General features: G+C 40.4%; 5 protein-coding genes across 7 annotated transcripts in view; 2 read left to right on the forward strand and 3 right to left on the reverse strand.

Moving 5' to 3' along the window:
- The window catches only part of LOC311261272 (uncharacterized protein), a gene marked incomplete at its 5' end in the record, with an annotated part of 1157 nt that extends 596 nt beyond the window's left edge, over positions 1-561 (reverse strand). The window contains 2 exons of the mRNA XM_084359764.1: positions 1-88; positions 527-561. The exon at positions 1-88 is cut by the window's left edge and continues 21 nt beyond it. Of these exons, the coding sequence (XP_084215890.1) occupies positions 1-88; positions 527-561 (123 nt within the window). The remainder of the gene's footprint in view (positions 89-526) is intronic.
- Positions 562-1577: 1016 nt separating this feature from the next.
- Positions 1578-10699, reverse strand: gramd2b (GRAM domain containing 2B). 2 transcript variants are annotated; one of them, XM_084359759.1, is made up of 14 exons: positions 10536-10699; positions 9519-9635; positions 9242-9329; positions 8782-8851; positions 8370-8473; positions 6839-6934; positions 6446-6517; positions 6024-6113; positions 5585-5696; positions 4944-5090; positions 4741-4816; positions 4478-4582; positions 3883-3964; positions 1578-2842 (listed from the first exon to the last, which is right to left on the reverse strand). In XM_084359759.1, exons 1-14 carry the CDS (start codon positions 10625-10627, stop codon positions 2801-2803), a joined length of 1293 nt encoding a protein of 430 aa, XP_084215885.1. In that variant the 5' UTR covers positions 10628-10699; the 3' UTR covers positions 1578-2800. The 2 variants fall into 2 exon arrangements, with proteins under 2 accessions (XP_084215885.1, XP_084215886.1); XM_084359760.1 differs by lacking the exon at positions 10536-10699 and adding an exon at positions 10464-10531.
- A 6139-nt stretch (positions 10700-16838) lies between these two features.
- znf608 (zinc finger protein 608) lies at positions 16839-69868 on the forward strand. The gene is given in 10 exon segments (XM_084359405.1): positions 16839-17787; positions 17790-18814; positions 40451-40721; positions 52343-52430; positions 55873-58324; positions 59357-59834; positions 60862-61031; positions 62883-63030; positions 63649-63705; positions 65524-69868. Coding segments are annotated over 10 exon segments (4731 nt in total). The 5' UTR covers positions 16839-17765; the 3' UTR covers positions 65544-69868.
- Positions 69869-71039: 1171 nt separating this feature from the next.
- Positions 71040-92893, forward strand: cep120 (centrosomal protein 120). The gene is made up of 20 exons (XM_084359667.1): positions 71040-71255; positions 72240-72396; positions 73124-73238; positions 73438-73582; positions 74975-75123; positions 76145-76342; positions 76422-76634; positions 76801-77035; positions 77141-77330; positions 77846-77995; positions 78835-79017; positions 79099-79195; positions 79726-79911; positions 80326-80415; positions 80604-80696; positions 81359-81553; positions 81627-81749; positions 82069-82167; positions 91913-92058; positions 92275-92893. Exons 1-20 carry the CDS (start codon positions 71207-71209, stop codon positions 92492-92494), a joined length of 3033 nt encoding a protein of 1010 aa, XP_084215793.1. The 5' UTR covers positions 71040-71206; the 3' UTR covers positions 92495-92893.
- An 11202-nt stretch (positions 92894-104095) lies between these two features.
- Positions 104096-137925, reverse strand: part of prdm6 (PR domain containing 6) — a 74679-nt gene continuing 40849 nt past the window's right edge. Inside the window, exons 6-9 of one of the 2 annotated variants that reach the window (XM_084359480.1) lie at positions 128796-128920; positions 119180-119561; positions 109006-109182; positions 104096-104377 (exon numbers count right to left, since the gene is read on the reverse strand). In XM_084359480.1, the coding sequence (XP_084215606.1) occupies positions 104263-104377; positions 109006-109182; positions 119180-119561; positions 128796-128920 (799 nt within the window). In that variant the 3' untranslated portion in view covers positions 104096-104262. Of the gene's footprint in view, positions 104378-108995; positions 109183-119179; positions 119562-128795; positions 128921-137925 lie in introns of both variants that reach the window. The other variant, XM_084359481.1, reaches the window with a different exon arrangement.

A 137925-nucleotide genomic window follows, 5' to 3' on the forward strand; every position in this document is an offset into this window, starting at 1 on the left:
CTTCATGTCCTGTTTCCATGGCATCACATACAGTTTGGGGATCATGGGATGTCGTGCTGAAAACGTTGGGATGTGGGAGCTGGATCGCCTTGCGGGTAAATATGAGACTAAAGTGAGACAGTGTCAGACAATGTTGGCTTCATTACGTCCATCACTTGAAGCCTAAAAAATCTCTTTGCTGCATTTCAGAGTTTGTTTTCAGTGTTGTACTTAGCCGAGGTAGTCAAACAATAAAGCATATTGGAGAAGAGCTGTGAGGCTGTGTGCGCTCTACAAATCAGAAATTGAGATTTCACTGCCGTCAAAGTAATCAAACATTCATATTTAGCTAAAGGTCAAATTTGCATTTTCTTCTGTTGAGCCGCAGAAGTCTCCAGGTTTAAGAGAATCACAGCCAACAGATAAAAACAACAAACCACTGAGTTATTTAAACTGGAGTAAAAATGTTCCCATCACATCTGAATTCATTTTTAATGTGGTTTTGACAGTTTGCTTTTCAGTGAAAAAAATCAGAAACAGTACTCACTCATGTTGGTGTGAGCTCCCTGCAGCAGCTGCCATGTTTGTTGACTGTCAGGGTCGCCTTAGAAACCTCCCAGTGCATGGTGGGTAGTGGGTAGGATTACAAGAAACACTTTGGGAATCAATCAGTGAAGTGAAACTGACCGGGGTCTCATTATGTTCTTCTTTTAATTGTCTTAGATTGGCTGTTATATCATTGAGGTTTCAATGTCTTCTTCAAACTCTCAGCAACAAATCAACTTATTGAGGGCCTGTTTCATTCTCACTACATGTCTATTGTGTTGCATTTTAATGTGTGTGTGTTGGTTAATTAACATCTTTGTATTTTAGTTTGTGAGGTCGAAGCTAAATCCAACAGATAAAGACAGCAAAGTTATTCCTACTTAAAAATGTAATAATCTTAATGTTAGCTCATTAGAGTAGCAGCGACTGCCAGATCAGTTTTTTGCTCTAGTTTGTTGTGGTTGAGCTTCTTTTAAATGATTTATTAAAATGTATTTAGGTGTAAATTAATGTGTTGTATTGATTTCAAAGCTGAATAAACAAACTCGACTCGACTTCAACTCTTCTGGAGTAACTGCTCCTGCCTTCGTGTGGTGTGGTAGGCAATTTTTATTTTTTTCACAAGGTAGCAAAGTATCGACCCACCCTATGCTGCCGTTGATTGGCTAGTACTCGCTTCCTTCATTGATTGGGTTGGTTACGTTTAGGCATGAGGAGTGAGATTGGTTAGGATCAGGGTAAGCCAATCAGAGGGAGAGCTGGTCAGATCATGCCATTAGCTCCCGAGCCTCAATTTGTTCCCCAAATTGCACCTCATTCTGGGCTTCTCAAGCATCACTGGTTAATTATTGTTTGATCTATTGACCTGAATCTATTCTTACATCAGAGGCACAAACTGGGGCAAAGTAACTCCCATATGACCTAAATAGCATAAAGTAAATGGTAGTAACTGTTAAACAGTAACAAATAAAATGTTCCCTCGGGTGGCAGCATTTCAACACAGAATGTGGCAAATATATAACAAAGAGAAAACAAAAAGCAGAGACATAACAGCAAAAATAAAACTTTATTTCAAAATAAAACTCTATTCCCCAAGAGAGGAAAAAAAATCAAGTCAATACATTTTTGTGAAGACCTCCTAATTATAATTTATAATATTTACAAATCACAGTCTGTAACAGTCAGTCGTATGAATCTCTGCTAGACAGTTCGTTAATCAGAAGTAGCTTCAGGAAGTTAACACATGTGGGACAGCTGCATGTCAAGTTGATGCATCAATACATACAGTTAATTTAACCATCATGAACAAAAAACAGTACGTTTTAAAGCCACTTTATGAGATTACAGGGTTGTTAAGTCCCCACAGTGGGAAAAGGTCTAACTCCTATATTGCGCTGTAGTTTTAATGCATTTCTATTCCACATTGGATATGACAGTACGTAAAACTCTTAGGCAGCACGACGTAAACATGAGGAAGAGTTGTGTATCTACACTATCTATGAAAACAATTCCAGCCAAGTCAGTGTGGGCCAAAGTCCAGAGCTGGTTTTCAGTCCAAAATGTCATCATGTAAACACATTTCTGTGTTTGCTATTTCAGTTGACCCAGAACATCAGTGTGATCGTCAGCGCTGAGAACTTAACCTTGATCTCTCAGATGCACTTTACTCTTAACACACGCAGGCCTGAGTTAATCCAACGTGTACAGAAATGTCCAACCTTTCACTGCTTTGTAAGTAAATGCAGCAACTGTAGCTAAAAGACAATACAACAGAGAGAAAACTCTAATTACTGTGTTCAAAAAGTTATCTCTTGAAGGTCAGAGTCTTTAAAATATTACAGCTTTTGCTAAAAAAATACAGTTACAATATTAGATTTAGAATTCTACCACAATGTTCAATTCCTGTTCAGGCGATGAAACGTTAATCACAGGTTGGTTTGTAATTACAGCTGGTAGATCCACTCCAAATCTTGTCTTTACTGACCTCCAGTTGTTTAACTCTCACCTCGCTGCAGTGATGTAGAGCTCTATCGTGTCAGTACACATGACCTCATTGTTTGGTGTGGTTACACGTGAGATTTTCCAAAGTGAAACACTGCTCTTTAGTCCGGTGTTGAGTTACTTTCACCAGTATTTACTGTATCATCATTTTCCTGGCTTTCATATCAGTCCAATACATCTCAGTATTGTCAGGTTCTAACATCCACTATAATAAACTATATATTTACAGGTTATTTACAGAACTTCCCAGATAATATACTGGTTTCCAGCACGTTCAGCTAGCTTCATCCAGCAGTCTCTGCAGGTTCTTCTGTACCTGGAACAACAGACAACGTGTGTTAACTCCACACTGTCAGACACAAGATAATCCTTTATTAGTCACACAACGAGGGCAATATTACAGCAGCAAAGGGGATAGCAAAACAAGAGAGCAACAAATAAAACAGTAGTAATAAATAAGTAAAAAAAGAAATAAAAATATAAGTAGAAAAGCAGTAGAAACAATATCAACAATATAGATAAGAAACAAGAACCTTAAAGTATTTGCACTATTTACACCAAACCAAACACAGACGTGAGATTGATATCAATCTTATCGTCATCATTAAATGTTGAACTATCCCTTTAGTTTCATGTTCATGGTGACATAAATTGTTGTTTTCTTTGGCTTTCTGTATTCTGTTTATTTATTAATTTATTGTTTGCTTCTTCTTTCACTTGATTAGCTAACTTGAGCTCCATCCTCCCTGTTGTTATTTGTCTCGGCCCCCTGAGGTTTATTTCTCCCCCAGCTGCTTTTTTCTATCAGGCTCCTATTTTTCATATAGAAAACAAGACATTTGCAGCTAGATCTAGTGGATACAGCCTCAATTACAATCTGAGCCAATTTTGAGCCTTTATACATTTTTGCTGATGAGACTGTCGCCTGCTGCTCTGTGTCAGGAGACGAACGTCAGCCTGAAATGTTAATGTTGTCCAGACACACCATGCGCAGACTGATGGATGAGAGATAAGCTCTTCTTACCGATGACGTCCACGCCGCTCTATGAACAGATCACTGACTATAAATGTTTGATTAATGGCAACAAGCTTCTGGTTACACTTTGCTCTCTGGAAACTGGCGAGGTGAAAACATCCCTAACACAAGTTTACCGACTGTGTGCTTTGCAATAATTGAGATTATAAAGCTGAAAAAAAACTTTTTTGTTCAAGAAATCCCCGAATTTCTGCCCTGGCAACTGTTTGTATTTCAAACCTGATAAACCAACAAGATTTCTTGGAAATTAGGGAGGTAATGGGTATACATTCTTCCTCTATCTTAAATGCTACATGGAAGACACAGAAGGACAGACTGACCTTCTCCAGCTTCATCAGGTTGATAGTCAGCAGTTCAGAGAAAAGCTCTGTGTTCACGTCACTCCCCTGCAGGAATTCATTTCTAGGAAAATCAAACAATAGAGGACAAAGTTTGAATATCTTCAGAAAAGAAAGACATTTCTGTAAACAACCAGGATCAATAAAATAAAGAGCTCAATCGTGTAGTCTTGTATTTTGCAGTCCTTATGATCCACATTATAACACTGTGCCTCAAGGTACCTTTTGGCTTTTAACACTTCGCTAGAAAACATCAGATCTTTGTCACTTTTGAGGGAAACGAAACACTTGTGGCTGTAGTGTGAGCATTAATACTTTTATCTGTAATAACTAGTAGGTGCAGATTTCCAGATTCTCTTCCTGACAAAAGAAACTACACTCAACATCTCGCTGATGTTTGAGATCTCGCAAATAACAAATGAATTCAGCCTTGGAACAGAGCTGTTCTCACTGTGGCTCGCTCATCATTCAAAACTTTGAATAATGATGTTTATTGAGCTCTTTCAAACTGCTTTATGTGATCTCTACGATTCCAAGTGGTTTTCCTCGACTCTCTGAACAAGCTGAGTGAACTCACTCCTGGTGGGTTAACTCGCTGATGGAGCCGAGCGTCGTCAGTCTCTGCTCCAATGAGACGATCTTAAAGGCCAGGTAACAGGAAGACAGGACCAGGACACACACTCTGAGAAGACACACACATACTAGAAATGAAGATTGATGATGATTGAATGAATGAATGAATGAATGAATGAATGAACAAATGAATGAATGAATGAATGAATGAATGAATGAATAGATGATTGAATGAATGAATGAATGAATGAATGGCTGTAAACTCACAGAAACAGGTAGACAAACAGCACAGTGTTGAGAGAAAATGGTTTGGCAGGCCTGCTGTCGGTCACCAGCTCCGAGCCTGGAAACAGATGAAATAATCAGTTTGTTTAACCAACATTAATCTGGAGGATTACAGACTTCATCAAAACCTCTCAGCTCCTTCATACTGTCTCCAGCTGATACGCCAGACAGGACTATATGCGTACCAGTGGGGTGTGTGTCGTGCTGCTTGTTGTCTGAGCTCTGCTGGTTCTGATGCTGGTTCTTCACTTTGTGCTGATGGTCCGCATGTTCAGGAGGAGCTGAGCTGTCCGTGTGCTTCACCACATCCAGAAACGGAGGAACAGGGAACTCTGCAGGATGGAAGAAACCATAAGAATATGGATATATTTCATCCTGCTTGAACAAGACACTGGCTTTGTTTTGGTATTGCCATCTAGCGGTGCCCTCAGTTTGGATCGGCCCTGGGAAACCTACAAGTGGCAGCTGTTAAATGAACTCCACTGGAGACTGAAACAATGGCCATCTTTTCCCCCCTTGTAGTTTAACAGTGGTTTGTGTCCTGCTGCTTTACTTCCTCTGCTCTTGATCTTTTCTCTTGAGCTTTCCTCAGGCAGTGTAATGAATAGTCCTCGACACCTAGTGCAATGCTGAATATGTGTCCCCGTTTCTGCTACTGAAATTCAAACTGCTTCATATTTTGAAAGCCTGGATGCATGAGTTTGTTAATTTAGTAAAAGCTGATTGAGTTTTTTAATAGCTAGCTAGCTAGAAGTCTCATGAGACATATCCTAAAAAATATGAACCTTTGGTTATTATTTTTAGCTACCCTGGTTGGTTGTGATACCTGCAATCTTCTCGTAGTCGTGGGTTTGGGAGTCAGAGCTGCTGCTCTCCTCCATCTCCTGCCTCCTCTGCCTGACTGCTCCATCAAGATCGCTGAAATCACCTGGAAAACTCTTCACAGATGCACAGACATCACGTCACCCTTTTTTTTTTATTGACCGCCTAAAATCTAGTTTTTACATCTTGTTGCATGTTTGTTAGGTGTAAGGATCACAAGTCAGAAGGATGTCTGAAGTTCAATGGGTTAATAAACACATTAACATTTACATACAAAACATCAGACTGACTGGGAAGAACATCCAAAATCACATATTTTGTTATATAAGCAATACAAAAAGTGATGTGACTGGCTGAGTTATGCATATTATCAGTAGTACATCCATCATGCTGCACACTGTTGTGTTGTTTAAGTGATTTTGGGGAGGATGTTTCTGACCTACCAGAGGAAAGCGAGGCGGCAGAGGTGACCTCTGACCTCTGAAGCTGATCTCAGCTGAGGAGGGGATCGGACTGCTGCATGGACTCTTCTCCTGCACACCAACATACCACATACAATCAGATACAGCACATTTCACAGCTCGAAAAAGTTTCAAAGTTTTCATTTAGATACAGCTGGGCGGTGTTAAAAGAGTATGTAGTGAAATTAACGCCAGCACGGGTTATATGTAACAATCAAACAAACACCGAGCTGTTTACACATCTCAGTTGCCAGTTTATTTCTTATTTGGTTTAAACATCATTGTCATGTATCTCTGACTTAAGTTACTTGTGTGTTAAAAATATGCATTTAGGTTTTCTACTGGTGATCTTCTCACAGTAAGTAAGGAAAAAGGTATGGCTACATGGGAGAAGTCTGTCCTACCTCCAGATGAAAACAGACGGACATCAAGATCTTGTAGGTGTTGTCTCTGGACAGGAACGACACAAACATGTACTGCAACAGAAAACACAACTGTCAAGTTTACAGGTTTTTTTGGTGTGTGACAAATTTTTGGAGCTGATAGTGTTGACTGGGCGCTAGTCCTCTAACGTGGCTCAGGAACTGACCAAAGTTATTAAACTGTAAACTTATATAGACAGAAAATTAGCCCTTGCACTTCTGTAGTATTGTTATGTTGGACGAATAAGCTCTAAAGCAAAAAGGCAAATAATTCAGGTAATGAGTTTGATTTTAAAGGAGGAATTGCTGACAGCGTATGAGGCCAAGTGTCCATGTGTGAGCTATGAAATCATGTTGAAACAGGGTCCTTCTCACCCTGTCGTTTGCGGTGGCGATCACCAGAGCGTTTGGCACCAGGATGGCAGTTTTGGTCTTCTTGATGTGAGTGACGGACATCACCGGGATGGCAATCTGGGACAGACAAACCACCAGGATGATATACCATTTATTTCTCAGAACCAAAGTAGAATTCATTAAAACTGATTGCATTGTCATAAACCTATTGCAGCCTTATATGAGAGAAGACCTCCAGACTCAGCAGCTCACTCCGCCTCAAAACTTTATTGACTTTTGACCTTTAAAGGGGCCGTGTTGTGCTAGAAGTTAGCGGACTCCATGGCTGAACTGATGTTAGCTGCTGTTGCTCTCTGTTAGCTGATCAGAGAGAGGCACTGGAGAATTTGCATAAAATGACATCCTTTGGAGTGTCACGGTGAATCTGACCTGAGTCCTTCACAAAGAAATCCACAGTCCAGCAGCTACAACTACATAACACATCATCCACAGGCTTGTATCGGTAACCGTGGGAGACGGGGAAGGTCTCATTTTTCACATCATGTTAAAAAACGCTCACATATGGCTAATAAAAAAGTGATAAGTTCATGTAAATTGCAAGACAGTGTTACAGAGACTCCTTTAAAAGATTGACTCTGCTGCAGAAGAAAAACGAGAAGTACAGTGCAGTAGTGCAGTATATGTGGCATTTTCTTTAGTCATCATTAGACATGAGTTGATACAAGACATCTCCTGAATAAGGGCTCCTAGGACACTAGCATCAGCATGTTAGTGGTTGGCATGGAAAATAAAGCAGCTTGACAGCTTGTTCCACAAGTAACCAGTAGGTACAAAATCTTCTGTCATATTATTCCTGAAATATTTATCAAAGAACACTGATTTGTTTCTCATAAAGTCTGATATCCTTGGTCCTACAGTCCCTGAGGGTACATGATCCTTCACTGGCTTCCCACCCACTGAACCCACACCATGTATGAACCTCATATTGTGTTTTGTTTGTTTGTTTTAATTTTCCTTGGTCTTGTTTATCACAAATCGCTTTGTTTAAACTGTGCTGACTTGTTGTCCAGGAGTCTCTTGGAAATTAGATATCTGCAAATTCAAAGGACTATGGAAGTAAAATACAAAGTTCAATAAAATGATAAGAAGTTAAAAGAACGTCTTGTACTTGTTTCACCTCACTAACCTCCTCTTTGTCGTGTTTTACATGTTCTTGAGTGTCGAGTGGATGACTACAAAATGCGTTTTGATAAAAAATACTGTTTCTTGTCATCTGTGCTCTCCGCTGACAGTTTTCTGTTAATAATTCAGGCCGACATCTCTCATCAAATCAAACCTGCTGCTGTTGGCACATCACTATTCACCACAAAGCCGTGATAACACTCAGCCTTCGTACATCATCAGAAAACGCATTCAATCTGTTACACTGAAGCCTGTGTTTGAGATACTGGCGTGGGACAGAAAGCTTAAGATTACACTTCAGCAGCAATGTTGCAGCTCGGTATTCCCAGCGACACACACAAAAAGTACACTCTGCCCCACTTTACGATACCTTTGTGTCTTTGCCAAACACCTTGGAGTGGAAGCAGATCCAGTGGTCAGATACAAACATTCGTCCCTGGTAGAGGATGTCTTTCTGTAGAGCGCAGGTGTAACCTGACAAACACGTAAGAAGCATCAGGTTGCTGAGGGAAAACTGCAAAATACTTCTTTTTTAAAAAAGTTTTAGTTCAATGGGGGGGAAAAGAAAAGACAAATACAGTGTTGGGATCCAAGAAAGATCGTGTTATGTTTTATTCACAACCAGCCTGCAGCCATGTGCATCCTGTTTTAAGACTTCAAAAAACATGAACCTTTCTTTCAGGTCATCATCTAGTGTTTAAGGTATCAGATGTCCAACTATTATCTAATCCCTCATTCAGTATTTAAGGTGGAGAGGATAGTTGTGATCATTAAAGACTTACTCTGTCTGAGCTGCTCCTCTTTGCTGATTTCCTTAAATATTTTATGGTACTGGCAGTTGCTCTTAGAAAGCTGAAACACAGCACACAGAGTTAGGATACAGTAACATGGTCACACTGACTGCTGAATGATGCTTGTGTACGCATGGAAAACCCACTGGAAGACACAATGTGAGTATTGATTATAACTGAGAAGCTATAAAAGTGACTCAGACTTGGCAATGGTTAAGGTTTTGAATGTCCAATTTTTTTTTTTAACTAAAAATCATTAATATCAAATCTGCACATCAATATCAGTTACTGTGAAATAAAGGATCAATGGACAACTGGTATAAAAAAAAAGGCCAGACAGCAGAAATGACATCTGATATCATTCAGCTGGAAAAACAGCTTCCTGATCGACCTCATGCTGTAATGTTTATAGGTGTAATAAAATACGTATCAGAGTTTACTTAACGCTCACCTGGCTGTAGTGAGATTTCTTCCTCTCTAACTTGGGGTCTGATTCTGTCTGGACCTGTGTCAGCAGGGAGTGGTCAAAGGTCTTTGATCTGCAGGCAGAAAAATCAATTAACTTATTACACAACTGCTATAACGTCAAATTAACAGCTATATTACACCTTACATAATGGCATATGCTGCATATATCTATGTCTATATATATATATATATATATATATATATATATGTACATGTATATGTATATATATATATAATAAGCAGGCGACACTGTTGTTTACCTGACTAATGCTGGTGGTTTCCTCCTGCCTGAGAGCTCCTGTTCCGGATCAGCATGCAGAGACTCACTGACCATCTTCTCATATCTCAGCCGCTCCTCCATGTTTTCTAAGTCTGAACTGCAGACAGAAAGAAAACAACAGTCTGACATGATGCAACATTATTCAAAATACTTCTTTTAGCAGCAACAGAAACAGCTAGAGATTAGAGAATGGATGCACAGTACATGGAAGGAAACATCAGGATCAATATCTTCTTAATTATCAGTGAGGTAACTGAATCTTGTAGTGTATATAATTGAGGTTTAGTGTGGGTTTAAATCCATTCTCCACTTAATGATATCGGAGAAAATGAGAGTTATAAGAACTAAACTGAATCTTGTTAACAGCATGGTATTTTATAGTAACGTTAACCAACCGTTCACAAACCTTTCCAAGTGTTAAGACACTATGGACACATACGGTAATGACAAATATGGATATTATAGTCTGACTCACAATGAATTTTTGACAGTGATACGTATATAGATATTTGAGTCCAATAATTGAATCAGCTGATGTTCCTTTTTTTTAACCTAAACATATAATTGAATAAAAAAACAAACATTTGATTGTTTGATTCTCCTATTTTCTTACACAAAATAATCTTTTCTCTGCTCTCTGGTGGACAAACTATTTAATGGGAACTCCATTTCTTCATGACCTTAAACATATCTTTGACATTTATTGTTCAAAGATATGTTAAAGGTCAAGAGACTTTACACAAAGATAAGGACTAATATTATCTTTTATAATCAAATGGCCTGTCAGCTGGTTCTTTCAGCACTGACAATCATATCATAACAGCTATTACTTGAACTAATTTTACAACTTATGCCAACATGCAAGTACTACTACTACTACTGGCATACTAACAGTACTATTACTACTATTACAACAACAACTTACACCATCATCTCCAGCATATTGCTTTAAATGTAAAAATCTTCTCTTAGAGTTGGTTTACAGTCACAAACTCACTGATAATCCCTGTCCTCACGCTTTGCAGTTCCTCTGTTTCCCTTCCTGGCATCTTCCTGCGAGGTCTGCCGGCTCACACACTGTTCTATCATCACGCTAAACAGTTTTTACCAACAAAAACACGTCTGTCTGTATTCTGCCACGAGAACTGAGAGGCAGGGTGAGCTGACCCTGCAGCCTGATCCTCTGTTACTTCACCTGCCTGTGGGAGTGTCTGCTGGGCCTCCTAGTCTCTCGTGTCACAGCCAATCAGATGGCAGGACAGGGTGCAGTGTGTGTGTGTGTGTGTGTGAGAGTGTGTGTGAGCATTTAAACCTTTGATCAGTGACATGTTACCCAGCTTTGTTTGGAGAGTTTCCTTTTGCTCTCTTTGACGTTGCAGTACAATTTAAAATCATGTCTTATTCTTTTCTGCTCTATTCACATAAAACCTTGGCAGGTAGAAAAAGTTGAGATATTTGGTGTCAGTGAAACAAGGTGTTTTCCCATGTGGCCCCTTCTGGCTCAGTTTACATGGGAACTAAACTTTCTTCTCCTTCCTTTTCCGTTTTTACCTTTCATGGTTGCACAAACAGGTTGTAATCTGATCAGCTTCCCTTTGTTCATATACATTGTACCATTATAATTATAAATGCAGGATGGTCAGGCAAGAAAACATCTGTTGTATCACTTTGTACTGACGGCAGTCCTTTACCGTAACAGTTCAGTGAAATTATGAAATTGTGAGTTTTTGTTGTTTTTTGTCAGGCAAGTAGAGGAGTCAGTGCCAGATGCCTCCTGGTGGTTGTTGGTCATACACAACTACCGCTGATTAAAGTGAAATGAAATGAAAATCCTCACAAGAGCTGTCATTATTCACTCTGGAGCAAAGAGGCCAAATACAAACACACACACACACTGAAAAGACAGAGAATAACAGCCTCTAGCTGCGTGAAATCGTTGAATTCTCCCCGCAGATGTTTAGTTCCTGTGTAAATGTAGCTTGAATACGGATATATGATCCAGCTAGTATCCTGCTCCTGTGTGTGTGTGTGTGTGTGTGTGTGTGTGTAACCTGAGTTGAATGATATCGGCTGTGGGACAATGACAAACATGTTATGAAGTTCCTCGATCAGTGTTTATGTGTCATTCTCTCGTCATTTCAGCATTTCCTGACTCAGCCAGTTTATGTTGCACACACACACACACACACTTGTCTGTGTATGCGCACATAAAAACAAATGTACCCTGATTTCCACACATGCATAAACTGCCCATGCTTATGCTTAAACACACATACACGATAACACTTCTATACTTGTGAGGACCTGTTGACATTGACATTTCCTGGCCTGTAATTTTAGCCGTAAAGCTTCATAAAATAAAAGCAAAATCTCACGCCTGTCACCAAATTCTGACAGTGAACGAGTTATTTTGTAGGGGGTGTGATGCTTTAAAAAAAGCATCCACGATTTTACAGCCACAATGTTAGCTTATGGGCGCCTGTGCGTCACGTAATGTTGTAAAAACAGTTTGGCCAATATTGAAAATTGTCTTCAAAGCACAGTGCTGGTCCTGCAGGCTTTGTTTGGCATTATGGGCCTCGCCATATTATTTTCTGGAGCCAGAAGTGACCATATTTGGATGCAAGGGTGGTGCTGCTGAAACCAGTCGGATGCTCCCTGCTGGCCATTCAGCGTTGGCTTCACTTTTCAGCCTAGGGAGCTTTGTCTATATTCTATAAAGTCAGTAAGTGTGGAGCTACAGACAGAAAGTGGTTAGCATAGCTTAGCATGAAGACTGAAAGCACAGTTAGCCTGGCTCTGACCAAAGTGAAAAAATACACCTACTGAACCAGCACGTCTATAGCTCACTCACTAATGATCTTTTATTTCTTTAACAGATTGTAAAAACACAGTTTGTGGTTTTTAACAGGGTTTTCCTGCTGAACAATTTCTAAGAACAGTGACTGTCTATTATTATGTTGATGTTAATATTCAGATAAATGTTTGTACTTGTCAAACCTAAATCTAACTCTAACGTCGACCTTTAGACCAAGACTGAACCCTTGAACCATCTTTTAAAGAAGTGGGGGAGAAAAACCTTTATCAGTGTTATTGACTGCCAGATATTTTGTAGTATTTGTTGTGTCCTTGTGTCAATTTCTCTCATGACTGACTCACATACACACACACACACACACACACACACACACGCACACGCACGCACGCACGCACGCACACACACACACACACACACACACCAATATACCCACACGACATGCTGCACTTTGAAATACAAACAGTGCTGATTTGTTTGCCAAATCATTTTCCCATCGGTCTTTCGTCGTTGTATTTTCAACATCGCTGATTCATCTTTTTTCTCATTTCCTTCATTGCTTCGTGACGAGTATTGTATTGTCATTCTGTATATATTGCCGTTACTCTCATTTTTTTGTCACCATGTTCTTTATGTGTGTCTTCATTTCTTATTTACTCCAAATAAATAATGTATTACACATTTCTTTGAAATACAATAATTATTATTTATTGCTACAACAGCCAGTGCTGGCCAATTACTTTCCACCTGCTCTGGAAAAGAAATTTGAAAAGTCATCCACTTTAGTTGCTTGGACTCATTCTGTTTAAGATGTTGTGACATGAATAATCATTCCTGCAGACTGAGTCTTCTGCACACATGTTGTGGTGTGTAAACAGAGACGACATGCCCTTTGAAACACAAACACAAACTGTATGAACTGCAGCTCGGGATGGAAATAAAGAATTAGACTTTATTTTAACCGTTTCCAAGAGATCTTTCCCCAAAGTTGGAAACAGAAATGCAGTGTGTTTGTGTGGGAGAGAGAGAGAGTATCTATGTGGGTGAAGTTGGGAGGTGGGGGAATCAAGAACATTTTTATCTGCAAAATGGGAGCCTGAGGGAAAAAGTTTGGGAACCACTGTCCTATAAATTATGAATGTGTTTCTGTGCATGTGCAGCGTGAGCTGCAAAGAGAAGCTCAGGTCAAACTGGGTTTACTGGACACTTTTGAGACCAACTTACTCTAGAGGATCAAGTGTAATCTGTAGAATGACAGACAGGCCTAGAAATGTGCTAGGTAATGTGGAGTATCACTGCATATGTGAACAAAAAATGTTGAAACCTTTTGTGGTCCCAGAGGAAGCTGAGTGAAGTCTGATAAATGTCCTCAAGTGATGTCACGTGTTTGTATCCGCTTGGTCGGAAGACTACAAGTTTGAAAATGAAAAGATCTGGAGCTGTGGGGTTTGAAAGAAGTCAGCTCACCAAGACTCTGTAGCTCGCTAATCATCTCTGCTGCAGGCTCCAGGCGACTGTAGCTGCTACTAGCACAACACACCCCAATCTCTGACCGAACTGTTGCACTGTGGGTAACGTAGGTGCCAGGTTTTGATTAGAAAAATGCATGTAAGAAAATACCCTTTCCAATCAAATTAGCTCTTGTTTTTGAACTGGTTTCGTTCAAGATTCTGGTGTTATCAAGCGGACTAGCCGCTGTTTCCACTGGTGTGGAGCGGAGCCATTTTACTACCCTGGTTTCACTTCAGATCAAGGAAAACCTGCTATTGTTGGTACAAGCTGGGAGCCAACCCGGTTCTGAAACAGTTACATTTTGGTCAAAATGCTCCAAACGGTGAACAGGAACTGGACGGGTTCCATGCTGTTGGCGAAGGGGTGAAAGAGACGATATCTCCGGTTCTGCTGCATCAATTTTGATGCAATTGTGTGGCGTCCATGGTGAAGTAGCCTGCTCATTTAAGGCTACAAACAACACATTTCAACACTCTCCTAATTCACTCTCCTATTTCTATTCAAAGAGAACAAACTCTGTTGGGAGTAGATTTCTAGACCTCAATTCTGAGGCCGATCTCACTTTTACAAAACACTGAAGTTTTTGCAGATAACAATTTCAACAAAAGGTTTTCTTACCGGTGATAATGATGTCCAGTTGTGTTGAACGCAGTACAGTGAGATTTGGACATTGTATTCTTCCTTTTCAATAGCAACGAGTTGTCTGCGCTGTAGCTCATTGCAGCGACGGGATCATTGGCTGACACTTTGTCACAGCTCCTCTGAGGCGTATCAGATTAATTCACTGTGACATGTGGTAGATTGCGATTCGAATGAACCCACCTTCTACCTCACTGTGTTTCCAGGCAGTTCAGCCGTCCATGTCGCATTGCTTTGGAGTATTTCCTTCGTATTTGTACCTCACTTTTTTCCCTCACTATATAGTGGTGAGGTAAAAAGTGACACGCCTCCAAAACCCCAGCAAAATAAACATGATATTACTGTGTGTGACTGTGTACAGTGGCTCTGTTTGCTTGGTTTGATGACAGTACAGTGTCCAACAGCCATATACTGTAGACATATCACTGAACCCTCTTCCTCCTGCTGCCCCAAATCTCTTATCAGCGACTCTGGTCAATGATGGACGAGCTGTGTGTGTTTGCACTTTCACTGCAAAGGATTTCGTTAAATTTTAGAGGGGCTGACCAAATCCGATATTTTCCAAGGGAAGTCTGGCCATCTCCGGCTGTGTTTGCGGAGACAAAACTGTGTGTTTTTAAGGCAAACCATGATGTTTTCCTATGCATAACCAAGTTGATTTTCTGCCTTAACCTAACCAGAGCCTAAGCTCAGCATTGTGACAAGAGAGAAATAGTTAATAGAACCGAAAGAAACGTTGTTGCAACACAAAGAAACGTAACGCTATAACTTATCTATGGGTTTGCAGAAACGTACTTAGCTTACATTCTAGCAGTTGTGTTGGCCTAAACCTAACAAGACCTTAAGCACAACATTGTCTCAACATGAAATTAGGAAAAGCAACCTTAAGAAACCAAAAATTACTGCATAAAGACATAACGTTTCAATGTAGGTGTGGAAAATGTAAATTGCCAACATTTTTTCTGCCGTTGACAGTTATGTGTCCTTTGGGAGAGAATATAAACAAGGTCCAAGCCAAAAGCGTTCTGAGTATTGGCACAAAAACTGGCTCTCAGACTAAAAATATTGATGTCAGCCTCTTCCTTCATAGACTCACAATGGACATCATTTCCATCCTGTCGAGAGCTTCTCTAAAACCAAAAACTTCCAATAAAATCTGCATCTAATTCTTTCAGAACAACTTTCTTCACAGTAACACTGCTCACTGCTAAATACTTACTGTTATGTGTCTCCCAGTGTCTCCAGGATGATTAAATAGTCTGTCATCAAATGTCTTTCCACACTCTGTGGGCTCCTGGTGTATTTATTGCATTACTCTAAATTGTCATTTGTCTACATTTACTCCCCTTGTCCCTTTAAGAGACTCTGATAATGAATTTCGTTCTGTGTTGACTCTTCAGGTTTGCAAAACATTATTTCTCCATTGCAACCCCACTGCCACACAGAGAGAGACAGGGCGTCTTTGAATATTTCTTCATCACACCGACAGCAGGAAGCTAAAGTGAAAATCATCTGCAGATTTATACACGTTCTTTCTATTCACGTCCTGTTATTCCTTTTTGTTCTGCTTTTTTACTCTTTAATTGATCTGTCTGAGATGGTTTCTAGTTTCTACACTGTGAATCATTTATCCTTTTATAAATCCTGATATATAAAACCATATATTTTATAAACTGTACTCTAAAAGGATGTTTAGAATAGATATGTCATGTAAAGAAACACGTGTGAGAGAGACTGGAAGACCTTTTCATTCAGCTGAGCTTTCTCTAGTGAATTACTGTAACCTTCAGTAGGCTGTTGTTGTATAATTGTATTATTAAATGCATGTGTGTATATATGTCTGTATATTTTCATTTCCTCTGCTTCTGTATTCATAAAGCATATATATGCATACAGTACATCCCTCAAATGACATGTATGGGTGAAGTTCGAGGTGCAATTATCCTCCATCCATTGTGTGTAGAAAGGTAAAAGACTGTATATAGTCTTTTTAGCAGTAGTATTTACATTCTGTAGTTTTATTATTTTATCGTGTGTCGTGCTTTTGTCCTGTTATTATTTCTTCAAATATATCACTCAACTGCTGCTGTAACAGGTGATTTTCCCCGGAGAGACCAATAAAGTTAAATCTTATCTTATCTCCACATCAAATTTAAACTCAAACTCATCTTCTGAGTCATACCAATGATTTTATTGTTCCTTACAAATAATTAAAGCTGCCATTAAATCATTTTGTGCAGTGTAAATAAAGCCTGTTTACTTTCATCATGTAACAGGCAGTTACAGTTTTAATTGTTCTATTATATGTATTTTTTACTTTTGACATTACCAATATAATTCAGCTGTTGTAAATATACATTTTTCTTTTATATGTTTGACAGTGAATTTTAAAAAATAAGCTCATTATCCTCAGAAAAGTAGGCCTTTATGTTCATGGATCTTTGATTAACATGTGCATGAAGAGTATGTTTAAGTAGTAAGTCAGTGTAAGAAAGAATAAAATACCCAGAGCTGGATAATATCTTGAATATTAGAGTTTTTACCAAAAATACCACTCAGAATAGTGACCACAGTAGGACATCTACTCTTATAATTGGATTACCTTTCCACTGGAGACAACTACAAGTGCCCTACTAACCAGTTGCAGTTTTAAAGCTCCAGACAGGAGCAGCTGATGAGATGCATCAGGCCATTACATTTCGTGGACATCCAATCAGCTACACCTGAGCTGATGTTTAAACAATAGAGGAGAGGCTGCAGCGCCCCCCTGTGGCCGACCAGTGTCATCTTTTAAGACAGGAATCAGATTCTTCTTTCTTCCAAAATAAATTTGTTTTGGCTGCTGAACTGTGTCAAGATATTATTCAGGGTGAAACAAAATAAAACACTATTTCCACTCTGCAGAATGTTATTAATGCAGAAAAACAAGTTATATTATTTTATTAGGCTAATACCTTTTCTTAATGTTGCAGTGTCTCTGAGATATGTGTTTCTTTTATAGGCTACTTTATTTTTAGTGTTTTATTCGTATTTAAATAATAAATATAAGGGAGTTATTTATATATTTGTATTTAGCCTACAAATGGGACCTGGGCTACATAAAATCCTACTACAAACATCTGTCTGAAACTCCCAGCTGTCATTCAGCCTGGTGTAGTTTGTGATGGAGCAGGCCTGATCCAGCAGCCTATAACAGACCTGCATGTGTCCACCTATAGCTCGGTGCTGTGTGCCCACTGCGGCGGGCTGACAATGACTTGAATGCTGATTATTGTGAAGATCGACAAAGGACACAAGGAAAGGAGGAGATGAACCGCTTCCTGAGAGCTGGGGAGAATGGAGGGCTGCTGACGGACTGCAGGGAGCTGTCACCCAACCACACCGCCTCCTCCTCCACCTCCACCTCCACCTCTTCCTCCTCCTCCACCGCCTCCTCCATCTCCATCACCTCCTCCTCCTCCTCCTCCTCCAGCGCCGCTGGCTCAGCCGACAGACACGCGGCCCTGCCCTCGCTCCAGACCCGGGGACCTGTCGGCGGTGGCGGCGGCAGCGGCGGGTCGGAGCCGAGGAGATCCGCGCTGAAACGCAGCCGAGCCGGCCGGGAGGGACGAGAGGAACCGGAGGCGGCGGATCGCTCAGCGGCTGCCGCGGCTGCGGTGCGCGGCGGCGGCGAGTTGTGCGTCGGGGTCGGTAAGCAGCAGCATCAGCAGCAGCATCAGCAGCATCAGCAGCAGAGTAGGGAGGCTCAAGGACGCAGCGTCGGTGGAGACGGTCTGGAGATGATTTCGGCGGTCAGCAGAGACGCGGACGGCTGCGGCGGCGGCGGCAACAACAACAACGGCGTCTCCGAAGTGACCACGGCCTCTCCTGCGAGCTGCGCCAAAGGCAAGGAGGAGAGGAAGGGGAAGAATGTGATCCGGGGCTGGAAGAGGGAGAGAGACAGGGAGAGGGACAGGGACAGGGACGCCGCCGCTCCTCCCGCTCCTCCAGTCCGGACGAGGAAGGAGAAGCCCGGTGATGGCTCGTCTCCTCCTCCCTCCGTCTTCCTCCCATCGTCCGCCCTGGCCGAGCATCATCTGTGCCGCGACGGCCCCGGACACTGCCACTGCGCCGCGCCGGACTCCAGGATCACGGGAGATAACGGCGGCGCCAGCAACGTAAACAATAACAATAATTGTGGGAGTAGCGGCGGCGGCGCTGCCAACAAAACCGCGCTGGATTGTGGAGTTAAGAGCGGCGGCGGCGCTATTGTTGTCAGGCGGCAGCATGACGACACGCCGGCGGCCAAGAAACACAGGGGAGCCGAGAAGGTAAGCAGCTTTTTATTGTCTGGAGGCCAATAATAAAACACGGCAACGTGAAGGAAACTATTGCTTCACACCTGCAGCTGCTTCACCCAGCAGTGTTCTCAGGGGGGAATTGTGTCATGTGAAGGAAAAAGGGGAGAAATGAAATATTTTGATATTCAGAGCACACACAGTCAGCCAGATGCAGGTGTGAAGGCCACAAAGAAGCCCGTGCAGCAGCAGACACACAGCAGGGATGTTTAAATGGACGGATGGAGGGATGACCGCCTGCCTGCCACATGATATTTATTTCCTATTGTTGTTGCCCAGCTGGTGTCATTGTTCCCAGTCTCACTGTCTGTCTGCTGATATTTTGCCATGCTGATGTACAGAGATGAGATTTGTGTGTGTGTGTGTGTCTTTTTTCTTTTGGAGGGGAGATGAAGAGAAGAGGAGGAGGAGGAGGAGGGAGGCAGCAGTAGCAGCAGCAGTGTGTCCTCCATCTCCATCCTCCTCCTCCTCCTCCTCCTCATCCTCATCCTCCTCCTTTTGGTACCATTTAATCCAGTCCTCCTTGTTTTTACTGGTGATTACAGACAACTATTCACATGTGCAGTTGCTCAACAAAGGTGACAGGGGATAAGAACGAACCTCTTTATAAATCCTGTAAAAAAAATAATAATAATGTTGTTGCATATTCACAGGCTTTGTTTGCTCAACACCCATTCTGTCAAAATTAATCAGGTGTTAGAGCCAACATCTTCGTAAGTAAGACATAAATACTGCGGGGCTGACAGGTTGGACCGCTGAGCCTTTAACGAGCCGCTCTGAGGTCCATTTTCTAGTCGTTTAAGTGCAGAACAGGGACGTTGCCAGTTGTGAAATCATTTTTTGGGCTTAAATAAGTCATCCGCAGGAGAGACAAAGATGGAGGGAGATGGAGGGATGGGTGGAGAGGTGAAGTGGGGAAAGAGATGTTTGATAGAGAGGGAGGAATTGGACGTGACAGCAGAGGACACAGGCTGAAAGAGTCTGACAGACACAGGAGAAAAAAGAGAAACAGATGGAGGATGTCTAGAAGGAGTCCTTTTTTTTTTTTGTGGATGCAGGATTAGACGAGGCAGGAAAAGCCGAAGCGTCCTCCCTGCTGCTGGCAGATGCTGCTGACAGGAGGAACGCTGGCCTGCCCCGGCTGCTTTGTTTATTTGTTGATCTGAAGGATTCCCATTCGGCGGCGAAACACACACTCACAAACACACACACACACACACACACACACACACACACACACACACACACACACACACACACACACACACACACACACACACATACTCACCCTGAGCTCTTTGGTGACTGTAATTCATTCCCTGTCAGCAGTAATCTGGGCTCCACCATAGAGTTTTAGAGTCCCGTGATGGTTGTAGTGGAGCTCCGGAAGATTTCACACCCTAAAACAATAAAAACTGGGATTTATTTTGACATTCAAATGTAAGGATTTAAAGATAAGTGCCTGAACGTGAGCACAAACAGTGTTGACAGTGAGACGCTTACCTGCGTCTGTAGGGACGGTTTTGAACCTTACTATTCAGATATCTTCGTTTTCATGAACTTTTCATGAATGACTCTGTTCTGCTTTTCCTGCATAACAGAAAGGAGACATTCAGCGAGAAGATTGGCTATTTCTACACAGCTATTATACTATTCTTAATGCCCTTCACTGGGTCAGATTCAGTAAATTAAAAAAATATTTGATGAATAGACCCTCTTCACGGCAGACATTTTGACTTTGTCAAAGCAGGAAAACCTCAGGTGAAATTTACAACATTAGTGATGTCTGCACTGCGTTTGACTGAGCTAGTTCCTACGCATACTCTCATTGACTGGGACATTCAATAGAAAGGACCCTTTGTTAATGTTATTTGTTACACCTGTGCGTCGCCGTTCTTTGACAAGTCAAAATGTCTGCCGTGAAAAGGGTCTATTGAGGGGTCTCACGACCTGAGGAGAGAAGCTGCTCTGTAGTCTGGCGGCACGGTGCAGCACATCGTCGTATTACAGTAAACAATCTCACATATCATACATTACCACATCGAAACTATGATGCTTTACTGTCCCCTCTAGCATTAGTTTTGGACGTCAAGGGCTCTGCAGTCAGGTTAGCAATAATACATATTCTGCAAGGACTGGTTAGACTTTCATGACATATTATGACTTTTGAACATTGTAAAACATAGGTGGTTTCGTTAGGTTTCAGGCAACAAAACTACTTGGTGAGGTTTAGGAAGAGGTCATACTCTGGGTTAAAATAACTAAGTTCAGTCATGACAATTGCATAACTTATGTTACGCAATGTACACACGTCAACTCACAGTACTTATGTAACATAACTTAAAAACAAATCAGTCTTGACTCCTGGTCCAACAAGGAACCCAAACTGCAGTCTCCGGGGGGGAAAGTGCAGAGTGTGACCCATCCGACCACCCTGACTCCCCTCTGACTCGGCCCTCTCTCGCTCTAGAGCCCTGCTGCACTGGAGGGCCGCTTGAAGAAGTGAGGTCCACTGACCAGGCTGCCGTATTTGACGCCTTGGGAGTGTGAGATTACATGATATCTTGAATAGGACAGACTACTGTCTTCTCCAGACAAATACAAGCATAAATCATTTATTCAGACGTATAAAACAGACCTACCGTTACATCAGCTCTCTGGCAGGAGCATCTTGTGCTCGTATGAGTAATAATTTTTGTCTGTCAGTGTGATGTTGTTATGGCATGGTTAAACATGGGTCGGAGGATGTCTGCTGGATGTTTGGCTTGGCAAATGAAATCATCAGAGCTTGCGAATAAGTATGTAGCATTTTTAATGACGAACAGCAGCAGAGAGAAGCGGATGAAATGCTGAGCGAAGCCTTGGGCTGGAACGCTTGCTTCTGCTGCTGTGCATCATTAAAAGTCTGAGACAGCTTATTTGCAAGTGCTGATTACTTCATTTGCTAATTTTGAGATTTTGGGATCGCCACCTTTTAAACTCTTAAGAGATTTAGTTCAGCACACCAGTTCTTTTGTCTGAGCTCAGTGGTTGAGATGTACAAAGTGTCCTTTGGACTAGGAGTCAGTGTTGGTGTCTTTTATCCATGACCACCATCTTTAATCTTTAAACCACTAAACAAACCTTTTGGAAGGCACTGACAGTTTTGTTTGGGGGCTTGTTGGACCAAAATGTGCCTGTATGTAAAAGTAAAAAGCACTAAAGTAATGATAAATGCAATTAAATATAATAAATAACAAGACATTAATGATGGACCTTAAAGGGGCTCTGTGGAGCTTCTGTGTGTCGTTAGTTTATTTAGCAGACACCATTTCTTAACTACCGTTAGCTCTCTGGGCATCCTTTGGACTGTCGTGGTAAATCTGACCTGAGTCCTTCATAAAGAAATCCAAAGGCTTGTACGGGCAACTGAGCGAGACAGGGATGGTCTTAGTTTGCACGGCACATTACAATCTGCTTGCATATGGCCAATAAAGAGTGAATAATACATGTAAATTGCTGTAAATTGTTACACAGAGCCCCTTTAACGTAATGCATCCATTCCTAACGCTATTAGTTTCACCCAACAAGAAAAAATGTTTGCCGAGGTTTGTTGTGAACAGGAAAGGCTGAAATGACATTTGCTTTGGAAAGGAGTCTTTCAAGTGAACTGGATGATCGATGATTGACAGTTCTCTCCTTCGCCCAAACATTAACTCATGAATCCTTCCTCCACCTGATTGGTTGAATGCACCGCTCGCTACGCTGTCATCATGGTCTTTGCTTCTGAATTTAAAACAGCTAAAAGTCCGACGGCCGAAAACACCACATTTCTTTTCATTCCTTAAATCCAATCCAGACCGCTGTCCACCTGCTCAGACACGTTCATATCAGCGCTCATCCTCCTTCCACGCTGTGGTTCGGCTTTCAAAATACTGTAAATATCTCATTTGGCTCCTCAGTGTGAGGCTGGATGTGCTTAATTATTCTTGAATCAAACACTTTAATTGCTGTTTCCATTTTTATGGTTTTAATGCGGTCGGAAGATTGAACCGAATCAACTCAAATCACGAGAAGACTGTGAGATTTTATGATGCATTTAATTTAAATTGAATCAGAATTGGATTAAGTAGTTACACCCCTGCTGACAGGAACAACTGTGGTAGTACTGAATGGAATAGCTGTATAAAGCCTAGATATAGCTGTTTAAAGAAGATTACTACTCATAACCATAATAAATATATTGCATAGAGAAGGCAGAGATCCTTCTGTGCTCAGTTTAAACCTGATACCTTATAGTGTATCTACTCAGGAGGCGTTTAAGTCCCGTCTTTCAGTCTGTCTCTGATGGAGCAGATACACTTCTATTATAATCAATACTGCTGTCTACACAGGCTGTGTCATGGCTCACGTTTCACTTGTGCTAAACACACATGAACCCAGAGTGTGTTATTATGCTTGGAGTCTATTTTCTTCCATTAATTTCTCCATAATTATGGAAATTGTGTGGTGGTGGCAGAATGTGGTTGACATAATACTTTGCTTAAACTCACTGCATGTCGATGGAGTCACTGTACTATTGTAAGAGTCTGTGGCACTGTGTGGCCGTACAGTTGTTCTTTGAGCTAAATGATAACATCGACATGCTGTTAACATAAATGAGAGCAACTTAATGAGTACTTACCCCTTGTGTCATGCCCCGCCCCCTTTTGGGTGAAAACAACCCCTCTAACTTGACCGGCGGTAAATGCAAATTCTGGCTTCTACCTTATGGATTTTTAGCTATTAGGCGCCCAAATCTGACGGCCTGACAGGCAATCAATCATGTTATGTTGTAGTCGATCTACAATCGGCGACGTTATAGAGAAATAAATAAAGAAATAGGGGTTGATGAGTGTCCTTTCAGTCCCAGTCTCCATCAAAGTGGACGAACCTGGCACACACAACTACCTTATTGAATGTCCAGGTATTTTTTGCTGCCATCTATCATCTTTTCCATCATTGATACACTTTATTTTGCTGTTTTATAATCTGTCCAATGTGACTTTATTGTAAAATTATTATATTAGAGTCGCTGTCTCTGATTTGACAGCCGTTTGTGCTTAATTACGCGGTCGTTTAATACGAGCTGAGACGAGGTCAAAACAGGTCAGTTTTTGCTCCACTTCCAAAGTTTCTTTTTGCTGGTTACACGGTTCATTATTAGAAGGTAGGTCAACTCGATTTATGTCTTATTAACATTAACAGACCCTCTCTTCCTGGTGGTCTGTGGAGTAGACAGTCTGGTAAACCAAACTCAGTTCTAAAAGTAGGCGTTTTATGGTCACAGTACAAACTATAGTCACAACTAAAATGTTTTGCATGTTTACAATCTTAGTTTTGCATGTTAGCATGCTAACACTTTCTAATAAGCTCTAGACACAAAGTACAGCTGATGGGAATGTCATTTGTTTTGTTAGGTATATAAACCAAAAGAAGGGTTGGGAACTCGTTACTTTTAAGGGTACCGACCAAATTACACTTGTACTCTTGAGTACCAATTCACAATAAATTAAACAACGCCAAATTTACCTCATAGTGCATCTTTAGAGTATAGAAAGGAAGAGAAAGAGCGAGACGTCACCCCGAAACAAGTCACAGTGAGTCGGGCAACGCCTGCTGCAATATTGATAGAACTAGTTTGACAGATGTTCCACAGCTGATGTTAGCACGCCTGCAGCCAGCGCTGGGTTTGTTAATGGAGAGTTAAACCCCTTTATGACTGGCAAAACCAAAAGTGAGGCATCGACAACTTCATTAACATCTTTTTAGATGGTGGGAGAAGTTGTTGTTGGAGATAACTGAACATTTTCCACTAGCTTGATTGACGTTATGTTAGCATTTTTATAGCATTAGCCAAAACTCAGCTACTGGCTGCATCCAAAATTCCTAACCAAGTTCAGTATACTAAAAAAGTATGCAAGACTTTTTTACTATGTCTGAAACCATCGTATGACACCGATAGTATGTGAAATGTATGCTGGTTATTTACCTGCTAATACCATAGTATGCAAGCGCTGCAATAGTGACGACAACAGCAATATAACAGACAATGCTGCTGCTGCTGCTTCTACTTTGGATATGGCTGAAGAGACGCCGCAACAGTTTGTTATACCGATATTGGCATCTTATATTTTACAATTGATATTTCATTTTTGTTATGACAGAGAGAGTAAAGTACCGAAAAAAGATACCCATCCCTCAAAGTATATGTCAAATTAAGATTTTGACTTGATGATGTCGCTGGCTGAAAAATCAGAGGATCATGTCATTATCATTTATCCTCTGGGAACCATGAATGTCTGAATCAACTGTCTTTGCAATCCAGCCAGTGGTTGTTTGAGATATTTCAGTCTGGATGAAATTGGAGGGCTGACAGACCAAAATAGCCATTTCTGGAGCCGTTCTGCTATCAGGGCCAAACCTACACACAAAAAGCGTCACATGTAAAAAAAAATCCTAAAAAAACGGCTGAAATAATCAAGCTCCCATTTAAAATCAAATCCAGCTGTGCTGACAGAAATAAAAGCAGTTCTGCGGCTGCTGAAGCTCCGGCTGTCATCTGCATGACAATAAGATGCACTTGAGTTTGTCTGTGAATGACAGCGGCTGCTCTGCTCTCACTGTCTGTCTGTCAGTGTGGATCCCTGCAGGCTGGATCAAGCTGAGACAACAAACACACTCTGCTCCTGTTGGATTTTATTGGTTTATCTTGAATTCTGATCACCCCGCAGTTTACGTTAACATGCCTGTCAATATCCGGTTATTCCTCTTGACGCTTGAGTGGTTTTATTTTCTCATATGGTAACATCACATCCTGTTTACTGTAACCACGGAGCTGAGATGCGAAGCCATCGTCCCCGTTTCCAGGTGGGTTTTAACAGGTTTGCAGAGGCTCGGTTTCCAATGGCGACGTTGACAGTGTTTGGTTTATTCAGGGAGAGTTGTGATCAGGGTGTGATGTTGCATGTAAACAGCTGATCCCGAGTGAGCGAGCAGGCAAGCATCAGGATGGAGGGTTATCAGGGGAGGCGCCTTCAGGGACACAAGAAGGATCAGGCTTGTGAATATAAAGTGTTCCAGCAGCAGTCCAGATGTTGTGATTCATCTCACCAGAATCTCACAGTAAAATCAATTTCATCACAAAGGAAATGTTCTTAAATATTGTATTTTCAACCTAACTACTATTATTGCATGGCCCAATAAATCTGGATTCGATTAAATGAATCCAAATGCAGCACAGATCATTATAAGGCTATGAGGCTATAAAATGTTATTAATGCCCCCACTTTGTCCAGGGGAGAAAAACAAAACAGTAACACTGTTAAATAAGTTTTATTGGTGTGATTAGGACAATAAACGAACCACAATGACAGAGTCACAATATGTCACAATAGAACAAATGTGCTTTGTTTTATCAAGCTGTTATGTTCAGTGATAAAAAACACTCATAGTAATTATATCCAAAACGGACAAATTTGTGTTTGTGGCTAAAGGAGACAAACCATTATGTCTTCTCTGTAACAAGGTAGCGACATTGCCAAAGGCAAACAGTTTACGGCAGCACTTTGACACCAAACATGGAGCCAAGAATGCTAACTTTAACCACCAAGGAAAGCAATGATTTAAGGCAGCCTGCAATATGTTCGCAATATGTTCGTAAGTGTTAACAGCCAAAAGGTGATGAAGCTTGTGGTGAGAGAACTGGCTTGGTTTGACCGGTCCACATCCCTGACAGCTCAGTATCGCATTTTCAAGAATCTCTGCGTGGCTAGATCCTAATGCTGGAAAACATAATGACACGGTGAACTTCATTCAGGCATGGAGCTTGAACGTACGTCTGTTCCAGGTGTTTATACGCCTGTCAGTCTGTCTGTGGACGGATTTTGATGATCACTTTACAGTTGTGTAGTCGGGATAAATGAAGGCTGAGTTCGAAGATGCGGTCTCTAATGTAAGAATGGATGCAAGATTGTCTCTACTTTATTAATGTGACTGCTTGACCTTCAGATGGAGCCTCATTAGAATTTTTTCAGGTGATACTTTCAACACAGATTTTCATTTTGTCACTTCAAGTATTTTGCTCTGAAACCATCAGCCTGTAAATGATGAAACTGCAGAGCAGCTGTGCAGGTTTAATGCACCTTGCTCATGTTCACATCATTACACTTGCAATGTGTTAATGATGCTAAAGAGAAAAAGAAATGTGTTAATGATGCCTCTCAACTCAACATGGATTATTACAGTGTGACAAAAGCAGAGACGTTGTGAAAATAGAAGGGTTTGCTGTGTTTTTTTTACTTAAAACATTTGTTATTTTAATTTCATTATATGCTATTAGCACTAAACAAACACATTTTATGAGCAAAACAAAATGAAATCATAAGTTTTATGTTAATTAGTAGCTGTGTAATTTCTGACTTCTACTGACAGGAGTTAATAGAGGACCATCCTATTTATTTAGCACATTATCATCAGACAAAGGTCACCGGTGCTCAGCAGGATTCAAACCCACGTCACATCCAATCTGCACCTGAGGCTGATAATCATCAGCACTTTGATGTTGTTTTCAAAGAAATATTGGCTGGAGCGAACCGCAGTCAGACAGCTTGGCCAGACAGTTATCTAAGAGCCAGCCAGTCAGACGTCTTTTCCAAAAACACTGAACACGTTTTTCTAAAGACACAAAATGTCTGACGCATAACTCTGGATGTTGAATTCCTAACACGGACAAACCACCGGGGATCTGACTCATGTCCTCTGAGGTGGCACAACTGACATGTGCAGAGACTTAAAAACATTTACAGCTGTTAAACTGTGAGTCATGTCCACAATTTTACAGGGAGTGAGCATTGATTTAAAAAGGTTTGTACCTCTCTGTGTAAGACAATGACAAATCTCTATATCCAGAGCCGTCAGGCTGGGTTTAGACAGACAGCACTGAATGAAAAAGGGTAGCTGCCTGACTCACTGCAGGGTTAGGGCATACCGTAACTTTTTGCTGTAATTCAGTGTGTTGTCATCAGAAAACTTGATGTAGAGCTTACAGTGATGTGAATATGTGATTATACCAGAAGACAACACTGATATTTACAGTCCAGTACCAACAATTATGATCTTATTCTCTGCTACAATACATTAACAACCTTAGAATTGACAATACACTAAGTCTGAATGCATTTCTTCAGTATCCAACATTTTATAATGGGTATTTCATCAGATGTGCAGAAGCAACATCAGATTACACACTCCAGTGAGAAGCATCTTTTTGCAGTCCAACTCATAAATGGGCAAAGAGGTGTGTTCAGGGTCACGCTCATCCATTATTCACCTTTTTCCATCCTTGAAGACACATTTCTGATGTTTGAGTTTGTTGGGAAACATGTTTTGTTCCCAAGTTGGCGCCTTGCATGGCAGCCTCCGGCATCAGTGTATGAATGTGTGTGTGAATGGGTGAATGTGCCAAGTATTGTAAAGCGCTTTGAGCTGTCAGTAGACTGGAAAAGCGCTATAGAAATGCAAGACCATTTACCATTTACCATTTACCTTCCTCGTGCTGGAGAGGAAAATCATCAATTTAAAGCTTAGTATAAAATGAGGCTTTAATTTCTGTGCTACAGTACAGAGTGATGCTGGTGGGAGAGATCCGCTTTGGTCTCTTCTGTCGTCTCCACTCGGCTGTGATTGACAGGAGATTATTGGTTGAAAACATGGAAATCAGACAGGAAGAGGGCAAAAAGTAGCCCCCCTGGTGAATTTGAGAAAAAATCTGAAGCTTCAGAAGTTTTTCAAAATGAGTGGGTGACCTTGAAAGTCCTTTCTTTTGCTTTAACACCTAACTTCATCAGTATGCCTCAGCTCGTCTCACCATCCTGAGGAAAACTTTGTGATGGAGATATGCAGGTGTAAAAGAAAGTGTTTTTTATTCTTCTAGTCCTGAACAAATTCAGGTTTTACCCACAATACATGCTGATTTTAATTCAGTGAATTTCACACAACCTTTTGGAGTCAGTGAAAATGTCTGATGTCAAGGTGATCACGGAAACCCAACCCAGTTGTACGTTTCTGCAAAACAGTAGATAAGTTACAACTTACACCATTTCTTTACGTTCAATTTTAACACTGTTCTGTATATTCTGGTTAGATTTATGCACAAAAATCACTTGTTTAGGGTTGGGGAAACATCATGTTTTGGCTTCAAATACCTTTTTTGGTCCCCACAAAGACAGCTGCCTGACTTCTGTCAAAAATAGTAGTTTTTGCCCCAGCAAACACCGATGGAAATGTCCTGAGGTCTCCTTAAAAATATCCATGATGGAACACTGTGCTCCCCTCGTCAAATCTGTCCAGTCCAGCTAAAGTTTAATAATTTTTCCTCCGGAGAGTTTCCTCTGTCCTGTCGAGTTCCTAACTACAGCTTTTAGTTTTGCTGTTTACATGTGCCACGGTATTTGTTACAGTGACATTACTGCGTGCACAGAAACGTTTAAGATAACAGAAAGCAGCCTTTTAATCATTTTAGCAGAATGTACGTACCTTTTAAACCTGGGTACATCTTACTATTTAAATAATGTGACCTTTAAATAGCAGGAAAAAGACTTTTATTACTTCATGCAAAAAATCAACTGCGACCTGGTATAATAAATACATGGATTCAAAAATAAAAGTCAGAATGGTCACTGAGTTACTAGAAAAGGTTCATAACAAGATCCAGTGTAACCAGTGCTAAATTGATTAGTTCCACAATAAATATGTGATCAATCATCTGCATCATCAGAGCTAGGTGATAGAGACTAAAATGCCAATAGTCGCTCAGTACATTGACACTTTGATTACTGTAACTCCAGAGTTATAAAATATTTCCATTTGACTTGATAATTAAACAGAAGCTCAAATACAAGAGAAGAAGAACAAGTGTATGTCGTGTAAATGGCTCTACTGACATTTGTTTTTTTTGTTGTTTTTTTTACATCGTTCCCTACTCGAGGCATACAAGTGTGTTTTCAGAGCATTACAACAGCTCATGTGGAGGCTGCTGGACTGAGAGTCCATTAGGTATCAAAGTATCAATGCCAACCAGTGTGAAAGGGCTTCATGGTGCGACGGTACGCCCACGCGCTCCGCTCTGCAGGCTGGCAGGTTTTTCTCTGCATTCATTCAGCGCAGCCTCCACCGCTGAAGGAAACACTAAGATAAAGGAAATACATCATCAGTATCTGTCATTACATTCGAAGAATCACCTCATATCCCCTTCTTTCTTGCCTTTCATATTTTATTTAAGTGCAGATTTCCTAACATAGTGGTCCTTTTAACACACAGGGGGGCTCTAGTTCTTCTGCTCAGGGAGCGAGTGTCTCATCTAAAATCAGATTGAAGATTCTTTCATCTGAATCAATCAGTACAGTGGAAAATTAATATGGATTAAATTAATGGGAAAATTTTGTCCAACTCGAAAATGTTTTGGAGTTAAGGTTGAAAGCCGTCGCTTTGGAAGATCATACATTGTAAAAGTGTTCACAGTAGAGGATTTTGTGTATACATTTCTTTGTCTCAGGTTTGTTTGGAGATTGTGTTTAGCATCACAGTGGGCTACGATCATCCCTGTCTGTTCATCCCTACCCATTTTATCCAATCAGGACAGAGAGCTCCATACAGAGGCTGTCCTGTGGGCCTGATGTTTTGCATCTCTGGAGATTATCGCTGCTTGTTCACGTGGTGACGTAGAGAAGAGGGAGGGGACTGCTAACTGCAACACAGACAGGAAGTTAGCGAAAACAACGACGCCTACAGCAGCTTTGAATAGGTTCTAGGTCAACATCTCACTGAAGTGTTCATTATCAACATTTCGTAATATTTTAATGAATGTGTCCTCATTATGTTGGTAGATAAAAGGCATTATGTTTCCTTCAGAATGTTTTTGCTTTTGCAGATTAGTTGTACGTAAAGATAATTTCTCAGAGACAAGGTTAGCAGGCCACATCTGGGAGCTAACGGTCACATCTGGTGATATTGAGTTGTTAGTTGCAGGCATTTGCTTAACTTCCTTGTACCGTATCCTGTCGGTAACATTTCTGCGGCAGGTTTTTGGCCCGTCAGCTCTGCCATCTTGGAGGTTTAAGATTTCCCCACAGTAACCTGATTGAGTCTCTTATATATTAAAACTGTCTCTGGCATTACATCAGCTGCCAGATTGAAAGCCTGTGATGTCTGTCTCAGTTCAGACGCTTTATAATTATATCATCATGAAAGCGCTGCTTGCAAACACTGCAACTCTGGGAGATTAATTTATGCGGAATTGGGCTAACATGATTATTGTTAATGGTTGATTGTGCGGCGGTGGTGTTGTCGAGGGGAAGAAAGCGGTTGTTAGTTTTCCAATGTTTTGCAGCAGCAGGAGTTATTATGGCAGTGAGTAATGTCATGCCATTAGAGCTTGTCATTCAGTTGGAAGGTAAGTGGTGTCTGTGAGTGTGTGTGTTTGTGTGTGTGTGTGTAGGGAGGCAGTGAAAAAGAGAGAGCAGAGAGATGAGAGAGGCTGGAGACAGATAATGGGAAAAAAAAGATGGCTACCATTCGCAAAAACACACACACAAAAAAAAACACACATGTGCGACGCAAACACAAACACACACTCCGCAAAACCACAGATTGTCGGCACATTCACACACCACCACACACACAATGCCTCCTCTTTCAGCAGCCTGACAATAAAGACAGGGATGATTTCTGTCTGGGAAAAAAAAAAACTGTCAGTGTGGCTGCTCACTGGGGGATTTAATAGGAGAGGAGGAGGAAGGAGGGGGAGAGGAGGAGGACATGAGGACAAGAAGGGGGGAAAGGGAAGGGGAGGACAGGGAAGAAAAAAGGGAGGAAAATGATAAAGAGGGTAAAGGAATGGGGAGAGGATGTGGAAGAGGAAGGGAGGACAAGAAATGAGAAAAGGGAAAGGGAGAGGAGGAAAATGGGAGGACGAGACAAATGAGAAAAAAATGAAGAGTGCATTAAAGGAGGTGACAAGGAAAGGGCGATGAGAGGCAAGAAGGGGAAAAGGTGGGATAGGAAGAGCAGGAGGAGCATAGGAGGACAAGAGGTAAAGACAAGAAACAGGAGGAAGAGAAAAGGAGGAAATGAACGGTGAATGTGAGGCAACGAACACAGAAGGAAAGAGAGACAGAGAAAATAGCAGCAGAGATGGAAGGAAATAGAAGAAGAGATCAATGCAGTTCAGGCAGCGTTTTCTCATCAAACGTGTCGACAAAATTCAGTTTCACAGCTTCTATAAACACTCCATCATCCATTAACAGTACTGGATGAGGGGGCGGATAGATGGACGGACGGATGAATAAATGAAAAGATGGACGGATAATTGGATCGGTGGATTGATTCAGATTCTTTTTTAACACATACAACACGACTCCTCTGTAGTCTGAGGCACATAAAAATGCGATTGAAGATTTTTTTCAAAATAAGCGTAAAACCCAGAGATAAGAAATGTCTCTTTGTTTAATTATAGATTTTAGAGGCGGAATTAATGGAAAACTCAGCTGGCTCCCCTGACACCTCCCCACCCACCCCCGTCCCTCTCCTGATTAATTTGGGCAAATCCAGCTCTGTATGCGAGTTGGTACAGCTGTTTGTGTTTCAACCTCGACACAAAGCTCCAGCCCGTCGGAGGAGACATCCAAGTTGAGGCTGTTTTAGCTCGAACTGCGGCAGATCTGTTTTTCTCCCGACCAATGCATCCTCTGACGTTTGATGCTGAAGTGAATTTAAGGCGGCAATCGAAAAGGTACTAATGGTAAATGTTATCAATCGAGCAATATATTCCCCAGAATGCATTGCTCGACTGATCCTGCTGCTCCTTCTCTGACACCAGCGCCACCAAAGACGCATACCTCGATGTCATCAGCGTTGAGTAAGAAGATTCTTAGATTTTTTCGTCTCTGGGTGTGCAGCCCCTCAAGAATAAAACTTGTTTCCTTCCTTGTTCTCATCGTGTATTTCAAACTAGCTATTTCAACGGTGAAAAGGACACCCCAAAAATATAAGTGCAGAGAATGTTATGGGCGATGAAAAATGTTATAGTCTTCTGAGTAGAAATGCAGTGAAGAGAGGCTGCCGCTCCATTACACCTGGAGCTGGCTGCAAGAACCAACACAAAAGCCTCCTTTCTACTCCTTCCACCTGAGGATGTCGAGACGTAGAGGATTCACTTTATTCTTGATGGAAATGTGACAGAAATGTTCGCACAACCACTGGAAATGGTAGAAACTCAGGATTGATAGCAGATGTGTTGTCGTGTTTTTTTGGTTCCACTATTTATTTGGTTGGTTAGCCCGTCGAATTTGATGTCAGCGCGTTGCACGGGTGAAAAGAAACTGTGACGTGACCTCAGGCCTCATTCGAAGCCGACTACATAGTGAGAGTAGTCGTAGGCTGGATGCTGGTAACTGTTATTTCATGTTTTTCGTGGCACTTTACAGCAGCGCTAGCTCAGATATGGAAGCCCATTCTCTTCTGTGATATTGGCCTGTATGTGTGTCTGTGTTGCTGCGTAGTGTAAACTTACCTATCAGACATGCCCTGAAGGAAACAGTAAAGCCATGTGTGAAAAAGGAAATGGTCAAAACGCAGGAACTGATTAGTAACTTTGATTAGCAAGCAGCAGCTACCTTTTCTTTTTTCCCTTAAAAGTTTTACTTTTCTGTTGGCGACGGCATTAAGCACTGGAGAGTTTGTTGTGTTTGCAACTGAACCTTCACTTGCCACCTCCACTCAGTTACTGTTGCTACTCCTGCCAATCTTTCCATTTAGCACTGCATGTACGCAGTTTACACTCTGAGGTTATTGAGGAGTGTATTGTGTACATGAGCAGGTGCTTTTGTCCAAGGGCAGCTTCTTGTTTTTACCAAGAGAATGAGTTTAGCTGAAATGACTGCCAGCTGTCACTGGTAGATTTTATTAGCTGTAGCTAGTTCATAAAAGCTTTTTGGCTGATAGAGAGCTCAAGTGAATTTGAAACTTTAAGGCGTCTGTTTCAGAAGGTATTTGTAAAACCTCAGCCTTGGAATGAAAATGGGCACGTCGAATCATACCGGACGACAACCGACAGAAAGACGGGCGAGGCCGAGAATGTTGCGTGGCAAGAAGTTATGTCTTCATAAGTTATATAGTCTTGTTACTCTGCAGCACGTCTCATTTCATCTATTGCTTCATGCTTCATGTTTAAGGATTGTTTACCAGATGATGTTTTTAGCTTAAGTGCCACAAATCAACAAAAGACAGAAATCTGTTGATTTGACTATAGGGCTTGTGGGTAAATCAGGCATGTTAGTAATAACAGCAGGACAGAGACAAGTGAACGGTGTTTCTGCACAGCAGACATTACACCCACAAGGTTAACACTGGAAGAGAATATTTGTGGATTTGAGGAAACATCCTGGGTAAAACCCCAAATAAATACAAAGCAGAGCCTCTAACGATCGGCTCCCACACAGTGGACGTTACTGTCCTGTTTTTCTAACGTCACCTGTGACACCGTACAATATCTGAATTGATCTGCTGAACCTTTGCCTTGGAAGTAGCACTAACTCTGTTGGTAAAGAGCTAATAAGCCAGGTTTGTGATACGGCTTCCCATTATCTCAAGATAATTGGATAATCTTTGGATAACAGTGTGTTTTTCATGTGGTTATATTTTTATCATCTTGTTATGAGAAAACAATCTGTCTTAATATATTGGCAATGAATATCTTGTTCTCATGAAAAACAAAAGGTGGAATTTATTAATGGATAATGATGTTTGCTTTTCTGACATTATTACCTTGATGTTGTAAGAAAATTACCGTTTGTTTTCTTAAGATGTTGACCATTTTGACAATATCATTTGTTATCCAAAGAAAATTCTTAACTATGTGTAATTAGCTAGTATCTTGAAACAACAGAAAGAAATATGGCAGCTTTTCTGCTGTTGTCCTCCATATTTGTGTGATCTTGCCGAGTGCCTTTTTTATTTTGTTTTTGGAGCGTTATGTCTGTGATTTTTTTCACGGGAGCTAGAAAGAAGAAACGCTAAAACGTCTCGTCTTTGGTGATTCTGTAACTGACTCTGTGAGAAAGGATGGGGGTGGATTTTGTCTCAAAGCAAGTGAGGAAGACAGATTCAGTGTTTGTGCACGGCTCCAGGGTCCATGCATATTTTAGTGTTATTTGGGTCTTTGTGTACTTCGTTCTCCTGTGTGGTTTAGTTAAAGCAGTAATACTCGATTTTCTCTATTCTTTAGAAACTGAAGCGCTCACAAAACAAGATATTGGAGACTCAGGGAAAGAATACAACAGCCGAAATCGATGATCGCAGAAGCTCGGGGCGAGAATGGTGATGCAGAGTTTTAATCAGCATCAGTTCCTGAGAGGAGAGAATGATGAGCTGAGAAAAAAGACACAGCCAGTAGCGCATGGATTCACCAGATGGAGTTCTCATAATCAAACAACAAAGTAAATCGTTGCAAAATTACTCAAGAGCATTTTATGGTCTGGTTGAAGTCAGTCTGAATACTGGTTAATGTTTGGGAAAGATCATCTTCATGGTTAAAAGAAACCAAGATTAAATTGACACTATACTTTACAGGATCCTGTAATTGAGCATTTCAGCCTTGCTGAAAGACTGTAATAGCTCTTGGAGGGTTAGCTATGACATTTTGTAACAGACAGTCAAAGCCAACTTGCCTCTGACTTTTCCCCTAACGCTGCCCGGTTGACAGTTGTGGTTCTGAGTGAAATATATTGACCACTGTCGGGAGGATTGCCTCAGACATTCATTCTTCCCTCCAGGATTTATTTTTCATCAGCCAACCCGGTATCAACCTAAACGGTGTAATAGACCCTCCGGTGCACTGTACCACTTCCTGCCTTTCATTTTTAAGTTACCAATAACAAAAATGCTACGTCCACTCCTGTTTTCAAAATCAAAGCACTGGGTTTTGGAAAAGATCATGGTTCTGCTAAAAACTACTTTGTCCTGACTCAGACTTTCTGGCACTTTGAATTGTGTTTGTCCGATGTTCTTGTCATTCTCGCCCCCTGCTGGTGCTCTACCTTCACACACACATGTAATTTTCGCATCCAGGCTAGCCAAACCATCGCCCTCACATGCTGACCATTAGTGGATTGGCTGGTCTATTACACGTTTTGGCAGCATCATCAGGTCAGTCAAGTACTTTGTTTTATTACCAGAGCCTTGCTGGCTTGTACTTTGGGATAAGCGTGGCAGTCAAATCTTGTGCAACACAAATTAGTAGTTTCACTTAATGTTGCATCATTTGACATCTTTAGGCCTGTTTCTTTAATGATAAAGCTCCCTGCGGTTCTGTTTAGGTGCTGTAATTTTTCTGTGTGTATTGTAGGATTTTTTAATTAAGAAACGGCGTGAGAAAGGATGATTTGTTTGAAGCATTAAACACACAGGGGAGTCTGCTTGTGTTTTTTTATTGTTATTTTGCTGTGTGACTCCGCGTCCTGGCTGACTATAGCTGCTGTGTAAATTGCCATGAAGCGTTGTTATTCTTGGCGTCTGAGGGAGGAAAAGGCGTTAACGGCAGAACAGAAATCACCGGGGATCATGATTCTTCTTTTATAGTTAATTTGCTTTGTGATTTGGTAGAAGAAGTCCTGGGTGGTCTTCGTCAGCAGCTGTGTGGGAGTTAACAGACGCTTTCACGAAGCACGGGGGATCATCTCTCTCCTGTTTTATTACTATTTTGCGTGATAAATTTGCATTGTTTATCAAGGTTTTAACATTAATGCGGTGAAACAAAGCTCCTCATAATACCTGGAGTACAGACACTGTCATCTTGGGACACAGAAGAATAGAAACTAAACCCTGAACCTTGAAGTGTTGGCGAGTTCCCTCGCCCACTCTGGAACCAGATGAGGGTAATGTGATTGTTTCACAAGGCGTAAGCAAAGGTGTTACTTTACAGGGACACAGGGAAGGACCACAACAAATATTTTCACATGAACATTCATTTTTATTTGTTCCCTTGAACTGAGACCAACTGAGACTCTTGCACGTTTCATTGACAAACAGCCATACAGCAGATCAATAAGATAATCACTGAGAAAATGTCATTGAAACATTAATGAAAGAATCTTGTCCTGATCAAGTTTATCTTGCCCTGATTTTGTTGATATACTGCCCACGCTGCTGGGGCTGCACTTGTAACTTTGGCCTCTGCAGAAGGAGAACAGCAGATTGATTTTAAAGAAAAGCACAGAGCACCTCTGAGTCTTACTGAGAAGCAAGAAAAAAAAACTTGTCAGTCGAGAGCGACCTGTGTGAGTAAGTGATTGATCTTCATAATAACACAACAGAAGCACGACTCCTTTATCTGGGACACCAAGCGCCACAAAAGAGCACCGTGTTGGACTTGACAAAGCGCTGCTGTTTTCTGGAGTATTTAGAGACTCGGCTCGGCGAGAAGGTTTTTTTTCTTCTTCTTTTTTTTTCAAACTGGGAAATCACTCAAGAATATTGTACAGTGAGTTATCTGTCAAGCCTGTAATCTTTATTGAGTCATAACGGCGGGAGAAATCCTTCATCGCTGATTGCTGCTGCTCTCTCAGCAGAATTATTTCCCAGAGCTGTTGTAATTGGGACCATAATAAGTGGTGAAGATAAGAGTAAGGCTCTTATAGGCACCAATGACTTACTATTTCATTACGTGTAACCATGGTGATGACAGCGGTTAAGATCACTCACACACTTTGAAAAATGAAAAACGATATTCTCGGTTTTATGAAACAGAGACTAGAAACAGTAGAAATATGATTGGACACAGGTCTCTCTGTATCAGCTAGAGGTCTTCACGGACCTCATTTTGGATCAGATCCAATTATCTTCGGTTGTGTTCTGACAAGGTCTGACTGCCTGCGGTTCCCTTTAGGAAGACTTCTACCACAAGTGTACGAAGGCCAACCACTGATCACTACAGTTTGTATACAGCACACATGACAAGACAAGAAGAAAATACAAAATGTCTTTAATAAGATGGTGAGAAGACAAGCAGTCATTTGAAAGATAAGTTCACCAGAAAAAGATCCTTTAATGTGCTACAGTACATGTGGGAGGAATTAGAAAATACCTCTTTTCCCTAATTACATTACATTTTTTTTTTTAAGTTTGATAAATCAGTTTATTTATGTCAGTCCAGTACCATGTTAATGTCTCTGTACCTACTAACACCTCATATAACACAGACCACTTTAAAATACTTGTTTTCCAGCTCCACTTTTAGAAACGTAATATTCTCCTGCAGCTTCCTTCGCCCAACGGAGCAGTCCGATTGTTAGGCTTTCAAAAACAAGAAAAACTGTGTAAATGTGGACCAGACTGGAGTCGTTTGTCTAAGTTAAATGAAGTCGGGCTTTTCGTAGCCTCCGGGACATTTTGCAGCTTTTTAAAAATCTGTTGTTGTCTACTGTTTATAAAATACCAGACAGTCACTGTAAGAGTTTCAGCAGCTTCCAGATTGTGTTCGGGATGTTTTGGCAGGGAGTCAAATGTTTATTTGGATCACAGAATATGGCTTTAAAGTTACACTGTATTACTTATGAACTGAGAAATAACATATTTTCTTCACTCATGAGAACTTAATTCATGAGCCATAAGATGCTCTGTTGCACTGTTGCACACATTCGAATGCAGGGATCTGCTGATACAGCCGTTCCTGGTCTGGTACGATCATGGCTAATGTTAGGGAACATATGAGTGTAGATATACTTCTGAGTAATGACCATTAATCAGTCAGTTCACTGCCAACTGTTTGCATTGTTAAGTTTTACCATTCATCGTGGACAGAGGGAACATTTAAAATATGGGTGAGGCAATCTAACAACTGAGAGTTCCCCCGTAGAAAGTGTTTTACAGAGTAGATGTCATTTCCTGTATTCTGGTTCCTTTTAACAGGTGGATTGACACTTTTATCTGGATAAACTAGTATGAGAAAGATTGTGAGTACATTTGTATCACATATTTGAATATATTATAAAGCTAAAAGTACAGAAACGTATTTAATGACTAATTTTAAAACAGCTTCATTGCACAGGCTGTTGATTTATAGACTAACATTTCAACTAGCAAATGATTTAAAATCCAACACATAGACCAAAAAAAATGAATTAAACATCTAAATTAATGTGACAATTATCTAATCAATGTTGGTGATTTTGCTCTTCTTTATTGAATGAATTTCATAACCCGACGCAATTATCAGGGGCCCAGTTTTATCAACTAATGTAATGGTGGCACTGCGGTAACAATTGGAAGATTAAGAGATGATAAATAATAAAAGATTAAAGCTAGAGCTCACCTCTGCTTTATAGCCCTCATCCCATTTTGTTTAGTTCATTTGCTCCTTCTTTACGCATCCCTTTCTTTCTCTCCCTTTGTCTCATTTACCATCTTACTTTCCTCTTTACTGTTATGTTTGCTATCTTCTATCTCTCACGGTGCCTCGTAATTGTAACCAAAGAGAGAGTTCCTTAAAAATCACATAAGCTGACTTTAAATATTAATTCTAGTATTTGTCATTGAAAATTTATTTTGATATGTTTACTTTATGAACAAACCTCTACTGGTCATATTATGCTGATGGAGGTTTGGGAAGCACAGACTCATACAAAACAAGCTGCTGAATAAGATGAGTTTTTTTTCCCTCTCCCAAATAATCAGTCCGCTTTTTCCAAAAAAGAGGTGGTGAGTAAACTGTTCAGTGAACAACTGATAAAGGACAAAAATTTGAGAATGACACTGGTTGTTGGTTTCTCTTTACTGTGTTGTTAAAGTTTCAGATGACTAAAATCAATAACCAGTCTGCATATGGCTGAACCTCTTTTGGAGACGCTGAACCTCACAGAGGACTTTAACAGCGCACGAAATCTAATTTCTCATGTCAAGAGAGGAACCGTTATTGTTGCTATAGTCACACTGGATGAGCTCCAGTAATGTTGCCTTATTATCCTGTTGCAGATTTTTGCCAAGTCGTTCTGTGCAAAAGTGGCAGCTAATTATAATGTGCAGCTCCTGTGTACATGTGTTGTAGGAAACAGTTTCTCATCCCAAAAACTCATGAACGAGTGTGAAATACCTGCCTCTTATAGATGAATTTTAATCGACAGGGTGAAAAAAGAGGTTGTTCTAAGTCTGGATGTAGTTGAGAGATGATTAGCTGCCACTCAATATTAGGAAGTTGGTAAGTGCAGACTGCGGATAGAATAATGAATGGGGTGACATTTGGAGAAAATGTCTCCTCTTCTAAAATGTCCTTCCATTATGCAGCATTCAAATAATCAGATGTCAGTCGGACTCAGAAATATTAAAATTACATTAATAATCTTTTGACTTCTATATTTTTCTGTCTTCATATATATCCCTCCTCTTCCTTTATTTCTGGAGCTGTGAATTTCATTCAATCTAATGAAATGTAGCTGAAAGATTAATACTGAAAATAAAGTCGAACTGAAGTAAAGGCACGTATTACTATGCATGGCTGTCTCGTTCTCTGATTTTTAATGAATCCTCTCCTTTTCCCTCCAGGTGGACCCAATGTTCACAGTGCCAGCTCCCCCTGCTCCAGGCCACCCCGGGGCACCCGGGTCCTCTCTGCCCTCGGCCCCCACCTTCTCCCCTCCGGCCCTGCCCACCTCTAACCCCAAGCAGCTTGTGGTGAGGACGAGGTCTATAGGCACCAACACCCAGGATGGAGGCATCTCAGGGGCATTGGAGGGCGACTCGGCCTGTCTGGGACCCTGCCAGCCCGGGACCAGCGTCAACCTGGAGGGCATCGTCTGGCATGAGACTGAGGAAGGTAAGCAGTGTTGTATTATACTGTTTAACACTACAAGAGCAAGTTTAAAGTGTTGGTTGAGACTTCGAGATTTCTGCCAGCCCCTCAATACAATGAAGGTCAATGGAATACACTTTGTGTTCCTTAATAATAGTAAATAGTAAAATACTGTAAATATATTTCATATTTCATGGATATTTTCATGGAGTTACAGGGCCATAGACTTTTAAAGAATATATTGCTGTGGAGTTTTTCAGGTGTCATTTTTAAAGCTTTTAATATGACAAGTAAACCCTGCTCACCCTCGACTGTCACATGTCACTGAAAAAACATACATTCTATGAGTGTTTAATCATCCTCACAACAGTCACTGGCTTCCATTCATTCAGTTACGTTGGTAATTAAAATAACTTTATTACAGTAAACACATTCCCAGGAAGCCAGAAATGTTTAGCCCAACAGTGACTGAATCTGGCATGCTGGGTTGCCAAACTGACTCAACTCCAGGCCAATTTTGGGTGCTGGCATTGGCCCTAAAGCCAGCCCAACTGCTTTTAAAGGATCGTGTTCTCCCAAATCAGCCAAAATCCACAACTGCAGTCTGCAACAGGCACGACTTGGCTGACATCCCTCATCGTCGATCGTTCAAAATCCTTTTAATGACAGAAATCTGACAACAGTGATGCTCACTGTGAAGAATCGTTAAGTTTTCCTGTCTTTTTATTGTGTTTATGTTTATATTTGTTTATCATTTTTGGTGTTTTATAACTTGGCTATTAAAGATTTCATATACATAAAGTTATAGAGCCCAGTGGACCAATGACTGCCTTCTAGCCACAAAAACAGAAATTTTAAGACATTATGGTGGCAATCGCTGACATCTATTTTTAATTTGTAGCCAATGGGCAAACATATGCAACAGTACTGTTAATGTCCTTAAAACTTTCAGTGCAGAGATATAGTTTCACCTTGCGTGCGCTCTTGTTTGTTTACTGTTGAATAAGCAGCGACACAAACGTAATAAAAAGTAACTGAACATGAGAGTCTGAGTGCTTCCGGAGAAGCTCTGTGTGATCTGTGATGTGACGATGTGGAAAGTCTCATGAGTCAAACGTGGGTAAATAAAATACTTTTGTCACGCCCGAGTGAAAGCCAAGATGGTGGAAACGCATCAGCAGCTTTCCTGATCCGTAAGCTCGACTTGACTTTGACAAAAGGCTTTTTTTTTGTCTTGACGTGTCGAAAAGCTCAGACTGACTTCCCCTTCACTGCACTCTGTCAGGCACGGCGCTTTTTAAATTTCCATTGTTTTCACATTTGAGGATGAGTGGGCGTCCTGCCCATTTAAACTATGACTCTGAACAGACTGAGATGCTGACAATCACAACAGATTAAACTATTTTTCCTGAAAGCTGCATTTTAGCCATTTCCCCAAAATCTCAAAGAGGTGTGAAAACTCAGCAAGCGAATGCTTTGTTTCGGTCCTTCCCATTAAAACTAAAGACAGTGTTGTTTGCAGGAGAGGCTGTAATTGGAGAATCTTTATTTAGAAGCTGTGGAGGGACAACATCCAAATATCAGACAGCTCCGGGGAAACAATCTGTCTGGACTCAAAGCTGAGTAAATGTTTCTATCTCCTTGGAATTGGCTCTTCAGGTTGACTGGATTGTTTTGAGTTTCCAAAGTGAGGCTGACTGTCCTCTGTTAGCAGAACAACAACGGCGTTGGTTGTCAGACAAAATAACTTTAACTACTGCTGCTTTTCTTTCACGCCTGGAACTCTTAATCAGAAGACGGAGTTGGTGCGGTGAATCCTTCTCCAGCCGTCCTCTGACTCCTGGCTGATGACTTTGCTCTTTATTTTTCAGTTAATCTGTTGAGCATCCTTTTGTGGACATTCAAAAAATGACTCTTGAGGAAGTACTGCACAACGTTATAGCATCACTACACCACTGCGGTCGGGATATGCCGCTGTTGGTGTAGGCAATCTGAGTAATTTAGATTGTGATCCATCTTGAAGGCAACCTTAATCTATTTTTCAGGCGAATCATAGAGATTATTTTTAAAAATATCCTCTTACCCTTGTTTCCAAATCTCACATGACCTCGTTGATGAGTAGATCTGTGCTACGTGAACAAACCAGTAGAGCGATGAAGCCAACTAGATGGCTTTACTGACTGGACAAACTACTTAATGTAGCTCTTCTTTGGGTAACGTATTATAAATAACGCAATGTGATTTATAGCTAGCAACGTGTCAGATGAGCAGCTAGTGCCAAAAAAGAGTCATCTTTAAAGGTGCAATATGTCAAATTTTAGTTTAAGATGTTCAAAAATCTTGATCGGCATAATGTGAATAAATGGCAGGTTTGACGTTATGTTGAGGACATTTATGTATTGTGTTTCAGAGATATCATCTCAGTGTAGAAGTCTAAGCTAACTAGCTTATGGCAGCCAGTTGCAGTTAGCAGAAGTTACTATGTTCTCTTAATAAACTGAATTAAAAAAAGTTAGCTGAAGTCAGCCCCTCTATCTGTTTGGAGTATGAATACAACCAGTGGCCAAGTCTTATGTGTTGCACCTTCAATGCAATGTTGCGTTTTATTGGTGCAAATGGAGAAATTCAAGTCTAAGGGCATTTCAAAAGTGAGTTAAAAGAACGCAATTTAGATCGTGGATAATGATCAGGATTAAGTAGATCAAGATAGTATTTTCGGGCCGTATCGCCACCCATATGCCGCTGTCCTATTTTCTAATGAAAACCAGCTGTTTCATCACATTTACACATTACAGGTTCTGTATTATGGGTGATGAACCAGGCAGATGCAGTTAAACTGGCCCTCACTTACACACAGGCAGGGCAGAGACACCCTGAATTCCCAGCTGTATGGATGGTCTATCTATAGTAAATCAGTGGTGAAGCTTTGGAGACGGTGTTATCTGTGAAGTCATGGAGTTTTGTTTCTGATTTCACAAAACCGATGCAGTTTTGAAGAGCGTTGAGCGTTTTGGCATCTGTTGGTCACACATCAAGGCAAACTGATGACACGTTTAATTTGTTCAGCAGCTGCTCTAATTTTGTATCCCTCTGAATGTAGTTGGCTGTATTTTATAAGTGTTTAAAGACCCTGTCAAGTATTTTGTTAAGTTTTCACCGTTGTTTTCATCTCTTGCACCTTCTCTTGTTGGTTTTCTGTTCACCTTGACCAATTTTCTCTCCCTAAACTCAACCAAGTAGTTATTGAATTTGAACCTTAACCATTACGCTCCTTTCATGTATTTTGTCACTGGAGGGGAAAAAAGTGTGATATCTACTTGTTAATTCAGCCTTTACAAGCAGCCAGTTGGTTTCAGTATTACCTCATTGTAGAGAAAATGTAGATGTAGGAAGCTGAATTTTTCTGCAAAGTTTTGCCTGAAAAGATTCTTCAAGTTTCGCCAAATAAAATTGGGCGTCATTACAACTAGTGTGGGTTTGTAAAACATATGCCACAAGGAAAAGTAGATGGTTCTTATCTTAATCATTCCAGGCGCTTTGTCCTTTCCAAACAAAAAACTAAACTGTAGTTTATTTTTAAACATGTGCTGGATATCCTCATGAAAGAAGTTTTGGCGCTGAGCTGCATATGATCACGAGTCCAACACAAGAAGAAATGTAGAACCAGAAACCCGTCCAACACTACAAAATGATACCATGGGAGTACCGGGCGACGGATCAGACAATCCGATGATTCACCCGCCGATTTCGACGCCACTGCACTTTGATAGGCCGTTAACGAGGACAGTGCTCAGCACTGCGGCCTCTCAGCGGAGGTGTAATACCTTACTGCAGGCTGCTAATGAATAAATCCCATCTCTTGGTGCCCATCTCACTCTGCCAGCCTCAGGGCCTCTGAAGTGGAGTGTTGAGTTTGGCGGAGAGGCGTTTGTTTCCCAGCCCAGTATTAATTAACTGGAGCTACTCACTCTGCTCGGGCAAAACTAAAACAGGAGAAGAAGAAGAAAAAACAAACACAACACTGGGGAATATATCCGAGACCGAGGAGTGCTCCTAAACAGGCCGGAGAGTTGGAGTGGAGGGAAGACAGACAGTAAATAATACATCCTCTGCTTCTGACTCTGAAGTGAGTGAAAACCAGACAGTGGATAAAACTTCTCCAGACAGGCCACAGAGACAGCCAGTGCAGTGAAAACACGGAAATGAAACCGTATTCAAATGTTTTGTTGCAGACCACGAGACCTTAGAGGTAGAAATATTTTAACTTGATTTAAATAAGTTTGAATATTCAAGAAAAACACCAATAATGAGAAACCAGAGTGCCTAACCTGCCTACCTTCTCCACTGCTGCGCAATTCTCCAAATATCAATTATTAAAAAACTGTGGTGCAGAGCAGTTAGTCGATCATCAGGAAATGGAAATGACTCATTCGCACTGCATTTTCTACAGGAAATTCATTTTCTAGATGTAATCATTTTGACATTGAGACAACCAAACAGGGACAGTCATCAGACTATTTGGTTTTCTACTAATCTTGTTATTATTACTTACTTACTATACTGTAATTATTTGGGGTTAAGAGAGTGGAAGGCTGCTGGCTTAGCAACATATCACGATTGGCATCTTAAGGTGATACATTATATCACAAAAAACACACCTGCATTACTGAAGGAGTCCCTGAAAAATCTCTACACTCACACCCAAGACTCGTCACTGATTATGTGGCCGATGGATGAACTTTCCGCCCAAATTCACTGGAATATGTTCACGTGTTTGTGAAATTTACTGCTAAGAGACAAACAAACAAGCAGCACTGAACACATCAGCTCCTCAGCGGAGGAAATAAATGAAACAGAAAACATCAAAGTGTCGTCGTTTCAGGTCTGTGTGAGCAAACTACAAGCAGCAGCTCCAGTGAAGTGAAGCAGAGTAACAGGACACATAAGATAAACCTGGACTTGTACATATACTGTCAGCACAAACACAGATATACACTGGATTATGATATCTAATACTAACATCCAAACATATAGTACGTGTTTGGTTGAATACAGGGATAATCTGAAGAACAAGGACAAAGATGGAGGGATGAGGGAGAGCTAAAGATGAGAAAATGGATTCGGTCTGAACAGGCTGATTGGTGGGTAGATGGATGGGAGAGGAAGAGGGAGAGACAAGTGGGGAGACAGAGGCAACAGAGGTCTATATTTCTAAACCAGGAGGGCGACGGAGAGATGGAGAGGAATGTAAAGATGGAGACAGATAGAGGGATGAAGAGGGATGGCTGCAATAGACAATGTCAGAGTCAGAGAGAGAGAGAACAACGGAGACAGGGAGAAACAAAAGAGAGTTTTTTTTTTCCCCTCCTTGTGTTGTTCGTCCTGAGGAGTAATCCCTGCTGCTCGGGGACTATCGCTCAGGAGGCGGAGGGATGACCGAAGCCCCCTTCCTCGTGACGGCGGAGGGATACGAGGGGAAGATGCTGGTTGCATGTTAATTAAGCAGAATACTAATTGGAAAGACAGAAAGGCGAAGAAGAAGAAAACGAGACCACCATTTCAGCTTCAGACCCCCCTCCTTTCCTTCCTCCTCCTCTCTGCAGGAGACCCGAGTCTGATGAGCGCTAATCAGATGGTGATTGGCTCGACTCTTAGCTGAGCTCGGCAGACTGTCTGACTTCAAGATGCTCTGTCTGCCTGTCTGTCCGACTGCCTGTCTGACTGGATGCCAGAGATAAATTAATTACAAGCATTGTAAATAATGACTGTTGAAATCAGTCGCTGATTTGTGTTATTTGCTCTTAAAGTGTAATTATCACACATTCAGTTTCTGATGGAGAGTTAGATGTAAAGATCAACACTACTCTCATATCTGTATGTTAAAAATAAGGCTACAGCCAACAGCCTATTAGCATAGCTTAGCGTAAAGGGGGAAACAGCTAGCCTGGCTCTGAACAAAGGTAACAAAACCCACCAAGCAGCGTCTTTAAAGGTCACAAATGAACATGCTTTATCTCATTAGTTAAATCTGTACAAAAAAAAGGTATAAAAATAAAAATTTAGAGTTTTATGGGGGCTTGCCAGCTTTGAGCAGTTGCCAGGCAACCATTGGAGACTGCTCGCAGCTCCGTCTTGATGAGTCCCTCACTGGTCCGTGGTACCCCCGACCCAATCCTTTCCGTTTCTGACTCCTGTCTTAAACACATAACCAACGTATTCATAAAGACATGTAAAGTAAATGACGTTAATTTGCTAGAAAAAATACTGTGGTATGAAAATCGACAGCTATCGTCCCTGTACATTTGCTTATTTACAGTATTAAAAGGTGCAATATGTAAGAATAGAGCACCTCTCAAATTCATACTCATATCATCAGAGTCACCGCTAACTGCTGCTAACTGTAGCTGCTGTTAGCTTTTTAGCTCAATTAGCCATGCAGCTACTAGTCCAAACTGGGAAAGAAAAAGAATGGGCCAAGGCTAGCAAGCTGATTAGCTGCTAATTTCAGTTGATATCTGCTATACAATACATAGACATCTTTAATTTAACGTCAAAACTCTTATTTCTTCACATTCTGTTAATATGTTGTCTTAATTTGTTTGACAATGTTTAATTTATAGTGTTTTATTCTATATTTCTTACATATTGCACCTTTAAAATCAACCATATTAGTGTTATTTTAAAGTTAAACTTAAAACTTTGAATTTTTATGTCAAGTTGAAGGGTCTCCATATAACAATTTGTTGCAATTTACATCCATGAATCAATTTTTTGTCGACCATATGTGAGCAGATTGTAAAGTGACATGAAAAATGAGACCTTCCCCGTCTCTCTTGGTTGGCTACACAAGCCTGTGGATGATTTGTTAAAGACTCGGGTTGGATTTTCCGCGACAGTCCAAAGGATGTGACTTTAGTGCCTCTGTTGCTCTCTGCTAACAGAGCCAACACAGGTGAGTTTGCTAAGGACCGGCTTCCAGCACAACACAGAGGTTCCACTGAGCCCCTTAAAGCTTTATATCATGTTTTGTGTCAGTCAGGACATAATATTTTGTGAAATTATAATAAAGCGTTTGTTCAGCAAACACCCCCTTCTGTTTTCATTTCTTTAACTGTAATTTTAACAAATAATAATAATAATAATAATAATAATCATAATAATAACAAGAAGAAGAAGAATAGTAAAAATAATAATATTAACTGCTTTATACCTTTTTTTCTACCAGACTATTCAGTCTTGAAATACAATATCTACTCGCAGTAAGAACAGAATCATTAAAAATATTTGTATTATATATATTTTTTTACTCTGGCAGCACTTGCTTGAGGTTGCTTAAGGCAAAGATCGTGGTCTAAGAGAAAGTCTGCACTGACTTGAGACTCGACACCACGACCTTTCTCTAACCTTTACCGAAATGCTTTTGTTGCCTGAACCTGACCACAGACGGACATACAGCCACCACCTCTCTGCAACGTGGCTGTGCTACATAAATGTGGTGCTACATTCACTCAAAAAACGTTTCCTCTGCACAAAATCCATTCACTGATAATGACTGGCAGCACAACGTCATCTGGAAAACACTGACTTATAGGAGCCATGGTGGTGTAGATTTACTTAGACTGTCCTGAGATCGTAGATTAAAGCAGCAGCAGAAAATAGGAGTGTGTAAATACTGCAGAGCAGAGCATCGTCAGGGAAGATGTACTTAAATAGTCAAACAAATTGAAACCGTGTGTTGGATTGGTAATGCAGAGAGTTTGGCATGGCTCCATTTGTGACATCTATTTCTTTGATTTTAGCCACAGAACTGGCTGCTGAGTTCAGAAAATTCGGAAGAAAACTAGAACGGCCCTCAAAGACATTCAGTTTTAATTTCTTCATGAAAAGAATTTAAATGTTTGGTGCAGTAGGTGAGGAGACAGAGGAGGCAGAACACGTAGACGAGGCAGGAGAGAAAAGAGAGAACATTTCTTCTTCACAGTGATAAAAAACAAACCCTGAAGTCACTAGTACTCAGATTCAGGGACAGTAGGTTTGAGGTAATCGCTGCTTTATAAAAGTGTTTTTATGCAGACTATAAACCAAGAATCAGGCAGGGCGCTTGTTTTTTTAAGAAAGTTTCAAAATTACAAACAGGGTTTGAAGGATTTTGAATGTCACATGAGTTTTGAAGAGTGTTATATTGGCATGAACACCCACATCCGTGACAGCGAGATGAAAACCGATGAACTATCGAGTGTTTTGGCATCTTCCCACGAAGAGACGCGAGTCATGCTGGCTAAAAATAGAAACGCTGTCACATTTCAAGGCCGGCGAGGCTTCAGGGGACATGTGAGTGGAGAGGAAAACCTCCACTGTTGGCTTCAGACCCCGAGCTGGGACAAAGTGCATGCATTACTGAATCACAGCACGGTCAACTCCAAAAAACAAGACACACATTTTTCTTTGTATTTTTACCTACTTAAATTGTTTTTTTACATAATGAAACCAAAACACATCTACTGCAATATGAAAAGAGGGACTATGAATTATAAATTGACCTATTTGATCTTTTTTTTACAAAGATCATCTGTAATGTGCTACAGGACCACTGAAATCTGCATCTAGTGGATCTAAATTGTTTTATTTGATATTGTAATAAGCTTGGTTGAAATTAAGTGCCATTCTAGCTTCTTTTTTGCAGTTTGTACTGTTGGTTGGAAAAAAAACAACAAAAAACATTTTTGAGGTGTCATTTGGGGCTCAGGGTTTAATTGTAATGACTTTTCTCAGTTTTCTTTTTAGGTAGTTTATGACAAAACAATCATTCAGTTGTCAGAAAAGATCACAATTTCACGATGCAGACAAACACTACGTACCACAGAGAAGCAAATGTACATGTTATCATCAGTCTTAATTGTCATACCACAGTATACCAACTGCAGTTAAAAACAGTTCAAAATGAGCCTCACCTCAACCAACGAATTATATAATATATAACAGTACGACTGTAATGGTTTGGGGTTTTTAGTTCAAGTGATTCCTGTTTTATTTTGAAGGTTTCATCCTCATGTGTCTTGTTCTGATGTTGATTGTCCTATTGGTTCCACCGGTCCCTTGTTAGTCTTGCCTCTGTTATAGATTATTATGTTCAGTGCGTTTAAGTCTGTTTCTCTTTGTTAGGTCGTCAGTCGTGCGTTTCTGTCTCAGTTTCCCTGTCCTGCATTCTGCTCCACGTGTTTTATCTTCGTTGCTGCCTGTGTTCCTCGTGTCTCTCGGGTTTTTGCTGGTTTATTTAGCTTTGCTCTGCTTTTTGTTGGCTTCCCTTTTGTTGCCTGCCTTTGTTTTACATTTATAATGGACTACAGCTTCAGATCACTAAAGCTGCCTTTTTGTTTTTCTACCTGCCTGCCTTTGTGTTTTGCGCTTGGGTCCTTTTTGTAAACAGAATAACAGTCACAGGGCACGTTGTTCTGCAGTGAGTGCTCTGACTTTTCAAACTTTAAGTACATTTTCCCGACTATACTTACACACTTTTACTTAAGAAACATTTTCAGTGCAAGACTTTTACTCGTAACAATAGTCTTACATTGTGGTATCAGTACTTTTACTTATATTTACTTATTATTATAAGGCTTAGGCTCATAATCCAAGCTGTTTTGGGTACTTAGCTGACTGAATGTAAAATAATTTTGAAGAGCATCAAGACTAACTACATGACTTTCCCCAGATTGAATGGTTGCAGTTTGTCTTTAAGCCTTTTGGGTATTGTTTACTACCTCTGTCTGTGTCAGTTTGTTAGTTGTTTGGTTGGTTTGTCAGCAGGAATAAACAAAAACTACTGAATGGATTTCGACAAAACCTGGATGGAGGATGGGTCCCGTCCCAGTATAGACCCCATTCAGTTTTGGTGTGGATCCTGACAAAGGGATGGATGCAGGATTTTTTCCCCACTTTCTTTAACCTTGTGAGATAAAGCATTTTTTTTTGTTTTTGCATCTTTGTTAATTTCCCAGGAAATAACGCATGGATCCTGATGAAAGAATGCAGGTGTATTTACAGTAGGTGGTGAAACTGCATCCAAGAGGAACCAAACAGACCTGAAAGCAGCGAGATCCAAACCTGAACAGACTCTGAAGACATGGGGCTCAATTCAAAACACACTGAGTGTATTCACGTGCATACTGGTTATACTGGTTTTGATAGTATCCAGCATGTGTTACTAAGATTATGGTTTCTGATAAATTTGAGTCGATGTGGATGTGTTTTCTGACTCCTCAGCATCCAGTCACTGTCATTTCAGTACCTCAGTAGTTGAGAATTACAAACAGTTTCTGATGTTGCAATAAAATACAGGGTTTCTGCTGTTAGTTATTCAATCCCAACTGTCAACTCAGTTTTAGTGCCACTTGTGCAGATGGCAGACATTGAGCTAAAACCTGGATAAGATATTTAAATGCTGCAGTATCCCACTTTCCCATGAAAAATGTCTCCTTAGGTTTACACATATATCATCATGGCTTCAGTGAATGTAGAGATACAGAATATAAATGTCAAACTGCAAAGCCACTAAAGGTGTAATGCAGATTTTAGTGCCTTGTGATGAAAAGCAAAAAACTCCCTGATCACCATCCACCTCTCGTTAAAGTGAGCGCCACACTTGGCAGTGTTTCCCAGCTCACATTTATCTGTGAGAGTGTTTTGTGACGGTGGCGGCCATCAGGCTTAATTGAAGAGCAAGAAGTCGTGTGTTGCAGTCAAACCTCATTTTAATGCTGTAATGCATCCAAAATTTGATTTGCTTGGCTTTGCCGCTGGCGCATCACAAAAACAGAGGTTAATGGTTTTCAAATGTCAGTCTGAGAGAGAAAGAAGAAGAGGAGGAGAGAGACATTTATTTCAGACGGCTGAAGGGTCGTCAATCCTTAGATTAGAGCTTACACCTCAAGGACTAAGTTTTCCTTCCTTTACCAAAAACCTGACAGGAACGGAAGACTGTATTTTCCTCCTCAGATGTTGCCAACTAATATCAGTTTGAGCAATTACACAGGCTGCAACTAACACTTTGAACCATTTTGAAGACTATTTCAGCCTGTTAAAACTGTGAACTCCGTCCTCCAGGTAGCCACAGTTCTTTATTTCCGAAAAACCGTTAACTGCCTCTGTCGTCTGCACGTCAGCCTGATATTTTTCTCTTCTAAGGTGCTTCTTTGATTTTTGCACATTTGTCTTTCATCGATGTTTGATTAGTTCCTTCATTAGATAGAAATGAGAACAAAGACATGAGAATGTCTGCAGAGCTAAAATGGTTGGTGATACATGCAAGAAAGGAAGCGCTGCTCGGAAAGTCTAAAAAAAAAGGCAAACAAAGGGTGGAAAGCTCCTTTCAGAGAGGCAGATGTGTTGTAAATTAACTCATGCATAACGGTTGCATTTTGGACCACACCTGTTTCATTGTTGAGTCTTTGTTTTTATTCTGTGATTGATATAAAACACCATTTTAAGACCTTATATCCTCTTATGTGTAATTGTACTTGTATGCAATTGTTAATGTCACCAAGAATCACAGAGAAAAAACTAATCTAACACAAACCGACCATCTTTTCTATTTAAATCCTAAACCCTGTGTTACTAACCGCTCTGTCTCTGTCCTGTGTCATTGACAGGTGTGCTGGTGGTGAACGTGACATGGAGGAAGCGAACCTACGTGGGAACTCTGTTAGACTGCACCAAACACGACTGGGCTCCTCCAAGGTAATACTACTCTCTGAAAGCCATTTTCATGGCTCACTCTGCCTTTCTCCTTCTCTTTAAAGACACACCACAGAAGACAGTGTATATTATACACATTATAAGACATATTAGATTAGATAGTTTTGTCGCATTCCCAAAAATCTACAAATTCTCTCTCAGCTCACTGCTGAGACTCAAGATGTTTAGATGAGTTGTAAATAAAACGGTGAGCTCGGAGGTTCGGTTGTAAGAATCACAGTGTACTTTTATGTCAGAATATATGACGTTTGAAAGAAAACATTCTTCCCCTAGCTTATACAAAGTGGACTTCATGAGCAAGAAAATGCACAGTTTGTCATCTCAATGGGCTTTTGCTGCTGAAGTGGTTCTAAGTCTGGTATGACTTATGATCGCCATGGTGGCTAACTTTAAACACATTTTGCTGTATTTTTCGAAACAGTGGCAGGCATTCATCACTATTTCACTTCCATAGCACAAGCAAAGGGGCAAATAAAACATTTGCATTCGGTGGCGAAACAAATTTGCATCCTGGCTTTGTGTGGGGTTCAACATTGGACATCGCAGTCACAACCTACAACAAAGACGTGTGTGGTTGACCCCTTAAATGGACTACAAACCAGAAAACTGAGTTCAGGATAAAAATGGAAATCAGAGTGCTTCTGATACCAACATCTTGTCCCTTGCCTCCAAACTCTTCATAGAGATTGCTCAGTCAGCACACTGATGAGATGCATGTTTGTTACTTGAGCGACTGTTACACAAAGCATTTATGATTATCCAGCAGTTGCCTGCAGCAAATGGACCCCACCCCCCCATGCAGGTTTCATGGAAAACCGTAGTCTTTGTGTAATCCTGCTGACAAACCAAAAGATTAGTGATGTTGCCTTGAAATCCAAGCTCCTGATGTGAAAGACAAGTTACACCAACTCTGGAGTGGGTTTGCAAAATTAGCGGAGGATGGCAGATAAAGTCAGCTTGGATTTGGAACGGTAAAAAATGGGTTCCAGCATCAAAATGTCAGCAGAAACTTTGTGTGGTCGTAGCTCCAAAATTGCTGTTAGCATTGTTGGCTGCAACTTTATGTTATGTTGGTTGCACGCAAAATATTGTTAATCATAACCATGCTTCTGACTAATGTTTCAGTGTCACTTTAAAGCCAATCTTAATTGGAAACAAACATAATGGTCATGGTAAAATATTAATACAGAAAACACATATTCTCATTTGGTGGCTTATTAAAGTTACCATGACATTTGTTCAAGTATTTATTTCCATTTGAGGAGAGTTGCTGCAGCCACTGACTATTGAATTGAATCCTAAAAACAGGACACCATTTTGCTCAAGTTTGATGGTGACTGGCTCATCACATTGCCCCAGGGCAACACAGGATTACAAAAATAGGACACTGTTCTATTTTTTTGGCCACGAGCGACAAACTGGATGACGAGTTGATGCTTTACAGTGTTTTCCGATGTCTGTATGCACAGCAACTGTGTCTCTGAATAAAATTATACCTGAATTAAATTCTTATTCCAACTGTTAACACATATTAAGGACAAGCCTCATATAATTTCTGCTTGGTGTGTTTCCCTCTATGATCTATCACGTGTAATGATTTTATTGTTATTTTTATTGGCTGCTGATGGTTTATTTGATTAACTGAAAAGAGCACTTATTTTTTTAAAGTGCTTTAATGCTGCTAAAATGATTACAAAAAGGATAAATTGGCTCTGGGGCTGTCAGCTGTTGTTCTTATGATGAGCTTTAACAAAAACACTCTCCACAGTGCATCCCAACTGTTTTACAAATGGAGAGTGGTTTTTGTAATTGCTGAGCGGTAAATGTGACAGTCCCTCCTCGCAGGGCTGAAACCTCTCAATTATTGCTCCGGTATGTAAATTATTGTTGTCATGGCAATTACAGCTTAATCTCAGAAACCAGGGACTAAATTGCTTTTTTTATTTGGACTCTTGTCACTGCGGACGTCTCTGACTGAATGCTGTTTTATTATATAATTCAATGGAAGAAAGTGCTTCCTCTTCAATGATTCATCATCTGTCTGTGAATGAACCTGTAAACGAAAGATAAAAGATGCAATGATTAAATTAAAAGCTCAAAATCTAACAAACAAGTCTGAGATTATTTTAAATAAAACCAACTAGAGGCGTGAGACCGACATCACCTTGAAGGAAAATACATCAAATTTCAGTTAGACAGGCAGCTTTGGTGACACATCAGGGACACACTGATGTAAAAAAGCAATTACAAACATCATAGGCAATGTGAGATATCATCGTTTTAAAATCACAGAGGGGGACAAGAAAGTCTCGTCTCAACGTGCTTTGCAGTCTTTTTCATTAATAAGGTGATTAACACCCAAAACAGTCTTTCCAAGGTCAGAATTTATTCATTGAGTATTTAACACCAACCAGTCCTGTGGATGTGGTGTCATAATGAATGCATTAATAGGCCAGCAAAAACGCAAGATTCAGGGTCCAGCTTCGAAAATAAAGCCGTACTGTGTAGATAAAGATAAAGCAAGGCATTTTTCCATCCCAGCAGACAGGTTTTTGATATAAATAACAATGTGTGAGTGCGGAAAAGCATCTCCACTGTTAAGATGCAAGGCAGTCTGGTAAACAGCATCAAAGACTTCAAAGTAGAAGGGACGTTATGTGAATACAAAATGCCTCGAAATCAAATACAGAGATAACTGTGGATTGTACAGGTTTTTTTTATGTTATCAAAAGAGAAGCAGGCTTTGTACAGAAAAAAATCAATTTTTTATCCTTGACAGTTTGGTAAAGTGGTCCACATGAGCCCCGAATGATAATCTGTTATCTTGCAAGGTTTTTGTCTGATGGCACAAGAGTTCAATTTGGGTGACGATATGAACATGTTCCTCCTCGGGTTAAAACCTTTCAAGAACAACAGCATCAACAAGAACAACAGCATCAACAAGAACAACAGCCTACTTTTCAGCTCAGTGGTTTGATGTGTTTTTCAGTTTACGATTTAGGACATGAACTTGATACAACACAACCTAGTACAATGTAAAATGATACAGTGTAAAATTATGTAAAACAGAATTATGAAACATGATGTGATTCATCAAAATACTTTGAAGTAAGTATCGTATATTGTAAAACAACACTTCTGGGTATTCACATCAGACACATGGGCCCGAATCCGAGTACTCTTAACCCAAAAGTACAGTTCGTTTGATTATTTGAACACAAGTGAACTGTATTCAGGCGTACAGTTCATGTGTACTCAAGTACGGTTCGCATCAGGTGTGAATCATACTCTGGCACAGTACGAAACAATCGTAGCTAACGTGAAACACTCTCTGTTTCATATCTGAAGCATTTCCAGACTGCAAGTACATGATTATTAAGAGGAATTTTCTTCTTAATCCACTTGTTTCTCTTTCTCCATTAAGGTTTTGTGAGTCACCCTCCAGTGATCCTGAGTTGCCAGGTGGGCGCGGCCGGGGAAAACGGATGCGAATGGCAATGGCCGAGCGGCCTTGCATTGAGCCGACCCCTGCTGCCAAAGTCAGGGGTTTATCACAGCACAGGAGCCGTGGAGGAGGTGTGGCTGGAACCACTGCACCCATCCACAGCAAGGGACGGAGAGGAAGCCTGAACCTCATCAACAGCAACTGCCGAGCACCGCCTTCTTTCTTCACTGTTGAGGAGGTGAAACCTGCCAACAGCACCTCCTCTCTCTCCTCCGGGAAGCGAAAGAACAAACCTCCAGCTGACCTGGACCTCAGCCTGGTCTCCTCTGATGACATAAAAAACGGGAATGGGAAGAGGATCCGAGCCAAATCCCGCAGCGCCCCATCCACACCGCAAGGCAAATCTGACCCGTCGTTCATGGACCCCGGAGGAGGTTGTGCCTCCTCACCACCTCCCCCACCCATCCTCATTGACTGCCCACACCCCAACTGCACTAAACGCTACAAGCACATCAACGGCCTGCGCTACCACCAGACCCATGCACACCTGGAGGTGGAGGAGCAGAGGAAGCCTGAACTGGAGCCCATGAAGGATGTAGAGAGTGAGGAACGACTATCAGACTGTGAGGACACCATCAGCAACATGACATATGACCTCTCAGAGACTAACAGCACTAATACCAACAGCTCCTCAAAGAAACCTGCTCCTCTATATAAGGTGACCACAGTGGGGTCGCCTAAGAACAGAAGGTTACTCCTCAGTACTGACCACACACCCACCACCAACTCCAAGACCAGAAGAACCTCACTGCTGAAAGATGGGCTCATTGATGACCTTAGCAATCTGCCCATCATCTCCAACATGACCGTGGTTCTGGAGAACTGCATGGTACCAGACAGAAACTCCACGGTAGAGATGCCCAAGCTGGAAGCAGAAGGTTTAATTGACAAAAAGGGAGGGGCATGTGACAAAGGCAAGAAGGCCAATGGGAAGGTAGAGAAGCTGTCCAAGTCACGTACCAATCGGCCAATCGCTCCAGCCCCTGCTCCACCCAAGCTGATCGCCATACCCAACACAGCATATCCAACAGGCACAGCAGATACTGCCACCTCACAGCAGCCCACACCAATGGCAGCTGTAGGACTCACCAGTAAAAACCTTCCTCTGAAACCCATCAAACCAAAGCTGAGTATCGTTGTGGAACCAAGCCTCGTCAAAGCCACCCTGGTAACCTGCAGCAAAGAGACCAGAAAGAAAGAAAAACGGAGGCTGAAGGACAAACATAGCAAAGATGCACCAACCAGGACGCCTAACGGGGACAGCAGTGGAATCAAAATGGAAGATGGTGGTGGTGGTGGTTCTAAGATGGGCGTCAAGGAAATTTCTGGAAGCCTTCTGAAGGAGCACCTCAGTAAGCAGGATGTGATGAACGGGCTCACGGAGAGCCAGGAGAGCAGGATGGCCAGTATCCGAGCTGAGGCTGACAAGGTCTACACCTTCACTGACAACGCCCCTAGCCCCTCAATTGGTGGTTCATCGCGGCTTGACCCTAACGGTGGTTGCCTGTCAACAGCAGACAGCAACAGCAAAAACAACAGCCCCGCCTACTCTGACATCTCAGATGCAGGGGACGATGGGGGATCAGATGGAATCAGATCCAAGTCTAGCTCCTCAACCTCTTCAGAGGTTAGCTGTAACAGTAGCCATGGTAACCCTGGTAAAACCCCACCCACAGCATCTGCCCCTTCATCAAAAGACCCCCAATCCCCATACTACCACAGCTACGAGCCCTACTACCTGCAGGGTTACATGCAGTCGGACAGACAAAACAGCAGCAGTGTTGCTTTCCACAAAAGCTCTGCTCTTGATGGCAAAGGGAAAGACAGAAAGGAGGAAGTAAAGGAGGACGATAAAAGCTCCTCCCATGAGTTTTCAGACTCAAAGAAAGGTGACGGGCCGCCTCAATCTCAGCTTCAGCTGGCTATGAGTCAGACCCAGACTGCTTTGGCCCAGTCACTGTACTATGGCCAGTACTCCAGAGGACTGTACATGGACCAGAAACTGTTACTGGCCTCCAAATGTTGCGACCAGACGCACAGTGCCAAGCAGAGGGGCGAGAGGGGACAGGGGATGAGAGACAGTGAGGAAGACAAACATATTGTTGGGGCTTCAGTCAGTGGACCCATGCTAAGTAAAGGTCCAGATGGTGCTAAAGGTTGCTGTCCCAAACCCATCCTGTCCTACGTGGAGATGAGTGAGAGGGGAGAAAGGGGACTGGGCATAAAGGCTGTACACGGTGGCATGGTGGACCAGCACCAGGTCTCGATGAAAGACTGTGATGACATCAAGTCACCGTCCTCTTCCTCTTCTTCATCACTCCACAACCCAAACAGTCAGACAGATCTGGACTCAAATGTTTCCTTTTCCAGTGTAAGTTTCTCCCTCTGTCTATAACCTGCCGCCGCCGCTGATGGTGTTGTTGGTGTGCATTAATGACTGTTGTTGAGTGTCACAAAGAGATTAATCACACATTGTGTACAGCCAAACCAATAGGTGCTAATAACAAAGACCATGTGGCTTCTGTGGTGCTGTAGCTCTTCGTTGGCATACTACTCAAATTATTTTGGTATAAATTAAAATCATGTAGTTTGATTTGATGGATGCAGATGTTTTTAATGTTAAGAGTAAGAATTAATGGGGGAAATGTATAATTCACTTTAGCTGTAAATGTAAAAACAGACACATAAAGAAACAGAAGAAACATTTCTAATACATAAGTGTTGGTTTTGATATGAGCTGCTTTTTCAGAAATCTTGTACAGATTTTTAACCATGTCATCTCATGATGCAGTTATCTGCATACTCTAGCCATGCTGGGTTATGTAAAAAGGTTGTATGATGTGAATGAAAGCTCTGTTTGGGAGGCTAGGTTGATTTTTCCTTCTAGTTTGGCCAAAATTCTGCAGTTGATCATGTGTGAGACATGTCTTGATTCGTGTCATTGAGAGGGATGCCACACTCCTCACATCCCACCTGTGAATGGCCGCCTGCTGTTGAAACGTCGTCATCCTTCATCAACATCACATCCAGAGCCAGTGATAGATGGTCTGTCTATGGTTCTGTTCACTCAACTACACAGTGTTTCCTCTATAGTCATTCAGCAGCGGTGGGCCACCGCAGCAAGAAATTCTCCAACCCTGCTAAAAAGAAAATGAAAGTCATAAATTATCCTTCTTTTCCTGCCAAAAAACACAAAAGAGACAAAATGCTTCAGGGTTAACATTAAGACCTATGAAATAGGTATTTCGTTTTAGCCCTGTAACTGGCCATATAAACAAAAACTGGGACAAAGACGTGGACCGAAGTTGAACTGACCCCAAAATGACTCCCACCCACCACTGTTAACAAAGAATTATAGGGGAAACACTGCAACTAGCACCAACACTTGTCCCCATCGATCTAGCCCTCAGACGGCCCGGCCTGGGCTCACTGCCTGGTTCACAGCAAATACTCAGAGCTACAGAGTCAACATGGGGAGGAGGCCGAGGAGGGTGAAGCAGACAGGGGAAAAGAATGGGGAACTACCGTGGAGCCTGCCGGGGCCAAGATGACTTCAGGAGGAGGAGGTGGAGGAGAGAGGGGAGGAGGTGTGGGCGGAGATGCCAAAAAAGCCAGGCTCCACGGATCCCACGACCTACTGCCCTGCATCGACGCAGAGGAGTCAGACAGGCTGGAGGGGCTAGATGATCAAGGCCAGGAGCCAATGGGAGGGCTGGCTGAGGAGTCCCAGAGTGCCCGGGCAGCGGTGTCTCCTCCCATGACCCCCCAGCAGCCCTACATCCAGTATCAGCACTCCTCCTACCAGCCCTACCTAGCAATGTGTGAGAGCAGCGGGGGCTCCTATAGGGGGGTGTCCCCAACCCTGGTCCACAATTACCCAGGTAAGAGTCTGACTCAAGTTAGATGATAAAAACAAAAGCACTGTCATGACTGACACCATATCCAATTGCATTTCTTGCTAATACTTGCCCTGCTCTGCCTGTAATTGGCTTACCCCGATATTCTTACCCAAACTAATCACTCTCCTCATGCCTAAACCTACCCAACCCAACCAACAAAGATAACCAATCAGAGGCAGAGTACGGCGGGTCTTAGCAAGCAAAGCATTTTGTTCAAATCAAACAAACAATACGCTAACATCCTAATTAGTGAGTTTTAGATTTGCTGGAGGGTGGATTTTGAATGGGTAGGTTGGGCCGACCACCAACCCAATCCTTTAAGCCTTGTGGACAGGTGAATTTTCAGTTTCTTTGTAATCGCTGTCAGTAGTTGACCCAACTTCTCAAGGGCTGAAAGTAGTGGAGCTGAAGATTAGGAGATTAGAGCAATTGAAATGTCAGTTGACGTTAAAGCACTGAAAGAAGTCAAAAGTCAAAAGCAGTCAAGTCAAAAGTTCAATCAGTTTAGGTGTAGGAGATGAAAGCAGTTCAAGTGTCATCAGCTTTTTATACCCTTTTAGCTCCTTGTAAGGCCCTTCTTCCCATCAAACAGACAGAGTTAGAGTTGTGAATAAAGTTGAACATTTAGCAGCTAATGAGCCACATATTTATCTCAGGAGTTGGTGGAGACCAAAATAGAGCTAAAAGGAGATTGAATGTTGAATCAATCATCAGATGGACACAAACACCACTCCAGTGGGATGTGTTGCTCAGTGTCTGCTGGATGTGTCAACAGGCATCAGCTACCCTGAACTTTTAGCTTGCCAGTTAGCTTTTAACCAGACACTCACAAATGTGTTAACAAGACAGCGAAGGTTAGCTCAAAACATACTGTAAATATGTACAAAATCAGGAATAAACAAATAAAGGCCTCGGAATGTAAGTTTCATTTTTGATATCTAAAGTCATTGTGCATGTGTGTGTATGTTTTCTGTGGCTGCCTGTGTGTATCTGTGTTTGTGTCCACCAGGTTTCCACTACCCTCTGTATGGTAAGACCGCGGGCAGGGAGGAGTCGGAGGTGACTCCCCCCAGCAGAGGTGGAGTGGTGAGCAGCAAGCAGAGCGGCGACTCCTCCTCGTCCTCAGCCATGCAGCTGCTGCAGCAGCAGAGCCATCAGTACCACGGAAAATCACCTGCTGTGAGACATCGCTCACTTCACTGCCACATCCACTCTGCAGCTCACAGCGTCACACCTCTGACGTTTGTAACACAGCACAGATCTGATGTTTCCTGATCAGATATCCCTGCTTGTAAATCTTATAGACTTAATACTTGACACATAACTGATGCAATTTCTCTCAATTACATTTCTATTAAAAATGATTTATTTAGTATAGAGGATATGTCTCATACACAACAAATTCATATTTACAGGAGCTGGTAGGAGTTTTAGTACATATTAGTCTAATTATAACCAATTAAGAATGCTTTACATCCCCAACATTATACAAGACATACCACAATGTGTTAAAGCTGTTAGAGTTCGGCTTTATTGTTTTTGTGGCCGTGGCTCAGGAGGTAGAGCAGGTCAGCTACTGATCACAGCATTGGCATTTCAATTCTGTCCACAAGTCAAATGTCCTTGGGCAAGACACTGAACTTTCATGTTGCTCTCCAGCCAATGTGGATGCTCCAGCCAATGCATTCCTAATTGCCAGTCCCAAGCCTGGATGTATGGGGAGGCTTGCGTCAGGAAGGGCATCCGACGTTAAAATCTTATCCCAAATCAATTATGCGGCTCATAGAAATCAGATTTCCATGCAGGGTTGGGCGGGGCTCGGGTTGCAAGCGAGATGGAAATAGATGAGTGAAGAAGAAGTGTAGTTCTTTTCTGGGCAGTTATTGGTTTCAGTTAATTTACTTATGAACTTGTGAATTGTTTGCGATACATACAGTATTGAAACTACTTATTTCTTCTCAAAGTCACAGTCTATTCTCAAGAGGCTTCTGCTACGAAGCGACCCAACATACCCAGGATATGTTTCTGATATCCGGCTTCAACAACCTTAACAATCATGATCATGCCATTGGGTCACACAGGCTATCAACTTGATTATCAACCCGGGATTTCCACAAGAAAATGGCAATTTTCCAGAGAATGGATCAGTCAGAAGGCGATGCTTTTATATGTGCTGATCTGTCATCTCAAACATTACCTGCTCCAGAGCAGGTTAGGTGTGCAGTGTAAGTTACCATGGCGATGTACCCTGGTAGGAGGTGAACCCTGAAGTTAACCACGAATCCTGCTTTGTAGTACAAGCCCTAGGTGTAGTAGTGCAGTGCAAACAATACACTTACACACACTTGTCTGTGATACCACGCAGTGCTATGGTTGCAGGCATGGCAATCGTTGAGACTGATTACCAATATCTGCTCCTCAACTCGAGTTTCATCGTGTCGTGAGACAAATTAAAACTGATGGCTGTCTGGAAGAAAATATATATATTTAAAAAAAAAAAACCAGAAACATTTTTAATATGATCCTTTAAGTTGTTCTGGGACTTAATACTTAAGTGTTATCTCTGCTCTCGCTTGTACAGATTTGCATTCTGCCTGGGAAAATTTGCAATCACTTCTGCTACCGGAGCCAGAAAACACAAATTTAGGCAATAAGGATGACATCCAGACATCTTAATGGAACAAACATAATAAAACCACCACTTAAACCGACATAAGAAGATGTGAAGACAGCTGTTAAGAGCCAGCTTCTTCATGAAAGAAAAACATCTTGAGTTGGAAGCTGTAAAGCAAATTTGCTTAAGTTTCAGTATTCACTTCAGGTTTTTTTTTTTTTTTGCAGTATCACGTGGACAGAAGAGGAACCGCAGCTCATAAACGCTCCCCAGTAGTTATTGCTACTTAGTAATATAAATATACACAATCCTACTACACACTGCTCCCTCTTAAAATATCATCAAGCGAATGTCCTTTGTGGGGTAGGAGAACGTTTGGTAAAAAGTGTAAATCCAGATGTGTGTTTTTCGTACAGCCTGGCGAGAAGGGTTCCCCCGAGGGAGAGAGAGAGACGGAGCGAGAGAGGAACCACGTGTCCTTCGCCCGACACCTCCACACACACCATCACACACACCTGGGTATGAGCTACAACCTGATGGCAGGGCAGTACGACATCTACCAAGGTACGACGAAACACCAAGCCCAAAATGTATTAACGTGAAACCGACTGGCACCAGTCTGGCATTTTTGCATTAAATATGAGAATTATCAATACAGGTGCTGATTAATTTTCTGCCATCAACTATGAGCAATTGACTAATAGTTTCAGCTTCTGTAGATTCGGTTTGGAAATTTAAATCTAAAACAATATTTCCCTTTGTGCTGTAGTCGAGTAGTTTAAAGTAGCATGAAAAGAAAGTACTCAAGTATAGTATAAGTACTTCAAAATTGTACTCAAGCACAGTACTTCATTAGATGTATTCTGTTACTTTGTGCCACTGGTTCTCCTCTTTGAGAGTGTATTAATATGAGCTTAATATGGAAAACCACCACATCACTCAGCTTTTCATAAAGACTAGTGAAAAACAAAATGATCTGGCCAAGGCTGGCTGAACAGAATCTACTCTCTTTTAAAAGGCAGACAAGGCTTCAGCTTTTTGTCAGCTTGCAGTTACAGTTCATCTGCTGCTATCAATGTTTAGTTCAGGGTTGAATGAATGGCAGTTTACAGGACAATTTTCTGCTGAAATGTGATGTTTCACGGCTGATTTCTCACTCTCTCACTGCTCCCTGATACATAGGGTTGAGCTCCAGGTCGCTGGTCTCCAGTCAGCAGGTGACGGGACACTCCTCTACTGGTGAGTTTGCAACACTGAAGCTGCAGTATGTGCTATTAACACCAGACTGTGACAATCTGAACTTAATGCAAATTAATTATCTACTGCATCTGTGGTTTCCTGTTGTTCCTTAAAGATATATAGAAGGGCAGGGAGTGTCTGTGCTAGCAATATTTGAATTGTTATGTTTGGATAGTTTAGTGATTTAATCAACATGGTAAATAGTGGTACTGTTCACATTAATTCATTTATCCCACGCTCCTGCATGTTTTGGTCATGGTAAATTGAATATCTTGATTTCTGCTGTTATTTTTTATTTCTTCACATGTGAAAAAACAAAAGTGAAACATACAATAAAATGTATTCTTTAATGTCTCAGTTATTTTAAAAAAATGACAGTGAGTGCAGCTTTGTCACTTTATTTAAACATACTACAAGGAACTTTTAACTGGTTGTGAAACAGTCTCAGATTAATGTTGACGCCTCAATAGTTATTCTTAATGCCTGTCAGCAGGTTGGATTCTGAAAATTCAAACATTTTTTTAATGGCATAGTGCTGAGGAGTCTCAGTCTGAAAAAAGAAGCTGCTCTATAGTCTGGTGATACGGCAGCGAATACTTCTATGTAGACGATGTAACATTTTATGTTGGCCCTGCTATTGAGCTAAATCTTTCTCTTTGCTTACTGTAACGATGTCTTAAAATTAAAAGAACTTTTTGACATGAGGGGATGGTGCTCATACCGCTTTTGTCCATAGGGGCCGCCAGAATGAAAAAGAGAAAGTTCTTTAACTAAAGGCATTTCACAGATTCAGAAATACATAGCACTGTGCTTAAACCACGACACACACACACACACACACACACACACACACACACACACACACACACACACACACACACACACACACAGACTGCTAAAGTGGCCAGTGTCACATTGTTGTGGTTTCTTGTTAATCTTTTCCATGATTTGTGAGTTTCGGTGCAGAATATCTTTGTCAGCTCAGCTGTGCTCTCAGTGTGGATCGCAGACTCAAAGATTTACCAAGTTCACATTTTATGAAGTGAATTGGCTCATGTCTTCTTGCATAAAATGCAAACTGGGAGCACAGTAAGCTGGAGAACAGTCGCATCTGGTGGTTCAATAAATCAGATATCTAAGCCCTCTCTACTGGGAGTAACAGCCCACCTCATAATCGGCTCTCTGAGGCTCGTGTCTTGTTGCCTAAATTGTCATCCAGCAGACAATTATCCACTTTGCAGTGTTTTCCATATATTTTTATCGGCCATGTATCACTGCATTTGTGTGAAAGTGTGAAATAATGCAGAGGGAACCTGCCAGGCAGTTAAACAGCATAATGTGATGATTACCTCACTGGTGCAAAGACTGTAGTTATCTATAAATGGTAATTGCTGTGAAATAGAGGAGATTAACATGAGTGATGCTGACAGTGGGAACACACAGCAGCAGAGAGATGAAGAAGTATAGCAGCAGTTTTCCACAGAAGCCAAAAGCAGATTTCTAATCAATTATTTTGTGTTGTTCTCTCACAATCACAACTTAATTATGTCATTATCTCAAAATAACATAATGGTTATATTAATGAATATATAGACTTGTTGTTGTTATCATTGTCTACCTGAGGAAAGAAGCTGCTCTGTGGTGTGGTGGTACGGCAGCAGATACTTTTCTAGTCACTTTCTCTGAGGGCTCAAAGGAGCAGTGTGTGAGGACATCTAGTGGTCCTCTGTCTTTTGTTAGATTTAGTGAGCAATCGAACCAATAGTCTGAACACAGTGTGTGACTGAAAGCCTGCGTTTTGTCCTTTTGTCTCCACAGAGAGCGACGGGAAGAAGTAGGACCATGTGACCACGTCTCACATGAGGAACGGCAGATTTATCAGACATCAATTCCATGGTGTTGAATAAGCTTCGCCTCGTTGAGAGGCAGAGAACAAAAATTTAAAAAACCTCTTTCATTTCTTACTAATGACAACCACCTGTTTTATAACACGTCATCAAAGAGCAAACAGAGGGACAGAAAGCGGGATCGGGACCTTTCTGAAGGAGGAACTATCTGTATAAAAACCCAGATCACTGACTTTTGGAGCTTTCAGTTTTGCAGGATTTTGACAGAAGCGGGCGGCATGTATAAAAGGAAACAACTCAGAGCGCCGTGCACTCAGCCCAGCCGCGGCTTTATAAAATGCACATTTATCGTAGTGTATTATGACGATGATATGACTGAATGTACTGATGATGACTTACATTATCCCAATAGTGTTGATGGTTTTTTTAAACTCCTGTTGGGAAGCAGCATTAGGAAGCTAAAAAGTCTATTATTATCCTTATTATTCTCATTATGATTATTGAAGTTGTCCTCCTCCCTCCATAGTGCTGACGCTACATTTGTATTACTAACCTGTACTTGAGCGTAACCATGTTGATTGTATTGTCTTTATGTGAGAGTAAACCTTCACATCGACCTGCCCAGTGCCATGTAGGAACCCAGTGGTGTATATATTCTGTACAGATTCATGGCAGAGCACTAACATGCTTTATTGTACTCTATGTTGATCTCCATCAGCCATGCAGGGGAGCAGTGGGCAGAGTGGGAAACCCAGCAGGAACAGAACCACTGTTTCTTTTTTAACTGACTTCAGTTCATGTGCAGCAGTTTGTCCTACGATGTAGTTTAGGTTGCACATTTCCCATTTGGTTAGAGCTGAGGGTAAGTGTGTCATTTAGAGAATGTTAGCCCCAGTTTGTGCCTCTGGAGCTTTTGGAGACTGTTTTCTCCCAAACAAATCGATCCTATAGGATCTACTGGCATGCTACTTCAGTGCTGGAAGCTGTTGTTTCTTTCCTGTCTGCTACCAGCAGTCAAAGATGGAGCAGTTGGCAAAACAATCCCATCATAAGGTCCAATCCACAGCTGATCTGGAGCTTTCAGTTGTTTCACACCATCTTCCTCAGCAGATTACCCAGTTGGCCTGGAATTGTGGATACTCAAATTTTCATCCCTTCATGTTTGCATCACAGTTGAGACTGAAAGTTGATTTTTTATTTGGACCGTGCAGTCCAACTACAATTTCATGGCAGCTGGGTAATTGTATGATGTGATTGAAAGCTCCAGAATAGCTACTAAATGGACCTGGTGAGATTGTTATGCCAAGTGAAAACAAAGTTTCCTAACATTAGCTAAGTAGCTAATTTTCAGTCATCACCTAGTTTTTGTGCCTAAACCTGACCAAACCTTAACCATAGTGCTGGCAGATGGTGGGAATGGTCACATGAATCAACAGTGATTCGTATCAGTTTTCGAAGGCACTGACAAACAGTGTCTATGAAAACAACTATTTTTGTCGTCCAGTTTGGCTCGACTTTTACATTGATGATTACAGTCATCACTATACAGATATATAAGCTGCTGCTTCTGTCAACACAATTCAAACTTAGACCATTCCTCGATTTTTTGTCCCAAACAAATATGGCAACATGCTGTCTTTGTTTAGGTCAAGGACTAAAGACTTACCTTGTGTCAAATTCAGTGTACACAAGAAAAAAACATAGACTCAAAGATTGTGCAAGGATTTTGAATATGACTTCAAAAAGTGCAATGAGATTTCTAAAGTAAACATGCTTCAATCAGAAGTACAACCTGGGGCTATAGAATAGATGGATTTTAATGATGGATGCTAGTGAGTGCGTGCTAAGCTAAAGGCACTCTCTCTTAAGACAGTTCTACTTTGAGTCACAGCATTCTGTAGGGCAATTCCAGCTCAGTGTTTACATGAATTTCTGCTCATTTTTTATCATCCATTTCTTAATTATTACCACTACAGTCGCCACTATACTCAAACTAAATTGAATTTGGTGTTTTGCTCAGGTACAATAGTGAATTTGTGACCAAAAAGAAGCATCATCTTTTATCAGTCAAAATGTTCATGCTTGCCATAGGATGTTAGACCTGTTTTTGTAGATTTACGTCTTTTTAGGAACTTACAAGTTGTATATCAAAGCATTTGCTCGCAGCGCCATATTCAACAGCAGTTTGAGAACATGCTAAATTCAATTTAGCTTTGAGTATACTGTAACTCAAGACTGATACACTCATCCGTACTAGGATTTAGTCATAGAAAAAGATGTTTATTTCAGAATATTTATTTTGAATAATAACCAAGATAACGGAAATAAAAGTGGAATTACACAAGAAAACAGCCGGAAAGCCAATACAGCGATGGAAAACAACGTGGTGATGCAGGAATTCAGTAAACCACGCTGGAATTGTCCGCTGAATAAGTGAGGACCCTTATGAGGAGTCCCACAATCCTTTGCTCTGCCCCTGCTCCCATGCCTCTTACAAGCTAACTAGCTCACTGCAGAGCCTCTGATAGACAGAATTGTCAGCTTTAACAAATGGTGCCAAACCACTGCCACATCTCTACCGCAAAGACGTGTCAAAGTGTTGAACAGATTCTGGTGCATCATCCATCACGCATCCAAGAGAACAATGTTGGGTCAAGTCATGGTGGATGCCTGTGATTGGCTTGTGTTTGATACTGTATGTTTCCATTTCTGTCTTTTTCTCCCACTGAAACTCTGAGACTCCTCCATCTGGCATTCACATAATTGTAGTATCCTGCTGATATTAGTGCAAAACACAACATGTTCGACACAAACATGCCAAATTCATCCACTGCCAATTGAATACGATAACCAATTTCTTTTAAGTTGCATAAATAGAGCTTTCTGCTGTATGTTTGGAGAAATAACAGCTAAATAGTGAGCAGGATCATTGAGCAAAGTCGCTCATCATAAGCTGTGTTTGAAATCACTCCCTTGTTCACTCATTCACTTCTCCCTAATGGACACTGGCTTGTGATCGCAAGGTTTAAGGCCCAGGCAGACGGGCTGGGTGGGTAATGTGAAAGACAGCTCTTTCACCACCGAGGTGCCCTTGAGCCAAAAGGCTTCTCCTGTGGAGCTGCTCGGTGGCCGCAGATCAGACTGTGGTTGTACTGAGCAGCTTCCAGGTGTGAATGTGATCAGACGGGCTCCAGAAAAAGAGTATCGCTCCCTTTTGCATCATTATTGACAGCTGTTGGGACACATCTGTAATTTTCTCATTTATAAAATGGACACTACTTTTTTGTTCCATTGTGTAATTTCTGATGGTACTATGTAGTGAACACATTAACACGCTCAGAATTCAGACACTTAAATGTAGTGTACTAGTAGACGGACTGATTTCAGACACAGCCTCAATGTTAACATTAGCTTCTGCTCGCTACTGTACAAATCTGATAGAATGGCTAATCAGATTAACATCACAGACACCTGATCAGATACTGTAGTTCGCTAGCTTGCTAACACTGTATGTTCAATCCAAAATGGCTGCCAGAAGGTGTGCTCCATCAACTTAGACTATAGTGACTTCCTCTTGTGTCATACAGACCTTAAATAATAGCAGTGGTACCCAATGGTAAAACCCTTTGGGTTGGCCTGGCAATTGTAATTATGAGCTGTCACTAATCACGTATGATATACACCTTTTGGCCAAAAGAGTAAGAAAAGGATTGAGTGTCTAATTGTCTACAAACCTTCAAAATAAAATGAGATATTAACAATAATGCAATTAATTCAGCTAATTCAGATGAGTCTGATTAAAACAAACTGTTACTAATATGTGACACTAAAAAAATTGCTAACTTAGGCTCGATTTTATTTGTAGGCTATCATTGCGACATTGAGTATGAGATCAAGCCAAAAATAATTAATGTTTACTTATTCTTCCCATTCTGACAAAATAGCATAATGCAATGTAATCCAATGTTCACATCATGTGGGGTGGAACTATTTACAAGTCAGAGAACTCCCAATGGCCCAACCTTGTCTATCAGCGGCTCTGCCTCACTTACACAACACCTTACCTGCATAGTATCAGTGATCATTCTATTACTTGAATATAGTGCTATGAACTCTGTTTACAAAATGCTGTCATCTTTTGGGAGACACAATGTTGTCTTATAAAGGCTGCTTGGTATGTTCAGTTCATCCACCCGGTGTATCCAGTTAATAACACACAGAAATCGTATAAACATGAAACCTGCTGTTGCTTTTTTATACTGTATATGCCTTAATTCATATGTTTGGCAATCATGATTAAAGGATGTTTATATATATTCTTTTGTCTGTGCACTTTTCTCTTTATGAATGATGCTAAATACTGAAATGTTTGGCTTTTGCTAACTTACTTTAACCATCTCTCATGCACAATAAGAATTGACCATAATATTCCTATATGATTACATTATGGAATTAACAATTTTTGTTGACAGTGAACAAAAGGAAACACAGTGTGATACATGAATCGTTAATTGGTTACAGTAGGCTAATGCAGGTCTGCTCTTTCCTTTAGATTTTTTTTATGTGCATCATATATTTAGAAATTAAAGCATTAAATGACTCGGGACTGGCTTAAACCATTTGGCAAGTTATTTAGTGAATAAAGGAGTTTAGGGAGAAGACTGTGTATCAGTATGAGTATTCCTTGATGACCAGTAGTGGAGGAAGTACTCAGGTGTTTTATTCAAGTAAAAATAGCTGTACAACAGTGTAGCAAGGTGTTTCAAGTAAAAGTTTTACTAAGTAAAAGTACAAAAGTACTTGAATTAAATGATATACTAAATGCACTAAAGTTCCGAAGCACTCATTATGCAGCCCATTTCAGAAAAAGAAACATTTATTATATCATTGTATTGTAATTAATGATGCATTTATGTGTAAGCATCACTTTAATGTTGCAGCTGGTAAAGGTGAAGCTAATGCAAACACATTTGTATTGCCTACAGCTCGGTTGCTTAATGTATAATAATACGATAATAATATAATGCATTTATGAATGATATTTATTTTGTATAATTAGAAATATTGCGAGGATGAGTAAAATTATACTTGTACTTTTGCAAAAGAGAAAATGGTGTACTGTTAAAACTGATGTACGCAACTCAAAATGAGTTAGGGATATTGGGATATGGATGCATATAGGTATGTGCATGGACATGCAATAAACGTCAAGTCAAATGTGTCACATTGCTTTTGGGGACCAAAGATATTCACACAACACAAAATCAAATTCAGATATGTCACAGAATAAACAGTCACACTTGAATATCCCAATATTCCTCACTAACTTTGAGTAATGTGTTTTATTATCCTACAAGGAATGGGCCATGTGATATTTTAATAAAATAAAACAGTGCCTGCTGTTCCGCCTCCCACCGGCAGAGGGCGCTGAACATTAAGAGTCTCCTTCATCACTTCCGCTTTTAAAACAAAATGGGTGGCGCCAAAGCTTGACAACAAAGCTGCTGTAACGGACAGCAACCTCAAACAAAATCTCGGCGGTGTTTACATTTCACATTTTTGTTCACAACTAAGTTATGCGTTGACTAAACGTGGTAAAAGTATTTTCCTATTGAGAAAATAAATAGTTGAGACATTTCCAGTCAGATGTCATCATGGCTTCGAAGACGGACCAACTTCTAGTCGTTGTGTCCATCCTGGAAGGTAAGTCGAGCAGTTCAAGGAGGCGGATTATAACCTCTTTAACAGCACACCGTTAGCTTCTGAAGTAAACTATACAATTGCGTTACCAGTATGACACGACGGTGAATGTTTTAAGAGTTAACTGCAGGTACACAAGTGTCATTTGTAACGTATTACACAGTTGTCTAAAAAGCAACCTGTTGCCGCTGGTCATGCTAGCTCGGGCAGTTAAATCCACCCTGAAGTGGAATTAACTGTTATCTGTTATTGGAAGACGTCCTGGGCTGGAGACTTTATCTATTTCTGTCACAAAGGACACATACTTGAAGGGCACATTGAGCCACATCACAACATGTGTACTCGTGTACTGTACTTATTAAGCTTCTTATGTCTGCAAACTCTGAGTTTAGCTTACTATGTAATGTATGTTGTTTCATTTTATTGACATTTTAGCTCTGCTGATTCGTTTGGTTCTTGGTTGAAATTTACATCTGAGCAATATTGTGTACATCATTACTGTTAGATGAGACAGTTTGAATTTTGTGATATTGTAATAAAATGTGTTTTTCATCTTAAAGACAGTGTTATGATACAGTGATATAATCTAATCGTGTTCAGCTGTCACAGCTGAGTGATATTTAGTTGTGTCAGCATTAATGTCAAACTCAGTTGGGAAATTGCTTTTGAAACATAGAGAAACAACAAGAAGTTTGAGAATAGTGGGACTCAGATGGTCAGGTATAGTAGACATTTACTTTAAATATACTTTTTCAGTTTAAGTAGTCAGTTTGGCTTTCGCAAATTGAAAGTTGGTTGACCACTTTAAGATTTAAAACGTGTATATGCCTACTCACTGAAAGCAATTTGTAGTACTTTTGTACTCAAAACAGACATATGATTCAGTGGCTACTGGACAAAACAAATCTTCCACACAACTCAAAACTTTCCGTGACTCTTTCCTTCCTTTCCTTCAACTGTTTTTTTAACCTGGCCTTCCTTCCTCAGGTCGTCACTTCCCGAAGAGTCCCCGGCTCAGTCTGGTGGTCCAGGCGAGCTTTGATGCTGAGCAGCTGGCCACAGACCCAGTAGAGCACAGAGATCAGCCACAGTTCAACACCGAGCTGGCCTGGGAGCTCGACCGCAGGACGCTGCACCAGCACAGGTCTGCAGCTCTTACATGTAGCCATCCGTATTTGAATTTTGACAATAACATCATTGCGAAGGGGAATGAGAATTTCAATGACATTTGTGACAGTACAACTGTGTTGTTTATATGTCGATAGATTTGTATTTTTTTGTCAGATAACTTTTTGAATTTATTAAATTGAAAGCCACAGAAGGTTAACTGCTCCAGATTTCCCATTAGATTTGGGTAATGACTGACTGTAGGGCTGGAATGAGCAATCATTTTCATAATCAGTTAATCTGAAGTATTTATTCTCGATTAATTAATTAGTCCACTAAACATCAATCAGCAAAGTAAAATACTCATCACAAATATGCCAGAGCCCAAGGTGACTTCATCAAATGTCTCTTTTTGTTCAAACAATTAAAAACATTTGAAAACCAGAATATATTCAGCTTACAGTCATGTGGAAAAAGCAGAAATCTCTCATATTGGAGAATCTTGAACAATCAAGTATTTCTGCTTTTATTTCTGCTTAAAAAAATGACCTAAACAATTAATATATATGCATATAATCACTGATGAGATTTCTGTCATTAAACTCATCGATGATCAGCTAATTGTTGCAGCTCAGATGTTCAGAATCCCACAAGGAATCTACTGTATTTATATTTGACGGCACGTTGTCCTTGTCTCTCCATCTCTATTGTTAAACGTGAAAATGTCACTAAACTGTATAATATTGTTGACTCTGTCCTCCCAGACTGCAGAGAACTCCCATCAAGCTTCTGTGTTTTGCTGTTGACTCTGTTAGTAAGAGGAAAGAGAGTGTCGGCTATATCGTCCTGGACCTTCGATCTGTACAAGAAGTCAAACAGGTGAACCTCTTCTCCAAGTTATCAGTGCAATCTGCCACCATGCTACTACTGTTAACTTCTTTTCTGTCTGACTGGATGACATGTTGCAGCCATTGAGATTAGCATTTTAATTAGTGCTGTCCAGCTTTTGATCTCTGCGACCAGTAAAAACATCTTTTTTGTCCTGTTTGAGTGATGTAAAGATGATATATGTTTTCAGGAGCCTCGCTGGTATCCTCTGCTGAGCAGTAAATACACCAAACAGAGACCAGCCCTCCTCCTCAGCATGGGGCTGGAGAACGACACCAAGCCCTCTGAACCCTCTCCTGATAGGTTCAAAGCCAGGAAGGCCCCGCCCCGACAAGGTCAGCTGGTTCATCAATACTCCTTGCTTTGTGCTGTGTTGTCTTGTATGTTACTTGTGCATGCAAAATAATCGGTTGATATAATTTCATGAAGTTGCTCCTCATGTCTCTAATACAAGCAGCGGTTTTATAATGTAGAGACGAAGGTTTAAACTGGGAAGTCCAGGGACAAGAAAGAACATAAATGAGCAGCCTTTGAGCAAGGCACTGAACCTCAGCTTTTCAGAGGTTGTATGATTGTGAATCGGTTTGATCCTGGAAAGTCACATGTTCAGCAGTAATGTGTCTAATGCATGGGACAATATGAAAATTTCATCTCAAGATTATCATGTCCAGCATAATTGCGTTTCATATTGTATTGCATCACAGATAAAACACCCACCCGTTGTTTTTAGTGAAAGACATAAAGAATCTTAAAGTTATGACTAATCTGTATGAATAATTGAAGCTTTCATGCTAAAGTGTCTGATCCAGTAATAAGTTAAGTTGATAAGTTGTGTTAATGTCCCACACTGTAGCATACAGAACGTGCTTGATATCAAAAACTGTGTGTACTCTGCTGCCTGTGCCCCCTGTTAGAGTTCAAACCCCTCAAAAATATCTGAAATGTCAGACTTTTTCACTCCCTATCAGTCTGCACTGCTATAGCTGTTACCCACCTGATTAAATATTTATGATGCTCATCAGTATTTCCAGTATAGACCCAGGTTCACTTCAGGTTCAGCTCCAGCTGTTGTGAAAACTCTGATAAGTCTTACAGTCTTATGATTGAGTCAGGATTTCATATCAATGTTTGAGAGCTTAAAAACTGATGATAAATCTGTTGATATTAATTACTTCAACGTAAATACAGTTTTGATAAGGATTCCTTAAATTTGGTTATTTAAGAATTTTAACCATTAAGTTAAAGAATGGGACATTTTATATTTTTGAATTATAAACCTGTCACTGCTCTCTTGTGGACAGTCTATGTAACTGAGACACTGTTTCAAAGCTACGTCAAATGTATCTTTTAGTTTCACTTAAACCTCTTTAATCATATACTCAGATACCAAATCTCTTAACAAAATAAGTTAAACATATTGAGCATGCTGTTGCTCAGGCTCTGGAAAAAAGAACAATCACATGTCAGTGTTTTAAAACTTTGGAATTGAATATTGGTAGTATTGGAGTTTGGTAAAATTAAAAAAACAAACAAAAAAAAAAAACATCTGTTCATGGCAAATTTGAGTTGTTTGTAAGAATAAACCCCACTTTCTGGTTTGACCTCCCCTGCTTGCCATACTTAGTTCTGTTTGCATAAAATCTTTGCAGTTGTAAAGATTTGCTCTCTGTTCTCTTTTCTCCCTGTCTCTCTCTTTGTTAAACTCTTGTGGTGCTCTGTTATTTTAGGTTCTCCTGCAGTGACTGACCTGCTCCCAGACAACCTGGAGGCCGTACTGATCTCAGAACAGGGTTACCATCAAGTCGGCCCTGCAGATCACTGCGGTGACATGTTCGTCCTGTCTGTCACTGTGGCCTTTGCTACCAAACTAGAACAGGTGAGGACAGCGCTCGGCCTCTGCCTTCCAACCTGAGCTATTACCAGGCAGTGAAGTGTTTCTTCAGATAATATCAGATAATTGCCACATCTGAAAATTAGACAATAGAGAAACAGTCTTTTCTTGACTGGTTACTCGCTCACTTGTTCTCACTGGGACTATCATTGTTGCGTTTTCCTCATTTAACACATAAAATAAACTCAGCTGACAACATCAGGCCTGTTGTTTAGGGCTGTTGAAAGGCGGTATAGGTAAAAACAAACACTAACTGAAGCTTAACAAAGAATACAAAAGATATAACTAGTTCTTAGATGTTTTGAGATTCACAGATTGATGATAGTGTGACAATGGAAGAACATTTAGGTGGTACCTGTTGTTATAACATTATTGCCTGAACTCTCAGCTGCTTCAACACAGACCGCCTGTGCCCCAGAGTGTCATAAGAAGACACTAAAGACACAGACGCTTTCGTTGCTACCAGATTAAACCAATTTCTCCTGTCACACCAACATATTCTTTCTCATGGCAGATAGAATTGGAGTAGAGATGCTGTGCAGTGTTCAATAGAGAGGCCATCATTTTATAATGTGATCAGTTTAAAAAGTAATCCATTTTATTGTTGGCCATTTGTTTATGAAAGGCTAAACTGTTTGTAAATTTTAACATTTTCTGTTTTCATCTCTCTTGTTGTTGTAAATGTAATGATATGGACTCTTCTCACTTTTGATCACAAAATCATGAATTAAAATGCAATCCAAAAAAACAAAGAATTACTTGGGAATTGTGGCCACAAGTACAGCTTCTGTCCACAGTTTTCATAATTTAACTTTAACTAAACCCTGAAAAAAAAAAAAATTTTAACGTTAAATTGGTTACATAAAGCACATTTATCAGCACTTTCTTGTTTTTGCTGGATGAATCGAGACAACACCATCACATCTTGAGTCACAATTTTGATTAAGTTAACTGTTAGAACCAACAAATCAACCAAATGTGAGCCTTTTTTTGTTTTTCCCCACAGTTGATCCCCAGCACTATGAAACTGTCAGCGGAGGGATCAGAGTTCTTCTTCTACTACTCTTTACTGGGTAATGACATCACCAGCGAGCCTTTCCGCAACCTGCTGAGCCCCGACTTCGAGCCAGAGCGCGCCTCTGTGCGTATCCGCAGCAGCAAACAGATCCTCCAGACCTTCCTGTCTCAGTTGCCAGGTTTACAGGTGAAAGTGATGAACAACTTATTCCTATCTGTTACTGCCTGTCCATGTGTCATCATACGTTACTGTGTGTCCTCTTCAGATCCACCTGTGTTGTGGGAATCACTCTCTGGGCGGCACAGACGTTTCTCTCGCAGCTCTGTCAGCTGTTTCTATGGATCTGGAGAACAAGGCAGCAACATTGGAGGGAGCGTTTGTACTGCAACCTCCTAAACGCATCAAACAGACGCTGCCGGCTCTGCCCGCCGACCTACAGCCGACTGTAGGAGTGGCTGTTACCCTGAGGAGAGAGGAGGTTACACACTATGTTTTTATCCTTTTTCTCAGAACAAGTATTTAAAGTGTTAAGAGTTCATTTGTGTGGTAGTTTACTTGTGTGTTTCCTATTTCTTTTGCTCTTTGCCGTGTGCCTCCAGTAAAGCTTAAAATTTGTATTTTTTCTTCTTCTGTCCTTTCTGCAGTCTTTAGGTACTACAGAAGGATATGGAGCTCAGACACACTCCCACACTCGTCCTCCTGCCCCTCCCTCTGTTCCTCCTGTTGAACAGAGACCTCGAAGCTCCTCTCCAGTCCGAAAACCTCCTGACTCTTCTCCTCCTGGGCCTCGTCTGCCTCCTCCCTCCTCTCATACAGAGAGCGAAGCAGAGAGTCTGCTGGAGGAGCTTCAACGTGGCACAGAGCAGGCAGGACTGGCAGGTGAGGCTGGAAATGTCCCAAGTCATTTTGAAACAAGAGGTCAGAACTCAGACGACCGAGAGGAGCAACACTGAATTTTTTTTTTTTTTGTTGTTGTTTGTCTAGCTGCAGATTTGGAGGTTCCTGTGCAGCAGCCGGGTCTAACTGAAGCTACAGCAGAGGGTGGAGCATCATCTGTCAGTGTCTCCGCTCCTAAAGTGTCCATCCCCTCCTCTGCCCATCACTTTTGCTTCTCTCTGGACCTCCGCAGCCTGGGAGGCCTCAGGCTGACGCACCCCATCGCTGCTACACTCAGGTGAGAGACTTCATTTGTGTTTTGTCTGAGTCACGACAAGCAGTAACTTAATGTTTCATAGAAAAATGTCATTAGACTATACATATGTAAAGTTTGACAACATATAAAGACAGATAGTTTGCAGGTCATGTGACCAATTAACTCAAAATTGATGCTGAAATGTCTCTGTACTGATTGAATCAGACACCTCTTTTTTATTGGATTTTTAGAGGTTTTTTAATTTAATTCATCATTCAAATGGGGGTGAAATGCTTCAGTTTGTTGGCAATTCTGTGACTGCTAAGCACACCGAGCCAAAAGTGTTGGTCCGATTGCTTCCAGAGGCACATGTGTGTGACCAGCATGAATTTTCCCACAAGCTGCTCATGTTTAAATTATGTAGCTGGAGTGAACATTGTGGAAAGGGGAGTTGAAGACAAGGTTTTCAGAATATTTCTCTCTATTCTGCTGCTGCCAGCATTCACACCAATTATATTCTATCATCTATTGATGGTTGTGTGTTTGTTCTACTTCAGGTATTCGTATCAGTTCTTTGGCAGTCCAGCTCCCATCATGACCAACCCTCCAGTGGAGCTGCAGAGGAACATGGAGGTGTCTCTGCCTCAGTCCTACTGTGCCTTCGACTTTGCTGCTCTGCCACAACAACTACAGGACACCTTCTCCAGGTAAGAACACTAAGCACAGAAAAATATTTGGTCCTTCACAAACTTACTGCTAGAATTGTGTACACATCTGCATGCAGTGTACTTACCTGTTGGTATGGTCTGGAAGGAGGCCATGATTTTAAACTTTATGTGTTTTAGAAGAAAAAAGAAAGAAACTTATGACGATAAACTCGTACCCGTCCCCTTTGTTTTTTACCCTTGAAAATACAATCTTGCTATTAGATTGAAATCAGAATCGAGTAGCATCACTGATCAAGGGGTGATTTATTTTTACATGGCATCAGTGGATTATTGATGATAAAAAATATTTATTTTTTGCACTGAATAAACAAGCTGTTCTCAGAGGAAAATAAGGTCCCCAGAACACTGTTTGAAGCTAGAAAGGTGGCAGGGTCTGCCAAATATAAACAAAGTAAAACTGTATGAAATTGTGTTGTCCATTTAGGTCAGTTGGTTTATTCAGTCATGAAAACAAAGAGAGTCTGTTAATTTAATTTGTTTAGGGATAAAACAAATCTGTCAATGCAGATCTTTCTCTTCTGATTTAAAATATCATCCCGAATACTACATAGTGCAGCTTAAAATGATGGGCCAAAGACAGTTTTCTACATGGGTGGACGATAAAGTTATGTTTTGATCCATTCAAACAGATTTGTGATGCTTTCATGATAATATCCTCTTTATTTTCTGCAAACTCTCTTTCATCCAACAGGTGGTGCAGCAGGACTGTGTGTCGACACTGTTGTCGTCTCTATGAATATTCAGTCCAGGCGCAGGTTTTTGTCCTTGCAGTTTAATGCTGTGAGTTTGAACTCATTGTATTTATCTGTCTGTTGTAGAGTTCCTCTGGTGGTGGAGATTTGGCACAGAGACTCCACCAGCAGAGACCAGCTGATAGGACGAGCCTCCATCCAGCTGTCTCATCTGCTAAGTGCTGAGAGAAGCAGATTAGTGGCATCAACAGGGGAGCAGAGCTGGAGACAGACTCACCAGGACCGGATCTCCGTGGTCAGAACACAACGGTAGGAAACGTTACGGACTGGCAGTCTGATCACATGGTGCTTGTTAAAACACTGTTCAACAACTGTGTTTCTATCCGGCAGCCCCAGTGAAAAGGTGGCAGAGTTGAGCTATGTGGCAACACTGGAGGACCTGGGATTGGTTAAAGCTAGAGAAGTCATCGTGTCTGACTCTTCACAGGTGAGGCAGCTGTGTGTGTTTCCCTGACTTTACTTTAAATGCTTTGAGTTTTCTCTGAAGAGGGTAAGTGTGCTAATGCATGCTGGTGTATTTTGATGAATATATTTGATAATGTGTGTATTTATTAAAAGCTTCTTATTTTAAATCATCCATCTTGAATATTTTTAAAGAGACAATCTACTTTTTGAAGAAAGTAAAATGGTAGGTGTTTACATTGTGTTTGTGCTGACACAATACTAAAATAACTCTTCAACTCAGGCTCACATTTCATCTAATCGCACATGAATATTAAATAGGTTTATTTTTAGATTTATTTTAACCATTTTCCATCCAAATATCAAATTCTCTGTAATTCGAGATTAGAAACATCCCTCAGTGTAATGCAGTATTACACATAAATGGCAGAGTTGTTGTATTGGTCAGTATTAGATTCTACAAGTTTACTTAATAAAATGGCCACTGATTGTATAGACTTCTGTATTAAAATTTCTGTTCATGTTTTCCCTGTTTTTATTGTCACACACCTTTAGAACGAACCTGTCGTCCCTGCACAGCCGCCCTCCCACCCTGCAGCACACAGACCTGCTGCTCCCAGCCTGAACCCCACCCCGCTGGACCCCACGGCTCCAAGCGCCCCAAGAGAGACCCTGGAGTACCGCACGGCCCTGGAGCTGGAGATGTGGAAGGCAGAGCAGGAGGATCTGTTTGATGATCAGGTAAAGTTAATAATCAGACTGAATACAAAAATATATATGGTTAAGTATAAAGATTAAGTCCGTCAGTGTAGTGTGAATATATAATATTACGAAGATACAATGAATGTTACTTTTTTTAAAAAAACAATTAGACATGCCGATAGATTTTTTTAAACTTGCTAAAAAGGCATAATTTATACAAACACATTTTAAATATAATGGGTATTTAATTAATATATTTCATAGACGTCAGTCTTTTTTATCTAAACTATAATCCAGCAACATTTATACATTTATTTTTCAAGTTTTTGCTCTTTTAATTTGACTTCATATAAACAGGTGTTTGACTATGTCTGCACCCTTCATGTTGACCGTTTCATGTTCTGCTTGATTAAATACACAAATACCAGTATTAAAATATGCTGTTTGTTTCAGTTGAAGAAGAAGGAGCTGAGCCACATGCAGGCTCTTGCAGAGGAGTGGAGGAAGAGAGATCGAGAGAGAGAAGCTCTTGTCAAGAAGAAGGTGGAGTCCACAGCTACTTGCACAGACACACACAATGATTATATATTACATGATATACTGTAGAGTGCAAGAGTTACTATTCATACAGACTCGTGGGACACTTGAATCTGAATGTAATGAGTGGAAAAGCTATCAAATAATGATCGCTCATGTTTTTCTTTTATCCCCAAATCTCTGCCTGCTTGTAGGAGGTGGAGTATAACGTGTTGGAGGAGCAGCTCCAGAAGACTCTGTCTGCTCTAGAGAAAAGAGAGAAACAGCTGGCTGAGGCCGAGCTGGAGGTCAGACTCATCTCTAAAACTTACGTGATACGCAGTGTTTATAAATGAATGTAAATCATACAGATTATTGGAAAGAGTGTCCGTTAAATGTCCTGTTCCATAGTTGGCAATACATCAGCATTATTGAGATGGCTTATTGAACTATTTCTAATTTATACCTTATTAATTTATTTTACTTTTTTTTTTTCACTTGAATTCAATAGCAGTTGTGACACATTAGTGACCTGAAGGCTGAAAATAATGTTACGGCCCAGTGGGACCTCAACACTTGTTGAAGCCAGAGTGAAAATCCCAGCTGTCCCCCTGGGACAACAAAGACTATTCTCTATCTATTAAATATAGGGCTGCATCTAATGATGATTGTTATTACTGATTAATCTGCTGAATATTTTCTGGATCAAACTGTTAGTTGTCTCTAAAACATTTGAAAGAAGGTCATTAAATAAGGTCTGAAAAATCAAAAATATGTCATATTGGTGTTCTGAAACTTAAATGTGTGTTTTAAATACATTTACTCCCATAAATGTTTAATTTGGGACTCAGAATAACAATATTATCAAAGTATAACCAACTTTTCTGTACAAAATGCAGCCCAGTCAACAAGTGCTTTAAGTGTGTTTTCCAGTAATTCTTTGTGACAGTGACTTTTCTTGTGCATTCAGACTCAGAGGCTGCAGAAGGAGCTGCGAGCGGAGCACGATCTGACCCAGAGGGAGCTGCGGACGGAGCACGATCTGACCCAGAAGGAGCTGCAGGAAAGCAGCAGGAGGCTGCAGCAGGAGTGTGACCACCGGGTGGCGCTGGAGAAAGACAAAGTCCGACTGATGGAGGAGGAGAGAGCCCGGCTGCTGCAGCAGGTACAGAGAGAGAGGACTCCTATTTGTAACGTGAGTTAACATAAAAATTCTAACTTGTGTTTCTGTTGTCCAGATTGCGGACAGGGAGTCTCGGTATAAGCAGTTAGAGAAAGAGTTCCAGCTCCACAGAGAACAACAGAACATCAGACCTGAGTTCAGACTGCAGTCAGAGGTCAACCTACTGACTCTAGAGAAGGTAATCTACTGGTTTTACATGTCATTACTCAAGTAAAAATACAAGTAGGAGTCGATATTGGCATCCAAATGTACTGAAAAAAATGTACTTAGAAAATCAGCTTGAGACAAAAAAATAGGTGCAGTGTCTATACAAAATGTGGATGATTGTGTTTTCAATAAGGTAATGCAAATTTTAATTTTCGTTCTAATCATTAAGTCTAACTCAGTGAATATGTGATTTTAAGCTGATAATTCCTAAAGTCTAAAGAGGCAGAATTTTTAATGTCCTGAGCTTTTCAGATGTGTGTGACTGTTGTTTTTGTCTTGTGATTATTAAGGTGGAGCTGGAGAGGAAGTTGGAGTCCACCACCAAGTCCAAGCTGCACTACAAGCAGCAGTGGGGGCGCGCCTTAAAAGAGCTGGCCAGGTTCAAACAGGTACTGTTCACCAAGAGGGAGGGACGTGCACGGTAATCGCACTACTGTTTCAGTGGAAAACGATCGTCGAAGATTCAGAAATTGAAAATTAGTGTTGGTGTGAGGTTGTGTTTTTACAACTTTTAATCCAAGGACCCAGTAGTTATCCTGTTAAGCAGTATTGTTTTAGCTAAGGGAAATTGTAATTAGTTTATAAAACTGAACTGAATTTTTTAAATCAATCATCCAAAAAACCTCACACAAATGAGAAATCAGAAGAGCAGAGCTGATGCTGAACAGAGCTATGACTAGCAACCAATGTTTATTTTTTAATGAATCAGGAAAACAATCAGCAAATTAGAATGAAATGATAGTGTTCACTGAGATGGGATCCAATTCATATTCACTGCGCACCAAAATGAACTGAAACCGATGACTGCATGCATGATAGAAAATAGAAAATCATTCTAAAATCTGCTGGCCAGCACCAATGTAGTTAATAGGCAAAAATGAAAGACAGTTACAGTCCTGCAAAGGCAAAGCAGTGGACAGAATCAGGACAACTTCACCTCAAGACAAGAAAACAAACAAAATAAAAAGACAAGATGTTTGAGACAAACTTTACCCCCAAATTATCAACATTATGGAAAGCCGAGCTTGGGCCTCTGTGTCCTGACAGCGGTCATATTTCACAGCAGATAATAGTAGTTTTTCTGTGTTGGGACGTCTGGTGGTTTCGATGCTGCAGGTTTTTAATCTGCTGCTGGAGACGAGCTGACAGTGTTAGGACATTTAACAGCTCTGTTTAAAGACAGAGTGAGCAGAGGAAACTGAGCTCAGCCCGGCCGTCATCCGTCAGCTGACATCACACCGTGGCTGTGGGAGTGTCTACAAATACACCAGTATACAAGTACACTCACTGTATGTGATTGATGTGTGTAAAGGAAACAGAAGATGTGCAGACTTTTTCTTTTAGCTAAAGAAAAGCATCCAATACGCACTCAAAATTGTTCCCATGTACAGTGATATTAGCAGCAAAGTTAAGCCTTTTAATGTTGCACTTAATGTTGAGTTTAATTACTGTGTATATATACTGCTTGTCTAAAGCAATGCAGCATACGTAATTACCCTTTATTTTATGGACATAACATTTTATATAAAAAAATATGTACTGAGTAGGGGTGTAACAATTCATTGATCTGGATCAATTGACGGTTAACATTTGCAGTAACTTAACACAGGTCTGATACAACCAAAAGTGATCAGTAAAAACAAAGCAGACCTTTGCAGATTTTTGAGTCAATGCTGATACTGATATTGGAATTTAAAAAAATATGTGATGTACATTTTTTTGCAAGAATTCCTCAAATGTGTTATCTTTTTTAAAAGAACAAGGGTTTAAAAAAAACAAAACTATGTTTGAGTTCTTTTTGCTACATTCACTGGAAAGAAACAGAAACACTCTATTGTCTGAAATGGCACCAGAAACAACATTTTTCTGCTTTATAATTTCATAATAATAGAAGTTTTGATATGCATATCAGGCAACATATACACCAATTCGATATATCTGAGGTATGCCAATATCAGCCAATTTATAAATCGGTCTGGCTCTACTGCTGAGGACACGGTTGAGGTCGGCCCTGACACCAAACGGGACCACGGCAGCACAGGACCACATGGCTATCCCCTGCTGTGAAACACAGTGGACCGACCCGGGCCTATGGAAAAACCTCTTTGTGTGTGCGCTTGTTTTCATATCAGGCAACATATGGGACTTGAAGAGTGTGTGTGACTAAAGCCCCACTTAATGCTGTGTGCATGTGTGTGTGAAAGAAGAGAAAAGGAAAGGGAGAGAGAGAGCGGTGTGTTTTTACACCAGAGCCAAATATTTAGCTGAGATGAAGTAGACAATGAAATGTGTGAGAGCCATCAGTTCTGAGCAGCACTCTCTCGCTCACACACACACAAACACACACACACACACACACACACACACACACACACACACACACACACAGGCGCATGCACATACGGGCACAGCACTAAGTGGGGCTTTAGTCAGCCTAAGACTAATGTAAACAGACACACACACACACACACATAGACCTTATCTGACAAACTAATAACTGTTACTGACACTAACCAGCTGGAAAACTAGACAGACATTCTTCCTCCTTCTCTCTCTCTCTGTCTCCCCTTTCTTTCTGCATAATTAACTTCCCCTCTTTCTGTTTTCTTCTTTTCATTCCTCCTCCATCTCCCCCTTCAGTCACTTCTCTTATCTCCCTTTTTCTTTCTTTTTTCTTGATTGACATTTACTGCTCTCAACCACTCTATTTTTCCCTCTTCATCATTTTGTCTTTCCTTTCTTCCTTTCTTTCTTTCAGTTTTTTATAGCTTTCACTTTGTCTAACTTTTCTTTCTTCCCTGTGTTTACCTCTCTCTGTCTTTTAAAACTCCTCTTTCCTTGTTCCCTCTTTTCTTCTTTTTTCTGCCTCTCTTTTCTTTCAGGTCCTCTTTGTCTTTTAGCCTTTTAGTAATTTTCATTTGTTTTTTTCTCCTCTTCTCTTCCCGTCTTTTCCTTTCTTTTTCACTCTCTCTCTCCTTCTCACCCCTCCCATCCCTCCGTCCTCCCCTCTCTAAGTGCCACATCATTGTAAAGAAAACACGGTGTGATTTATGCAGCTCTAAGGGGGTTCGGCGCTGAGTGTCACCCCCCGCCTATTAATCATCCCTGGGATTGTGTTGAGCAATAAGCTAGCCAGCCGCTAACTATTCAGATGTCACACTCTCGCTTTTTATAAAATATCAGGCCTGTGTTTACATGACCATCCGTCTTGGCGCTCTGCGGTTTTTAAAGCCGGCGCTTGTTTGGTTTTTGTCGGCCTCTCCTCGCCTATTTATTCTCTCCTCTCAGCGCCTCGCATGGCGTGCTGTTTAGCTCAAGTCGGATCATAAAAATTCTTGTCCAAGGAATAATGTGCTTTTCAACCCAGGAGGTGCGGGCGGCTGGAGAGGCAGAGCGAGAATTAATATCCAGACAGCACTGTGGTATTAGATCAGAGAGTTAGCTTCGGTCTTTTTATATTCAAAATATTGGGACAAGGAGCTTAAGTTGGTCTTTTCAAAGAAAAAATATTGGGACAAAGAGATTAAAGTTCTGAGGCGAGGAGCTAAATTTGGCATTTTAAAAGCCGGTTTGGGAGAGACAACTAAACTTGGTCATTTTTATAGGCCATGAAGAAAGAAGCACAGAAATCCTGAAATATTTATATCTACAGTATAAATCCTGACCCAACAGAAACTTCAGCCATTGGTACAGGAGTCCAGTTTAGCAAACCAGAAACCACTGATGTGAGCTGAATCACCGTTCAGCCCACACATGTCTATCTGTTGAGTATTATAGTGCATGGAAATGAAATGAGATCTGTGGCTTTCTGGATTGCTGCAAATCAGTCTGACAACTTCAATGAAAGTGATAATGTTACAATTATAGTTAATGATGTTCATCTGGTCAGACCTCCGTGATAAACTTTTGTTTTGTGTCAGTTTTTCAGCGTTTAGGTCAGTTCGCAGAATCCGATGGTAACAGTCCATTGCAGTTGGAGCCGATGAGTCAGCATTTAAGACTTACCGAACATAAACATTTTTTTGTCTTTATAACGGTTCACATTTTAATGGAATAAGCCAAACTTCTCTTATACCTTGACCAATGAATATCCTTGTTTCTGATTGGTTGGCAGGTGACCATCTAACTTTTAAGAAAGTATTTATAAGCAGCTATATAATACACATGATGACGATAACACAGTTGGTGGAGGAGATTGACTCCACTTTATGGTGTTTGTCTCTTCTGCCTCATCTGGTGCTAAAATTTATCATAAAACCTGTGTTAGTTTTTATATCATGGAGGAAACAAATTGGTTAAATGAGTCTGTAAAAGTTTAGAAAATTGCAAAAATTGTCCGTTATAATTTCCCTAATAGCTTGATTTCTGTGACCAACAATCTCTCGCTGTCATAGAAGACTAAGAGGACGACTGAATCCTCACAAAGAAGATAAAACTGCTGAGTTTTGCTTAAAAAATACTGAAACAAAATCAAAATGGTGATCTAAGTTGTGATCTAAGTCAGGAAATATCAGATGGAAGCAGAAGTAAACAAGTCTGAACAAGCATTCAGTGTCAGCGTCTGGTATATCACAGTTTTCTAGACTCGACGACACAAACAGAAACATTTCAGTATGAATTCAGTAGGTTCGATACCCGGCCTTGCTGATCAGTAGGTCTGTTTCAGTCCGGCAGAGCACCCACGCTGTCAGAGTTTCGGGTTCAGTTCCCTCTGGGGCCGTCCAGACTAAAACTGTCCTCTCTCATGATGCTGTGAGTCTGTTTGTATAAAACTGTCTGTCAAACAGCAGATGTAACATGTCGTCTGAGAGAAGTTCGGTATTACTGGTCTCAGTGGAGACTCCCTGATGGTTCCCACTGGTCATTCCTGGAATATTATGGAGCTCTAGTGTACGGGGCGTGTTCCTGACAGGTCACGGAGGTCGATACATTTTCTGGAGCAAATGAGGGATTTCATGGAATATTACACTTAACATGAATATAACAACTTTGCAGAGCTTTTTAAATGGCCAATGTTTCACACGGTTTCAGAATGCAAAAACCTTACAAACATTTACGTATGAATGGCTGTTTGTGTTCAGACAACATTTAACATTTAAGATCTTTAGTTTGTTGTACAGTACCAAAAACACTTGAAACTCAGATGTTGCATTGCCACTTAACATTTCAAACAATAGCTAGTTATATTCAATGAATACTTAATGAAACAACAGTGCGATCTGCAGCTTTAATCTTTATATTAATAGGTGTTTGGACCAGACTAGCAGCCTCTATCACAGACAAACAGACCACATTCTTAAACTCTGCTCCTGTGTCCTTTATCTCTCGCTTATCGCTCCAAAAACCCAACAGAGCAGCCTGAAAATACTGATCTTAACCCTTCCAGACACTGCATCCATACGATTAGTGCACATATGATACTGCTGCAGAGTTGTTTAACCCTGTGTGGGGCAAATCTAATCTTCTCAGAGCTGCAGGCAGGGATTGGATGAGACAGGTTACATGTAGAATTATTCAGGCCACCGAGTGCAGTACCAGTTTTTTTTTACTTTAACTTAAACTTTAAGTTTAAGGCTTTGTTTTACCTAAACTCTACATTGGCAAGAATATAAACAACAAATGATAACATTCACAAAAAACACTTTAATATAGAGCTGAAACTTTCAGTCGGTTAATCGTCATACAAAAGCTCAAATGCCAAACAGTTCCCGTTTCTTGTTGTAAAGATTTGCTGCTTTCCTTCCTCTTATATGAGGGTTAATTAAATAACGAAACAACTTTTCAGGAAATGTGCTCTGCTTTTTTCATTATTTTTTAAAAATATTTTATAGTCACAGCTATCAATCAGTTAATGGAAATTATAATAGCACAATTAATTGGTAATGGACATAATCATTACTAAGACTGCTTCAACATTGTGCAGCAACTGGTCCTGTAATTAGGGGTTTTCTCTCAATTTCTTGTCATTGCTGCACCACCAGTTTGTGACCAGTTTGGTTCTCTATGCGTGATTTTTTGCGCTTCATCCAAGAGGTTTTTTCAGTTCTGAAGTGAACAAGTTCAAGTTATTTTGAACATTTTCTGGTTTCTGTTTTTTTCTGTCTTTTTTAATCATTGTAATCTGAAAATGTTTGGGTTTTGAAGCTTTGGTTGGACAAAATAAGACATATGAAGGCATCCCTTTACTTAATTGATAGTAATCAAGTGGCTTCTACAAAGATAATTTGTCATTTAACCATTCCTTTAACTTTCTTTTCTTCCTCAAAGTTATTTTAAAATGTTTGCTCGACTCTATCAGAGCAGAACTAAACTGCCCTTGAACCCTCTCAGGTGTGAAGCCACCTCAGCTTCAGTCTGTCAGCTCTTTACAGAAAACAGACATCTTATATGTCTCCATATTTTTCTGTGATTTCAGCTGTTGCAGAAACACACTCATTTGTCTCTAATGGGAGTCCCAGTCGTCCTCTTTGTGTTTTATCCATCACATCCCCAAAAAACTCCCCCTGAACTCCCACAGGTGGCGAGCTGCTCAGAAAACTACATTCTGAGCTGAGAAAAGTGTGTCCACATGTGAGCGATGGGATGAAAGTGTTTGTGTGAGACGTCCTCCCACAGCTGCTCCAACTGTTGACCTCTGAAAGTAGAGGCGCGTAATGGAGGGAAGACGGAGGGGAACCTCAGGGAGGAGAAGTCATTCTCTGGTCAGGCCCCCCTTCCCCTGACTGTCTCAAACCTCAAACCTCGCCTGGACTTCCTCTCAGAGCTCTCAGTCCCTCAGCAGCTCACAGCTTGTCTTGTTTACCATCATATGTTCAGTTTGAACTGGTGGACGTCATGTTCCGCTGCCTCCGTCTTGAGCTGCATGATACCATGATATCATGTTTCTCGTGTGATCTCATGTATGTTAACAGCTTTCTCTACATGTTTTATCTCCGCTCCTTTAAAAATATTTAAACAAGCACAGAACTTTCTTTCGATGCTCTACAGGGCAGCTGTGATGAGGACGTTATCTAATGAATGATTGTCAGCCGGGTTCATCATGACCCATGTTCATGTGGACTTGACTTGGCTGCTCCTGTCATATTGGGACCAACGGCCCTATGACCCATGACCTACGGATGAATTAACCAAGGATTGTAATGAGATAACTTGATTCGGCGCCGCAAGTTTGTCCCAGTGAACCCTGCGGTACCCATTTTGTATAAAGCATAACAGGCTGCAGCCATATTGGAGGCCCTCAAGTTTTTCAGTAGTCGGGTGCATTTCCAAAGCTGAGTTGACGCAAAGGGTAATAAATTATAGGATATTTCAAGGTTTTTTCAGAATCTTGGCGTTTAGATTCAGATTTAGAAAGGTGGATGGAAAGTCACCAGCTTTTTTTCCTCTCCGTTAGGGGCTGTTGGATCAGCTCTTATTATTCTCGGGTCTATTTCATTTGTTCTACTTCCTTCCACTCAGAAATGCAACATTTAATCCCTTTTTACTGTTATTTTGCACCAAAGATGACAATCTCTTGTTGAGTTTGCACATTTTCGTTCTCTGCTGCTCACCATGCCGGTGTCAGCTGTAGCTGCTGGGAGATTTGTGACGTAATTGTAAAATATTTGCCGCAGGGTACTGAGTTTTAGTACCTTTTTCTCTTTCACCCCTTCTTCCTCCTCTCCCCCCCGTCAAGGCCTCAGTATCACCTCGTCCTCTAATTGTTTCAGGACTCGGTCTCAGATTGTCCTTGGCAGCGGGCACCAGAGAAAATGTTTAGCGTGTTTGTTTTTCTAGTAATTAGCCTTAAAACGGCCTGTAATACAGACTGCTAATGGTCCACAGAGAGCTGAGCCTGTGTCAACACACCGTCTGTGTGTGTGTGTGCGTGCATGTGTGTGTGAGTGAGTGATGTGTTCATGAGAGACTGTGTGTGTTTTCATGTGTGTCTGTGAATGTGTGTTTTTCTGTTGGGAGGTGAGGTGATCAGGCGTGTGAAAATGGAAGCTTTCTGTGAGTGTGAGTGTGTGTAAGTCGGGCAGCAATGTGAAAATGTTAGTTTTCCCATCCAGAATCAGCCGGCTGGTCGTTCTGCTCTGTATCACCAGGACACACAGACAGATCCCAGCTTCTCAAATCACCTTCCCACTGCCTGCCGTCTGCTGGTTGGCATGTTTTCCATTGCTGTCCTGTTAACAAAGCAGCTGAAGGCTTGTGATGTCTGCTACTCAGTCAGTGCGTTCAGCTAACACTTGTTGGTGCATGAGAGGATAGTTAAGAATAATCAGAGTGTGTATGCTCTGTGGAAGGTGTTTTAACAGACCAGTACTTTATAGCGACAGAGCGGTTGAGTACAGACCAACATCTAAGACCAGCAGATGGTAAACAACAGTCCCAATCAGTTATACAGTACTTGCGTACATTTCATAAATATTGTAATCACTTTTATCAGGATCTGTAGACTTTCACAGCTGAGCAGCAGATTGTTCTGTCAGTTTGGGAACCTATTATGTTAAATGTGTGTGTATGATTCTACAATGATTAGTGGATTAATCAATTCAAAGAAAATGAATCTGCAATTATTGTATTAGGTCACGTTTCGATGCCTTCACATTCTCAAATGTGAGAATTTTTGCTTTTCTTGGTCTTTTTCTTTTTTCTTGGTAAATTTTAAGTTTTGGACTGTTGCTCGCAAATAATATGTTATTTAATGATGTCATCTTGGGTTCTGGGATACTGTGATGGGCATTTTTGTATGGTTTCTCACGTCTTTTACGCCAAAGGAATAAGAGCCGTCCACACCAAGAACTATAGCTGTAATGATGCCAAGTATGCTGATCCCTTTATGTCAGCAGCTTAGGAAAATGGATATAGATGACCTGTTACTGCTGTACATCACACAGGAAAACAAAATGAAAACCAGGATATGGGTTCCCAAAATCCTTCATAGATGAGAGGAGAATCCAATACTCTGATGTTGACACATAGGAATGTACGAATAAAATTCAAGACTCTTTTAACAGTTATCCTGTTGATCGTCTCGAACATCGTTAAGGACAAAGTGAAGTATGAGACCGTGCCACAGACCGTTTGGCGGTATGTCTCAGGTAAAACGATGTTAAAGCGTTTAATAAGTCATGAACGTGATACCCTGTAAATTTAGATGGACTTTGATTGGCTTTCAGTGTTTCTATTATTCATCAAATCACTCTGAAACTGATTGCAATTACATCATTGTGGTAATAGTTGTGGTGTGGACTCTGCCATCAACTTGAGTTAGAGCGATTTTTAAAAGATGTATTCATAGTTATTGTTACAGTTGTCGCTCTTGGTGTGGATAGTGTTTTATTACATTTTCTAGCACTCAGAGGATGTACAATTTTCACAGTATTGTTTATTGTCCAGCTTGGATGAAGTAATAGGCACCTAGAAATGAACTAAATGAGCCACAAAGTCTTCCTCAAAACATCAGCAGAAGTCACTGGACTTCGATCATATGTTAACTTTAAGATTTTCCCAGCAGGTTGTTGGATGTAAAGCTTTAAATTGTATCCAGTTTGATTTATATTTAAAGATTAGTGTTTTTGTTTTCCCTCCTCAGACTGTTTCCTTGATTTATTAACGTCCAGCTGTAAGCCAGTAGACAGAGCCCAGATTGGTATTATGGGTAATTTTGGGAAGTCTGGCTGATCTGAGCTGGAGGCTGGAGCAGCTGAGAGAAATACGACTTTTAGACGTTTTTATGAAGTTTTCTTTCTGTTCTCATCGTGTTGGTGTTGGTCTTCGTGTGAATTCTTCAAGTCCTGCAGCATTTTTCTCAGGAAAGTTTTATGAAAATGTGAAACCAGACAAATTTATCACCAACCTCCACTCTGTGTAATGAGCAAAAACAGCTTCTTGGCATCGAAATGCACACATTTCAGCACCGGGGTCAGAGGTTTATTATTAAGTATTCTCAGTTCAGATTTGATCTGCAGTGCAGTGCAGTGCGTCAAGACTCAAGTCAGGTTCAAGCTGTGGAATTCAAACATGTTTGAAATCATTGTGATGGACCTGAAGTGACTGCGAGTCTCACACAATAAGAACATCTGTAATGATCACTAAACTGTAACTCGGTCTGATCGTGAAATCCTAAACTTATGTGTATGTTTGCAGCGGGAACAGGAAAACGCCATGACGCGTCTGAAGAAGCAGCAGGCGGAGCTTGAGGCCATGCGGCTGCGTTACCTAGCAACAGAGCAGAAGGAGTCGGTCCAGCAGGACAGACAGGAGCTGGACGACATCAGGAACGAGCTCAACAGGTGATGATGATGTTGGTGATGTCAGATCATGTTTTCCCATAATGTTCAGAGCTGAATCGATTTCTCAATTGATCCATAAGTCTATCAAAAAAATATGTAAATAAATCTGCCACTTTTTAGATAATAACTTTATTGTTTATTGTATCTGTTTTTAAAGAAAAAACTGCCAAACAGTGTTGGTTCAGATAATTAAGCAAACTTTTGATATTTTGACAGATTAAAGCAGCAGGAGGAGGACAGATTAGGTCCCACCTCATCTCTCGGTGGCCCCGCCCCCCCTCACAGCGTGAACGAGAGCGCTGACGAACACCTGACCCGTCTGTTAGAGGAGAGAGACACTCTGCTGAGGACTGGAGTTTACACCCACGACGACCGAATCATCGCTGAGCTCAGCAGACAGATACAGGACGCCATGAGGGACAGAGGGAATCTCTGACAGCTGCTGGAACGGGACCAATCAGAGACAGTCATACCTGAGACTGCAGGTAAACCAGCTGTTAGCACATGAACTCAGCAGAGCTCTGAAGTGGTTAACAGGTTTGTTTCAGGTTATCATTCATCCACTCAGGCTGCATTCACACGAAAATGCCCAGTGCCAAAGTTTACATCTGTCAAACATGTCACTTTACCTCATCTGAGCTAAATGTAAGCATGGACAGCACCACGTTCACCAGACACGTCATCTTTGCCTTAAATTCAAGACACAATAAGTTCTTGAATGACTTCAGGAGGCCTGACACACAGTCATGTCAAGAGTGACCGAGGCCTCTGAGACTTTCTGTTTTATCAGCTCCTGTGAGTTTCTGTGAATGCTTAATGGAATACTTCAATCAATCTCATGTCTGTGTTGAGTACAGAGCTGAGGTCAGGTTAGCTTAGCTTAGCATAAATACCAGAATTGGGGGTTGAGCTTTAGAGATGTTGGTAGGTGTGTTTTTCATCCTTTTCCCTCTGCTTCCAGTCTAGTCCGGAGAACTGGGGATGGGACTGTACAGACTTTTCCAGATTAGAGTTCTGACTGCTGTATGTTTATAGATTTATTTATGTCTGTGTGTTCAGATGTCATTCTGTTACTTCTCTTGCTCAGCAAATCAGATGCTCATGTGTTTTATTTTAGTGTTGTTTTACGTTTGTGTTCCATCATATGTTAATAATCCTCCGCCAACCTTTTTAACAACATACATTTTTATTACAACACTCACATGCGACATGTTTGTTCGAAGTGTCAGGTGGTTGTAATCAATCCTCCTGTCCTTACTGTTCATCCTGAAATGATCCTTTTCTAATGTGACTCCAATGTAAGAGTACGGGACACTTATGCACAAACCACAGTATGGAAAAGGAGCGCTGATTTCAGGAACCAGTTACCGCACACATGGACATGTCAGTGTTGTATTCAAGTAGACTGGAAAACATGAACCTTTCTTTTAAAGGATCATACCACTCGTTCTGCATGTCTGAACCTTAAAGCTGCAAACCGCTGGACATGTTTATGATTACCAAACACTTTTAAATGACACCATGAACTTTTGGATTTTCTGCTTTTCAGGCAGAGAACGACTTGAATTCATTTTGTGAGCACTCTCACCGGAGCTAAAGAATTAGTTGATTTATGAATTTGATGATTGTCACAAGATTAATCACCGATTGGTTGAAGCTTCTCAAATGTGAATGTTTTTTGATTTCCTTCCGAATTAGATTTTCACAGCTCATATGTCACCAAGGAGAGAAAACGATAAATAACTTTCACAAACAATCATCAAATAGACTAAATATTGACAGAGCTGAATTATCTCTAATAAGGAAGAAAAAAATAACAATAGTAATTTAATATGAAAAATTACCCAAAACAACATAAAATCATGATCAAGAGATAATTAGCAGTTAATCGACAAAAAATTGTAAAACCAGCGGTCTGTTCCTTTTAATATGAATGTTTGAGCATTAGAGGATTCAAATCTGAAGCTTTACTGAACCTGAAGTGACAGAACAGGAAATCCAGTATGTTACGTTATTAGAAGAGTCTTGGTGTGTTCATGTACAGTCTGTAATGTATGTATTTTTTAGTTGTGTTGAGAGGTTTTTATCAGACAGCAGGTGGCGCTGCAGCCTCAGAAAAACTTTCACTCCTCTGACCTGCAGACGCTGTGAAACATTAATTTATTTTATATCTCCAGAGTCGACTCTGATTTCTGTGTTTGTCTGCAATAAATTATTTTGAGATGAAATCTGTTGTGTAAATGTGTGTTTTTACTTTTTAATCAATCATTTTTAGTTTTTTAATGTATTTCTGCTTTATTGAGGTGATTAAAGAGCAGAGAGCCAGATGTTTACACTCACTAACAAATAAAGATCAATTCTTTTCTAATACTTTTTCCTCATCTCTGGTTTACACATTTTGTTCAAACTGATCTATTTTAACTAACTGTATTTATCAGCGGATGCACACATTTGAAGTGAGTCAATATTGAACTAAATTGTTGCTTAGAGAAGTACATTTGTAGTTTTATTTAGACCGATAATACTTTAGTTTGCCGAGTTTAAACAGACTTCTCACAAAACGCTGAATATTAACTTATTTAAGTTTTTTATAAAATACTAATTGAAAGTAATAAATGTATGTAAATATGAAATATCTAATGTTTGACACACTTATCTCCACTTTTGAAATATCGACGTCACTACGTGGGGGAGTAGTTGTGTATGTTTTTGATTTAAACTAACAAATGTTAAAGACAAACAAAAGATTTTTCATTTTTCTAAATGTAAAACTTATTTAGGCTTTTTGCTGATTTTGTTTATTATTGATTATTATGTCTTTACTTAAATTAAAATACTTTGATTTCAAAATAAGTAGAGAAATAATGCTATCAACATGTACTTAAAGTATCATATGTAAACGTAGGACATCCTCTGCAATTATATTGTATATTACGACCACTGATGCATTTCTTATTTTAAGTACTTTTTGGTATTTTAATCTATAACAATGTTGCATTTTACAAGCTGGTCATGTACAGTATTTTTGTTTTAAGTTCTGTACCTGTAGTTGTACGTAGTGGTTAGAAGGATAAAGTGGATTTACAATGAAATTAAAATAAGAAGGTAAATTATTGCAAGTAGTTCAAATTGTACTCAAGTACAGTACTTGATTACATTCCAAAACTGCACATATGTTAAAAAAAGAAGAGAAAAATACATTTTTAAATACACAAAAAGCAAAATGTGTGTAGTAAATAAAATATAACAAAAATAAATACATTTAAAATATAATATTGGATGACACACTTTAAAAATAAAAGCCCATTACACAAAATGAAAAATAAAACTTTGAAAGTTGTGAGAGATGTGAGAGTACAGCGAGAACAGAACCAGCTGGAGGACGACTGCAGACAGACGACACGTGTTATCACATGTAGAACAACATGTTAACACACACTGCTGCATCTGTGTGTATGTGTGTGTGTTGACATGCGGGCCCTCTGTGCTGACGGTGAACAGATGTTCCCAAGTCATCCATCTACTGAGAGGAGGAGGAGGGTGAAGAGGAGAGGAAGATAACGAGAAGAGAGACAGAAGAAGAAATGTGATGTTGAGGTTTAGCGTGAAATCCTCCTCGAATATCTTATCAACTGTGTTTTTATCTGGAATTCCTGCTTGTAAAACTTGTTTCGACTGATAACTGACTGAATCCTGCACAGTTCAGCCTGCTGTACACACACACACGCACACACACACACACACACACACACAGAACAGGTTGGATCCATCAATTCAAGATTTCTGAAATAAAACAAGCAAAAACGTTTTCATGCGAAGGTTTAAATCAAATCAAAGCAAATTGGCAAACCAATCTCACCTCAAGGTCCATTTAGCAGCAGTCGCTCTGGACCTTTTGATCACGTCACATGATCTTCGTCAGCTGTCAGAGAACTACACATGTTCAAATTCACTTTTTTCCTGGCAAATCACTTTTGATCAGTACAAACTGAAACCTGCTATTTCTTTTATTGACAAACATATTTAACTGAGAGAACGTTAAACCTCTTTGAATCTAACAAAAAGATCAAATGTCCCCGCTCTGTTCTGTTTCTGTTCTCTTCAGAAATTCATCAGAATTCAGGACAGAGAAAAAAACAAACTTCAGCATGAACGCGGAGGAGCTGTGAATTGAAGCTGTTTGATCTGTCGTCGGTGCTGCGGGTTAAATAAAGTTCAGTTCAAATCTGCGCTGCCTTTCCTCACTGTTGATACAGTAAACACATAAGCTGTGGGGCCGACGCGATTTCCCACAATTCCTCTGTGAAACTCATCAGGCTGCTGAGAGTTTCACACCGACGTCTACACACACCATTACATACATGGGAACACACACACTGTACATACATCTATCACACAAACACTGACAATGGAAAATTCTTCTTTTTTCCTTTCTAAATTGATTTATACTTTGTGAGTGACGCATGAGAGTGGAGCACAGAAGGGTGTGTCAGTGTTTGTTGTTCTTATATCATCACAGAAGAGTCATGCAGAGAGGCAGTAGTCCTGCACAAATCTGAGGGTAAAAGTACACAAGTATTATCAGCTGTATTTATAAAAGTATCAAATGTAAAATTACTCATTTTGCAAAAAGATCTGCCATTGTGACTGATGTAATAAATCAAATTATTAACATTGTGGAAGCAGACTTTAATAAATGTGTTTATGTATTATGTATTTAACTCGTGACCAGGAGAGCAGCGGACAGATTTTCTCACAGTGAAACTTTCCCACTTTCCTCCTCCAACATGTTTCCAATTAAAAGTAAAAAAAAAAAAAACTCTGCAGCTTCATGTCTAATTGGTTTTGAAAGTGCGACCTCTCGACTGCCTAATATTTTCTCCCCCGACAGGAAATTCCTCCAAAGGCAAACCATTACACCCATTACACACAAACACACACACGCACACACACAGCCAAGGCACTTTACTGATACCTGACTGAGACAGTTATTGTTAACAACCTATTTTTCTCCATCATCATCTTCTTCTTCTCTTGTAGCTGTCACAGATGATCAAATCACTCAGGCCTCCCAGCAGCTAGTCAAGGGATTTTCTTTATTTATTTATAATTCCACTCTATTACATTTCACTAAGAAAATATCGTATTTACTTTAATCTGATAACTACTGAAGTTAGTCAAGTTACATCTATAAGTTAGTTTAGGTTAAGTCTATAAGTTTCATCTATGACAGGTTTTATGTTCAATATGAGAAAAACATGACTGTTCCTGAATTAAAATCCAACTAGTTAACTGTCGAGGAGCAGCTAATCCTTTTGTTTGAGGCTGAAAACTAAGAGTAGGAAAATAGTAATGATTTTTATTATTCCAATATTTAAAGTTGCTATTCGAGACACTGTACCACAAACATGATTGTGATACAAGAAAGAGAGACAAGAAAAAGATCACCTGTCTCTGCAGTTTCTCTCAGCTCTACGGAGCGTTTTGGCCTCTTTCAGTTTATTGTTTTGCTTTTGGCAACTTTTATGGTTTTGGTTTACTCTCATCAGCAGGCGTCTCAACAGTCAGCTGTTTCTTAGTGAGAAAGTTTTAAAAACCACCTGCTCAGCACCAAACAGTTAGAGAGTAGCCGGTGAACAAAGTGGAGCATTTAGCAGCTTAAGAGACAGATTTTCCCCTCAGGAGCTGGTAGAGACCAAAACGGAGCTGTGAAAATTGGACATTCATCAGGTGGACACAAACACCACTGAGATGGAACGATGTTACGTCCGGTCCGGTTGATGTGAAAGGTGACGATCAATGAGATTGTTTCTGCTGGCTCCAGGTGGAATACAAGTGGAAAAACAAAACAAACAAACAAATATTGAAGATTTAATTGTATTTAATTTGGCTGACTTCCACACTTCAAAAAGGATGTACTGTCACGGTACTTTAGATTCATTGATGCGCTGTACTGACACTTAACAATTTACTGTTGCTTTTTCACAATAGGATCATTTTTAAGGAGGTCAAACAGGCCTTTTTTGTAATCTGATTACATTTAACATCCCCAGAGATGTCAAGGCTGTTGTCCACAACTATTATCAGCACTTATTATTTTTTCCTCCCCACTTCAACCCGGTTTCCAAGTGACCAATTATCGTAATGACATAATTAGTTATTACTAATGCATCTGCCTTTTGCTGTGTTTCTTTGTTATAAAATCTGGACCTGTCTTTCACGACGTGAATGTTTTATATTTAGGTTCTGAACGAGCCATTCCTGAGGTTTTTCTCCCTCTCTGTGCACATTTCTTTGATGTCTTTTTTCACTTCAACTCTTTCAAATAAATAAAACTCAAACTCAAAACAGTTTAAAACCTTTTTTCCTCCTCAGCCTCGTTTCTCAGTCAGCAGTTTCTCTCGGTTTGTTTTTCTTCTTTCGCACTAACTGCTTCTAATTAAAACTACCACTTCCATAATCTCATTACATGTAATCTAATCTGGACTCATTCAGACATTTACCAAGAAAAAAAGGAAAGAAAAAAGAGAAGGACACAAAACTTTTGGTCGTGTGATCATTTGCTCGGCCTCGGGCTTTGGATCCGGTTCCCACGGTGAAAAAACAGCTGTGATTGATGTTTGAAAGCTCTGACTCTGTTTGTTTTGGTGAATTTGTCGAATCCTCGCAGGAATAATCTCTGAAATCAGACTGGAAAGTGGAAAGTCCAGTTTGTGTTTGCAGAGTGACAGAGCTGAGGTCAAGGCGGTGCTGTGTGTGTGTGTGTGTGTGTGTGTGTGTGTGTGTGTGTGTGTGTGTGTGTTACAGATTATTAGCAGTAAGTAGAGGCAGCTGTTGATCGGCCACTAAACCTCTTGTGTGGCAATTCATATTACTGTTTGAGCTCGAAACACATGGAAGTGATAACCTCAGGTGATCTGTGGGGGGCAGGACAGAAGACACACCCCTTTTCTTGATGCTCCAATCACAGCTGAGCAAGAGCGACAACAGAAAACCTTCTTAAAGTAACTATCTTTGAAAAACTAGAGAATAATGCTGCTTTAACCTTTCATTTTTCTCCTGCACGTTATTGTTTTTTTAATCTCAACTAGTAAAACTCAGAAAAGACTGAAGCTGTTTTAAAAGGTAAAAAGTTATTTGTTAGTTAAACATTGTCACACATTTTCTGTAAAGTTGCATACAAACATAGAACAACACAAATCACAGACAGCACCACTGATAAGAATCAAAACTGGACTTCAGCTTTATTTCCTATGGAACAATGTCGTTTTGGTTTTTGATCTCATTTTGTCATTCATTTTAAAAAAGGGGGGAAAGGAGTCAGAGAAATCATGCAAACAAGATCGAGTCAAAATGGATTCATAGAGTCTTTCTGTTTGGCATGACAGTCATATTACAGAGGAAATGATTATCATCATCAGAGGAGCTGAGCAAGATTCAGTTTCTGTCCAGAAGAGGCTGATTTAATCACAAACAGAATTTCCAACCAATGATACAATTATGGTTTTTAGAAACCTTTACTTCATGACGTGACACAAAATTTAAGGTTCATTTTTCACTTTTAAAGAATAGACAACATTAAATTTACATACTTAGGCAAAGAGTGGAGTTATACTAAAAACGCACTTTTTAATACCTCAAAGTTTAGTCAATGTACTTGTGCAAGGATTGCCTACATTTCCCAGAAAGACTTTGAACTTCTCTGGAGAGAAAAGGTGTGAAGCTGCATCTTTGTCACTGTGTGAGGAGGGGCCATTAAACATGGTATTTATAAAAACTAACTAACAGGTTGAAATTTAAAATGTTTTCTTCTGTCAAACTCCACTGTAGCTTAAACAAACATCTACACATGTCACCATCAGGTTGTCTATCTTAGGTCAGTAAGTAAGGGAGTGTTTTTATTTCCACTAAATGGCAGCTGAGGGACTTTCTGTCACAAGTTAGACAACTTGTTTGTTCTTGAGGTCCATCCTCTGGATCCTGACAGGTGTGAACAGAAAGTGAATTTGCTCAGGGCTCTGGTTCATATTCACATTTGTGTTTTTGTCATTGTTTCACCTCAGTCCCACTGGTCCATCATATAAAAACCCATAGTTCGTATTTTTCTATATACAGCATTGGATCAATCTGCATTTTGAACAAAGGGATGTCTCACTCTGGATCAAAATGGGTCTACTTTTAGTTACACAAACACGTCCATAAGAGATTGATGAGAACATGTCACACCACTCGGACATCAGGATTCATTATCACATCACAGACTTGATGAGAGGTTCACTCTCAAGGTGGAGATAAACCATCTGAAACACAGGAAAATGTTGTAGAGTCCTTATGCAACACTTGATCCATGGCTATGTCTAAAACACATATAGAGTAAAAGGCTTAAAATGCCCCGGCGACACGTGAACTGTTTTTAAAATAACTTTGAATTGCCTAATTTGTGCGAATGAAGTAATAGTTTTCCATTAGCTACTTTAATAATGGGGGACAGCAAACAGGTGATGTTTGCTAAATATTTTCTCATGTGAAAGTTTCATCTGCCAAACATTACAGCAGAGAAAAACAATACTTTGCACGTCTATTTCATGAACCAGGTGTGTAGGAGAGGGAAGGGTAGACTTCCAGTACTAGACCATCATTGCGCAAAACCTTTGGTGTAGTAGGTGTAGTACTGAAACGTCGCAAATAAATGTATTTTTGCAAGAAAGACGGTGTGCTGGAGTTCATGCACACTTGGAAATGAGCAACCACTCACAGGCTGGAGGACCCTTTGCAGGCAGCCAATCACAGAAGTTGATCAACACTACAGAGAAAAAATGGCACTGACTGGTCTGCTCTGTATGAACCAGATTATGTACTTATTTGATTTTGGCTTACATTTGGTACTTTGGAACGCAGCCGAGTTTGCCAGCACTCGACCGCAATTGGCCTGAATTTCATCTTTTCTTTTCTAACATGACCCCTAAATGTGACATGTTGAAGAAAGGTTAGAATCAATTACAACTTGCACATGTTCAAGTTATCATGACCAGCAGGAGGAGATGTGAGCAGATTTTCCATGTCTGCTGTCTGTATTTATAATAAAGCAATAAGGACGGTTGGGTGTGAGAGTGCATCGTTGACCTCTACTCTCTGACGATGACTAAACGTGCTCAGCAACTCTTACAGACGTTCGTGTGATAAAAGCGAAGGCGTTTCCTGCAGTCAAACATCCCTCTGAGTTTTGGTTTGGTCTGCAGATTTACATCCACCCTGTTCAACACTCTGTTGGCCTTTGGGAAATTGCAGTTTTCAGATTATTATTATTATTATAATTATTATTATTAAAGCTTTTTAAACTCTCAGGCACAAAAACCTATTTGGTGTTCATGTAATAACTGTGCTTTTACCCCCCCCACTCATTTTAATACAAAGTGTATCGTAAAGACACAGGACTATTTACACATTTGAGATTGCTTGTGAATGGATTCAAACTTGCATTGTGTAACAAATATACTCTATGAGACAACATTTATGATGAGAGAGATGAGAAGTACTTTGCAAACCAGAAACATCTGCCCTTTGTGGATGGTATTTGTGCCTCGGATGATCAGACGTCACCTTTATATTCATCTGATTTTTATAAAAACTGAACAGATGGAACACAATGTAAGAAATGTTGAACCCTGAAAATACCAAGATGAGGAAAAACATGGACTGACTTTAATACAAATACATTTTTAAACACATGCTGTGTCGACTTCATATTTAACACACCTCTTTATGAGCTGTGGGATTATTTCTATAAGAAATCACGTCCATAATCTCTTCAGTATTTCCCGTCTTTGTCCGCCATCTTTTCATCTGCCAACATCAGAGCTACAAAAATTAAATTATCAACAATTTAAAACAAAAGTGCCTGAAGCATGATATGAGCAAGAAGATAAATATAATTTGTTTCTTTTGTCCTTTGTTTTTCTTTTCTTTTGTCATTTTTTTACAATACATACTCCTTGTCATTTTATTATGTTCATTTCATGATGTGAAACTCGAACGTCGTCCTCAGGCGCTCGTGTTGATGCTCGTTGTGCATTCGCTGTTGTCTGTTTGCTTTGGTTGCGCCCTCCTTTGGCATCGCTGTTGCAAAAAGAAAAAAGGAAACCGAGAAGTAAAGCTACAGACAGAACATCAGTCTGAATTTTTTGGTATTTCATTGTTTTTGTCCCGGTTTCAGGAAAGAGTTTTCTTTGGAGGGAAACCTAAAAGGATTCCCAAATGTCTCCAATAAATATCCTTGTCCAAAAAAAAAGTTTGTTAGCCCGACCCCTACATCACAAAGTTCTTCTTCTCCGCTGGGAAAAAAAAAGGATCTTTGGTTTGGTTGAATCAGGATTCTCTCCAGCAGGATGAATGTGGCTTTAACGTCTCTCCCCTTCAGAAGTCAGTCGGTCAAACAGTCAGACGGTGGTCACACTAAAGCAGCTGAATCTGAAAATGCCCTTACACAACAACGTCCATTTTCAGGTTGTATTCTGAAGGATCTCCGCCCACACTAAAACACCGGGACAACAGAACAGTAAAAACAGTCCTCTGTCCTCCTTTGCTCAGCAAAAGACAAAATTGTTGATCACATCATCTAGTGGGACTATGATGAGTTTCAATACAGGCCATCTCACAATTTCGATTTAGTTTATTTTTTACCAGCCGTGGGACAGCGTTGGCAATGTTTCAGTGTGTGAGTCTCTCTGTATGTATGTAATAAGGAAATAACAACTACTGAGTAGTCGGAACATGAACACGGGTGTCACCGCTGGTTGTGATCCTATCGCAGGATGGTCTCGAGTTTCTTTCTGCTGTCAGACTGTTGAACAATTATATTATAGTGATTTGATTCTGGCTCTTAAATACTACCTGATTACTTGATGGTGAGACAATTATATTACTATTCCCTGATCACGTGGTCTGACAGAATCAATATGAATACATCTTAAAGACAATTTCTGTGCCCAAGAGACAATTGTCTCATCAAATTCACTGCTACATATCCAATGACAATAACTCAACAGACTTCCGTTGTGCTGTTCAAAAGGCTCAGCTTGTGTCTTCACAAACTCCAAAACAATGCAAGTTACTAGGGATGACTTTTTGGTATGCTTAGGGAAGTTTATATCCACCAAGCACCCGCTGTCTATGAGTTGTGAACTCATTAACTATATCTGTAACTACTGATCATGGGCCTGTGAGCTTTGAAGTTGTACTATAGGGTCGTTCTATACCAACTCACTCAAAATCCAGAATTTTTCCCAGTTCGAATCACGGATTATCTAAAAAAGTAATTAATGTCGGGACTTCTATTAAATTCATGGGAACTTGCACAATGATATAACTGTACTCCAAATACATTTTGAGTTATGGATTTGTTGATGTAAGAATTCAGTCGAGAGAGTTTGAAGTTTGATGACATCACTTATATGCAATAAACCAAGTAATTTCAAGATGTAATTGCAAATTTCCAGAACCCAATGAAAAACTTCCCGCATTAATTCGATTACTGTAACCATTCAGCAAAAACTATATAAATGAATACATGTTGCCAAGTTTCCTCAGGGTCTCACTGATGGTTTGGGTTGAAATGACACATTTCAACCCAAACCAGTGAAAAATGAGCAATTGGTGAGGTTTAGACAGACATGCAAGGAATCACTCAACTGCTGAAATTTAAACTTAAAAAGTATTTGGAGTACAGCGATAGGATTTATCAAGGTCACGTGAATTTAATAGAAGTTTCAAAATGTCTTTTTTTTTTTTAGAAAATCCATGACATGAACTGGGAGGCCCGAGGCGAGCTGGCATGGAACGACCCTGTAGACATATTATAGTGATAGGAGATGAAAGGAGATGAAATCAATGAATCAATACATAAATCAGTGCAGTTTTCTTCCTGTAAATCTATTTTTGTCCATTACATTTGGTTTCCTCTAAAAGAGAGGTCAGAGTGATGGATGTTTGATTCAGTGGCACTTACACAACGTATCACTTTTAATTTAAATTCCTAGTAAAAAGATTAAGCAGCATTTTCAGATTCATCCCGTCTGGATTTATTTCTAAATCTTCAATTTTCCGGCGAGTGTGGATGGGGGGTGAAAAAACGCAGAGGGTAAGATGCATTTTTAAATGAAGCTGCCTTAATGTGAATGAGGAGTCAGTCAGTAAACAGTCGGGGGGTTAATCCACCTCGATGGACTCGGTGCTCTCGTTTATCGGTTTACACTCGTTGGGAAGTCGCTGATGGCGGCTGAGCTGCGTCGCTTGTGTGAAGCTGCGGTCGCAACGCTCGCACCTGTCACACACATAAAGAAAGAGAAACATAGGAAACAGATAAGAAACAGTGATACAAGTCTGACACGAAGAGAAGGTCAGAAAACACAACACTGTTGAGGAAAAAGAGGACTTTAAAAGCACAAACGCACGGACACAACCCTCAGATCTGTCAACACACATGTAGACATATACACACACACACACACACACACACACACACACACACACACACACACACACCTCCCTGTTAACTCTAATATCCAGTGACAGTATAAAGTGTGTGTGAGGCCCAGCGGAGCAGCAAGCTGTAATTGTTGCCCTGATCTTCACAACCTGACCGACAAATTACACACACACACACACACACACACACACACACACACACACACACACACACACACACACACACAGATCTACCTGTCAATAATCTATCTAGTGGGCTGGGGAGGGTTTTCCCATCTCACAATCTCACACACACACACACACACACACACACACACAAACGCAAGAACAGACATGTCCAGGCCTGATAAAGCAGCGTCACTGTCACTTTCAATAGAAAGAGAGAAGAGAGGGAGCTTTTAGTCTGAGCTGGAGGGGGGTTAGGGGGCAGTTAAATGTATATAAATGTGAGTGTGTGCTGGACGGAGGGTGTGTGTGTGTGTGTGTGTGTGTGTGTGTGTGCAGGGGCTCTTCAAAGAGAAAGCTGTGTTGAGGTATTGGACTTAGCAGCCCTGAAACAAGACTAACATGCTGTTGGATAGATAGGAGGAGGGGAAGGGAGGGGAGTGTTAGATAAGGAAGGAGAGACATTTTTGTGCATTGAAGCTCGGCCCTGTGTGGACTGGACAATGGAAAGCAGAAGCTCTTTAACTTTAACTATCTCAAAAACACACATCAACTGTCATCGTTCTGTAGGAAATGGATGCGTCAACTTTTGTGTAAAAAAGCAGGTTTGATTTTTGAGACGTGATTTGGTTTTTACTTTTATTTTAAATAATGATTTGAAGTTTCAATTTGTCCAGACATAAAACTATAGTAGTTTAATTTTGGTGAATCTAGGCGTGTAACTCTCTTTCTTTTAGATAAAGAATTGAAAAGATTTTTAAAACATTTACTTCACAAACATTTGGTTTTGCTTTACCAAAATCTCGATGACAGAAACTGCAAGATATTCACATCAACTGATACTAATGGATGTTGTTAACCATTCATGAGTGCGCGAGGCACCTTGTAAACAGCAGTAATCATTACGGAGACACTTGTAGCAGATAGATCTTCCATTTGACTCGGTCTCATTCTGTAAATTTTCTTACAGCCCCAGAAAAACAAAACAGACCCCTGACTGAACTGAACTGCTCGGCCCTCAAGGTGCTCCTTCCTGCACCAATTCGTCTGTAAATCTACAAAACCACAGCAGCTACCGACATCAAAGCTCCTCTGAAGCTTCTCTGTCACAGCAACTAATCCACCAGGACAGACACGAAGACGGTTCTCCTGCGGAACAAAGAGCCGAACTGAGACAAGGCCGCTGCAGTCCGCTGGCTATCGACCAGCCGGTGTCTCTCACAGGCCGCTTCCTTCTTTTCTTAGCGGGGAAAAATAACTTTGAGCACTTTGTCCTGACAAAATGACAGAGGCGGCTTAAATCACTTTCCCGCAAGGATCATTGAAGTTTCTTTTATCTTAATCTTTGTAATAAAAGGGGACAGAATGGGAAGTAAACAAGTACAAATTGTGTTCGGTCATAGATTGGTAGAGCTGATAGGAACAGAAAGATGCAGGCGGACGTGTATAAGAAGTTTCTGCTGTCAAAATTTACTGTCTTCAGGAAGCACTCCTAACAAACTGATCATATCTGACTACTAAATTATACCCAGAATGTGATGAAACCGCAACTCATTCAATTTCCTTTGAGTGCGTATTTTTGCTATTCAGATATCAGTTATGTGAATTTGCTGCTTGCAGTGCTGAACCTACTGAGAATCAACTCCCGACTCTGTGGCCGCAGACGACCTCTTTGAGCTGATAGTTTTGGTTCTCCAGCTACAGTCAGACTGTTTTCTTATTTTGTGCTCATCAGGTGGACACAAACACTCCAATGAGATCTAATGTTGCTCTATGTCTGCTGGATGTAGATGTACGGACTTGTTCGCAGGTTGTTAGGCCTTACAGTACATCTTCCTAAGATGATGATAGATATTGAGAGGACTAACTGAAGCCCCGCCATGGATCGGACTCAGCTCTGACCTGTCGAGGCATAGGATGCGTTTCCTGCCAGGTAGGCCACTGCCATCGGGGAGTACCGTTGCCATGAGGGGTTCCACATGAATGCCAGGACCCAAAATTTTTCATTGGCGGTTTCATTTATCATTCACTGACCTAAACTTGTCAAAAACTTTGCATCTGCAGTCAAAAAGCACCCAGTGGCTTGCCCAGAAAAACACAAATGTTTACTTCTTTCATTACTATTGTTGCAGGTCAGGCTGATGTTTAAATACTCAACTGAACTGTGAAAGAAAAGAAAACTACTTCTGATATAATTTGCAAAAAGAATATTATACAAATAATGAGGACAAAGCTGCTGGTAAGGGATCAGTTCAGAAGCCATCAGCCAACAAAGGACTGACATTTCACTTTTCTCTCCGAGGCTGAGGTTAAGTACAACAGGAAGCCAAAAGTTTAAGTTGTTGCAGTTTAAAGCAGTCTTGAACAAGCATGAAAGACAAAGTGCTTTAGGACAGCAGAGAAAACAGCAGCAGCAGTTTGACAGGCTCCACAGTCCAGCGAGTATCAGTGCTGAAAAGCTGCCGACCACACAGAATCCCTGCCTCCGTCTCCTCAGCGGGAAAATAAAGTTGAGCGTTTTCCTCCTGACAAAGTGACAGTGGCAGCTTTAATCTATTTGCTGCACCGTCCAAAAGGAGATAACTCCCCGAGGCCATCGATCCGCTAAAGATTTCTGACGCCCGTCCGTGATTGTCTTTGTCCCGCTCTGCCTCCACCGAGACTCTGAAGTGCTGATGAAAAGGTTCGGGGTTTCCTCCGATTGCTTATTAAGAACGCTGATTTGCTTTAACCGGATTTCTCGCCGGGCGCTTGTCGTTTCACTTTTTACATCGTGATCTCTTGTTCCTCCTCTCTCTTCCTCTCTCTCCTTTTCTCACTCATTCTTCTCGCCCTTTTGCTCTCCACGTCAATGACCAGCTCGGATTTCTCTGATTGCTTATTAAGAACATTAATTTGTTTCCCCCCAGCTTTCCCCTGACGCTTGTCCTCTAGATTTCCCACAACTCAAATCCCTTATTTTGCTTTCTTCACTTTCTTTAATATCTCTTACACTTTCGCCCTTTCCCCTCTGTCACACTCCTGCCCCCAACCTGAATGCTGACCTCTGCGTCCACTGGGGGAATCTTTATTGTCCTCCGCTGCTGACGAGATGACAGCATGACAACAGCAGCTCCCAGAAACCCCTAATTGCAGTGTGGCTTGCCCTCTAATTACATCAGTCTTCACTGAGTAAAAAATGGAAATGAGCAGTCTCAGTGTGCGGAGATGTATCACCAGGCCGCTAACTGCTGTGATCGAGCAGCTTCTGTATTTACACCGAATGTTGTGTGCTGAAGCGCTCCTCCACAGCGGCTCACAACGAGCGAAACACAAGAACAAGCAGAGATTTTCCTCAATGGTCAACATCACAGGAAGTTATTGGTCAGGAAAGCAAAGGTCAGAGGGCACAGCCGCCATGACAGCAGATGTAACAAAGTATTCACACGTTACCTGAGGGATCATGAATAATGCAAGAGAGCTATAACAAGTAATAAGGTCCAGGAAAGCCTGTTTTTTTTCTGGCCCCCGTCCAAAAGCGAAACTGAACTATGATAAAATACAAAAGATTTCAGATTTGTATTTAGCGCAAGACAAAACAGAACACCAGTACACCAGAAGTACTGCAGAAGCCTCCTTAATGTTTTTTTACCATCTGTGAATGTCAGTAAATTCAGAAAAAAAAACATAAGTGCATGAAAAGATTAATTAGGGTTAACAAAAAAATTTAAAAGCAATTTAATTTATTGCAATATACAGAAATTGCAATATTAATATGAATTTTTAAATCCTGTTTCCTCATCATGAATACTTCTCCGTGCAGCCTGTGACCCTTTGAATTGATCAGTCGTTCACTGAGCTTTATATGTTAATGTGGGAGTGATACTGCATCTATCCGGCCGTAGAACCAAACTCAACAAGAACCCGAGAGCTTTTTTTTTTTATATATATAAAACTGCCTTACATTATCGTAACAATACCACAAAAACAAATCTGAGGAATAACCAGGAAGCTTGTTGCATAAGTGATTCTGCTCTACAGTGTAGTTTATGGTGAGGCTGTGTTGTATTTGGATTAATTGAAATTAAATACGTGGTCGTTTTCCTTCATCCCTCATGATTGTTAGAAAAAGTGACATCACGTGTTGCTGAGATGCCAGCAGGTGACAGCTAGGGTGTTGTAGTGATGAGGGTGTCAGCAGGTGGTTAAGAGGATGTCAGTAGGTGTTAGCTGGGTGTCATATGTGAGTGAAACTAGCCAGGCGGGAGGGAGCAGAAGGGTGGGTGGGTTGGATGGGTGGGGGTACTCACTGTTACTTACTTGAACGGCTTCTCCCCGGTGTGCGTGCGAATGTGGTTGTTGAGTGTTGTGGCGCCGGCGAACGCACGGCCGCAGTATCCACATTTGAAGGGTCGGTCGCTCGAGTGTGTCACCACGTGGTTCCTCAAATCTGATGGCTGAGAAAAGGACTGGGAGCAGTGGCCACACTGGTATGGTCTGAAGGGGAGACAGGTGAGAATGTAAAGTGGGTGTGTATGTGCAGTTTATGCTCTTTCCAGGTCATGTGGTGGAGAGCTAGGCTTTGTGATGGAGGTGTTGGTGGAACCTGGAAGCTTCTTGAAGATGCTTTGCAAATTTTGACATTTCTGCTTTCTGCTTCAGGGAATTTTTTTCTTATGATACTTGATATGTTTTTCTTAATTATTCTCAGACTGCTGTTGCTCCGTTTCTCTGACTATTTTCCAAACGCTTTCCTCAAGTTTTGCTCTTTTTCAAATTGAGAATTGTTCGGCTTGAAATTGTTCATTGTTGTGCAGATTGTAAAGTCCTACAGATGAACTTGGGATTTTGCACTATATAAAGTTGACATCACTGACAAACATGAGATGCAAACACACATACACAGAAAAGCATGTCTGCAAACAAACACAGCTAATCACACAAATAAACCCATCAAACACATAGTGGGATACAAACTTGCATGGGGACACAGAAATAGATAGAGAGGGATGAGGCAAGTAACCATAATGTAAGGTCTGGAAATACAGATAGCCTACACACACACACACACACACACACACACACACACACACACACACACACACTTACACACAGGGCAGTGGAGTCGGACACAGCTCCTGTAACCATGGCAGCATGACCCTCATCAACAATGCAGGCCGAGATCATGACTGGACCATCTATCACCGTGTGTGTCTGTGTGCCTGTGTGTGTGCAGTTGGAGAGTGAGATAGAGACAGTAACAGAACAAGAAAAGAAGATAAAGATAGATATAAAGAGATTGTGTGTGCGCATTACGTGTGTGTGTGTGTGTGTGTGTTCAGCCCGAATGCAAGCTCACAGTGGGAGAGATTTAGACTGGGGGAAAAAAAAGACACAAACAATAGCTGTGTGTCTGCTAATAGTGTCCTGCTTCCATACAGCAGCAGCAGATCTAATCTTACACTGTTTCTATTTATTTAGCTGAACACACAGTCTCCTGCTTCCATTATCTGGTTATTTTGTTTCAACTTAAAGGACACTTCCAGTGTGATCGCACTCTTTGCTCATGTCTTGCAACCCCTCTCTGTTTCCCATCATTTTTCCTGCCTCTAACCTGTTTACAGATATAAGAAGGGATAACTCTAGGGTAAATACTTTTTGTACCGAGCTCAAACATCTAGAGATTATTCTATTGGTTGCTACGACCACTTTCCAAAGAGAGCATTAAAGGAAGGATTTAATACATTTAAAGGTGCACTGTGTAATTTTGGGAAATACACTTTAATCAGAAGAGAAGGATCTTCTTTGACTGTTCTGTTATGCCTAAACAAATTAAATAAACAAACTCTCTTCGTTATTATGACTGAATAAACAAACTGACCTTAAAGGACAACACAATTTCATCCTGTTTTGCTTTGTTTATATGTGGCGGACCCTGCCACCTTTCTACCTTCAAACAGTGTTCTGTGAACAGCTTGTTTATTCAGTATTGGAAAAAAAAATCTATGTTTTCTGTTTTTGTTTTAGTACCTCATTAATAATGTTAATATGAAAATAATTAGTTTTAATTTCTTCTGTGAATCTACATAGTGCCCCTTTAAAAAAACAACACTGTTAATAAAAACCACAAACTTGAAAGGAAAAGATGTGTTAATGAGCTTCATTCAACAAAAATGAATTCAGTTTCTATAATTCTTCTTTGTCCCAGAAGGATAAAGGTTAATCCTTTTTTTATTTTGTTTATAATGTTTTTATTTTAATGTATTTGCGCCACATGTGTTTTTCCCCACTGCAGCATTTAAACCATACAATCCTGCTGTACACAGCTCTAATCACTTTATTGCACATGGTGTAGGTAGGAATGTCTTCCTCTGTATATTACGTACAGGGCAGGTATATCCCTCAGAGACATACTGTATATCCACACAAACAAGTCTTCACTGCACCTTGTTTATCAGCATGCATCACTGTGCTCTGTATTACCATGTTAGTTAAAGTGTCTCTGCGGTGATGCGGCCAGGACAAAGTCCCATGTGCTGCCTGTCGTCAGAAAATAAAGTGATTCTTATTCTGAAACCAATAAGACAAAACTCTGACATCAGTACCTTACAAATAGGTAAACACCCCAGAACTAGAATAAAACAAATAGACCAACATCTTCACCGCTCCGATAAATCACAAACACCTACTGTACCCTGCGAGGATGTAGAGAGAACACACACACACGAACACACTCACAGAGGAAAGTAATAAGAGTAAAATAGTGTAATATAAAATCGAAAAATTCTCACTTGCAGTTTTCCACATAAAAGGCGTCTCGCCGTGGGGGTCGGTTCATTTATCAGCCGGCTGGTCTATAAGTTCACGCCTCAGTGGGCCGCACCACTATTTATTAGGTGGGTTTTCTATGAAGAGCTGCATTGATTGTGAATAGTTTAAGTTGATGAATGTGTGGATATTATTTATTAAGGCAGCAGGCCGGGAGATTAATGCCCGGTTATTGTTTATTACAGTGGAGAGAGAAGGAGGAGGAGGTGAAGCATAAACACCTCCATCACACACACGCACAGACACACACAGGTATGTATATCGGCAGCCAAATATTTGCACACACAAGCACATGTAAATATGTGAATGAGGGAAATCTGCACACAATCACACATATGCATGAATTACCACCCACATGGTCGTTTGTATAGGAGCTCGACATGAGCCTCATATATTCTGAACCGAAGACTAATTCGCTGAACTTAGACCCAATTTCTAGGTTTGGTCCTATTTTCAAACGTATAACAACAGATGTTACAGCCGAGGATTTAAAGCCCTCTCCGTTTTGTGTCGGTTGTAGCGTGCAGCTACATGAAACTGAGCAGCATCTCTCTTGGTGCCTGTTAGCCTCATAGTTATACAGTCTGACGGTGTTACAGTCTGTTGACAGCACAGACGGCCACATATGTTCAGAGTCAACACAGCGACAGGCTTACAAAAATACAAAATAGATGCTTCGATTTGGTTCACAGATAAACTAATAATACTTGGTTTGGACGGGCGATGAGAGTCGAAGCGGCTGCCATGTTGTTCCCACTTAGCCCGCCTCCGTGTGTGTGTGTGTGTGTGATCTATAAAATTAGTCATTTTCAACACGTCTGTGAAATTCAGTTCGGGACAATAAACCTTGTGTCGCCTTTCAACGCAACATGTGGTAACAACAACAGAGCCGGTGTCAACGTGTCGCTGTGTCCGCACCTTTAACACACGAGCCGATGAAAGAGACAGGCTGTGTGTGTGTGTGTGTGTGTGTGTGTGTGACAGCCAGACTGCATGCCAACCAGCTCCTCACTGCTCCAGTTATTCGGACTACATGGGAATGAAGTTTCTTGGCACTCACACTCGTTTTCATTTCATCAGAGGGAGGTCAGAGGGCAAGAAGGTGGTCGTGAGTGGGGACAGCAGGGGGTGTAGTCGTTGCAGAGTTTAAAACGGCTGCCCAGTGAGTGAAGGAGAATAAGCTCCCGCAAAATACTCCAACAAGACGTCTGTGTCTGAATATTCAATCGGATCACTACAAAACAAGATAGGGCAGATAATTTTTTTGTGACTTCATAATTAATTGAAGCTGAGGTGTTGCAGTTTACAGGGTATGTGTCTCAGCCCTCCAGCCGCTGTCATGCCCCTGTTCATTTTCCTTTTTGTCAACCATTTTGAAACCTTTATGATTTATATTTAACAGAAATCATTCACATTACTGTCCTAAATCTTATCTCATAAAAAAAGTGACAAACCTCCAAGATGCTGCGATCATTTCAATTGTTTCACACAAATCAACTTGTTAGATTAACTTTGTAGAAACAACAGTCATTATCTTGATGCTAAAAAGTAAAGTGATTTGACTTGTCTTGCCTTGTTTCAACACTGACACATGTTTCTAGCTCAATTTTTTATCACCCAAAAGCAAGTAAAAACATAAACCTAAAATCGTATTATTTTTCATTCTAAATAAGTCCAAACATATAACCGATGAGCCACACAATCCAAAAGATATCATTGTCCTCTGTAGCTGTTTGGCTCTGTGATGATAAATGCAAGCTGTCACTGAGAGTAGCAGAAACAGAAAATAAAGGTTGAATGACACAAAGTAAAACAGAAACCAAAACCTCAGCGGATCACTAAATAAAGCGATAAGCATCATAGACAAGTACATTGTCACATGGAGGTAAAAACGATTCTTAGCGAGAAGAGATTTTCAGCTTTCAAGTTGATTTCAGACCTCTGTGACAAAGTGAATCTCTCTCTCTGTGTTTGTGTGTGTGTGTGTGTGTGTGTGTGTGTGTGTGTGTGTGTTTGCAGCATGCAGTGATGCAAAGTGAAGTGTGTTGATTGACCCGTATGGAGTCGGTCTAATCCATATGGAGTTATATCTGCGCTGTGAGGATGACTCCTCTGTCCGCCTCGTATGAAGACATCATTCCCCCGAGACCAGCAGCTATAAATCACTGCTCCCGCCTCGTCAATACGAAATCGATGGCTCTCTGAACACACACACACACACACACACACACACACACACACACACACACACACACACACACACACACACACACTGTACGTATGTGAGCAGACATGCGCACATCCGAGCACAAATTAAATCACTGGTAAACCCCCATACAAACACATAAAACTCCTTCGGCTACCTCTCACTGTGTAGTTTCCACCACCATCCATCTCTCTTTTTGTTTCTCTTTGACTGTATTGACTGTCCTCTCATCATCCAGTTGAACTCATCAAATCAGCCGAGAACAAAAAGCAAGCGAACAGCCAATATGGTGTCATCACAGACAGCGCTGTGTTTTGTTTTTCGTGTAAACCTTTTCATCAATTGATGTATTCCAAGGAACACTGTACACTTACTGACTACTGCTCATCATTGTTTTCTTGTTGCATCCACTGAGAGTGCACTGTGACCAGCTGTATTCAACCTCTGCAGTGTTTGGTACCTTAGTACAGCTTAATTTCACATGTGAAGAGTCCTGTGGCACCAAATGAAGGCGCTGGGGTGCATTTTCTCAGACTCCAACAACTGTAATCAGACCCAGCTGCAGTAAATTCAAACAAAAGACAACAGATGACATCTGATAGCCAGCTAGAAGCCAGTTGCTCATGTTTTAAAAATCAAGTGCCACAACATTAAAACTAAATAAATAGATTGAATAAAAGAAAAAAAACAAGCAAATAAAACAAAATCCATTGTGTTTAACAAAAGTTATGGCAAATAAAACACAAAAAAGTGAAATTTACATGACTACAGACCTCCACTGGAACATGTTAAAATCCACCCGTATGCAGACGCATATGAGGTTTTTTATTATAGTGGCAAACATGACGGATACAAATAGACTTTGAATGAATTTCTACAAGCCCGTCCATCACAGTGATGGATCATTATTAGGCACTCCTGCGGCTACACACTGAAAAAAAGAATAAAGTAATTTCTCAACACATCTGTGTGTCCAGCAGGGACAACACACATCTGTGTTAGTGTTTAATGCAAATATGTCCTCACTGTTGGGTGATAAATCTCCTAAATGTCAACTGTTTAGCAACATAGAGAAACAGCCCTGTTTTAGGCTGACATGCAAACATTTTGAGTTAATTGTGTTATTGTGAATGTTCTCAGCTCACAGAGCAGCCGGGGAGCCTTGAAGATTTGTGTTTTATCGAGCTCTTCGTGAACATGGTTCCGTCAGAAGCTATTGATACCTTTGATTACCTACGATGCTCCTCTTACCTCAAAACTCCCAGTGAGTTAAGCGGTTAACCCAGCAGAGAGAAACTCAACTAAAATCATTTAACAGTCCCGGAGCGAGACGAGTGGACGTCATTCACACCGTCCTAACTTCTTCAGATTTGATGCAGTCTGCTAACCTGTCAAACTTTTGGCCAACAAGTGACTTAATACATCTGCTGTCACTTGGAAGTCACTTTTTTGTGTACGTGCCATCAATTATTTTATCTAATGGCAAAAATGACTCTTTTCTGAGGGAGAACCAAACTGAATCAAGTTCAAAATATACTCCAAAAAGTAGATCATCAGAGTGGATCACTGAGGGCTAACATGCCTCAATTAAAATTAATGATTGTAGAGATACAATGATGAAAGTCAAACTTTGGTGTCATAACTGCTTTATCTGCATCAATAAACAGAATTCAACCACAAATTGAAAGTGATATTTTAATTGTCAATGGGTAACTGGGGTTTAATAATAGTTGGAGTCTCAAAGGTTTAGGTGGAAAACGCCGATCTCAACGCTAAATGCACTAAAATTGTTGGTATTCTGAAGGAACCTCATGTCTGCAACGTTTTGCACCTTTTCATAGTTATTTTTCTCCTTTCCATGAGGTTTAGGAAGGCCGAGGACATTGTGTAGAAAATGGACATTATTTTTATCACAAATGTAACTTTTAATTGAATCACGTTCTGTCAGACTTCATTCTAATTACCTCCATTGTTATTTCATCCAAATAAGCCAAAAGTTGGAGGTAAAGCAGGAGCCCTCCTGCAGAATATTTTACTTCTGTTTCAGCAAATAATGTTGCATATATCCCTGCCAGAAACCACTGTTCTGCCATCCTATTGTACATGTATACAATAGTCATATAAATAGTCAATAGTCAATAAAAATGTGCAAAATCTGTGTCTGAATCAAAATCTCTTATTATTCTGTATGTTCTCAGAGTAAAAGCCGCACCGAACATTACTTGTAAGTCACTTGAGTCATCGTTACGTGAAAATGTTACCATGAAAATGAAGGGTCATTGGGGAAAACCTCTTGCCTTGTCAATTATCTCAGCTCAGGGTTCTTCAGATTTTCCAGTGATGGAGTTAAACATTGAACGTACCCCATAACTCATGTAGGATTATTGTCGTTCTTACCTGAGAAACAGAGAAAGTTAAATGTTTAATGTATCACTGGGAAAAAAAAACACAGAACCATGTGTTGTGGCCAAATCATTGACAAGGCATTGCTTGATGGTAAAAACACACGACAAAATGAACATTTAATTCCTATATAATGTCAAGTCTACGCTGATACACACTTTCAATCAGCTGTAAACTGTCTGTCCTTTGATATACAAGTGTGATTATTTCCATATACACAACATGCTTGATTCATAAACAGCATCAGCCACCAGAATGAGACCTGAATTGCGAACACTTGAGATCAAAGTGCTTAGCAGAAATAGCCCATTTTCAGAAAAGCACTAATGACTCTTCTAAACACCAGTGCCGTAAACACATCAATCATAAACGCAGTTATTAATTTCATTCATTGCTGCGGTTTATACCACGTTGCTTTTGTAGTACGCATGTCAAACCTGTGACTGGAAACGCAGCGCATTTCTGTTATGATTTTTTTCCTGATTCATCACTCATCGCTATCACCAAACTTAAACAGTATCCTGCATCCCGACACCAGCTTGAAACTGAATCGAGAGCCCTTCCAAGGCCTCATTGACATAAACAAACTGCTCCTCTGATGATGGATTTTGTTGAAATGACACACAGGGGGAAAAAATGACACGGAAGACGAAAAAGTTCAGAAAAAGAAACACTCAGCAGAAAAAAAACAAACCTGAAAGAGATGGAGCTGAGAGGAGTTGTGTGCTGTTTTTTTTAAGCTGATATAAAGAGCCATCAGTCTTCAGCTCCAAATGTTCCCATCAAGTAAACATCAATAAATATGTATGAAGGGAGAGGGAGAGGGGGAATGAGAGGGGGAGAGAAGCGTTAAGAAATCAGGAAGGGAAAGAGAGAAAAGCAAACGGTGGAAACACCATAATCCCTATACTGGTTTAATGTTTACAGACTGAAACCTGCGTCTTCAATGATAATACAGATAAGATAGATAATAGTAATAAAAACAAATATAAAGAGTGGGTTAGAATAATAACAGCTTAAATGTTCCTTGGTATGGTGTTCAACCACCTAAAAGACCCCTAAAGCCTCCTTAAAGGGATAGTTCGGGTCTTTTGATGTGGGGTTGTATGAGGTACCCATCCCAAATGTAAATGTAAAGCTCCAAAAATGCTCATATATAGCGTACACTTAAACAGATATATATTTTTTTAGGTGGGCCTGCTTTTAGGTGGCTAAATTGGTTTTGCTGTTGGTACCGCTCCGCACTGCTTCTCCACACAGTGGGAGAGCTAATGGTCATCTACTGCAGGTAATACACTCACGAGGGATAAGTACCTCATACAACCCCACAGCAAAAGACCTGAACTATCCCTTTACGGACAATAAGAACCACCTTGAAGTAATCTAGGAATTTCAGAGTGACAACAAAAACCACCTAAAGGACTTCTACAGTACAAGCTCCTCTCAGTGACCATCAGAACCACCTAAAAGACCTGTAGAACTTCCTCAGTTACTGCCTGCCTCCTCAAGGTGCTCCCGAATGATCACAAGAACCACCTTAATGACTCCTCGATGACTGCCACAACCTCCAAAAGGACAACTAGAACTCTATACAGGACTCAAAGTCCCTCTACAATGACTATAAGAAGCTCCGAAACCACCACTATGGTACTCCTCCAGGAAAACATCTTATCAATTTAAGACGACTTTAGGACCCTCTCAAGGGCCACCAGAACCGCCTACAGGAACCCTAGGACCTCCTAATTCTGTTGCTTCTTTACAGACGACACAAACTTAAGACTAACATACAAAGAGTCTGAGATAAAGGAGCTTTTGACAGCTTATGGTTTAGTGTCATGGGAGCCGTGGTTGTTGAATGCTTGCAAAGAAAATTGGCAGGACTTCAGGTTTTAATATGGGCAGAGAGATGCTGTGATGGGCATACTGGTCTAACTCCAGTCCAGATGAGTGTGAAGTACAGTGGGGCCTTGGACTTCCAGGACTCAGGTCTGTTTGGCTTGTTCAGCTGAATTTTATCTGCTCCTCTGTCCCATAAAACCTTCCTATTGACAGGCAGCTCCACATCGACCCTCCCTCCCTCCTCCATATCCAGCCCACATTTTTCTTCCCTATGAGTATTAGTTTATTGAATAAGTGGCATCTGTTTTCCTGGCCCCGTCACCGTAAGGCGAGGTATTTCTCACTGACGCACAGCACTGATTTATACGCCGCTCTGACTCTCCCCGCAAAAAATAAAGCTAAGCAAAAAATTTCCAATACATCCTCCGTCTACCCAACACACACACACACACACACACACACACACACACACACACACACACACACACACACATCACATCTCCTCTTCTTCCCTCCTTCCTCCGTCCATGCTGTATATAATTAAGTTGGCAGATGTTATACACACTCAAACACTTTTACACTCTCTTCACTCTTATGCACAAACTCCCACTTTCTGTCACACACAAACGGTGTTATGATGAGACGACCACAGTGATAAATTGCAAACTGACTATCAGGTTTGCCGGCTTCTGTTGAAAAAAACTGAAACAACAGGTTTTAAAAACTTGACTGCTGTGTCATGTTCAAAGTGATAATGTTTAATTGGTAAGTATTTCTGGCTTTCTTACAAAACAGGCGCTGAAAGTGTATAAGAGTATTTTTTGCTTCCCTATTCAAAAAATTAATATGGATTGGCAGAGATTGCTAGATTTGTTATTTATTAGAAAACTATTCGCAGAACAGCCTCAGACTTGAGTTTCAGATGAAAGTTTTCGATCACACGAGGAATAAACTTCAGTCAGCTATCGTATGAGGATTTTCCAACACATTTCACTTGAATGATACTCAAACACATGAAAAGTTCATTATCTGTACCGGATTCTCGTTTCAGCCCAGTACTGTTGCTTTCTAAACAGTAGAAATCTTGATGTGATCATTATTTTGAGGCTCAAAAACGATGAATTGTTCATCAGCTTGTCCACTATGGTCTGAATGTTAAAATGTGGGGCCCAAAAGTCAGATATAATATAATATATTGGGATTTGGATGCTGTCTTACCTGTCTGGATTCTGCGGACAGACGTGCATCTGCAGCAGGATCCTCTGGGTGAAGGTTTTGAAGCACTGGCCACACTTCCACAGGTGCCAGTCACTGAAATCACTGCTCAGCTGGCTGGTGGAGGTCGGGCTTGCCAGGACCCGCTGGTTCTTTGCCCCCAAATGGCCGAAACTGGAGTCCGACTGAACACTAACCCCAACCTTGTCCAACAGGGAGAAACTCTTCGGGCAGGGGGAGTGGGGGAAGACCATGGAGCGCATGAGGGCAATAGAGGGGGTGGAAGATGAGGAAGATGAGGAGGAGGAGGGTTTGCCATTCTTGCTGAAGGACTGGAGGGACTCCTGCCTGGTCATGGCTTCAACCACGGTGCCTGGGACATTTACTGAAGAAAAAAACAAAAAGAAGTGATGAGTTTTGTAGTTTTAGACGAATGAGTTTGGAGAAAGACTTCTGCAAATATAGTGTCCTCGACTCCTCCAGTCAGAGGACAAAATAGGACTGCAAGATTAATCGAGATATAATCACAATATGGCTAATTGCAATATCCAAATCGCAAGTAGGTATATTTACTTTTTTCAATAAAAGTTACATGTACAATGAAGTACTTTACCATTTTTACAGTAACATTTATGCCCTCGCCAACAAATGTTCTTCTCCAGTTGAAATAAAACTTGATTTCAATAGTGTGTTTCAGTGAAAATAAGAACTGTGATGCCGAATGATCATTCCAACTAATCGTGAATCATATCGCAATCGCAATATCTGTCAGAAATAATCGTAATATGATTTTTAAACCATATCGTGCAGCCCTAAGACAAAATTTTGTCTGTGTGCTGTGTTTGATGAATAAAAGTAATTCAGATTTTTTGTCGTGATGGAAACATAAAGCCAGCCACAGTGTCCTAACTGGGGCCAGATCCAGCTGGCTGGCCCAGGGCAAACTGCGGCTCCTGGTTCCAGTGATTTGAATTATGGGTTAAGTTGGGCTGTTTGGAGTCTGTTCGTTAGTATAGTTACAGTGACATGCTGCTCCTCTCTCTGACCACAGAAATGTTTCTCAAACTACAACTAAGGGCCCGAACTGGGCCTCCAGCCTGTTTCTCATGGGTTACCACATGATGGCAGTCCCAGTGAGTCTTCACTTATTTGGATAAACCGACTACAACATTTACTGTTACTACTACCACTACTAATGCTAATACAACTGTTAGTGATGCTACTTATCGTATTATCATTACTACCTAATAATAATAATAATAATAATAATAATTATAATAATAATAATGCTAGTATTACTACTTCTTACTTCCACAACTGCATGCATTAGCGACTTGCAATGATACAACTAGTACTACTACTAGTCAAGCGAGTGCCACTTTTACAAAGCCAAGTATTACATCCACTACTACACCCAAAACTACTACTGCTGCTACCACTATACTATAACGAGTAGTGTAACTACCATTACCACAACTAGTATTAGAACTAGTATAAGAATATCAAGTATTTCTTTAAGTTGAAATATCTATTGAAGTTAAACTCAATTTGTATTTTATTTCAATTATTGTGTGTTCATCCTTTATGTAATGTGTTCCAAAGTTTTTTATGTTGAGCTCAAAATTGTATGTATTCTTCAAGATACTTTTTTCCGGTTAATTCAGTTTTCGTAAGTGCTTTTTTACAAAAAAATATGAATGCAGAAGTCGGCATGATAAATGTATTAGGCAGATGAGATGAGCAGATATAGGATATGCAAGTGTTGCTGGTGAATAAAACAGTCGAGTAAAATAACATTAACAGGAACTAAAAACATTACATAGAAGTGTGTATATTAGATTTTGGGTGAACCAGCTGATGCCAGCTGTCCTCACTTGACCCAGCATGCAGCTGTGCTCGCTGTTGTGCGGTCTGACCAGCGGACAGACCTGGACTTCATAATCCTTCATTATGTTTGAAATGACATCAAGAGTGCTTGTCCTACTTTAACTCACTGGAGATGGTTCCACTCATGGGTTCTCTTCGAAGGCGGTCTCAAATGACTTATTTTGTCATTTAGGTAGCAATGTTTTTGGGAGTGAGTTGTAACTTTTTTTCCTTCTATGTTTTTTTTTCTTTCCTTTTTCTTTGTTTGTACCTTTTGGGACCATTTTTCCATCTCTGTTACCCACACTACATCTGTTCTCATTCTCTTATGTTTAAAAGCACACTGTACACTAATCCAAGAAGACTTCGTTGTCTTTTGTTTTCTCTAACACTGCCATGCTTGCACCTCTGCAGTCGGGTCATCACCATTTTCCATCCTTCATCAGCTCACCTCTGCCATCAGGCCACCAGGCTCCATTGATCCTCTAATAACCTTATGAGGAGATAATTACACCATCTGTAAGTTGCCCGACGGCTCTATTGACGCCTGCGTTACGCGCCGCTCGCCAACACTTAATTCATTTCGCAACAAACATCTCATATACAAAAAATGCACGTCGATAAGGTTTGGGCTGCGCATGAAATGCATCATCAAAATGGGAGAATTATGCAGATGCCGTTTGCAACATTGCAGAGTCTGTGTTTTCTTTCTTCATAAGGGGTGCGTTCTCGTCCACAGGGGTGTGACATGAATACAAACTGAGCACAGACTCAGATCTTAATGATGGAGCAGAGTGTAAAGTTTTAAATGTAACTTTTCAAGCCTGAAGGAAGCTATGTTCAAATACTGAGGACAACTGGGGAGGAGCATCGCTCAGATCAGTCTTTCAGTTCATCTATCAGTTCCAGCCTCTGTTTAACACACTTCCTCCTCCTTCACTCCGTCATACTGAAAACCACATGATGACCCCTCCCAGCCTTAATTTTGAGTTTATATCCATTTCTCTTTGTCATTCACTTTGATGCTATGTGCATTATTCATCAACAGAAGGTCTAACAGCTCCACAGAAAACACGACATTGATCCACAAATCATTTCAGGGTTTAGAACATAGGCCACACTTTACCTGAAGAACATGAAATTCAACATTCAAGTAATTAGTATTATTAATATAATTTATGCTCTGGTAAAATGATATACTATACTATATAGTACAGAGTATTATTTTAATCAAGACTGGCAGTATACTATATATATTTTTTTACTGGCAGACAAAGCGATGTGCCAGTCTGCCTCTCAACTACATTCTGACTTCCTGTCTGTGGCTGTCAGCTCCAACGCTCAGTCATTTCTGTAAACAGCTGGACACTAACAGGAGGAGTGGTGCATTTGTTGAGGACTACTTCAGCGTCAGGGGAATCGAGATCTGGTGCTCTTGAGACTTCAATGAAAATAAACTGCAGCCTATATGTGCATGGTAATGACAAAACATGTCAGAGAGCTACAGAGTGGCTCATGGGTTTGTTCTTTAAAGGACAACTATGACATGGACACACACACACACACACACACACACACACACACACAGAACTTGTGAGTGGGATTGTTGGTTTGGCTCTGCACATGGGACAGCCATATCGTTTATAGTCATACTTTACAGTTATATAAGTATTGTTATATTGACATCGATAAAATTAAACTAAATGGGATAAAGTTTGACTCTACAGACTCCTCTGTTTGTGGCTGCGCTCCCTCTAAGTGTCTCTCTGTCTTCCTCTCTTTACTGGTATAAAGTATTGTTTATATTATGTTGCCAAAGCTTTGCTAAAAATCAATAATGATAAGTTACCACGGATAATAAAGTCTCATGTAATCAATGGAGGCAATTATAATGACTGTAATAATAATATGTCAAATAAAGAAGAGATGTGAGTATGAAGTACGGTCTCTCTACTTCATTTAAGCGTTCTTCTCCTCCCACCTCGCCTCTATCTGTCCTTCACACTTTCTATTGAGTCCTTTCCTCTCCTCTTTTCTTCTCTCCTCTTCGTACTTCTCTCTCACTCACATTGTTTTCTCCTTTCATGCTCTTCCTCTCCTCCTCTTTATCTTATGTTCCTATAAAAACACTACTTATCTCTGCATTACCGCTGCTGCTTCAGAAGAAGAAACAAGTAATTACAAGTAAAGAGAAGAAGAGAGAAAAAAATAGCAGAGTAAACAAAGGGGAAAGAAAAGGGCACGAGGAAGAGGAGGAGAAGGATGAAGACAAGAAGAGGAGGCATATGAAGAGAAGAAAGACAGCGAGGAGTCCCCCTGAAGTGATTTTTTCCTCTTCTGTCAGTTCACATGTTGATGTTGTTAGGCGGCGGCCAGGCTGCGCAGCGTCAAGCCGACAGGCTGTGATTGGATGGAACGTGCATGAGTAAACAACCACAGGGTGTGTATGCTTTGACAGTGTGTGCATGTGAATGTGTGTGTGTGTGTTTTATTTGTTGTGTGCGGGTGTGTGGTTTGGCTCTAATGTGTTCTTTGTTCGTCTTTAATGCGTGTTCATGTTCTGTGTGTCTGTTAATGGTTTCTTCATGTATGTATGTAAGTGTATAAGGGGACGTGAGTTCAATGTTGTGTGTGTCTGATGCTGTTTATTGTGTGTTTGCATTAGTGTCAAATATTTTGACCTTTCTTTTGTCAAATTTCCGTCTGATTCCAGCTGCAATTATTTCTCTTACTTTTCTTCAATCAGACTTGAATGGACCTCCTTAGTTTCATCTTTGACATCTAAATCAGAACAAGTGAACATTTTGTCTCTGTTGTCATTTTGTACTAAGATTTGTTCTGTTCATTACTCTTTATTAAAGTTATAGCTGCAAGATGTGACATTTTTTCTTCTTATTATATATTTTTTAGATTATTGCGAACTATAGTTTAATGTTAAGGCATTATTTACCTTTTTTTTTCAAATAGTTAGAATATTTTTTATTTCTGTGTCATGCCAATACCTGGCCCATCCCACGTGGGATTACAAGACTATATCGTAATGCTGAACGTAAGTCATCTTCCAGTTTTACAAATATCAGCAAAAAAAAAATAACAAAACTATTTCTTTCAGGGTAGAAAAAATGACAAGAGAAAAGAAAAAAAACATTTGAAATCACACATGTCCATCAATGCAATTTGCAGATTTAATTATTTGATTAGTTTCGGAAATAAGGTTTTTTAAACCCCATGTCAGATCTGAGTCCAAGTCTAGAATTTAGATCAACAGAATATTTGTGATCACTGTCTTATTAACTGCTTTTGTTCATGATGGTCTGACAGAGTCGGCCCTGATGCTTCTTTCCCCAACAAAAACTCTGAATGTCACCAATAACAGCTCACAGAGTTTCCTTTGCATTTAAATTGGTGATTATAAGTGGAACTTTTGATCCTGTGACCCAGGTCAGTACTCACTGCTACGATGTTGATCATCTGCATTGCGCAAACAAAGCCAGCCACAAACACTGTGGCTGGCTTTTTGTTTCCATCACGACAAAAAGTCTGAATTACTTTTATTCATCAAACAGCACAGAGACAAAATTTTGTCTTAGGGCTGCACGATATGGTACTTCGCAATTCATTCTGCGAATAGATAATTTCAGCAAACCAGTTGCGTCATTTTTTCCTCCTGCAGCTTCAGATTTGTGACTATGTGGCTGCTGATCAAAATCTCTGGACTTTTACTGATTGCAGTCTGCTTAGGCTGCCTGAGTGCTGTTTGGCAAGACACTGAACCCCAGACTGACCCAGTGGAGCTACATGGTGACCAACAGCAGACCATTATATATACTGTATATGCAACCTTGTTAATATTTTACCTCCTGAATTTAAATCTAAATATGGCTTACATGTTAATGCGCGACTGTGCTCGACAGGCTCAGGTGTGATGTGTTTAATCCATTTCACTGACTGAGAGTCCAAATGAATAAGAAATTATGATAAATTATCGTTTTTATATTACAATATTTAACCAGTTTCCCCTCAATCTTTCATTGTCTTTCTCTGACGATGAAGCAACCCCTAATCCAACAATGATTTCTTTATCCTGGCTTTAATGGTCACAACACTTTTTACTTTCATGCAGCGGGTTTAAGATTAGCAAAATGAATTGACAGACTGTAGGTTCTGACAGCTTAAATTTCCTTCACCTACATTTGCATTTTGTAGCACCCAAAAAGGGAGATACTGTATATACAGAGCTACAGTGAACTGTGGCTGTGCTGGACAGTTCCCAGTCTGAATGGGCTCAGTCAGCGCCTTCTGCACTAATAAAGGTCAAAACTTTAAATTTCTGCTCCACTAAGGGCACAAAGTCACAGTCCTGCTGTCTCCAGTGCAGAGTTTCAACATCGCACTCATCCTTTGTGGGCACAATCAGCAGATAACAATGCCATGGAAAACCCAAATGCATTTAGTAGCTAAATGTCTTTAATTTAGAGCAGAGCTGCTGTCTTTCAGTTCGTACAAAAGAAGCGTAATCTAATTTTACTTCATTTGGATGTGAACAAACTTTTTTTCACTGCAGGGTGGAACAAAAGCAAAGTCTTTGTCTGCCCTCTGCCACTGGTGTAGGTACCCAAAGTATATGTGCGTGTGAATCTGTACTTTTAGATGGACGGAGACAATTTACGTCTAAATAACCGAGGACGGTTTGGCACTTTTAAGTCTTTGAGTTTTCGTAAGCTGAAGCACAGGACTTTAGTTTGTCATGTTGGCCGTCTGATATTCTTCTGATGAAAAAAGAATTGACAGCAAAGTCATCCATGTCAAACTGGTAGATCATTGTAGCATAGATATTATTATATGAGAGAGGAATTGAGCTATCACGCTCAGTCAGTCATATCGACGCTGTGGCAGAGAGCTAAAACCTGCAACCTGCCTGTTTTACCACTCAACCAAGAGGCAAGGAAACACTTTGAGGAAGTTTGCATAACAACATACTGCTGAAGCCTCATATTAGCTTCATTTGAACTTCGTAATTACCATTTTTCTGCATTTAAACAGCTGAGGCTGATTGAAATTAGGACATTACTTTTAAATCCTGAAATGGTGAACAAGTGGAGATCCAGACCTGTTAGTGGCACGAGATGAAAGGTCAGGATTCATCCTCTCAGGGCCATGAATTGTCTTACTTAGATTTTGCGTCACTACATTCAGTGATTGTCAAAATATTTTGCTTTGACGTAACATGTTGCACCGATCAACAGACATGACCGTCACTTCAGCCGCACAGCTAAGGCTGTTAAAAATGTTCTTTTCTTGTTTAAATTCGAAGAAAAGGTTTTGTTAGGAACGTATTGGCAAAGCTGATCCTCATAAACATAGTAATACTGTACTGTATACTGTGTGTGTGTGTGTGTGTTTGTGTGCAGGAGCGGCCACAGTCCTGTCACAATGAACAATGTCATGTAAAAGAGTCGTTCCATCTGTAAAACAAACCAGTTTGTGGCCAAACGTCTCTAATTTGCAATCAGCACGATCTCATTTAACTGCAACTTTGTGAAAGACGAGCTCCTAATTCAATTCATTTCAATTTAGATTCCAAAGATTAAAACTCCTTCTTCATGTTTTGTTTTTTGCTCCATGATTGTGTAAGCCCCCCCCCAAAAGAGCCAAAGTTTGTTGTTTTTCCCCCCCGTAGGGAGTTAGTCTGTCAAATCCACTGAAAAAACAGTTTGAATGGAAACGATATAAACAGGCTGACTGAGCAGAAAACTGGAGGATATGTAAACAAAAATAAATTAGTGACAGAGAAACAGAGCGGATGGACAGAAGAAGGAAAGAGACAGAGGCCAGGAGAGACAGGAGAGAAGAAAATGACTGACTGTGAGTAGGAGAGAAGCAAAGAAAGACAAGAAAATCTTCACCAGCATTCAAACATCCCAGTTTGTCAGAAACATTTAAACCAGCTGAAATCGATAAAACATCAACTCTGACAAGACTTTAACCAAAAGTCCTGCTTTTAAGTGTCATGTTTATCTTTAGCAAGAGTAAATACAAGGGCAAATACTAATACTTACAATACTTGAAGACAAACACTTTAGAGATAAATATCCAGATTTAAGTCTGATCAGCGGGAAAAGTGGGCATCTGAATCAAACAGGAAGTATAATGCATGTATAGTATGGGTCACTACAAGGTAACTAGTCTTAAGGCCATGATTCAGTACATCTTCGATTTAAATCCTTTTTTCTTGTACTGATGGCAATCAGTTAGACTATCGCATCTGGATTTCTAAAGATCAACAGGTCATTGGTTTTATGTCCTGACAACTGTCAGTTAACATTTTCTAACCAGGTTAGACTGAGGCAAGTTCAAATATTATTCTCCAAAAATAAAGATAGCAGAGTTAAACAAAAAATACCGCTCCTCAGCGATTCAACAGTAAGCGACAAAAGGCAGAAATTCAGTTTGTCACAAACTTCAGGTTCACAAATCTGTCCTGTGTAAACCCTCTTCCCAAACAAATCAATAAAGGATCTCTGGTAATGTGATCAGTTCAGTTCCCTATGGTTCTCCCCCCACATGTTAACCCTTTTCCCAAACAATTATTTATTAGAAAATGACATAAAATAAGATAAAACCAACTTCTCTTCCTTTTTCTTTGGATGCATACCATCGATTGATCGATTTTCGATTTGGAATCGAAAAGAAATTAACTTCATAAATTAAGATTAAGACCATTTTGTGACTTCTGCAAATGGCGGTTCACTCCGAGCCACAACGAAAACAACCCAAAACATTAGTATTTGACGAGAGACTCAACAATCAACTCTCTTTCTGCAGAATTTTTCATGAAACCTTTAATGTAAAAAACATAAACTGCTCTTTTCAGTCATTGTTTGAACTGTTGGACAGGAGCCTTTCTTTAACTTTCGCCAGAAAAGTAATACATGAATGAGTCATTTGATTTTGCGACATGAGCCTGAATATTGTCAGACCAAACGAGAACCAGGTGGACTCCAGGGTTAAAACATGAACGTCGCCAAACTGGAGTTATGAGGTTTTCATGAGTCTGCAAAAATTAGTTGACATGGACCTGGATAAAAGATGGAGGTTCACAAATGTGTTCGTTTTTGTTTGCAGTACAAGAGGATGGAAAGTATCAATGGAAAATGCTGCTGCTGCATCGAGGACAGCAGGAAACAGAGGGAGAGGGGCAGTGCAACGGCACCACGCCACATTTTAGAAAACAAAAGACTTCTTCCAGTCTTGTTTTGACTGGCTCATTTGGTCAGACAAATAAATCAGAGAGGAAGCAAGTTTGTAAAAAAAAAAAAAAAAAAAAAAACTGCGTTGTTTTTGCGGCGGGCCAAATGTTTTCCTACAGTTTAAGAGTTTAAATTCTGTCAGAAATAAAAATTAGAGTGACATCCAAAGAAAACTGCACTTTTTTCCTGCAGACGGACTGATTGCAGAGCCGAACACTGGCTTATGTTCGGAGTGTCTAGGTGTAACACTCACATTAACCTCTGAAACATTCAGCAGATGATTTCAGCAGCGCTCAGTGTTTTGTTTTATCGTGAGGCAACTGAGGTAACCTGAGGGTGACCACACCGAAAAAACAAGGATTTGTTCTGGAGAAGCCATTTTGTAACTAATCAAATATACAGGTAGATGTCCAACATAGAGGAAGAAAGGAAAGGAAGAAAGAAAGAAAGAAAGAAAGAAAGAAAGAACAAGGAAGGAAGGAAGGAGAGCAGTGTTCTCTCACAGTTTTCGTCCTGAGCGATGCACTGCAGCGGGATGCCAAAGAAGGAAGTGTAGGAGTCGTTGTACCAGACCAGCAGCTCTGTTCCTCTGGGGATGTCCATACAGGCTCTGTAGAAGATACAGGACCTGCAATAAAACACAGACACATTTCATTTGAAAAGTGACACAAAAAGAAAGTCTTACTACTGTTATTATATTATGGATATTCGATCGATGTACAGGATCCTGAAAATCCAAAGAAAACCAAATATCCTGAAGTCACTAGACACTATCACCATCTTTAAACCCTCTGACGGGGCAAAATCAGACCCCTGACTAACAGAACTGCAGACGGGACAGTGTGAGTTTTCAGTGACTCTGTCCAGGTCTGATTTTGGAATTGCCTCACATCTGATAAGAGCTTGATTTCACATCTAACCGAGCCCAAATGATTTATGGGAAATATCTGGTGTCTCTCACTCTCTTCAGACCAGCTAATGACCATCAAGTCGGCAGCCAGTGAGCTGACGGTTCCTGGGTCACAGCACCGCTAAAACAACACCTCATCCACCCAAAAACATCATTCTAACAACATGAGCAAACTCCGTATTCACAACCACATTTTCATATCCAGCCCAGACTATTTGTTAAAAAAAAATTCCCACATGTTATTTTCTCCCACCGGTGTGGCAGGCTGTCAGACCGTAGCTGAGAGGTCACAGGTTCAGCTCCAACACGACTCCCATGTTTTCCTGCCAAAGTGCCTTCGAGCCAGAAAATTAATTACGCTTTGCAAACAGCTCGAGACAACCACTTAAAGTGAAAAGAAATCATATTTAATCCAAACCATAACTGCTTTTTAATGTCCAGATAATCCAAAGCACGTTGAGTTTCGTCATGTGAGAAACGTTCGACTGATGAAGTCTGACTTCGCTTCACTAAAACGCCTTTTGATGCCATCAAAAGCCCCATTTAACCATCAAACTGGTAAAATACATCCAAAACCAGAGTTCAACATCAAATATTAACCTGCTCAATCAAGATATACACAAACATAAACAACCGTGCTGGTGGTGTTTAACATTTTAGCCACAACCTAAAAATCAAGTTGACTTTACAGTCTTGCCGACCATTTTCAAAGTCAGCCATTTATTTTGAGATTGATTTTTAGATTAGATTATATTTCTGCAGATAGATAATCCATCATAGTCAGAATTTAGACAACTTTATTTTTCCTGTCAAAGTGACTCTCAGGGGAAGAGGGAATAATAAGCAGAGAGAAAGAGAATTGGAGGAGGACAAATAACTAAAGGGGAAAAAGACAAATACACAGAAACATTAAAGAAGACAAAAAGAAAAGCCAAAGTGGGAGGAGGAGGAGGAGGAGGTGGAGTAGGAGGGGACATGTCAGCTGTGTGACATGATGTTTATGTAATGAAGTAAAGACATACCGAGTTAAAATACACTGAGGGGGGAAATGAAAGAAAGGAAGAGAAGAAAGTAAAAGAGGGAAACAGAAGTCGAGGCATACAGATGAACTGAGAGGGAGAAGGACACTACACATGACCTTCTGGAGGAGAATATTTCACAGTAGTCACCTACAGGGAGAGGAAAAAGTAACAGAAACACCTCTCAGCCCGTCAGAGTTTTCAAAGTGTTTTGTTTGATTGTTTGTCAGGATTATGGGTGTGCCAGTACACCAGTTTAAAGTCTATGGGGGTCAAACATCAAGATGGTGAAATAACATCAACATCAGTGCTACTGACTGTAGCTCTATATCTGTGCCACAGTTCTTCACTACTATCCACATTTACAGTCAACTTGTTTTTATTTCTTTTTTTAAACCAAAGGTACAACATGTAGAATTGGCCGCCAGTTTTCGTAGTGGCCAAACCGTGTAATTACATCGTCACGTGATGCACTGCGGCCCAAAAATACTTTTTCCAATAGGCTAACATTGTGAAAGAAGCATCTGTAAAACAGTGGATAAATGTTTTTTGAGCGTCACAACCCCCGCGAAATGACTTGTTTTACTGTCAGAAGTTGAGCCATTAAATCCAATAATATGTACAAAGTCTAGAAGAGCTGCACGTGTACATTATTTCATCCCCATTCAAGTTAGCCGGGTGCTAAACCAGGAGTTAGCCGGCTCGGTCGGGGGAAGTCTCTAGTGCGCATGCTCTATTCGCCCCACAATGCGGAAGCTATGCAGAAGACAGTCGAGTCATTTTGGCTTCATGCACCACTAAGCAGCTTTCAGAGAAATGAATGGGACTTAGTCTGCATGGCTGTGTCCAGGTATTATAATGTCCTTGGTTGAACTCATACTTCAAACAACACAAACACTTGCTTGTGAACGACTGAGCCTTTTGGGAATGTCCCTTCCACCCCCAATCATGATACTATCACCTGTTACCGATGAACTTGTTCACTTGTGGTTGTTCCAAACAGGTGTTTCACATAAATTTCCGAGGCTTGTTGCCTCCTATCACAACTTGTCACTTGGCACATGTTGCTGTCATCAAATTTAAATTAGACATATGTTTAAAAAAATTATGTTGATGAGCTAAAACATAAGAACATTGTCTTTGCACTGTTTTCAATTGTGTATGTCGTAAATGATCCCATACTATTTAATTTACCGTTTACACAACGTCCCAATACTTTTGGAATCGGGGTTTTATAACTAGCTTATCTAAGATGATACAATGTCAAGTCATGAACAGTTTAAGTGTCTGCCAAACGCTGCCAAGGCTGTCTCATTGTTGTCATACTTGTCTCCCTTTGTTGTTTATCAGTGTGCGGGCCCTGCTCTTGTTGCTGGCATTTGAGTAAGCATATATTTACAAAAATCACTGAGGTTGATGAGTTAAAACATTACATATGTTGTCTTTGTACTGTTTTCAATTAAATTCAAACACATATGTCAAAAAGATTAACAAAAAGAGAACATTCTGTTTAATTTATGTTTTACAAAGTGTACAAAACTTTTTGGGAATCTGTGTTGAAAAATGCTTTTTGCAAAGAAGGGTGTATAAAATCCAAGGCAAACACGGTGTGGTGTGATGTAATGTTGTGTTTCAGCGCTAAAAGCAGGATTTCACATTCTCACACAATCGTGGAATTGTGCTTTTTCCCTAACAGTGATTGAAAGTACTGATAAAGATCAGAAACATTTGAGGAGAGCATTAGTTCAGCCCATTCGAACTGAGCCTGCTGAAGACCTGTGTTTGAGAGATTGTGTATGTGTTTTATTAAACCTTTCCACACCAGGGGAGGGGTGGGGTGGTGCTGGACCCGTGTGAAAACACAGCCAGGAGGGACCAGGCTATAAATCAAACATACCCAATAACCTCCCAGGATAAAAAGAGAACGTGGAGTCCACAAACATGCAGCGGCTTGTATGTATTTAAAACAAATGAATGTGTTTAATACATACACGCTGCTACATTCAGGCAGGGCTGTGTTATAAATCAAACACATCCAACAGGCTCTCAGGTATGAAAAATAAAGACCCCTGCTGCCTTACAGCGGCGTGGTTGAGTTTAAAATCGTTCCTCTGGCAGATCAGTGGGACACAGCGTCGTCCACTCTCTGATCTCTCTGTTCTTTGTTTTCTTACAAAGCAAAAATAGCTTTATTATCAGCTTTTAAAATAACAGTATACAAACAGTGCGAGGTTATAAATCAAACAGCTCAAATACTTTACAAGGTGTGATAATGTGTCTACTTGTTTATAAAAAAAAAAAAAACACCTTGCTGACGAAGCATAACAAAGTCAGTCCACAGTTTTAGTGTGGCCTGGCCACAGTCAGGGGCCATTTTGTGGAGTTTGTAGAGCCAATGTCAAAAATGTTTTTACAGGCAATTAGACCATCCCCTAACAAGTCAGAGCTACGGAAACCAGCAACAGCAAGTGATTTAAACTTTTTCACAAAGCTCTCAACAGAGGAAACATCTGAACAGAAAGGCCTTCGGTCCTGTTTCCTGCTCTTCTGTGTTACAAACTTTTTCTCCAACCTAGCATTTTGGGCATAATCAAAACATTGGATATGGCCAAAGACCAATTTCTAACCAAAGGAGAAGGGAATAAACCAGAATGCAGCTTAGTTACAGGGATGACGGAGTTTGAATAACTGTCACTTCTTTAGATGGAAAACTTGCTCTCTTGATGTCATTATCTGTCCTGATATGATAAAGGAAGCTGAAGTCCAGAAGTCCAGTGTCTTTTTTTTTTTTTTTAAGTCAGAATTATCAGCTGCACTTAAACTGAAGAGGAAATGACCTGAACGTCTTAGGAGGGTCTGTCTTTAAAATTATTTTCAAAAACATCCGTCAAGCAGGAAACAGGGTTCTGTTCCGATAAATCTTCGGCTGGTGGATCCTGGTACGGACGAGTTTTACCAGTTTTTCTGAGCCTTGATGAGAAATCACGTGAACTCACATACCATTTAAGGGGAATTTACAGGTTGGATTTGATTCCAAAGGGCAGCTCTCAAGTTTATAGAAAGATACTGTCTCCGTGTCTGCAGGAGTCAAATTACTCAGATGAAAATATAGCACAACAACAAGTGTTACCCAGCTGTTAAACTCAGAGCTCTTACTTTGTTTGATTGAAGTTGTTTGTGTTCTGGTCTTGCACCTTGTAGCTAAACTGCTGTTGACGTCACTTGACCTATCAGCACAATACGCCGGACCCTTGTAAACATATTAGAGATTAAGTTTAGGGAAGATTGCTCTGTTTCCACTTAACTCACCTCTGGTAACCCCAGACTCAAAATCACAGTAGCCATGTGCGAGGTAGTACATCTAATGATCCATCTACAACCCCTATTTAAAAAAAAAAAGTTGGCACACTTTGTTAAAGGTAAATAAAAACAGAGTGTAGTCATTTGCAAATGAACTGCGCTAACAGCTTTTTTGGAATCAAGGTTGTACAACTGGCTTCAACTGAACCGATGAAATGTCAAGTCATCAGTAGTTAATTAGTTGTCCAAAAACTGCCGGTGCTTTTTGTTGTTGTCATACTTGTGCAATGACATCAATCAATGTGGTTTGTCTCCATTTTTTTTTTCTTTGTGGGCCCTGCCCATTCATTCTTGTCATACCTAACTCTGTTAACAAGACTGATAGTGTTGGATGAGTTGACTTCCTTTTAGAGCTGGGACTTGATTTATGCACAGAGTGATGCAGTAAGAACAATATCTGGTGAGTAGATCAAACAGATAATAAATGCAACAAATTACCTATGAGAAGTATAAAAATATACACAATGAATGTGTGTAAAGAACCTACAACCTTCATTTGATTGATCTAAAAAGTTGATTTACTGTATAATCCACAGGTGGCAAATGTTCATGACTGGTGATCTGACACACCCGGATACATCATGGTGGTTATCAGACTAACTACAGCTGACCGTTAACCTGGAATAAAAGATACAACAAACTCAGGTGAGTGCAGCATGTTTGACACTAGAAAATAGTGAAAATAACAGAAAGCCAGCAACCAGGAAGAAAGCTGATTTTATTTTTGTAAAGTTGGCTTTAGATTTGAAAATGAATATCAAATAATTGTTCTGTTTATAATTCAGTTAAATTTATTTTGATTATATTTACTGAAACAGTTATTTATGCCTGTTTCCAAAGTATAAAATATGTTTTACCTAAGTATTTTTTGTTAAGTTGTTTTAATAATTTAGCATATTTAAAGGACTTCTATATATAGGTTAAGTATTCAGGTGTGTTAAACTTAAACTGCTGATTTCAACTCTGTGTATTATAAGCTGTTAATCTAATATACGCCTTGTGTTTTGTATTAACATTACCTTTAAGATACTAAAATAGCCCACTATTTTTGTATTAGTACCTAATACATACACATACATATTTTATAATATTTTATTCTACTATTCTAGATATTTGTAACACTCAAATGACTCCACAATGCCATGGTTGCTTATCCCATTGGTACTAAACACTATCCACAGACTTGTGAATCAGCAAGAGCAGGGGTGCCCAAACTTTTTCTTGAAGGGCAGAAACTGAAACTTGATGGGGGGCTAAAGCCAAAAGCAAACACCTATTGTACTGTACTGTTAAGATGCTAACTGGGACTAGGATCCAGTGTTTCCTTAATTCACTGAGTTCCTGCATTAGTGTCACTCCGCCTGCAGTGCTAAGATTATGAAAAATAATGAATAATTAGGGATCATAGATATTTAAAGAGCATTTGAGCCTTTGTATGTACTATAGTTTGTATTTTTTTTGATCGAGACATTTGGGGGGCCACATCAAATTTTGGCCCATGGGCCCCACTTTGGCCACCCCTGCTTGAATTGAAGTATTTATTCATTTTATTCACCTTTTGGTTTGTGTATCATAACTTTGCCTTGTTTCCTTCATCTCAACAGGCACCAATCTACGTAACTCATCTACGTAACTTCTCAAAAATAAGATGGCGACATCAGCATCCGGTAAGTCCAGCAATACTTCGTTTCATAGATAGGGTCTGTCAGTGAGGAGGACGCCTTCAATTACTACAAGAACAGAAATTAAGTTGTATAACAAAAACGAAATCAAGGCAGTGGACCAAACCTTGTATAAAACAGTTGCAGGGTCAGGGGATGGCAACCTTAAAGTTACTATGTACAGTATGAAATTCTAATGCAACAGGCAGCTATTAAATTATTCTGATGGCATAGGATTTTGTTTTTGCTGTACAGGCGCACATTGCGGTCTATCACAATGTCATTTTTTCCACTACCATCAAATGGCTTAAAAAATAAGGACAGTTGAAATCCTATCCGTGTTTGTTGTATTTTTTGTCATGCATTTTGTTTTGCCTGTGTGTATGTCTAAAAACTGACATAATGTAAATCTAATTTTCAATGAATTGAACATTACTCTGGGTTTTGAAGACTCCATGTATTCGCTGTCTGTAAAGTGCACTGGTTCACACTGGGCCTGGGCGATATAACCCTAAATTAATATCTCTGTACAGGCTAAATAGCATTACAAGATCTATATCTCTGCATTTAAACAACGTAGGCTGAATGTTCTGTTGTAAGTCAAAGCCATATTTGAGACATCACAAGCACTTTATTAAAACAGACTGTGATCACAATAAAATGCAAAGACAATATTTCCATCCCTGCTTGAAAATATACAGCTGCAAAACATGTAAATGAAAAACTATATATAATAAATAGCAGAGCTGTACATGAGCCCATGTACATTTTTGGCACATAGCACTGGTGCTACAGAGGTTGAAAGTTTTGCAGCACAGGCCACAAAACGATAGGCTGTAAAAGTATCAAGTCCATTGTTGTTTGAGACTATTCATATTCTGTGTGGGGGGAGTTTAAAAAGTAATTTTTCATGGCCTTTCAACAAAGTACTGTAAAAATGCAGAGACTGTTTTGAATTTCTTTACTTAGTTCTTCTTATTATTTATGCATGTTCACTGTAGCATGGACAGAGAGGGAGAGACTTGGCCGAGATATTATACATCCCGTATATAAAAAAAATGTGTGTATTATTTCTGAGCTGCATTTTTATAAACACATCTGCTGTCTCACTGTCTCACAATAGACTACAACCACCAAGTAGAATATCATTGTGCCGTGATTACCTCACACACAAACAAGCACACAAACCCTCAGCTCACAAAACAAATGGTTCTGTCTCACACACATGCAGTGCAGCACTGAATTGCATGTGGGCCTCAGCCGATTCTTTCAAACAGATTTGCACGTGCAACATATAGGCTTGTGTCGAGCTGTAAACTAATTAACAGACTAATTAAAATACAGTAGCAGTGCTGTGTGTAGGAGAACATGTGAGTGATTGAGGCGAGTTTGTACAGAGAGTGTGAGAGAGGAGAGAAACATACTGCCATGACCTGACAGGTTAAAAACAGGTTACGTAGCACAACTTCACTCTATCAATATAAATGGCATTGTCTCAAACTATATCTCGTTTGAAAATATATTGACATTTCTTAAAAAGTTGAGAAGCTGCCATGCCCTGGTTTACTGTTATTTCATATAGAAAGCAATAAGGGAATACGGCCAACAGCATTTATGATGTTTCCAAAGGTTCAGAACAAAAATGAACCTTTCCGGAAAGTGAGGCACAAGAGAATGTGTTGCTAACCTTGACTGTGAATCTTGGAAATTTGATTGTTACCCAACCAACCATTAGAGCCTTTAGTTTTTTCACAGATGGCTAACGTTATCAATTTAGACAACAACAACAAACAGCATGAGAGAAAGAACAAATTAAGAAAATGGTCAGTGTAGTAAGGTTCATTTTAAATTGTCCTCTATCAGTAGGAAACTCAGCAGTAGGATCAGCTCTCTGAAAGAATTAGCCTTTGTCATAGAAACCTGATCTGTTTTTCTTCTCTTAACAGTGCCTGTTTATTATCCAGACAGATAGCTGGAACATGATGCCATAATACTAAATCCTGCATACGTTCAGCAATAATTATTTTCAGTAGTGACACAATATTGTGTTAAATGATCATTTTTTGCAATGTAAAGAGGGGAGACTCATAAATAAAATTAATAAGAATAATTATGATCAATTCTGCAGCTCCACAGAGCAAACCCCGTCCTCAGTAACAGCAGGCAGCTGTTTTCAGCAAACAAGCTTTGATAAACCCACTGAAGACTACCTGTTGAGCATTAGACAAAGTCAGTGACAACAAGTCAAGACTCCAGAGTTCAGATGTATCCAAGCTAAAATATTGTATAATCTCAAGGATAGCAGATAAAAAGACTTTTTTTCTTATTTGAGACAAATAACACAGTATCATCTGCATGTGAAGACATGTAATTAAATCCAATTTCATACAATTCATCATGACATTTTCAAACTTGTGAAAGTCGCTCACCAATAGTGGAGAGAGGGAGGAATCTTGGTGGGTTAATAGTACTTTTTACATTATAAGGAGAAACCTGTCTTTAAAGATGATCCCCTCATGGAATTCTGATCATTTCTAATGCTTTTGTTCTTATTGTTTTACAGCATCCGAACTCAGAGTTGTGATGTTTGGGAAGAGTCAAAACGAAAAGACGACACTAAGTAACTTCATCACTGGAAAAAAAGATTGTTATCTTCACAAAATGTCCACGCAATGTGTGCATA

The sequence above is a fragment of the Pagrus pagrus genome, assembly GCF_965226575.1.
Source record: "Pagrus pagrus genome assembly, chromosome: 8".
In the NCBI taxonomy this organism is placed as follows: Eukaryota; Metazoa; Chordata; class Actinopteri; order Spariformes; family Sparidae; genus Pagrus; species Pagrus pagrus.

What these genes read in the sequence shown, in the direction of transcription:
- gramd2b (XM_084359759.1), bottom strand. Translation starts at nt 10,627, where the DNA reads ATGATAGAACAGTGTGTGAGCCGGCAGACCTCGCAGGAAGATGCCAGG. An exon ending in AGAGGAGCAGCTCAGACAGA is followed by an intron (nt 8,474 to 8,781) that starts GTAAGTCTTTAA and finishes CGTGTTTGTCAG; the next exon opens with GTTACACCTGCGCTCTACAG. An exon ending in TGTTTGGCAAAGACACAAAG is followed by an intron (nt 6,935 to 8,369) that starts GTATCGTAAAGT and finishes TGTCTGTCCCAG; the next exon opens with ATTGCCATCCCGGTGATGTC.
- cep120 (XM_084359667.1), top strand. Translation starts at nt 71,207, where the DNA reads ATGGCTTCGAAGACGGACCAACTTCTAGTCGTTGTGTCCATCCTGGAA. An exon ending in GAAGGCCCCGCCCCGACAAG is followed by an intron (nt 73,583 to 74,974) that starts GTCAGCTGGTTC and finishes CTGTTATTTTAG; the next exon opens with GTTCTCCTGCAGTGACTGAC. An exon ending in TCCGTGGTCAGAACACAACG is followed by an intron (nt 79,018 to 79,098) that starts GTAGGAAACGTT and finishes TCTATCCGGCAG; the next exon opens with CCCCAGTGAAAAGGTGGCAG.